Raw genomic sequence first — 144179 nt, 5'->3', positions numbered from 1 at the left:
CGAAATCATCTTATAAAGACTGGGGACAACTGGCTGACGACGACACGCAATTGAAAGCAATGCGCCAAGTAATGTCTGTCGTAATGGTAACCACTAAAGGTGAAAAGATGGCGCTAAAAGAATTGCGGTGGGTACCTGAAGGTATTGCCACTGCGCAGAAGTAAGCCAACGCGGCGCCAATACAGGCGTTCATTATCGTCGGCCGGCGGCCCCAGCGATCAGCCAAAGGAAGGGCTATCACTGTTGATACGACATCCACCAGATTCACGGCGGTAGTCATCACGAACGGATCTTGGCTTGCGTTGGCTGCATATAGCTGACCAGCCGTGAACACGAGGCAAGCCAAGGTCCTGCAAGGATTGAGGGACAGAAAACCCCTTTATTTACGGAAGGGGAACAAAAACTGGCTGTTTTGTAAGTAGCCGTGCAATCCCTTTTCTTGCGTACAGATGCAACTACGCCTGCTTAATACCTTCATATAGGGCATAATTCTCATGCCTCTGTAGAAAGGTATTTAGTTCACGCGGCCATTTTTAACTGCACGGAAATTGTAGTACGAATATATGAAAGCAGAAAAATGAGAAGCCGGGATTAGCAGGAAGCCCAATGATATTCACGTGAAATCATACATATGATCATTCCGTCCAATAAGATTTAAAATACAAGTAGATATATGCACCTTCGTGGCCGCAGTTGGGAATGTATTGTGAGATAAGTGTGCATGTATACTTAAAAGTCACTGTATTCTGAATTTCCCTAAACGACGCAGATGCTGTTGTTGAAGCGCTGGTACCGATAGTGGTGATAAGGTTGCCAACTCTCGTGTGGGCGAATTTGGCACGAAGGGTGGTTGGAGAACAGGAAGTAGGTGGCTGGCGACGGCCGACCATGTCATTGTCAGGAACCCCAAGTCTGTACGTCTAAGGAATTTGCACAGTTCTTTTTTAAATTCTTAACGGATCGCGATTTAAAACAAGGTGCAGTATCTGATGACCGGGATATCAATGGAGATACAGGCATTGTGAACAGTTAGGGTCTACAAGAGAAATAGAAGCACGACAAAACCTAATTCGCGTTTATGCTCATGACAATGCAACAACACTCAAAAAATAAGAATTTGCAAACGAGCTGTCAGACGTTATAAAAAGAAAACTTGGTTTACTGTGATTGCCAGTCAGCACGGAAAAGCAAAAGTCGGGACATTTGGCCGTCTCTACTTTGTCAAGTCGGAACTCAGGACTATTACTCAAAAGTCGTGACTGTTGCGCTTGATTTGGGACAGTTGGCAACCCTAGCTGGTGAATATAAGTGACATATGTAATCATAAAGGGTTTATCGTCACCAACACTTTTTCCTCTTTCTTTTTTTTTGCTCCCATTTTCCTTCCCCAATGCTGAATGTCAAGTCAGAACTTTGATTCAGGCCTACCTCTGAGCTTTTCTATCATAATGTTCTATATGTCCCTCACGTTTTCGCAGCAGCTGTGTCTATACGCACAGTTGGCGTAGCTCTCAATGCGTCGCAGATGTCATTACTCACCAGCAGGCCAGGGTGAGGATGAAGTTCTTGCGAAGGTTGCTGGTCTTGAGCATATCCATCGCCGAATGCTTGCTTTTGTCCGTTTGCTGCGAATCTGCGAACTACAAATAAACAAAGAAGGCAATTCGGATGATCATTTGAAAGTATCTCTCTCTCTCTGTCTGGTGTGCGTAAGAGATAAAAACGTACGCAGAGTTTTCAATGTTTTTCTTGTCAGTGTTAGACCAGTATTGAGGAGGTGATGATGATGATTATTGTGGTTTATTGGCGCAAGGGCCAGATGTGGCCAAAGAGCGCCAAGACGATGGTAATGACTTGTTAGTGGTATATGAATAGTCAATTACATGAACATTAGATGTGGGATGGCTGTAAAGGGGCCTAAAAACAGTCGCTGTAAAGAGCGTAAAATCTATACGTAATAAGATTATGGCAATGACTAATGATGTGTACTATAGACATGAATATACATTGCGAAAGAATGATATGGCAAAATGAATGCTACGCTTAAGTAGTATCTCGGTTAAGGTAGACGGCGCGGCTTTCCACTCAGGGCGCGCAAATTAGCGAGATCCTATAGCGGTATGAAGACGTATTCTTTAAGTACTCTTTAAAAACGTACGTTTACAGTTGAAGGGATGAGAACCGAACTAACAACGAAGGCTAGAATCAATGTTTCGACAAAAAGACTCGTCTTCGTCAGGTCCGTGACAAGTCCCCTTTTTGAAACGTTGGCTCAGTCCTGACGCTTGCCTTGTTTTCCTACCGCTGATCACTTCAAACGGCTTTCTTCTTGTGAACCCTTTGACTTGTTTGCATTTGATTTGTATCATAGTTACCCTTATACTCATTATTTTGCAATGCGTTCCACTTTAAGTGACGAAGAACAAGTAGGAAATTTCGATAATAATAATCACATGATGTAACGCTTGGGCTGATTCTGGCCATTTTCAGTATACAATGTAGTAGCAGACTAGTCATTGTTGTAACCTATAATCTGACATTTTCAGGCCTGGAGTAGGGCCTGACATCGGCAAAAAAATATCGCCGAGAGCTAGTGGGGCTACACTAGTCCAGGTGCAACCAAATTAGGAAGGCCCACTAAGATTCAGCAAAGTCACACCCTCATCAGAACAGGAATTGGCCTCCCTGGTGCAGTATTCGGCCACTACCTCCCTCATGACTCCTACAATTTACCCATGGCCCTCAGTCCCCAGCGGCTGCGGAGCACCTGACCAAGGCGGCGGTCAGACCTTCTAAGCGGCAGAGGGTGCTAAGAATCTCTGGGTCCAGACAGGCCGTCAATGGAAACTGAACCTGGAAACGTTCAACACGCGCACCCTATCAAGTGAGGCTAGCTTAGCAGGGCTATTTGAAGAATTATCAGGTATTGCCTGGGATATTATTGGCCTTAGTGAGGTGATAAGAACTGGCGAGGCCTATACAGCATTAATGAGAGGGTAGCAGTCCACTTCTTCCTGGGGTTTTGCGTGCCAAAACCAGTTCTGATTATGAGGCACGCCGTAGTGGAGGGCTCCGCATTAATTTGGACCACCTGGGGTTCTTTAACGTGCACTCGTCGTAATAAAGCTGAATAGGAGGTATAGAATGAAGGTTGTACAAGCCTACGCCCCAACTTCCCGTAACGATGATGAAGAAATGGCACAGTTTCATGAAGATGTTGAATTAGCAATGATGAAGGTGCAAACTCAGTATACTGTAGTCTTGGGCTACTTCAATGCAAAAGTGGGGAAAGAGCAGGTTCGCGAGCAAGCAACTGGCAACTACGGCATCGATTCTAGGAATACTAGAGGAGAGATGTTGGTAGAATTCGCGTAAAGAGAATAGGCTCCGAATAATGAATACCTTCTTCAGGAAGCGCAGCAACCGGAAGTGGACCTGGAAATGCCCTAATGGAAAAACAAGGCATAAAATAGATTTCATACTCTGCCGATCCTAGAAGTGCAGGATGTAGAAGTGTTAGGTAGCGTAAAGTGCAGTGACCATAGGTTAGTTAGATCTAGGATTTCTCTCAATTTGAAGAGAGAAAGAATAAAGTTAGTCATCAAGAAACAGGCCAACCTAGACGCAGTAAGGGTAGAAGCAGCCCAATTCAGGCTGGTGCTCACAAACAAATATGCAGCTTTAGAACAGGAACATAAAGACAACATAGAGGTAATGAATGAAACCGTGACTAGGTTGATCTCAGAAGCAGCAATTGAGTGGGAGGTAAGGTACCAAGACAACCAGTAGGTAAGCTCTCCCAAGTAACAAAGGACCTAATAAAGAAACGGCAAAACATGAAAGTATCAAACTCGAGAGGTCAGATAGAATTTGCTGAACTGTCGAAAGTGACCAACAAGAAGAAATTAGGGATATCCAAAATTATAACGTGGAAAAGATTGAGGAAGCAGTAAAATATGGACGCAGCATGAAATCAGTGCGAAGAAAACTAGGCATAGGACAAGGCAAAATGTATGCACTGAAAGATAAACAGGGTAATATGATCAGCAATTTCGATGACATAGTAAAAGCAGCGGAGGAATTCTATACTGACCTGTATAGTTCCCAGAGCGGACAAGCTACTTTCATACGAAGTAGTGATGAACAGGATACAGAGGCCCCTTCTATAACTAGCGATGAAGTTAGAAGGGCCTTGAAAGACATGACCAGGGGAAAAGCTGCTGGAGAAGATGGAATAACAGTCGATTTAATCACGGATAGAGAAGATATACTTGAAAAGCTTGCGGCCCTTTATACACAATGCCTCACGACTTCAAGTGTACCAGAAAGCTGGAAGAACGCCAGCCTTATACTCATCCATAAGAAGGGAGTCGTTAAAAATTGAAGAATTATAGACTCATTAACTTGCTGTCAGTATTGTATAAAACATTCACTAAGGTAATTTCAAATAGAATCAGGGCAACACTTGATATCAACCAAGAGAACAGGCTGGCTTCAGGAAGGGACATTCTACGATGGATCATATCCATGTCATCAACCAGGTCATAGAGAAATCTGCGGAGTACAATCAACCTTTCTATAGGGCCTTCATAGATTATGAAAAAGCATTTCATTCAGTAGAGATACCAGCAGTCATAGAGGCATTACGCAACCAAGGAGTACAGTATGCATACGTGAATATATTGGCAAATATCTACAAGGATTATACAGCAACCTTGGTCCTCCCCAAGAAAAGTAGAAAGTTACCTATCAAGAAAGGGTTCAGGCAAGGAGACACAATCTATCCAATGCTATTCACTGCATGCTTAGAAGAAGTATTCAAGCTCTTTGACTGGAAAGGCTTAGGAGTGAGAATCAACGGCAAATATCTCAGCAACCTTCGGTTTTCAGATGACATTGTCCTATTCAGCAACAATGGGGACAAACTACAGCAAATGATTGAGGATCTTAACCGAGAAAGTGCAAAAGTGGGGTTGAAGATTAATATGCCGAAGACAAATATAACGTTCAATAGCCTGGCAAGGGAACAAGAATTCAGGATCGCCAGCCAGCCTCTACAGTCTGTAAAGGAGTATGTTTATCTAGGTCAATTGCTGACGGGGTACCCAAATCACGAGAAATGAACTTATAGAAGAATAAAATTGGGATGGAGTGCATGCGGCAGGCATTACCGAATCCTGACTCGGAGATTACCACTGTCTTTGAAAAAAAAAGTGTACAATCATTGCATCCTGCTGGTGCTGGCATATGGGGCAGAAACTTCGAGGTTAAAAAAGAAGCCAGAGAACAAGTTAAGGACCGCACAAAGAGCGATGGAACGAAAAATGTTAGGCCTAACGTTAAGAGACAGGAAGAGAGCGGTGTGCATCAGAGAACAAACGGGGATAGCCGATATTCTAGCTGACATTAAGCGGAAAAAGTGGAGCTGGGCAGGCCACGTAATGCGTAGGATGGATAACCGGTGGACCATTAGAGTTACAGAATGGATACCAATAGAACGGAAGCGCAGTCGAGGACGGCAGAAAACTGGGTGGAGTGATGAAGTTAGGAAATTCGGGGGCGCAAGTTGGAATCAGCTAGCGCAAGACAGGGGTAATTGGAGATCGCAGGGAGAGGCCTTCGTCCTGCAGTGGACATAAATATAGGCTGATGATGATGTTGATGACGATGATGATGATCTTTATAACTGTTATCATATGTGTACTGTACTGTCTTGCTTTGGTTCAGTAGGCGTGAAGAGCTTATTACGAATGTGTCATGTTTCACACTTATTGCGAACGCACCAGTAAACTTTCAACAACAGTTGCACTTTCGAGTTCACATCTGGTAGCGTAAGGTCAAATGGATGAACAGCGCACTGTAAGTTGCTGCGACGCCACAACCGAATGTCCCTAAGTTGCATGCGATAATACCTGCACGAACGTTTCATGCAGGTATTTGCTTGTACAATGGAGGTGCTCACGAATAAACGACACGAGCGCGACAACGAAAACGCAAAAGAAAGAAATTACAAGAATATTACGTCGATTAATGCGAAACGATGGTACCAACAGTTTTCCTCTGGAAACAATGGTGCATCGCATTAGGAACTTCAAGCAAACAACTCTGACGTGTTCCCACCTAGCTCAAGCAACGTCTCCTATTTTACGGCTTCTTATGTTTGCAGGAACTCTTGCCGGCTAAACTTTTGCTAATATACATCATCGTGATATGCTTCGGGACGTTTCGGCCCAACAGATACTTTTATGCCGGAGTTAATAATAATAAAGACAGGTAATTTCTCTTGAGGCGCACATCCCTGAACTTACAATCCATACTCAGGATAGACACAGCTCACGTACCTGACATTTCTGCAGGAATTCCTCGGACAGAACTTTACCATTGACCTTGGCGACCATGAGAATGATTTTCTTGGCTCGATATTGTTTGCCGTGGGACACTAGCCAGCGTATGGACTCAGGTAGGAACCTGCGAGCAGAAGACCATGTGCTGGAACGTCTCATGTGAAATAGGAAACAGGAGTATGAAGAGATGATCATATGTAAGAGCATTTCATTATTGGTCGGACATTCGGGGCCCTACGTAACGGCAGAGGGAGGGCGAAATTAACGCCGCCAGCATTGAGTAGCCTAGAAAACGTCTAACGGCTGTGTCACCTGAAAACTTTTCAGGTATGGAGAACTCGTAAAATCTGTGCAGCCACAACTGAGTATGACTTTCCGTAGTAAATAAAAAAATGCTTGATGAGGGAACCTATGACTTCATCTGATTCATAACATACATTGTCTTTGGACGTGGTAACGTTATCCCCGCACGGGCATTTAAGCTCGAGCTTGGTGGTGAAACCTTTCTCGTCAGAATTTACGCTCTTCAAACTCTGTGTGAGCAAAACCGCAACGGGCTGGAAGTTCTGCATTCGCCAGGAGCAATTCAAAAGCCAGCGTCGGCGGAACCCCCGATGTCGGGTGCCTTCAGTCCCATCATCGTTGTCGCTATCCCACAAGATTATGTTAAAACTGCAAAATAAACATTAACCAGGAATCTACTCTGCCAGAAGATCGGAAACAAGTTATCTACAGTAAGGAACTTCATTCCAGTGTTTATCACCAGGCTCCTGCTACGCAGTCTAATGCGCAAACAGCTGCAAGTAGGTAAGCGGTACCCGGAATAATAGTTCCGCTGCACTTCCTCGCAGGTGGCGTCACTGAGTAAAGATCAGGCTTCGCGCTCCCAAACCTCTGGCAGTCGATTGAGACGCTCCTTCGTTAAATTGTTCATTTGCTTCAGAAGCAAGTCTGGAATAAAACGTGACTTCAGAAATGTGCAAACTTACAGGCAACAAACCATGGCCAACAGGGGTGCAGCAGCCGAGGCAACTGTCAAAGTACGCCAGTGAAAAAGAAGAACGGCCAACCACGGAAACGCCGCGCCAACAATCGGGTAGGACAGCTGAAAGCCGGTCAGCACCATCATACGACGCTCGGGGGCCACGAACTCCACCACTGCGATTATAAAAGCATGAACTAAAAGAAATAAGAACAGATCCAGGCTGTTTTACTGTTGGGCCTTTGAAAGTAATCAATGCATGACTCATCCTCGGTTGGAGTTTCTTTCCAGGTCACTCGTGAATTGGTTTATTCGTGAAAGTGTATTCCTATAGACACACATTTCCATCACCCACATGGTGAGTACCCCGTTCATCCCTGGTTTGTTGACGTCATGTTGCCACTAACCGGTGTCTTTCGGAACCTGCATGGCGACCGTCGCCTCGATAAGTCTATTGTAATCTTGCAAACCTCGGCTGACTCAGTGGCAATGCGTTAGTGAGGCAAGTGTGCCACGAAGGCTTAGAGAGCGGCTACTACATAGCGCGTTCATGCTGACGATCTTAGCAGCACAACCAAACCAGCAGTGTGAAAGTTTATTTAAGGGGCTACGGAGAAAGTAAACCCTGACATACTCGTCCACGCAAGGGAGTGGGCTGACCTCCGGTGTCAAGGCTTGATGTTCATATAGTCTTAACGGGAGGCAACAACTTGCAACAAAGCTTCAAAGCTCGGAATACATTATCATCCAATCTCGTCAACACATCCAAAAGCGTGTATGGTTCACTTCTATCACTGATTGGTTAGCAATAAACTCACTCGAACTTCTTCGCTTTAAATAACCAAGCTGCCACATAAATAGTTTTTTACCCAGACATCCTATTCGATGGTTAATGATCTGCGTTAATTTTATGCTCTAATAACAAACGAACAAATTGAGCGAAATGGCAATAGGGTATGGTTACCGCCACTACTGCGGAAAAAAAGACAAGGACAGCATTCGCGATATTGCGATTGACCCTGAATTCGCAAACAAAGCAAAAGATCAGAATAGCTTTTTCCTTCAAGCCATTCATTTAAAATTGATTAGTGACAGTATAAATGGCATAGTGCTCACCGAGCACGAAAGGCGTGATGCTGAGGGCAAGTATGACGAGGCCTAGGCATACTCGGCTGACGAGGAAATGCGCGAAACCCGTCGTGAAGAAGGTGTACAGGCCGGCTACACCGCACAGCACGTTCACAGCGGCGATCACCAGAATACGGCCAACCCTGCATCATAGAAGTACAGACTGGTTGGAAAGGAAATGTGCTCTTGTCGTGTAAAGCCATTGACAGGAACTGCACATGATAAGTGATGTGTGCTGCAGATAGTCAGTAGTGTGCCCTCAGCAACAATAAAAAAATCTTGGGGTTTTACGTGCCAAAACCACGATCTGATTATGAAGCACACCGTCCGTAGTGGGGGACTCCGGAATAATTTGGACCACCTGCACCTAAATCTAAGTACACGGGTGTTTTCGCATTTCAGCCCCATAGAAATGCGGCCGCCGCAACAATCAATGAAGCAATCAATCTTGAAATTTTGAGATACTTCAAAAAGGCCAGAAACAAGCAATACCTGCCTTTTTGAACCAAGAAGTCACAGCGAACACACTGGGTAACGGGTCCAGATGACACAAACGTAACGGACATCCTGTTTGTTGAAAGCACGCGCATCGGACAGAAAGTCATGTGAACTTCGCATAGAATACGGTGAAAGGGGACGGCTGCGTGTAGCGGTGGCTTAAATGAGGGGTTGTACGTGTTTCTGGCTGTCACGTGAGACTCCTTATTGCTGTTTAGTTGACAAAAGTTCTCTGTCTGTCTGTTTTTTTCTTATTATTATTTATTTTTATTTTGCTCTTAGGTATTTGGCGCTGCTACAGTAAGGAAACGCATATTTGGATATGCGCTGCGCAAAGCGAAAAACAAATATATATATATATATATATATATATATATATATATATATATATATATATATTTTAAATGGAACGAGTGTTGAGTTGCCTAAAAAAATCTAAAATCGAAAGAAAAACGAATTGCCTGAAAACGTAAATCAGGAAGATCATTTCAGCTATTCTTACAATATATGGGCCTTTTTAGGGACTGTCATGACGTCGTTTACTTGGAATCGTGTGTGCTTCAAGACCGCGATCCACATAACTTCTCTTACGCAGAACGGAGTCGCCGACTGGACATTGCAGTTGTAATTAGTTTTTTTTTTTTGGCCCGCCGATCGTCATTACAATTAACGGCCATCATATAGTCGACCTGTAACATATAGTCGATCTGTAACATATAGTCGACGTAACAGAAATTCAATGAATCTGGGCACATATTTATACAACGCAAATGCACCAATATCTGAGCTCACTTGTCTGTCAAATGTCCGCAGATGAGGACACCGACAGTAGAGCACATCCAGAAAGTCGTGTCAGCCACGTACGCTTTCCAGCGGTTCTCGCACACCCAGTCGTTCTGTAGGGAAATAACAGTAGCGTTATGGGGTAAGAGTGAGGACGAAAAGATATCTTGCTTGCTTGCTAGGTTCTTCATCAAAAGGCGCCTTCAACCTTCGTAGTTCTCAACACATATGTAGGCAATTGCCTGCGTACTATATCGTAAAGTTTGTGGATCGAGTGGCCAGTTTAATAAAACAACGGTTTCTCAGACATTATGTTGAGCCACGTAGAGAACAAATGTCTCGCTCACAACTGGCTTAGAAACGTCCGCCCTTTGATACATATAGCATACACTGAAGGCTGAGGAGCAGTTGCAAATATGCACTGCCACAAGAGAGTAAATCCCGATTCATATGCATTAGCAAAAAATGCAACAAAACAGGTTGATATTATATTTTCTGATAAATGTTTGATCATTACGGATACCTTTAACGTAAATTTTAAAGATCGTCATGTTTGCATGCACAGACGACACAAACAGAGCGCCTCGAGTCCTCAAAAGACTTATCGTAATCCTATGAAGCATATAATGTTTTTCACAAGAATAGGCTTTCTTGTTAAACGGGGAACTGGGGAAACTTCGACAAAACACCATATTATTGTGCCTGTGTTGGCTTGGTTGAATTTAACACATACCTTCGGTTCTCGCTCTAGGCACTCGCAAACACTGCAACTCATTTATGGGCTAAATATCGGATCATAAATTTGTTTTTCTTTTGTAATAACGCCGATAACGACGTTTAACGACGTTTGTAATACGTCGATAAGAGACACTGAAGGTAAACAAGATAAGTGCCTCACTCATTCCCTGGTGTTTCAAGGAGAAAGCTTGTCATAAAGTTTATTTGGCAAAAGCAACCAGGGTGGAAATATATGTATGCACATGAATCAATGTGTGCAGTGCGTGCAGCATGACAGGGGCCACTTAAATATGTATTGAAGTGGAAAGAATGGCTACATCTGGGTAGAGCGTAAACATTTTTGACGAGGCCAAAAGCTCAACAAGAAAGATATTTCGCTGGTAGAGTTCGAACTCATAGGCCAGAAGTAACTTCCGTTTGAAATCTAATGAAGTGTTTTTTTTTCCCACATTGGTTTCGTTGTTTGACTATCGACAGGAAACACCAATATGCCAATGTGTCTAACTCAAACGAAGGTAATCCAGTGAGCACCTCATATTATATCGAAATCCACAAAAATATAAATAACACTTTAGTCACGATTACATTTTAGACGGTTTAATCGTTTCAATAAACAAAGAAAAACAATCACACCCAAAATACTGGTCAGCATCCTTGGTTGCATCTACGCGGTCTATATCAAAGGGTCAATTCAATAAAAGATGTCGTAGGTTTTGTCCTTCTTTGATATTCCATGGAAATAAACGCAACAGAATAATAAATCAATTACTGGATTGAAGACCGGTAGTTATTCGGATTAACTAACACTTTATTCGATGCCTAATCATGAACGACATATTTTGGAAACAATGATCATTTTCGCTTGCCCTGCGCAAGCGGCCAACTAAGTGTAAAAAGGAAATATTCGCAAGTAACCTCTGACACAGCGGTGGGGTAAATTAAGGAGTGGTCGTACTCCCACCCGTAGATGCAGTTCGTCGTCTGCGAATCAGCGTCATCGCCGGGAGTCCCATTCCAGTAATTGCTTTCTGAGCGCCGCAGCAACCTGCATTAACAAAAAAATTGTTTGTGCAGACGATGTTCGCCATCACCTGCTGATTTAAACGTGGCTAGCAGCGTCTTATTTCTACAAATACAATCAAGATTATTTTTTCATACCGCGCCATCGTGTCGTTCGGATGGTACATGCGACATTGGCTGAAGCTTCCATCGTCCTCGCGAGGTAACGCCGCCTGCAACATCAGCTCTCGAGCGTTTGACGCGTTTCCAAGCAGTCGCCTGTAGAGTTGTTCGGGCAGTCTGCAGTGATGCGGGGGCACCAGAAGACTGAACACGTGCGCGAACAGTGGCATCACACGTATAGGCGCCACCAGCACACACAGGTACCCGATCAGCAGGTACTGGAAGGGCCCGAAATCGCCGGCAGCTCGGAGGGCTTCTTCGGGCAGCATGGCATCGAGTATAGTCGAATGGCGATGATTCTATGCGAAATAAGACGATTCCTCATAAGACAATGTAAATAAATGCCATTGACCACTTCATTTACCAAGTGAGTGAGTGAGTGAGTGAGTGAGTGAGTGAGTGAGTGAGTGAGTGAGTGAGTGAGTGAGTGAGTGAGTGAGTGAGTGAGTGAGTGAGTGAGTGAGTGAGTGAGTGAGTGAGTGAGTGAGTGAGTGAGTGAGTGAGTGAGTCTGGATACTTAGTAGCGAAAACACGAGATGACGGCCTCGATGTTTGAGCATGATAATTATGTACTCGGATTGGTTATGCGACTTCGTTATTGGCAGATGGCACGGAATATTTTATGACAATCGACCTCCCCCCCCCCCTAAAAAATTAAGCTACTATGTTTGTTTCGTCGTTTTATTTACATGATAATATTGACTAATCCGCTCACAAAAATGGAATCGATGAACGTTTTTCAAACAACATTCCAACTCGTATAAATTATTGACATTTTTAAAACACATGCGCGAGTTCTGCAGGCCTCATGGTGCTCGCAACAATAAAGGCTATTTGGGCCCAAATAACCACAATCAACTAATGATGCTTGTAGTCCTCGCTGATAGTCTGCTATATTTGTTTAGAAGAAAGCTCGAATAAAATGCTGAAGCTAGGCTCACAGACCTTTCACCACTAGAACATTTTGATCGCGATTTGGTAAACGTGTTATGAAAAGGTCTTGCACATCAATTTCCTTGCGTTGCGATAAATCAACCAGCAAAAGAAAACACAAATTTCTCCGTAGCATGAGAAATAAAGCTACTCCGACCAAAAACATTGCCTTCAAGTCAGCTAAAATCCACAACTACATCATTTGAGGCAGTGATGGCTTGATGAAATTCGCCATGGGGTGTAGATACAGCGCACAGCAAACAGGTGGTTTATAACATATGAAATACCAGCAAAGTGCACGACATATTGGTGTAGGTGCCATAAGTAGCTGGTTCTTGCTTCTATATATAGAAAACTGCAATTTCGAGCCCCAGACCACACCTCGTTTTTAAAAAGCGCTCTTATACATTTTTTCATGGACTAATATCCGATATATATAGGCTGAGAGTTCACATGATCTTTAATGTCATACCAGTTTTTCTGCATGCGGGCGAGACGCAGGCATCGATGCATATATGAGGCAGTATGAGGACAAAGGCCGATGCTCGCCTGCGGGTTAGTAGACTTATGTAAAATACACACTTCATTTAACCACATGACGCTCAACTGTGCATCAAAACATAAAAGTTTACAGGAACATGGACGCTTGAAGTGAACAACAGTGATCGAACAAGGAATGTCGCTGGAGCCAGCGGCACTCCTTGTTCGGCATTTCTATCTCTGCTATGAACGAACGAATAAAAATTGTTGAGGTAGAACACTCCTCAGAGCGCATGCAACAATTTCCAGTGAATAACCAAAGTTTGCTATGTGTCCTGGTGAGGGGCCCTTTAAAGGTGAGTACGCACAGGTCGGGCACGTGCGACCTTGTGTGCAGATCAATAGCAACAAACCCCTGGCGGCATTAAATTACAACATAAGATGTCATAGCAGACGATTGCTGCCTGTTATGACAACTGTCACACTAAACAGGCTTGATGTCGAGCGTGTACTTCAACTCGAAGGAACACGAAGAACGGGATGATTTTGCCCCCTTTTATTTGCTGGCCCTTCATCAGTCCCACAACCGGCTACCCTTGTTAGTTCCTCAGGCCTACTCTACTCGCGCTTAGCCGCTCTTCATTTTTTAACCAACAATCAAGACATTCATTTGAACCCCCCAAAATTGTTAGCAGTATCACAGCGCCTCACAACCTGTTATACGGTGTAGTCGTAATGTTGTGCGTAGGCATGACAGAATAATTACAATGCGGGCATTATCAGTGTATCTGTCTGAGAAGGCGGCTGCACATTTCAGGCTCGTGGCAGAGAAAAACAAAAACTGGCTCAGGTTTAACTCTTGCAACCTAGTTATCACGAGCGAAAGGTCTGTTTGGCTTGGTTTTACAAAGGCTATATATGCACACAATCTTTCATTAATGCATGCTTCCGCGCTTGGTAAGCTTCTCTATAACGTGCTAATCTGGCCTCCCTTCGTTCTGGCGTTTCAGCAGATAGCTTTGCCTTTGCTGGAGATTTCGCAGCCTGCCATCTAGTTATATCAACTGGGTGATTGGATTCAGCCGGTCGGTTGCGCTGAAGCGCACGCACACACGGCCCAGCCGGCGCGCCATCAATGGCGAGACTGAGCGAATCAAGCGCCGGCGAGGCAGCCGTTACACCATGGTCAAACCCTCGCCTAGTCACGTGGTACCGCAGCGGCGGGGCTTCGAGCGAGCGCAGCTGGGACGCCTCTCCCCAGTGGATCACGTGGCGTGACGTTACACCTGCCACACTTGCGCTCCGGCGGCTCGCGCTCCGGCGGCTCAAGGTCACTGCGACGCGATGAATGACCTTGCGAAACATGGCATAGTAGAGCTTTCGCTCTAATAAACCTTGTGCGTATGACAGCTGAAGCCTATCTACAGCGAGCCGCCGGAGACCGGCGGGATCCCGACTAGCGGACGCTCCAACAGTATGAAAGGCCGTTTGATGTAAGAAATACTTAGTGAGTGCTTTAGCACTTCCAGAAAAAGCAACTGCGTGTACGTAACGAAGAAATGAACTACTTTAATCTCTGACTAAGGACGGAGCTCACAAGCATTCTGATATACTTTTATGCATTGCCCTCTCCTCAGAGAAGCCAATATTCGCGCGCTCGTTCAACACGTCCTACCTGGCAGCTTTAGAGATCTGTTTATGGCTTTTATGATAGAACCGTGTTAGACTAGTTGCCCTATTTTTTTATTCAGGAGAAAACGCCCAAGCCACCTTGTTTACAACTCAAGTACTGTGGGAATAACAGTGCTATCTTCAGTCTGCCCATACATTGGTGAACTCTTCCAGATGTGAAGCACTTGAAGTCAGCAATGTGCGCAAGCCCGTCACTTATGCTTCCTATGCTGTGGTGTTACACTTATGGAACCGAAACCACAAGTACATGCGACGACACAGCACCCCAGCGCTTGCAAAACGAAGTCTCACGTTTGCTTCTTATGACATGAGGGCCAAATCAAATCAAACCCAATAATACCAGATCATCAGGATCTATATTGTTACGCGTGGAAGGACACAGACGAAAGGGGGATATTTACAGGCTATTTACACTGGAGCCAGACAGCCAGGCCCACACTCGCTCGCACCAAGAGCACAGACACACTTCATCGTCTTTCTCGCGGCGGCTCGTCTCTTGAACATCTTTCGATGATATCGTAAAAATATCATGGTCTCCATCAGGGTTAGATTGAAGACCGTTTCAGGAATATCAAATAGTAACCCGTGAGCGTGCTTCACCTAGATGAGATCCATCACCGCAACGTCTCGTAAACTGCAAGAGTTTACACCCAAGGAAACGTCAAAGGAAGCTGCCACAAGTCCGCATCGCCTTGTGGTCAGTGGTGCTGCATATGCGCCCTATTAGGAAGAGCGGAATTCCTATGTATATTCTAAAGAGAATAAATACCGCACTTCTTCCATTCTTCCATTTTCCTTAATTTTTTTCTTCCGTTGTTTCTTTCTTTTAGAAGCCGCTAATAACGAATAGACAACACCGACTGAAAAGCTGCAAACTTGCATATAATTCCTCGGCATGGTGATTAGTGCTGCTATGGCGTACTTTAAGTTTATTTGATATTGCTGCTTTCGGCGAGTCACTTGTAAAATTCCGCACTTCGCTGTAGCCCCGGATGTATATTTCTTTGTTTATTGGTTTTCGATTGGTTTTCTTTGTTTATTGGTTTTCGAGGCAGGTGGTTGCTAGGCAACGCGCAGTAGCGTATTCACTAGGCGAGTTTTTGCGAACGCTACGCGGGGAAACGAAAAGCTTAAACAGATCCGCTGTTAAAATTTGATTAGTTGAATAACGCACTTACGCCAGGTGGCGGGTCTACTAGAATGAGGATATATGCTGCACTCCGGCACACCTGCGTGCGCGCGTGACGAACGTGCGCACATGATGTATCTGTTCTTGATGAATGGGGCACTCTGTCCGTTGCATCGGTCGCGCTGAGTGTGCTGCGACCGTAATTGACATCAGGGCAAGACCGTTAAAAAATTACGCTGACGTTCACTTCGTGAACGCGCAAGCGCATGAACGCCACCAACGTGCATCGTGGCGTCGAAGCACCAACGGAAATGGCGCGAACGAGGTCGTGCACGCTACATTGATTTCAATGGTGCGACGCCTTGTGGTGACGCTTGTATAACAACAGCAACAGTTTCGCTGTACATCCACTTTCGCAGGGTGTAATGGAGGCGGACATTTTTGTGTTCATCTCCTTAATTTATTTAGAGCGCAGCCTTTAGACGCCCGTTGCTACGGTGAGCGTCGGCGTCGGCGTTGTCCCTCGTAATCGAGCGAATCAGCACAGAGAAGGATGGAAGCGAACGCGGAGCGCAGCAGGAGATGAAAGACAGCGATAGCAAAGAGAACGCACGGATGAAAGCGGAGGAGGAGGGTATGGCGAAAGCTTGAGAAGAAAAGCGATGCGCCACGCAAGAGGGGCTTTGCGGCGACAACCGCTACGAGATGGCAAGATGGCGCCGTCTTCTGTTCACCGATGACATGCGGCGAGCGCGTCCAAGGATACCATATATGGCAACAAAGCGCTGCATGAGAGTAGGTCTGTCTACGGCGGCTGCTGTGATTCGCGCCCACGCGTCACCCACGCCCTGCCTCTCACGAGCTCCCGATTACCGAGGCAGTCGTGCTACACTTCGCTACGTTTGGAACGTGCCGCACGAGACAGATTGTTCCGCACCAGCCAGTATATCGCGACATTAAAGCACGTTTAGATCTCGCTCAAATTTCCCGTTAAGGGGTATCGTAATCGTCGGTGCATTTTCCCCTTCCTCATAACTTCTCTATCTACTATGTACCACTACCTACACCTGTAACAGATCCGGTCGTATCAATCTCTTCCGCGCTTCTTTTATTGCGATAGCAATTATATGGACACTTCAACGCGATTTCTGCCGTCGCTGTCGCCGTCGCCGTCATCGTCGCCGTGAGGTTCCTTATAGATTCCAAGGGCGATAAAATCGTCGCCGCGCGCCGTATGCGCGAGTAAAAGCTCGCGGGGGACGCGCGAGTAAAAGCTCGCGGAGGACGCGCGCTATCACGGAGAGCCAACGCACGGCGGAAAGGAAACGCGATTGTCGCCCAAAAGGCCGTGGGGGTATGGGGGGGGGGGGGGGGAGGCGGGGCGACGTTGTGCTACTGCAGCAAATGCTTATCTTGCAACCCAGCGCAAGGAGAACTGGCAACGCAATCTCCCACGCGAAAGCAAAAAAAAAAAAGCGCGGAGGCAGCGCGAGAGGGACGGGGGGAGCAGCTTCTACTCTGCCAACAAATACGCTTGCACTGGCTGTGGTGGCCGTCGCCCGCACCGTCTCTGTATCTCCACCACGGCCGGGCGGTCGAGCGCTGTACGGGGGCGCAAATAGAAATACGCGACCGGGCTCGACTAGCACGTGCACTCGCTTCTTAAGAAGCGAGCGAGCGCGCGCGCCAGTCGAGCCCGACCGTGTCTCCACACGGCTCTGACCTTTATGCGCTGTCCATTCGCCGCTCAGTTTCCGTTGAAGCGATAGACCGCACGATTCTTCGCCCGCTGCAGCGGCCGCGCCAGCGTTTTGACAGTCGTTGTCTGCGGTCATTCAGTGTGATCTATTCATGTTTGCTTGTGCGCGATGACACCACGCTTGTCAATTCAGTTAGAAAGCGAATGTGTCTAAGTTTATGCGGCCGATAAAACTACTCTACTATCCCTACTCCGAATAGCTCTCTACCAATTTGCTATCGCAATTGATGCTTCGCCTTTCGGGCGAAACTGCGACATTTTTTTCCCCCAATACACTAAACGTCTCTTGCATATCTCGACTGCTGACCTGTTGATGCTTCCGTCCGCTTTAAGTCCAAGCGCTTCCGTAAAGTGTACGTTACCTACAGGTCTCACTGGGTGAATACCTTCGAATTCCATTAGGATGTGCCGAGTGCTCTCCAGGTATTTCCTACAGCAGACACATGCCTCATCTTGTTGCGAATATTTGCTCCGGAAGGTTTTTGGCTTTAGGCAACCACCTCGAGCCCTTTGTGTTGCGTAAAGGTTTTCTCTTCTAATTTCTTCCCATTCTTGTAAATATCCATGGTCTGTGTTCTTTCTTTCTTTTGCATCCAATTTACTCTGTCTCTGTTTCTCTCACTTTATTTTTCATTAGTCCTGGTTGTGTATACTTTCAGCTACCCTGTACTTGGTCGCCTACTTTCTCGACCTCTTCCTCCATTTTGTATTCACGCGAGGATTTATGTGAGGGCCACCCGTGAAGAGCTTTTCTTCTAGATATTCTCAACGTTCTCAACCCTACTCCGTGCCGGCTACCGCCAAAGCGATGTAAGTGGAATATCGTCTGCGCTTGTCTGTTCCATTTCTTGCCTCGTGTCCCGTCTTGTCGCGCAACTTGTATCAATGCATCCGTAGCCCCAGCTCACCCAGCTGTCTACCCTATACTACAGTATAAAATCGCGAAGCTCTTCCCGTGTTTCCGCTGCCCGTTATTATTAAAGACGAGAGTCTTTCTTGGGGAACTTAAACGCTGAAAATTTGGTCTGTCTGTATGTCTGTCTGTCTGTCTGTCTTTCCGTCACCCGATCCAGCCACCCGGCCAAAGTTGGACCACTTGCTTACCGCCCACACTACTTAAACTGGTACGGCTGTTCATACTTGTGAACGTTATCGATCACAAAGTAAATATTACGCATATCTGAGGCGCAACATCACCAGGTAAGTATTAGGAGGTGTGTTCCTTTAATAGAAAATACATAGATACGTAACTCTAAAGACCCTAGTTTCTTAAGCTGCGCTGAAAATGCCATGCTATGCGCGCCGACGAACGACGTTCCCCGACTGCGCGCCGACGAGCGCCCTCTGCCATGGAGGAAGGAAACCCTCTGCACAAGCTCATGTTTCCCGATGTATTGCCAGATGGCGTCCATGTCTCACGCAGCGCCTCCTCAATTTTATCAATGCCAGCCAGATGCGGCCGATTCAACATAAAGGAAGCGCTGTCTGAGGCAGGACAAAACATAAATGGCCGCTTGATGAAATAATGCGGTAAAATGAAATCTGTTCAAACAAACCTCCATTGCATTTATCATGCTAGGACGGAAATGGTACGAGAGCAGCATCACGGGTGGCCGCGGATCAGACCAGCACTCATGTAGTACGGCCGGCAGAAGACTATCGTCTTTCGACGACATTTGCAGCGAAGCACGCAGATACGCGGCAATTTTTGCGACAGCAATTACTGGAACACTAGAGGTGTGTTCGCGTGGTCGCCGTTGTTGTGGGTTCCCTATCGACGGCGCATGCGCCGCACACACGTACGGAGGGTTAGACGTTCTCCAGAGACGCGGACCCAGTTCGGCTTCAAAAACGAAGAAACGAAGTGGACGCACCGTCAACGCCACACTAGCGTAGCCAGGACAGCCTTCTGCTGCTGGCAGCGTAGTGCGCGCCGGCGGTTTCTCTTTGGTCTCTGACTTGTCTCGAGCACCGTCGAGGTGCGAAGCCTACAACGCCACAGGCAACATTCACCGCTGGTAACTGCCAGGCTGCTGTAACTTCTACCCAGCAAGAGTTTCCTTGCGTGCTGCGTCACGACAACATGTCTCACCCGCGTATATAGTATAGTTAGAACACCGGTTTGTCCGAGGGGTTTAAGCGCAACTCTACAACTTGCTATCGCTGTGAATGCTTCAGTAACTGACAATTTTGTGGCGATGTCAATTATCTGGACAATCCAGCGCATCTCTACCGCCGGTGTCGCCGTCGCCGTGAGGTTTCTTATAAAATCCAAGGGCGATAAAATCGTCGCCGCGCACCGTATGTGCGAGTGAAGGTGTGCGAGGTTGAGCCAGCGATCGCAGCGCAATCTCGCGCACACATGGGAGGGAAGCAGGAAAGAAACGCGCCATCTTCGGTCGCGCGCAACGCTCCGGGAGAGGGTAAAGAGGGGGTAATGGTTCTACTCCGGGCGGCCCAGGAGGGCGCGCGCGCCCGCCCGGGCCTAGGGTGCCTCGATGTCAGGCGGCGCAGGGCATCGAGGCACCCTACCCGGGCCTAAAGCCCCCTTGATCTTTAAAGTAGAGACACTATCCTTCGCGCGCGCGCTCTCCTCCTCAATAGGTTACCCGTAAAACGAGCAATCGCAGGGTATTGTGGGGCGCGCCGTCTGCTAGCAGCTTCCGGTTCGACGGACGACGCGACGGCATCGGCGGCCTCCCCGGAGCACATGTTTTGTAGCGTGAGCTACACTGGCCTAGCCAAGCCCGTTTCGCGCGGCACATCAAGAGCCGTGCTGCGCATGCGCAAGGATCAGTGATGTCGCACGGCTTGCGCACCGGAGCCACCGGAGCCGGCACCTCTCGCGCACTCCGCTGCCGCCGCGCGCGACTCACCGCCGCCGGTCTGCGCATTCCAGAGCAGTGACGTTGTAGCCGTGGTAGACGCACTGGCGCCGGTGCGCGCTCGCTGTGCAGTCGCCGTTTGACACAGCGCTGGAGCCGCTGCGCTTCTGACTAGGGTTGCCAGATTGGGCTATTAATAGCCAAATTGGGCTACTTTTTACGCGGCTTGGCGTCGAAAATTCTGAGTTGGCTACATGGCTATATTTGGGCTATTTTTGTATTAAGGACTTCCGGGTGCCGGGGACCACGCCAACGCACTGACAAAATTTGGGAACGCTGGTTTATGAAAACCCAAAGCTCATTGCTGCGAAAAAGTTATGTAGGCAATCTCGAAGGCGGTGTTTTTAGGCAATGTCGGCGCTGAGTGGATCGCTGGCGTGCTTACACGTCTTTCCAGCCTAAGCTGTCTTTTTTGTTTTGGTTTCGGCGCCACCTGCTGCTGGTTCACGCGTGGTTCAGTAAGAGAACCGTTCTCAAAACTAAGCATGGGAAAGTGGGTGAAATACAGCCGTGCATATAAGAAGGAATCGGAGAAGGACCCCTCTTTCAATGGTAAATTTTACGTTATGCGCATATTTGGTTTTAAAAGCGTATGGTGGTGCGTTGTTTCGTAATGGAGTAAGAAACTTAGCAAATTTCTTACTCTATTACAAAATTTCCGAAATTCATTTTGCACTCGAAGCCAACTATTGCATCTGCAAAGGATAAAACCATTTAAAGTATTGCAGTTGAGAATGAGGATGTTTTAAGGTAGGGTGAAGGTCTTGCGTGATGGTCCCACATGATCACGAACTTCGGCACAGGCACGAGCGCACTGTCGCACTTCGTATTTGCGGTGGACGCACTTTGTACTCGCTCGTCGTCTGCCGTTATCTCAAGATCGGTAGCCACGGCACGGTGCGCGTGGAGGACCGCTGCCGTTCCGTCCCCTTTTGCCCTTCTAGTCTTTGGAAACACACAGATATTGCCGGCCCGCCGGCTTTACTAAAGAAAGGATAATCGAATGCGCTATAGGATATTTATTGCGTTTCCTTTTTGCAGAAGCAAGAACGCATGTGCGCCATTTTCAGTTAGTGTGACGTAGTTCCGGTAACGGAGGGTGCGCAAGCCTGGTCGAGCCGAGTGTGTTCTCGTAGAACGGGTTGTCAGAGTGCGCAGACTCGTTTCCTTTACTGTTGTCTGCCCCGGCGGGCTGACCGCCCGTAAATTGAGTATTTTTGGAACGTGAGGATGCTTTCACTAGGTTTAACAAAAGTGGTTGTCTATGATAAAATAACAGGTAACTGAGCAAGAGGTATTTCCTTTTATTGCAATAGCAATTATATGGGCACTCCAAGCGCATTTCTACCGTGGTCGTGGTCGTCGCTGTGAGGTTGCGTCTAAAGTCCAAACACGGTAACATCGTCGCCGCGCGCGTACGTGTTCCCTAGTGGAATTGCATTTCTTTATTTTTTTCAAGTCACACTGAAGGTAAAGTACACAGCCCCCCTCGGAAATTTGGCAGCACACGCATTCGTGCCTGCATTCACAGACACTCGCGCACACGTTTTCAGATTGCACGAATCCTGCCCGGGAATCCCTGTTTAAAAATTGCACAGTTCAACGCTTCGATACTTATATCCCCTGGGTTATTGCCAGCGCCGTAATCCAGGTGGCAATTAAAACTGTAAACTTTATTCACCTCTTCTGCTACGGGCCAGCAGGTCGTTCCGTTTTTGCACTCAAAGGCGAATTGCAGTCACAACTGTCCCTTCTTCGCACGAGGAAAATGCGAGAAGGTTTCAAGTTTTCTCCGGAGTCCATTGTGCCTCTAAACGGCAGTATTTGCTAACTCAGCGTCAAGCTGCTTTCGAATAAAAATATAAAATTGAGAGAGAAAAAAGAGAGAGCGGGATAGAAATAACATGCTTATTTTATGAATGAAGCTTAGGAAAGTATCACTATTCTAAAATGCATTGAGCTCGGGCCGCCTCTTGGGCACTCGATCGTGACCAGCCGAAGCTGATCCTAGAGGTAGGAGCTGGCAGTATTTTGCCCAACACGTATAGAAAAATGCCTCGAGTAAGGCGAGGCGTGAACTAAAGTTAGCTCACAACGTGGCTCAGTAAATACTGATAACGCCATGAATCAATCGGAAACGAAATCCTTCGGCTCGTTGTAACCATAAGTGGTGTCCAAATCCACATCTCAGTGGCAGCTCTCACTAAAATTCTTTACGCAGATCTTGAGGCCACTGTTGTGCTGGTTGCATGTGGCGGAAGTAATTTTGGAGCCGGAAATACGCGGTGAACCATCGATAAGACACCTGCAGAACATCATCAAACTTTTGGCTATGTTTTTGGCAACTTTTCGGTCACAAAAAATTTGGGTCTGGCTATCTTTGGGCTACATTTTGAGATCATTTGGCTATTTTTTACTGGGGCCATCTGGCAACCCTACTTCTGACTGGCGTTTGCCAGTGTGGTATAGCCATGGAGAAGGAGAGCGCAAATGCTGCTCAAGAGCGCAGAAGAACGGAGAAGCTTGACTCATCGGATCCCGAAGTAGTTGCCTGGCAATTAGCGGTTGAGCGTAGGAGGAATGAACAGAAGAAGGCTATATACATGTGCCACATAATACGTATACCGCGTGTGTGTCATTGGAGCAGCAGTAAGCATGACAATCAAGCTAATCCTTGACAATCTAGACAACCAGGAAAGCTAAGAATAATCAGCTGAACCTTTGCTAACGCTACGTATATCCTGGCATAGCCGAGCTAAGCCACTGCAACTTTTTTTTCTACGCGGTTTCAACTGTCACTCGTGCGAAGCTTTCCGTCCGCTTTGTCGACCAGCAATGTCGTACCATTCATGCGGCTGATTTCTAGGTTTCAGTTCACTCGGGGAGCGACGATGACGAGCCAAGAAAGGCAAGGATACGCTTTTATTCATAAACGAACTCTGGTTTTCGTTTCAGCAGCCTTTTATGTTTCTGCCAGGTTCAGCTCTACGACATTAGCCGTTGCTTGGACGCACCGTCACTGACTGCTCTGCCTGCGGGTCAGTCAGACAGGTGAAAAAGTTATCGTTATCCGATAATTTATCAAGCGTATAGAAGCATTACTTAGAAAATTGGGTGCTGAAGCGATGGCTACAGCGGTGCGTGCTGTTCTGTGATCGTAGCTAGAAACCGATATCGTCGGTATGACGGCGCAGCTAGCACTGAAAATGATAACTTGGCGCGCTGTCAACGGTATTTTTCGGTAGAAACTCTAGGTTCATAAGAAGTGGTACGTAGTCAGACGTTCTCGCTTTTTTTCTCAACAATGGCTGTATTGCCGTCATATCACGGCTGCGCACTCTATCTGTGCTGAAGCAGCTAAGGAGGGCTAGTTGTTTAGGAGTATTATGTATGTATCTCGCTGTGTCCCGCCTAAATTCGCGCCGTAAAACCTCGTTTACACAGCTAATCGCCGCCTGATAAGTGGCGCTGCGCGTTAATTTTCTTTTTGTTCACGGATGGTCTCTGCCTTGTTACAGTTTTGGAAGTGGCAGCCATAACTCTGATGCTCGTGCACAGCTGACTCAGCAAGGGTTGCTGCAAGGCAGTAGTTACATGCGTTCACCTTTAACGATTGAATTTGAGCAGCCAACAGCTTAACAGCCGACGATGGTTTTGCTAGGCACCTGTAACCGGGTAATCTTCGCGTGGGACAAAACCGGATGGCAAGCGCAAGTGGCTCAGTCAGCTAATGCGTTGCGCTGCTGAGCACGAGCTCGAGGGATCGAATCCCGGCCGCGGAGCCGCATTTCGATGGAGGCGAAATGCGAAAACGCCCGTGTGCTTGCGTTGTAGTGCATGTTAAAGAACCCCAGGTGGTCAAAATTAATCCGGAGCCCTCCACTACGGCGTGCCTCATAATCAGAACTGGTTTTGGCACGTAAAACCCCGGAAAGAAGAACGGACTGCAAGCGCATCAATGGAATTCAACGGCGAAGCGGTGGCGGCGGCTGCGCTGACTCGAACCGGAAGCAGCTAGCAGACGGCGCATTCCCCAATCCCTCGCTATTTTACGGGTCACCTATTCTCCTCGGATTTCTCGCCTCCCCGGGCCGGCTGCGGTGCGCACGGCACGCTGAACCCTCCAGTGGCTCGCTGCCACTCGCGGCAGCCGCCTTAAAATCAATGCGCGCGCTTGTTTATTTGGCCCTTTAAAGCGCTATAAGGGAATTTATTCCTTGTGAAATGGTCGTGACAAAAGTACGCTTCCGATAGAACAACGTGACAAAAATTTGTTTTTGTAGACGCTTCGATAAAAAAAGTTGCATTGGCTTAGCTCGGCTATGCCAGGATATACGTAGCGTTAGCAAAGGTTCAGCTGATTATTCTTAGCTTTCCTGGTTGTCTCCTACGCTCAACCACTAATTGCCAGGCAACTACTTCGGGATCCGATGAGTCAAGCTTCTCCGTTCTTCTGCGCTGTTGAGCAGCATTTGCGCTCTTCTTCTCCATGGCTATACCACACTGGCAAACGCCAGTCAGAAGCGCAGCGGCTCCACCGCAGTGTCAGACGATGACTGCACAGCGAGCGCGCGCCGGCGCCAGTGCGTCTACCACGGCTACGATGTCACTCCTCTGGAATGCGCAGACCGGCGGCGGTGAGTCGCGCGCGGCGGCGGCGGAGTGCGCGAGAGGTGCCGGCTCCGGTGGCTCCGGTGCGCAAGCCGTGTGACATCACTGATTCTTGCGCATGCGCTGCACGGCTCTTGATGTGCCGCGCGAAACGGGCTTGGCTAGGCCATTGTAGCTAACGCTACAAAACAAGCGGAAGCGCTCCGAAAAAAATGAGTACCAAGCAGTGAGTGGCTGAGTGGTTTGCCTTTCCGTCGCCACTTGGGCTGTTCGTAACGCGTAGGTGTATTGAGCGCACATAATGTAAGCAGCATAGAATATACAAGAGAATTTGTCTCATAATCGTGGCTCTTTAAAAGCTCAAAGACGGTAACTAAGAAGAGATGCGATAGTTTATTTAAAGCGAATTCGGCGAATTGAGTGGGCCAGAAGCCTTTGTACCAGTGCCACTGTCAAAATATGTGCTGTGTTTGCGAAAGAGACAATATAGAACTGAACGCACGCGCCTATATTCCATCACGATGAAACGACGAGAAATTATATTACATCACCTCTGGGACTACCCTAAGTCTAAAAAAAAGGCTGATTGCTCAGACGGAAACTTTTAAGACTATGGCAATTGATAATTAACAAAAAGCATTTAAGATGTAAAGTTTATCCGAGTTCAGGGAGATTATGAAAAGCGCGTGGCTTGTACTTTAGGACCATCTGCGAATAATACATGCCAGATACGAAACTGCGCTTTCTTGCGTACGGCTATTTACTTCACGACGGCTGCCAAGCTATTGAGCGGTTGTTAATTGACTTATCTTTACTTTCGCTTAATCAACTCACGTTCATAAGCTTATACGCAGGAAAGAGGATAATTGTTTGGTTTAAGTCAACAAAATAATTCTTATTCGCGCTTTTTCACACGATGAAAATCGCTACCAGTGTTTCATAACTGATGGCACTGAACTACAGAATGATCTAGGCGGCGCCGAAGGTTGCGGACCGGGCCGGCAGGTGGTTCGAAAAAAAGTACCACGTTAGCTACGAAGTGTTTCTCCTCGGCGCGCACCCACCCGCACACACACAGACACAAACACGCGCATGCGTAGACACATACGAACACACGCGCACACATACACACACATGTACACTCAGACAAACACACACATACATGCACACACGTACACACATACACACACAAGCACACATATACAGGCGCGCGCACACACACAATTACAGAATAGGAGCTGCAGGCTGTTATGCCTGGTGGTCCCTCGGGTCAAAGGGGGCCTCATCGACAGACGCGACGCTATCAAGTGCTCTTCACACTTGTCGTTTGTCGTGGCCGAGGAGTGTCATTCAGTCACCTGGGACTGATGGATGCGCAATTAGTCCCCAGACTGCAATGGGTCATCGGCCTGGTGCGTGGCTGAAACGGCAACGTTGCTTTTGGTGTGTTCGTGAAGCACGAGCGCCCGCCCGAACTACGATGAGGTCCGGCGCCGCCTGTGACGCGCCAACCTGGAGCCTCTTCCGCGACAACAGCCACCGCCCTCCCTGGAAATGGTGGCTTCCGCGAACTGACCGCCACGGAGAAGCGACTGATTCTTGCAAGGGTCCAGCGTCAAGCATTCCCGAGGGAACCACATCAACGAACGGTTCCCAAGGTGTCAACCGTTGCCTGTGTGCGAGGGCGATCAGGCGGCATTGGAGGCGGAGCCCGGGGCATTGGAGGCTGGACGAGGACACATCATGGGCGGGATATGGCGAACTGGTCGAAGATTGTCATTGGCTAAAGAAGAACTAAAGTTTATTCCCTCGTTGAGTGAAAGAGGGAAATGAAAGGGATAAAACAGCGGGACTTGAGTGTTGTGAGGACGCTCGGAGATGTAAACGCTAGAACATACACATATGTTAGCATGTAGACGGCTCCAATATCATGGAGCCCTTCTTGTAAAATACCACATGTAAATTTTGTGAAGAAGAAGACGCGCTACAGTCCAGCGGCATCGCCAACGCTCGGCCAGCTCTGATCGCGCTTTTGGTCGCCGGTGTCTTTGGAGATGGTGCTCCACGCTGCCTCGACGTTCTTGGAACTCGCAGCGTCCTTGAAGGACACCGCCAATAAACCTCGTCTCAGTTGGTGGAGGTTGCTCCCCGCCGCTTGCACCCTGTATCTTCGAACCCGAACGCTTCCGCCCATCATGACCGACAACACAGACCCACCGGCGCCTGCGCCTCAGCCCGTCATCTGCACCGGGGTTCCTCGGCAACGTGATCCGAAGGTCTTCAGCGGTACAGATGAAACAGACGTGAAGGACTGGTTTACGTCGTATGAACGGGTGAGCGTGTATAAGAAGTGGGACGACGTCGCGAAGTTGACCAACGTCGTATATTATCTTACTGGCGTTGCCCAACTCTGGTTCTATAACCACGAAGTCGACATCCCGACATGGTCAACTTTCAAGACATCTTTCACTCAAGTGTTTGGTCGACCTGCTGTGCGCAAACTACGCGCTGAACAGCGCTTGCCAGTCCGTGCACAGCAGACTGGTGAAAATTTCACTAGCTATATTGTAGAAGCCGTCGACCTTTGTAAACGTGTCAACGCCCGAAGCTGATAAAGTTCAGCACATCCTCAAAGGCATCGATGGCGGTGCATTCCAGATCCCTGTGGCCAGAAATCCACGTATGCCCCAGGGTCTTTTGTATTGCTGGCTGTTCCTTGCCAAACTCCAGGCCTTTCCTCAAAACTCGTTCCAAAGTACGAAGGGCCTTACCGCGTGTTGGAGCGAACGTCCCCGGTGAATTTTCTCATCGAGCCACTTTATCCATTTGACGACATGCGCCGGCGTGGACGTGACCTCGTCCACGTGGCGCGTCTCAAGCCCTACCATGACCCTCTGCCAACAACCTCTTAGGTCGCCAGGATGGCTCTTTTTCTGCGGGGGCGATTGTGAAGAAGAAGACGCGCCTCCGTCCAGCGGCATCGCCAACGCTCGGCCCGCTCTTCTCGCGCTGTTGGTCGCTGGTGTCTTTGGAGACAGTGATCCTGGCTGCCTCGCCGTTCTTGGAACTCGTAGCGTCCTTGAAGGACACCGCCAATAAGCCTCTTCTCAATTTATATATAAAACCGTTTTATGATCTCACTGAACTTCTCCTTCTCCCGGCACCTGGCATGGCACCCTCCATGGAACCTTCGTGGCCACTCGGACCTCGGAATTCCCAACAAGGCATTGACTTATAAATTACATACACTTGAAAACTAATGCAAGCGCAAAACACAAAATAGCTTTGTCACGGCACGAACAGTCAACAAAAAGTTCAGCGACTCGCCTAAAAGAAAGAAAAACTATATGCACAGTTATAGGTGCTCTGCATTGAACTGAACAAAGAGTCCGGCTATGCAAAGTGCATTAAAATCTCCATTAGACTTCAGCTACCAATATCATGAAAGCTGAAACAATCACCTCGCAAAGAACGACGTGCTTAGATGTGGCGAAATCCTTTGTCCCGATGTTAAGGAACCACTGGTTCTGGCGCACGACATTCCGTTCTCCGCAGGGGATAGAAAATAATGCTAGCCCTTTCTCTGACCTGCTGCTGCATTTAAACGTGCAGCAACAAGGTATTTCCACGGAGAACGAAGCCCCGATTCCTACGGAAAGACGGAAAAACTTAGAAAACGCACGTTCGGAGTCGCAGGGCGACCACCGCTTGACAAACGCATGGCGGGCGAGAGGAACTAAAAGCGCACGAACGCAAGTTTCCGCCGTATTTGTGACGTCAGGGTCACCTAACAGGGTCGTATCGCGCGCCGCAGTCATTCAACGTGGCGGATGCTCTGGCTCCGCGAAAGAGGGGGAGAAAAATAAGAGGTTAACAGCGCCGGCGAGGGTGTCGCGGCGTAGATCAAAGAGCGCCGCTACTTTCCAACATCGAGGGACTTTACCCGGGCCGCTGCATCTTGAAAGTCATCTGCTTCGGGGACACAGACCACCGTGCGCTGTGTTTTAGCGGTTTAGTTCGCGTTGATGCGAGACGCAGCACGAAGGTCAATTTGCTCGCTGATGTAGCCGCGCTTCCTCACTCCAGCGTTTTCACAGCGAGTTCCCGCGCGTGCGCGCGTGACACCATGGTTGTTCATTTAGCTAGTACGACTAGGTTTGCAAGTTTATACGTTCAATAAAGCTACAATCCCTACTTTGTATAGCTGTCCACTAATTTGTTATCGCAATCGAGGCTTTGCCTTTCGGGCGAAACTGCGACAGTAAAATTAATTTATTTATTTACTTAGTATTTAATGAAGCAGACGCGCCTCGTGTTTCCGATAGCAGCTCGGAGACGACGACGACGACGACGACCCGTGCTGTGATATGCATGAGAGCTCGGGCTGTTCACTGCTCCTGCTCACATATAATTAAACATCATTACAATATATATATATATATATATATATATATATATATATATATATATATTCTAAAGGTGTTTGGAAGAGCTCGGAGCAGCGCAACGTCGACGCGCAGGGCAGTCACATCTTCCCAGCACGAGAGCCGTTGCTGAGCGAGAGCGCTCGACAGACTAGCGTTTAGAGCCAGTAGTGCTGAATCCACCAGCGTTTCTCTTCTTCGCTACAATCACCCCCGGGAGCAATAAGGGAGCCGTCCGGCGACCTAACAGCTCGTCACGATAAGAGGGTCGAAATAACGCTTTAGACGGTCGACATGGACAATGTCTCGTCCACGGTGGCGCATGTACGTATGAAGATGGCTAACTGGTTATATTACGTAGTTCACAGGTGATGCGCGTTCGAGAACATGACAAGGGCCTTCATACTTCGGGGCCAGTTTTTATGAGAGGCCAGGGGCAGTGAAAGGGACTGAGAGCCACACGAGCGCTCCCGTATCGAAGGTGACCGTGGAAGTGGCGTCACCGCGAGTGCTCCTCTGGCGCTCTTGATCATCGGAAGTAAAGGCCCGTCCTAGGTCGCGCAATTCTTCAGCATGCCTGACCGTGGCAGAAATAGGCACACACTCGGATGCATCCGGCCGGTACGGTAGAATGGTGTCGATGGTGTGCGAAGGGTATCGACCATACAGTAATAAATAGGGTGAAAATCCAGTGGTGCTCTGTGTAGCGGTATTATACGCGTAGGTCACGAAGGGCAGAATGGTGTCCCAGTTCGTGTGGTCGGAGGTGACGTATATTGAAAGCATGTCGCCGAGTGTACGGTTGAAGCGTTCTGTGAGGCCATTCGTTTGAGGGTTGTACGCCGTAGTCGTACGATGAACAACGTGGCACTCCATGAGAATCGTTCCAACTACTTCCGACAGGAAGACGCGTCCGCGATCGCTGAGCAGTTCTTGAGTTATATATATATATATATATATATATATATATATATATATATATATATATTATAACGAACAAGAAGCGCCGGTCAGCGTGGCGCACCTCCAGCGTGTGAAATTGAACAAAGACGAAGTGCCGGTCAGTCAGGCATGGAAAGGTTCGGCTTCGAAGTTCCAGCGTTGATGGCATCGTACCCAGCACTCTCCACCAAATGTCAAGGTGTTTATTGACAGGGTACGTAAGAAGGGAGAGGTCGAACTCGGTTGGGCAGTTATAGAACCCTGCAAGCAGTCAGAAGCGGCCCCGTGCGTAAAGCGCTGGTGATGCGCTTGACTGACCGGCATTTCTTCTCTGTTCGATATCATACGCTGCAGATGCGCCGGGCTAACCGGTGCTTCTTCTTCATTACAATATATCTCTATATAGTTTGACGTAGAGACGGCATAAATTCAAGTGAGCAAAGTATAAAAAATTCGGAAAGATGTAAAAAACGCAAGCGGAATCGCCAACACCCAAATAATCAGCCTAAGCGATTCCTGTCAGCCTTGCGACGCGCGTAATAAAACTACTTAAATGAGTAATTTCGGGTAAACTCTTTTTCGTCATTAGTGGACTTTTACAGGTTACGGGATCGAGCGCTGGTTTAATAGATGCAGTGGAAGGAATTCCAGGCGTAGTTTCCTTCTGTGGAATTTGAGGAATGGATTGTTATTAGGTTTTAGTAGTTCAGTTAGTCGGTCAAAAGTCGTAAATGTCTCCCGCGCAAACCGCAGACAGTCTGTATGTGACTTCATCCAGAGCTGTTTATGTTACAGTGAGTATATAGGGCTTCCAGGAAAATCATACATATTGGAACACGTGTCTAAATCGTCTCATTACGTCGTTTCTTTTCATTATACATATAGGCAAATTGTGAACAATTGCGGAGCCAACGCAAGTGATACCTGAAAGTAAGCTAACCGCAGCAAAATTAAACTTCGTACAATACTCACTCACTGTATGAGCGCACTATGTTCTTATACCGCAGGACACGTCGACTGACCGCGCACACGCCGCTCGGTGTTCGTGAATCCGTTATGCAACCGACCCGGTGTTTACATGAAACGCACGCAACCAGTTGCTTATATTGATTGAGTGTTTAATTGTTTCGTTACAGTACAGTGTAACAGGCGGCGGAAGGAAACACCGTTGAAATGAAGGCATGAGGAATCCTTCGCCCCCTTTGTCAACAATGACCGCACCCGAAAGGCAGCACAATATCACAGCCGTGTTTTTAAAAGTGATACATTGTTTAAAAAAATATCAAGCAATGAAAGAAATCGGAACACATAACTTATACATAGCTTATACAAGAAAGAAAGCAGCTGTCATTTCCAGGAATTCTGAACAATCCCGTTCGGAACTCCACGGCAATGCACAAGCGTAACTGAATGGGCAATATATTTAAAAAAAAGATATTTCTACATATCGGCCTAGGATTAAAAAGTTTCAACTGACTACAACGAGAGGGTAGTTGCCTCTAACGACATATGCATTTATGGCACTCAGTCGGAAGATTGGTGGTGCGTTAAAGCAGTGTTTTGGTCAGAGATGGGCGGTAAGCATGGAGGAAAGAAAAAAGTTAAGAGAGAGCATTACGTCGCGCAGCCAGCCTTGGCAGGTGAACGCTCCGTGAAGCCAGTCCGTTTGCTCAGTGGTGGCCCAACACGTGACCTATTGTGTCGAGATCACGGAGAATGGAGATTTACCGAGACGTTTGGTGCCCGGTAGTTTTTAATCGATGCGCGCGCGGCTGGCAGCTGCTCAGGGGGCTCGGCTGCTCTGTCTGTATCTCTAGTCACATTTTTCTCTGAATGCCGGTTCCACTTAGGTCGTTTCCTGCAAGGCATACTTTTCGGCACATTGAGCGAGTTGTGAGGAGTTCACAATCCAACGTCAGCGCATTTACGCTACAGGTATACTTCAGCCGAAGTAAACAGACTGTTGTGAGCGATAATGAGCGATATGTATCCGTCACACTTTGGACCGAGGCATTGCCCGCGTGTATTTTGCCCTGTTATGCGAGCATTATTGATTCGCACTGTCGCTGGATCATTGGCAAGTCTCATTTGCCACATATCTAAATGAAGAAGGATGGCTGCACAAAATAGAGTACCTTCTTTCGCACCTGCCGCACCAACATTTCCCTGTTGGTGCTCCGATTCTTTTTTCCGTTTTCTGCAAATGTGAAGGCGAGTTGCATTTGCTACGTACGGGCTGCTTATCTGCTGTTAGATTTCTTTTTTAGATCTTTAAACACGACGCCCGGGCCTTTAAGGTTACGATGAAAAAAAAAAAAAACAAGGTGCAGGGGAGCACCGACTTTTTAGCTGAGGTTTTGGTTGCCTCGAGACCGACCTGCGCTGAATAAACTTTTTTTTTCTCCCTCTGAGTCGGTGGCGTACTTGTGCAATGTGTACAGTGCGCAGTCGTGATCAGGAAAGCCACCTCAGGCTGCATACACGATGTTTGTGGGTGTATAAGAACGCTTTCTGCTAAAGTCGTGCTTAGAAGCCCAACACCATATAGCCGCTAAGCAACCACAGTGGGTAAAACTTAACATGTATTGGCGAACGAAAGAGAAAGGTGCACTCCAACTCGAAAACTAAACTTTGCTTTACCCCTCACAAGAGAACTGACCAGTTTACAAAACCGTTTTTAGCCTCCCTTTATAAGTGAAGGATATGCGTGCTTAGCTTCTGAAATGACAACAGACATTACTATGCAATTTACTGTAACACGAGCCGCAGCGCGCAGTCACCGAAAAAGCAGTCAGTGCAGCAGTGAAGCAATGCTGCGCACCTTTCGGAGAGGCCTGCAACATTTGCCTTCTTCAACTTCCGACTCGCTTGAAAGGCTTTCTCTCTGATGCTGCTCGCGGAACGGACACGCGTAGCGCAACACCGCGATTAAGCGCCACAATCCAGAAACTTGAGCGTAGCGTTAAGCGAAAAAGCAAATTCGTTGCTTTTCGGGTGCAAACGTGTGTCTGATCTATGTAAGGTCGGTGTTCATTTCATTAAATCAACAGTTGTCACTACCACTTCGTGTTGTCTCTTTCATCGTCCCGTCTGTTTTTTTTTTTGTTTTTTTTTTTTGCGCTAACTTCTCAAATCATGAATCACCAACTGGCCTACACCCACACTCTTCTAAGATTCAAATGGTTTAGAATAGGTATCGAAAAAAAAACCGGGAGTCCTACAACCTACCGCGTGCTCTGACATGTCCTCCATGCTAAGAAGTTTTCACCACGACTTGGGCTACCACACTTGGCTTCAATCGTGTTGCGCGATGCTCCCTCCTTTCTATGGCGGTAAGAAACACGACAGGAGCAAATCGTTTTGCACCCTCCCGGCAGAGGGCACATTGACTTGAAGAAGCTCCAAATTTAAACCGTAAAGCGTTTATTACAGCTGGCGTTGGAACGGTAATGGTAGAGGGAGTGTTATGCAGTCTGTTTGCAAGCGCAGGCTTTTGAGAGTCAACCCGGATGGAGAGAGAGTGGTTGTGCGTGTGCACGTCTTGAGCGTGCGTGTGCATGCCTGTATGCGCGTGTGTATGTGTGGGCATGCGTGTGCGTCCATATTTAAATGCGCGCGAGTTCGTGGATGCGTGTTTGAGAATTCTCGGCGTGAGTACATGGGTGCATTTGCGTGCGCGTGTACGTGCGTGTTAGTGCATGTGTGCGTGCGCTTGCATGCTTGTGGTGCATACGTGGGTGCGTGTGAATGTGTACGTGTGCGAACGTATGTGTTCGTGTTTCAGCATGCATGCGTGCGGACAAATCTGTGCGTGTTTGTGTGCGCACGGATGCATCTGCATGCGTATTGTATGTGTGTGTGTGAGTATACGTGCGAGTGAGAGAAGAGTGTGTGTGTGTGAGTGCGGGGGCCAGAGAGTGTGTATGTGTGCATGCGAGGGAGAAAGAGAGTGTGTGCATGAGTCTGCGAGGGAGAGAGTCTGCGTGTGTGTGCGTGAGGAAGAGGGAGAGAGTGAGTGTGCACGTGCGAGGGGAGAGAGAGTGTGTGTATGTATGTGTGCGTGCGAGGGAGAAAGAGTGTGTGTGTGAGTCTGCGAGGGAGAGAGTCTGCGTGTGTGTGTATGAAGAAGAGAGAGAGAGAGAGTGAGTGTGCACGTGTGAGGGGAAAGAGAGAGTGTGTGTGTATGTATGCGTGCGAGGGAGAGAGAGTGTGTGTGTGTGTATGCGAGGGGAGAGAGCGCGTGTATACGTGCGAAGGAGAGGGAGAGTGTGTGTGCGAGGGTAAAAGAGAGTGGGTGTGTGTGCCCGTACTTGCGTATCGGTGCATGCGTATTGTGTGTGTGAGAGTGCGTTTGTGTATGTGTGCATTTCCTTCCTTACACGCAGACATCCGACTACTTCGTCATCACGCAATCGACAAGGGGCACAGTTTCCTCTACCAGTGGATACCGGGCCACTGCGGAATTTCGGGAAATCACAGGGGGGATGACGCTGACCGATCGGCCCATGATAGTGCCCATATTATATCGATACCACTGTCGAGAACAGATGCAGCCACATATCTTCGCTTCCTCGCACGCGAGCTTACGCAGAGTCTGTGGAATGCCAGTGATTTCACCAACGCACGTCTCCACAGATTGGATCCACGTCTGCAACTCCGTCTTCCACGAGGGTTACCACGAGCGGAAGCAATACTTCTGTGCCGTCTGTCGCTCGGCATGGCATTCACGAACGCCTATTCCTTCCGCATTGGAATGGCCGACAGCCCTGCTTGCGACAACTGTGGCTGCAAGGAGATGATCAAGCACCTCCTTTGTGACTGTCTCCGTTTCAATGGGGCAAAAAAAAGTGCTCGCGACTGCGCTCGAAAAACTGGACGATCTCCCACTCACAGAGGAAAAAGTCCTAGGGCACTGGTCCAGACGGGTTTAGGCACTCAAGGCCTTAGGGGCTGTGCTGAAGTTATTAAGGGCTTGTGATTTGTGCGAGCGACTTTGAACGTTGTAGCGCGTAGCATCGCGTTATTGCGTGAATTTTTTTCACTTAATTTTTTTATTTGCTTCCTCTATCACATTTTATTCCCTTTAACCATTTCCCCCTCACAGGGTAGCCAGCCGGTACTTACACTGGTTAATCTCCTTGCCTTTTCTTACCTTTCTGTCTCCCTCGAGCACCCCCAACAAAGTTCATTGTAACTAATATCATTTCTGATTTTGATTCTCTCTCTCTCCTTCCTTACACCCACTCTCAGAGATAAATTGTATATAGAGTTAATTAAAACCCATATTTAAATCCACGAGACAACAACAAACGACACTGCCCTTAAGCCATTATATCTTTTAGAAAGCGTGGCCAAAATTCATCTCGCGACGACCCACCTCAATCGCAAGACTCCCGCTTTTGCTATAAAACCCGGAAGAACGTTAAATCTCAAGTCCTCAAGGCCGGACGCATGCCCCAATTACCCAAGAACGATATTAAGATCATCGTCAGACCTAAAGGGGCTGTCACAAAAGAGCGCGTAATCCAAGCGCGCGTCGCGTGTCACGCAAGCCAGCGCAAGAACACGCCGGCCCCGCGGCAACTTCAACAGAGGGGGAGAGCGCATACGCCTCAAACAACAACGCTAACAACGGCGCCGAAACGTCTGGAAGAGACTCGACGAAGCGACGTTAATCGGAGAGAGAGAGAGAGAGAGCACACGCGCGCGCGCGCTGAGACACCTTCTCACACGGCGAGTCGACAGACATTACTACCTCGTGAGCATACAACAACAGGATGAGTCATCACCCCCCTCGAGAATGCTCCGACAGCGGCGCGTAGAGTAACATACGGATTACAAGAGTGGCCACTCGAGCCTAAAAGCGGCCGAGCTACGCAGCTTCATGCCGCCCGCTAGAGGGCAATACAACACTCCCTGTCTCCAAGGGAACGCGCGTACTACTTATCTATTGTAGTAACTTTTCTATAGTGCACTATACGTCTACTTGTCTATGTGGCTGTAGACGTAGACGTTCTAAACGGGATCAGCCGGCCGTGAGCGGTGGATGATAAGACTAGTATAAAGAATAACGCATCGCTACAAAATATCGGCCATGGTGTGATCAGGCAAGGCGACGCTACAAAAGATGTGCGATAACGTCTGCGTGGTCTTTGCTGGGTTCGCCTGCCAGAACGTGTCTGTCTGCTTGGCTGCTGCTTCGTAAGAAGGCCTTCATTACGTTCTTTTTTCCCTTCATTACTTTGCAAATTGCTTATGTATTTGTCACTTCAGCCGAAAGTTAACATTTGTCGCATTGTGCTGTTCGGCGCAGAGAGCTCTTTGTGTTCTTCACTTCGCGCATGATGTTCGTGGATTGCTTCACATTATGTAAGAAACAGCAATTTGGAATGCTGCGCAGCACGTTTGCGAGAAAATCGTTTCTGGGCGCGAGAAAGTGAGTCGGCACACGCCGGTATACGTAGTCTGAATTTTATGAACGTGTGTTGCACTTGTGTGAAAGAATGCAGTTATGCTTAGGATCGTTATTCGTGGCGTGCGCAGATTGCTTGAAGCCTTTGTTACGAGCGCAATTAGAGAGAACTTGCGAATTGAGAAGAATGTTTGTAAGCTGTGGCTACGACGTATTCTGAATAAACACTCCTGCCTCAGTGGCGCATACATGGCACCGAAGGTTGCTTTTTTTTAGCGGCGACAATTGGACGTGACGCGTTTCGCGATAGGGCGATCTGAAGTGCGTAGGTGAAAATTTGTGCGAAGGCGGGAGAGAAGACATACCAATACTTTTTTTCAGGTCATGCCGACCATAGTCAAGTACTACGGGAATTACTGCTGTGTTGCGAGGTGCAGTAACAACGGCAGGACAGGGAGAGAGCGTGGTTGGCTGACAACTGGAGTGAGCAACCTTCATTCCTTGTTTGCTATGGAGCCCGAAACTACCACTTAATAAGAAAGGTTAGGCTTCAAAGGGCGAGCGTTGTTTTCCTCTTTAATGCAAATGCCATCTTCTGCAGTTTTACTGTTCTGTGGCGTTTTTCATAATATCGCCTGTTTATTCCTTTTGTGAAATTTATTCTCAACATGTGGCAGCTGTATTGGCATGTCTCTCATTGTGCAGTGTACCCATCTTTTTGTGCTTGCGTTCATCGAACGTTGCGAAAAAAAAAGTGTACATGTGCTTACTGAGAATGACTGAAAAATAAAGTTTCGTCTCTTCCAACACTTGTCATATTTATTTAAAGTGCCTGCATAAACACACAGTGGCATCGTGTGCTTGCTGCTCTGGCGGTATAGCTTACACGAAGCTACTCGATGCATGCAAGCAACGCGTTAAAAAAATCAAAATATAGCCGTAATATAGCCTCCGGGACGAGCACTCGCACGGAAGCAATCTTGGAGGCCGTGTACATTTTCTAATCGCCAGAAAATAGCCTTCGAGATTAGTTTTTCTGCGGTCCCAATCTCAGAGTCTGCGTAGATTCCACACACCCGCCAGGTGCGCTGCGAACCAAAATCGGCCGCAGGGGCCTATGGAAGTGTCCTCTCTTATCCTTGTATGTTACTCTATGAGCGGCGGTCGAAGGTACGAGAAAAGACTCGAAGCTTCCCAAGCTTTGGCCATGCTACGAGATCATGACACAGATAGGAAAGTTCGAGAACGCCTGTGGAAGCTATATAACCGCCGTGCGAGAATCAGAGGCTGGAATTCAGGTATTCAAGAGTTCAGTTCGCACCGGTGAAGTGATGTAACGTGAAGACCGAGCGTCTGTGGAAGAAGGGGATTCCCCGGCAAGCCAGTCGACGAGTTCATCGAGCGTCTGCATTTCCGGAAGAAGTTCCTTCTTCGAGATTTGCCCCGAGCCACGCCGAGATCGTCTGACAAGACCAGCACGGTGAATACGATTGGGCACGTAGTGTTCCTTTTCATTTTGTACTTTACGTGTTGGACTCTTAGTGCTTGTCGTGAATACCGTGTGTTTGTTAATACCCATCTGATTTGTATTGTGTTGTGTCTAGCCTAAGTGTGCAAGTGTGTGTGTAACTGCCTTGTGTGAAGAATATATTTTGTTGTGTTTTGACAACTCTGGGCTCTGACTCGGTCTTTGGACAGCAACCGGCGTTCGCTGGCGCACCAGAGGGCCCATTCTTAATTGCCCTTGCTTTCGTGGGATTATTTTCGGAAGCTGATAAGTCGGCTTTGAAATTTGGTCCGGCGTCTGCGCCTCGTTCACGGCGTCTGTGACAATATTTCTGGCGTCCGCGACAGGCCCTTTCTGGCGCAAATTGTGTGTCCATAGTAGGGAGAAAGAGCCTAGGGTCGTTACAATTAGTAGGGAGAAAGAGCCTAGTTACAATTTAGAACTTATTCTATTAGCAGCATGCAACTTGTTGCGCTTAGTTTTGAGTAAGCAACTTTACGCACCTTCACCCAGCCAAGTCAATCCGTGATAGGCCTACTAGCCATTAAATCGACAATTGAATTCGGAATCAGCGGCTTATAATGAATCAATCATTACACATGTTAGTTGAGAGAAAGCGATAACCGCAATCACTTCTTCTAGCTTACAAACTTCACGCATTATCACGAATCGAGCCGAATTTTGTGCTAAATTAGAGCCGTCGCTTCGATGGGCGCCGCCATGTTTGTTGATGAAAGCTTTTGGGGAAGTTTTTGGGGCTCCCGCTAAATCGATCAAATAGTGTGCCCGACGCAAAACCTAAACACACTTTCCGCCTTGCGCATGCGCAGTGGCTTCGACGCTATTTCTTTGGGGCACCAATACGTTTGAGGCCCATATTCTAAAACTATAATAATTGCTGGGGTTTTACGTGCTAAATCCACGATATGATTGGGAGGCATAACGCAGCGGGGGACTCTGGATTAATTTTGGCCAGCTCAGGTTCTTTAACGTGCACCTAAGTACACGAGTGTTCCTGAATTTCGCCTTGATCGAAATGCGACCGCCGCGGCCGGGAATCAAACCCACGTCCTCGAGCACGACACCTCACAAGTTAAGCTAACACTGTGGGGGAAGTTCATGTGACGTGGTACACTGATGTCATCGTGGCAAACATGTTTCGATATTAGCAGAATGAGTATCTGCATCCATGATGTTACGGGCAAACCATCTAGAAGTAAAAGCACCAGAACCCACCTTTGGCTCGAGGTCTTGCTGCCATTCTTTTTTATACGTTCTCGCATACTTGGCACACTTCCCCATGTTTGGATTCTCCTCTCTGGGGAGGATCCGATCTTATACGTCCAACCTATCGAAATGAATCTCGAATCTAAGCACGAAGAAAAATTTCTCTAGCAGGAAAAGGAAAATGGCAGTAAAGCTTCGCGCCAGAAACGTGGAGTAGGTCGAAAGCTGTGCCCGGCGCGATACTTCATCCGGAAGACATGGCCGTGAACACACTGGAGCGTGTCTTCCACCCGTGCTTCCCTTCTTTCATATCGGCGCCACGATCGCCCGACGGCCCTGTCCCTATGTTACTGCTCTCCCTTCCTGAACATAGCCATGTTTTCACAGTATACTGTGAAAATCCCACTACTCCCAAGTTCATCCCGATGCCCGGGGATTGGGTGCCGAACGGTCAAGCAGGGAATAAGTCTAGGTGCATAAAAGATCCAAGCCACCGGCTCAGACAACGGCGCAGAGCGGGAAGGATTAGCGGGGGGGGGTCATTTCACGCACGCACGCACGCACGCACAGCCACGCGGCCGGCTCAAGCAGCTATAACACAGCCTTCGAGATTTGCTTCTACCCGATCAGAGCCACCTCTGGAGCGTGGATTAGGGCGCCACTTATAGCCCAAACACAGCCAAGTCGCAGATTTTCAGTAGCCCAAATACAGCCACATAGCCAACTCGTCCAAGTCGACACCCAAAAACTTTTTCCCGTAGCCCAATTTGGCTATATATAGCCAAACCTGGCAACACTGGGCACAGCATCGGTCTCATCTGGAGCGTCTCACCCACACAGAAACGGGCCGGCACATTCTAGCTAAACTTGGCATCGCCTACCACCGTCAACATGGAGACAAATACCCAATTCTACGCGACGTACAGACTTGGCTACATACCGACCCTATCCCCAAAAACATGCACCCGGACTACAACAAAGAACGTCGGAAGGCAAGGGCTGCCTCCCTCATTAAAGCCTATGGTGACACCAGGGGCATCACCTTCGTCGACGCAGCTGAATATCAAGATGGGCACCGCTTCGCCGCGGCTACCACAGTAGGCGGCTCGCTCAAACATGCCGCCAGCATCGTAACCCAAAACGCCGAGATGGCCGAGGAAGTGGCCATCGCCCTGGCCACCCTTGATCCGGACTGCCACACCATCGTGAGCGATTCCCGCACGGCAATCAGCAATTACACCAAAGGTCGTATTTGAAAACAAGCGCTACACATCCTAAACCAAGCCCCTCACTCACTTGAAAAGCAAATCATTCTCGTCTGGTTCCCAGCGCACGCTGGCGACGTACATCCGCACTTCACCAACCTCAACGAGGTCGCTCACTCCGTAGCACGAGGCCTTGCCGGAGACAGCGCAGGTGCACCCGCGGAACGCGATCGCCTCACCAGCTACAACAGCCTTACGAAATCATTCTATCTCAACAGAAGAACCTTTCCCATCCCTAATCAAACTCAACAGAGCACAGGCGACCACCTTTCGCCTGTTACAGAGAAACACGTGCCCCTCACTAACACGTTACCACAGGATCTACCCGGACACCTACCCTAGTAACATTTGCAAGATCATTAAGACTCAGGCAGCATCACTTCCCCACATGCTATGGGAATGTAAAGACCAATATTCCGACGAATAATACCGTGAAGCTCTCGTCGAGATGGCACGCCGCCCTGCGCAGCTCCCACCTCGACGACCAACTCTGGGCTACCCAGCAAGCCTGCGAGGCGGCGCAGAGGCAAGACCTCGATGTCCCCACGTGGGAGGCCTAGGCCCAGCCAAATAAACTGCTGGTTTAAATAAAAGTTTGTTCCTCCTCCTTTAGAAAGCGAAACCCACGCACAAAAAAGAAGAAAAAAACTTACGTAAAATCTCTGAATGATGCGTAAGCATTTCGTAGTAACGACGTGGTGTTGAGTGCTCACACTCAACACGGCTGGTAATCCTAGAACTGTTCAGTGGCTGCGGTGATCTTGGAGGCATTACTGTAAATGTGACAGCGCTGCGGCGACCAAATGGCGGCGACACGAACTGCTGACGAAGGCGGTGCAACGTGAACTGATGAGGCAAGCAAACTACTGCAGGTGGCGGCGCCGGGTGCGCTGATGACGTTCCGATCCGAAGCCACGGCTGTTCCACAGTTATGCCTTACTAAATGTTTGCCTAGTGCGTGCCTGATTTCAGAGGTCACGTGGTCACAGAGACGCGCTTATGCTACTGCTCACCCGTTCGTCGTCGTCTTCTTTCACAGCTGGCGAAAACATTGCTGCGGGCTGTATCTTGAAAGTGACCGTCTTACGCGACGGACGGCGGACGGCTGGACCGGTAATGAGGCAGCGGATACCCTCGCCAAAACCGCCCACCATCCTGAAGTGCCGCTCACACGAGCAGTCGCTTCCTCAGATTTTTCAAGGCAGCGCCTGAAAAAACTGCTCACAATCGTCCACCCGGATGCCAGAGTGGCAAATGGCAACGGTCCCAGGCCACTTCCAGAGTGTGGCCTTACCAGGAGGGAACGCGCAACGTTGCTTCGACTGCGCACGGGCTGTGTCTGGATGGCGGCGCGGCTGCACGCCAAGGGACGCTCCACATCACCGGCCTGCGAACGTTGTGGCGACCCCGAGACCCTCGAGCACCTTCTCTGTGCTTGCCCAGCGCTGGCACAGAACCGCTCAAGGGTCATCACTGCCTACAGACAACAGGGTCTACCTGCTGCGACAATCAGCGACCTCCTGTTCCCGTCGCCTCCCCACCTCCGAGCTCTCCACAGCCTTTTGGAGTTTGTGGAACTGAACGGAATCTCCGCCCATCGCTAAGCGCTCGTCCCTAGTACGCCACCGCCTCCATCACCAGCCTCCTCCATGATCGGATGAGACTCTTGCTGCTTCTTCTTCTCTTCCCTTCCTTTCAACATCTTTATCTCCTTTTTCCCCTTCCCCTGACGCTGCGCCGTGCTCCCTATTGGGCAGCAGAAATAAGCATCACTTTCTTCTTCAATAAAATCACTACTACTACTACGGCTGGAAGCAAGGACAGTTTTAACGCGATAGCGTTTAGGGCCCCGTGTAGCGGAAAATCCGGCGTCGGCGTCGGCACTGGTGCCCGCGCCCGAGAAAATTATCCCCAACCAAGTTTTGGTATTCCCCGCCATTCTATTTTTATTGTTGCTCATACCTTGTCTAGCATTCTTGGCAAAGCTATTCCTCGGATTTTGAGAGTGACAATCCACAAACAAATGTCATGAAACAAAACACCCACAGCGCATGCCTTTTATGTTAAATCTTCTCAGACTGCGTGTTAAAGGAGCAACAAGTGATTCTCGCCCTGTTAAGTGTGGTGTACCGCAAGGCAGCGTCTTGTCGCCGCTGCTCTTTAACAGCGTAGTTGCTGGACTTCCAAGCCGATTGCCTCAGGAACCTGACTTTACAATATGGATAGCAATCTATGCTGATGCATTGCACTGTGGATCAGCGGTCCTTCGCACCACGGTCCACGTCTTCGCGGAATCTTGCAGAGAGCTCTGAATGCGACTTCAGAGTATATGGAGGAAGTTGGTCTGCAGATTTCACCAGCTAAGTCAGCCGCAATTGCGTATCATCCAAGGCAACGGGCTCGTCGAAGCATGACCCGGCTGTACCTCGGAGAGACACCAGTACAATGGGTACAACACCACCGCTATCTGGGCATAATAATCGATGATCACCTCTCTTGGCGCACTGCCATTACCTCTGTGCGGTGCAAATACCGGTCGCTGCTCAAGCATGTGGCCGCCTTGACTGCTAGGGGCGCTGGCTGCGACCCGACAGCACTTCAGGTATACGAATCATCTGACCTCTCTGGCATGATGTATGCCTTGCCAGTGTTGAACGTGTCGCCAAATGTGATGTCTGAATTGGAACGAGACCATCGTGTTGCCCTCCGAGTCATGCTTGGCTTACCTCGTGAGGTGCAATCTGTTCCATTACTCACAGAAGCGCACCAGTTGCCCCTGAGCTTGCAAGCAGACCAGAGAGCGCTGCACCATATCGAGCGTTTGCACCGAGCATCAGACGGCCAAGCACTGATTAATCGACTGATTCAGCGCCCGTTCTCTCGGATGGAGAAAAGGGCGGCATTGTTTGCGGACATTACTCGCAGTTCGGGAGACACTACTTCATTCACAACTCCGAAGAAGCGCAACAAATGTTCCTTCCCCATTTATCTGTCAATTCCCGAAATACACAAAAAGTCTAGCCAGCCTGTATCGGCACTATTTCAATTGGCCCAGTCCCACCTATTTGAAAAATTTGGAGGTTATATTAAAGTATTTACGGACGCATCTGTACACAGCGACGCCTAAGGCGCTTCTGCAGCTTTCTTCTGCCCTTCGACTGGCATCAGACGGGTGTTTAAAATACTACATCCAACATCATCAACAACTGCAGAACTGGCAGCGATTGATGTTGCTTTGAAGTATGTACACGAAGAGTTAAAAGCTTTGAAGGTTGTCATTCTTACAGACTCCCGTGCTGCCCTAAGCAGACTGAGAAAAGATGCCAATACCCCAATTTTATGCAGTATCGAAGAAACCTCCGGCAAAATAACTTCCTATGGAGTGTCCCTCATTGCCCAGTGCATAGAGTTTCTCACTATATTACCTAGAGGGAAAACTGGCGCTGCTACGCTGTGGTATCCATGGGAATGTCGGTATATTGAGACTTCGGATTGGCATCGTTCTTGGAGAGCCAGAACGCCTTGAAGACACGCCTGGCTAGCACCGTTCCGTCTGTCACAACTATTCATTTGCTGCTAAAACAGCACGTATGAAGCTATTTTAGCTTTATTACTACACGAAAACATGTTTTGTTTAATTTTGAGGACTTAACTATTGGATGCACAATTATATGAAACGTAAAAAGTATCAGCTGGCCGCTAAAGTTGGAGGGCAGACGACAAGATTATCGCTCGCTATGGAACAACTTGTCGTCTGTTCTTGCTTTTCTTCGCTTAATCCTGCATTGTAGGTGAGTAAACGTTATTGAGATATAATATGGTTGAATGAAAGCCTTTTATGTAAATTTTACTTTAAAAACGCACTATTTGTGTAGCCTTATCCACGTTTTAGACGCAGCCTCGTTAAACACCAGCCAACACAAGCCTCGCAGACACATGTCCCGTCATTCCCATGAGGGCACGGTTCCCTTTAAGAAACTCGCATAGACGGTGGCGCCTGTTTACCCTCTAGGTGTTATAGTGAGAAACTCTATGACCCAGTGGATACCCTCGCACGTGGGCATCTCTAGAAATGAAGAGGCTGATCGCCTCGCTTCAAGTTGCGCCTACCACGAATATGACTGCCCTGATATTTCCTGCATGTTTGAAAACGCTCGTCTTCTGATACGCTGACACCTCCTAAAGCAGCACCCAGACCGGCGTGTTGCAGACGGATCGTTCCCTCCTCGTGTTCGTGGTCGATGCTTGCCACGTCGTGCTAGAGCATTGCTATATAAGTTAAGAGTTGGGTCTGTGTTGATGCGCGAACGCCTATACCGACAAGGACGTGTGGACAGCCCGTCGTGTACGTTTTGTGGCTCCTGTGAGACACTTCAACATGTCGTTTTAGAGGAATATGGACTTCTTGGACTGCAATTTGCGACCCTTGACGATTGCCTATTTCCAAGGAGGTGCGCTTCCCGACGTGACCAGGCTCATCGAGCCCCGCTAACTTTTCTGAAGGACACTGACTTGGCCTCCCATTTATAGACATTGTTTGTATTTTCTTTTGTTCTGTCTCTGTCTCCATCAGTTCTTCATTTTCTCTTTTCTTTCCTCATGTTTTCATTTCTTCCATTCCCTCCTCCTGAAAGAGTAGGCAGGCGTAGTGCCCCTCTCGGTGACAGTTGTCAGCTTGCTCCCTCCCTATTTATTTCGTGTCCTTGTGTTATATGTGTAAAAACAAAATAATAATAATCTCAGACTGAAATATTAAAAGTGCGAAACAAATACGGAAACCTGAAAATGATGTAAATGATGTTTGCCAGTAACCATTACGGCTGCATAAGCTGCAGTCGTCGGCAACCATGAGTAGCAAGCAGTCAGGGATCTTTGAATGCCATCGCGTTCTACTGTTAAAGGCGAAGCTTAAGCGTACTCCCAATTTTTCTCGTTGGGTAACCATAGAAATACTCACGCATTTAAAACAAGTAATAAGAAATAACAATGCATTCGAATGAGAATGTCAAGTAATTCAATGAATGTCCCTTCAGCGCGCAGGCTTCGCCTTCACCCTCCTTGGCGTATGCTAAAGTGACTGTCAATTTTTTGTTTCGCACTTTAAATATATAGTTTGAGAATATTTAACATAACAGGCATGCGCTGCTGGTGTTTTGTTTCATGATGTTTGTTTGTAGGCTGTCATACTCTAATATCAGAGGAATAAGTTTTTAAATAATGCAAGACAAAGTCTGAGCAACATTTGTGGTAAAACATTACTGGTAGCTTTAGCTTGAAAGCGGTCGTCCTACGCAAAGGACGGACGCACAGATTTAGCGTCGGGCAACCATGGAAATGCTTGTGGCGTCAGGATCGCGGCCTCAGATTTCGTCTTGTTGGTACAACACCATCGGGACTGGCCTAGCTGTTCACCTTCGTTATCTTCCTTCCCTCGGGCAGCGCGTTGTCTTGATTCCAGCGATGTGTTAAATCTGCACCATGATTGGGTCGTGCATCGCTCCTGGGACCAAGCAAGCTTTCGGCGGCACACGTTCACTTGTACATTGACATTAAAACTCTAAACTGCTTGCCTTCGTAACAACAACGTGAATAAAAATTCGAAAGTGCACTGGCCGCAAGGAACATGATCGCGGAGCCATGCCATTGATGACAATATCGCAAAAGGCTGGGCGCGGTCAGGTCTACCTTACAGACGTTCTTTTTCTGCGTCAGGTAGCTTTCAAAGGGTTCATTTGCAAAATATTTGTTCGCGTTGCTCTTTACAGAAGCATGTTTAATAAAAATTGCTTCGCTCAGCTAGATAATCTCGAGGACTGGCTTTAAACTACCCATTTCCTTTAGCTACCTAACATCAATTATATAAAAGTTAAAGGGGCCCTGAACCACTTTTCATCGAAGCGGAGAAAGACATTTGAAATGAAAATAGGCTATTTCAGAAATACTTTGCCGCAAAAAGTACTTCAATGCGTTCAGCAGAAGCGGAGTTATTGATAATCAAACACGGCCTCCGCTGTACTCCCCTTCCTTCCTCAATGCCTTGCACTGCGAAGACTATGGCGGAGTGGGCCACAACGCTCCGCCTTCGAAATGTCACTGTGGCACCCAGTTCAAGTTTCATTTTGGATGTTAAAGTAGACGCCACGAGTTACGATTTTGGTGCCTACGACGCGCTACACGTAAGCCAAACGCGGTTGTCCTCAACGAGCCGCAGTGCGCTTAGCCAGTGGACTCGTGGCGGCACCCGGCCGCGCTGGCGGCGGTGTAGCCGACCGCTGCGACCAATAGCAACCGCGTATTGGAACTTGCTTTATTACGTAATAAAGCACACAGAAGAGAGTGAGGATCCTGGCTTCCGCTGAAATGAATTGAAACGAGAGAGTCCGAGAGAAAGGTGACTTCGCACTCCGCTTGCGAGCTCCACGCACCGCGTATGACAGCAAAACTTCACTGAGATGTTCACAGCAGCGTATGCTACCCGCGGACTATGTTATTTCACCAAGCCCGAGGGGTGGTTCAGGGCCGCTTTAATTACCGCAGCTTCGTTTACTGCGCAAATAACTGCTTAACTTACTCCGTATGAAGCGGTTACCAATTTGAACACTCGAATAATAAAGTGATGTCACTAAGATTTATATGGGTTTAATATATCTGGTGCAGCTACAAACAGCCGGCTAGCTGATGGAGCCGTAGGCTTCTTATATCCTACTAAGACGCCTTGTACAATGCATTGCACATTGCTTTGAAAATTTTTCGAAAATCACTCGGAAGTTATTGGCGTTGCAAGCGCGTGGCGTCATTTTGTCTGATACTGTCTGCGCCGATATAAGGAAGGGCTTGCGTGATGTGTCATAGAGGAAGGTAAGCTAATGTGATCTTACTCACGTATGGTGCGGGCTGTTTCAGACTCCGCGCTGTATTATACGAAATGAGAAGTTGTCTTCGTGCACTGCGCATTCGCGATGTATTTAGCTGCAGTTTGTCTATATTTGTTGATGAAAGAAAGCTCGTAGATTGGGGTTTAGTTTCCGGCAAGGGCATAACGCAGCCAGTAAGTGTGAAGTAGGGCGCTTTTCATCTGCTGATGCAGAAGACGACGCGCAGTCTGATCTGATCGGCTAGAGCCCAGCGAGCCAAGTGCAGCACATTACGTCATGGCCTCTGCCCGGCACTACTATCGTCTACACGAGTCTGCACGAATTGTAAGTAAATAGAAATATTCCTAATTTTACCTGTACCGCGAGAGTGCAAAACGATTTGCTCCTGTCGTGTGACTTCGCCGTCCATTCCTGACTAGAACACTGCTTTAACGCACCACCAATGTTCCGACGAAGTGTCATAAATGCATACGTTGTTAGAAGGGGCTACCCTTTCGGTGTAGTAAGTTGAATCTTGTTGATCCTCGGTCGATATTTATATATATATATAACAAATTTTGACCATTCAGTTACGTTTGTGCCTTCCCGTGAAGTATCACAGAAGGTGTCCAGAATTCCTGGGTTTGCGGAGCAGCGTATAGAATATGTACTTTACCAGTTTTGGAGTATGTTAGCCCTTTGTCGGATCCGTGTTGTGGTGTGCATATTAATTCATTAAAAAAACCCAATCCGTCGCGGCAAGGTATGTCCTGGGGAAATAAGGCCGCTTTGTAAGTGTAGCAGCAAGGAAAAAAATGTCTCAGTTTCACCCGAAAGGCGAAGCATCAATTGCGATTGCAAATTAGCAGAGAGCTACACGGAGTAAGGATAGTAGTTTTATCAGCTGTACAAACTATATTTTAGTTATATATGACTGTGTATGTATGATGTATGTGCGCGCTATCACTCGCACATACATCATACGGCACGCGGCGACGATTTCATCACCGTTGACATCATACGGAACCTCACGGCGGCGGCGACTGTGACGCCGACGGCAGAAATCCGCTTTCAGTGTCCATATTGTTGCTATTGATCCCCCCGATAGTGCTCCGATCCGGCTATGTTCCACAGAGCATATTCGCCTCCCTCACCTTGCCGTTACCTACATAGGTGTTTCACACGTTCCGCCCATTCCAGACGGCGACTACATCGTGTCCCCTAATCCGGATGTCCTGCTCACGCATAACGTCGCGTTTCCTCACACCGTCATTACCATTACGGACAACACGTCCTGTCTTCCGCAAGTGAACTTAGGATTTTGTGCACAAGTTCTACCACGTGGCATATCACTTGCGCAAATCACGCTGGCCCGAGACTACCAAATTTGACTTTAACTTCTGACAGTTTCTCGTGTGCAACTCTTGCTTCGCCTCCTACCCCTTGATACTTGAATGCCTTAATGAAAATAATTGCTCCAGAACTTCCGCCCCAGCATGCTCATGACCTACATTGCCTGCTTGCCTCGTACCGGGACATATTAGACCTTGGAGACAGTCCTCTAGGGCAAGCATCTGTTGTCAAGCACCGAATTAACACCGGCGATAAGAGCCCGATTCATCGGCGACCCTACTGCGACTCGCCTACTGAGTGACACGTCATCCAACAGGAAGTCGATAAGATGCTCTCTCGTAACATCATCAAACCTTCTTGCAGCCCATGGGCATCCCCTGTTGTACTAGTTAAATAAAGGACAACAGTTGGCGACCTTGCGTGGATTATCGGCACATAAACAAGGTAACAAAGAAGGACATCTATCCGCTATCACGCATTGACGATGCCCTGGATTGCCTCCATGGACCACAATATTTTCCGTCCATACACCTTCGCTCCAGGTACTGGCAAATTGTCGTTGGCGACATGGACCGTGAGAAGACGGCTTTATTACTCCCGACGGCCTTTATCAGTTCAAAGTGAGGCTTTTTGGGTTATGTAATGCCCCGGCCCAATTTGAAGGAATGATGGAAGCCCTCTTACACGGTTTCAAGCGGTCCATCTGCCTCTGCTACCTGGACGATGTGATCGTTTTTTCTCCGACTTTTGCGACGCACCTCGAACGCCTATCAACGGCCCTATCTGCGCCAAGGACTTTCGCAGCTGCTTGGGCCTCTGCTCCTACTTCCGTCGGTTTGTCCTTAATTTTGCGGACGTTGCACGCCCTGTTACTCAGCTCCTCAAGAAAGACGCTGCCTTCATTTGGACCCCTGAGCAAGCTGGTGCTTTTACCGAGTCGATCCGGCGATACGGCCGGCAATTCACAGTCATCACTGATCACCACGCTCTGTGTTGGCTTTCGTCCCTGAAAGACCCTTCTGGGTGCCTTGGCCGCTGAGCTCTTCGCCTTCAAGAATATTATTACTCAATTGTATACAAGACCCTTCTAACTTCATCGCTAGTTATAGAAGGAGCCTCTGTATCCTGTTCATCACTATGAAAGTAACTTGGCTGCTCTGGGCACTGTTAAGGTCAGTATATAATTTTTCCGCTGCTTTTACTACGTAATCGAAATTGCTGATTCTATTACCCTGCTTATCTTTCAATACGTACATCTTCCCTTGTCCTATACCAAGTTTTCTTCTCACTGATTTAATGCCGCATCCATACTTTACTGATTCCTCAATCTTTTCCACGTTATAATTTCGTATACCATTTACTTTCTTCTTGTTGATCAGTTTTGACAGTTCAGCGAATTCTATCTGATCTCTTGAGTTTGACACTTGCATGCTTTGCATTTTCTTTATTACGTCCTTTGTTACTTGGGCGAGCTTACCTATTGGTTGCCTTGGTGTCTTACCTCCCACTTCAATTGCTGCTTCTGAGATCAGCCTAGTTACGGTTTCATTCATTACCTCTATGTTGTCTTCACCTTCCTGTTCTAAAGCTGCATATTTGTTTGCGAGCACCAGCCTGAATTGGTCTGCTTTTACCCTTACTGCGTCTAGGTTGGCCTGTTTCTTTTTGAATAATTTTCATCTTTCTTTCTTCAAATTGAGACAAATCCTAAACCTCACTAACCCATGCTAACTGCATTTTACCCTACCTTACACTTCTACATCCTGCACTATGCTGGGATCGGCAGAGAGTATGAAATCTATTTAATTCCTTATTAGAAGGGGCTTGCAAGACACGAGCAGGGGAAAAGCTGGTGGAGAAGATGGAATAACAGTCGATTTAATCAAAGATGGAGGAGATATGCTTGAAAAGATTGCGGCCCTTTATACGCAATGCCTCACGACTTCAAGTGTACCAGAAAGCTGGTAGAACGCCAACATTACACTATCCATAGGAAGGTAGACGTTAAATAATTGAAAACTTATGGACCCATTAGCTTGCTTTAGTATTGTATAAAATATTCACCAAGATATTTTCCAATAGAATCAGGGCAACGCTTGACTTCAGTCAACCAAAAGAACAGGCTGGCTTCAGGAAAGATATTCTACGATGGATCATATCCATGTCATCAACTAGGTAATAGAGAAATCTGCGGAGTACAATCAAACTCTCTATATGGCTTTCATAGATTATGAAAAGGCATAAAGGCATTTGGTTCAGTGGAGATACCAGGCAAGGGCGTAGCCAGGGGGGGGGGGGGGGGTTCAACCCCTTGCCCCCATCCTCCCACCCATTGTTCACGTCGTTTCGCGCTGACATAATTCAAGAAACCGGTGCTACTATCACAATTTCATTCCTGGGCGCTTCCGTTTGGGTTGGTAATTTACAGCGAATCATGTCTGAAAATGGGAAAAACTTTCACGGTCTTTGTCAAGGCTTTGACACTCTGTGAGGTTTTGGGCGAGAATGTGGAGGCCGCATTGCGGCGGCCGCATTTTGAAGCAACAAATGCGCAACAAATGAAGCAAGAAATGCGGCAGCCGCATTTTAGATCAAGGCGAAAATGCTCAAGGCCCGTTTACTTAGATTTAGGTGCACGCTAAAGACCCCAGGTGGTCGAAATTTCCGGTATACATTTCCGCCGCTTCCCTTCAGGTCTCGGTTAGGCCGCGCTCGCGCAGGATCTTATTAGTCTGCGCGCGAAACGTCTCTTGTTTGCGATTGCGCTCCTGCGGAAGGCTGGTAGTTACTGTTGTGTTGTTGAATCCTAAACCAGCAATTACTGAAGGCTGGTAGTTTCTGTTGTGGTGAGGAATCCCAAACCAGCAATGTACACACGAAGGGGTTGATGCCAACAGTGAAATTCCACTGACTCGCAATTATTATTATTTGATTTGTACACATATACACACAAGGACACAAAGTAATTAAGGAGGGAGAAAGCTGACAACTGCCACCGAGAGGGGCACAACGCCTGCCTACTCCTATAGGAGGAGGGCATAGAGAAAATGAAAATATGTGAAAAGAAAAGAGGAAATAAAGAAATGATGGAGACACAGACAGAACAAAACAAAACAAAAACAAAACAAAAATACCAATAATGTCTATAAACGGGAGGCCAAGTCAGTGTCCTTCAGAAAACTTAGCAGGGCTCGATGAGCCTGGTCACGTCTTGCAGCGCTCCCCCTTGGAAAAAGGCAATCGTCAAGGGTCGCACATTGCAGCCCCATTAGTCTATACTCCTTAATTAGTAATGCGCGCTGCGCAACGAATGCGGGACACTTTAAAACTAGATGTTCAAGTGTCCCACAGGAGCCACAAAACGTACACGACGGGCTGTCCACACGTCCATGTCGATATAGGCGTTCGCGCACCAACACGGGGTCTAACCCTTAATTTGTATAACAGTGCTCTAGCACGACGGGGCAAGCCTCGACCACGAACGCGTGGAGGGAACGATCCGTCTGCAACACGCCGGTCTGGGTGCTGCTTTAGGAGGTGTCGGCGTATCAGGAGATGGGCACTTTCAAACGTGCACGAAATGTCAGGGCAGTCACATTCATGGTGGGCACAGCTCGAAGCGAGGCGATCAGCCTCTTCATTTCCAGCGATGCCCACGTGCGAGGGTACCCACTGGGCAATGAGGGACACTCCACAGGAGGTAATTTTGCCGGAAGTTTCTTGGATACTGCACAACAATGGGCTATCGGCATCTTGTCTAAGTCTGCTGAGGGCAGCACGGGAGTCTGTAAGAATGACGACCTTCAAGGCGTTTAATTCTTCGTGTACGTATTTCATAGCAACATCAATCGCTGCTAGTTCTGCAGTTGTTGATGAGGTTGGATGTAGAATTCTAAATACCCGTCTGATGCCAGTCGAAGGGCAGAAGAAAGCTGCAGAAGCGCCTTGCGTGTCGCTGTGCACAGATGCGCCCGTGAATACTTAAATATAACCTTCAAATTTTTCAAATAGGTGGGACTGGGCCAATTGAAATAGTGCCGGAACAGGCTGACTAGATTTTTTGTGTATTTCAGGAATTGTCAGATAAATGGGGAAGGAGCATTTGTTGCGCTTCTTCGGAGTTGTGAAAGAAGTAGTGCCTCCTGAACTGTGAGTAATGTCCACAAACAATGCCGCCATTTTCCCCATCCGAGAGAATGGGCGCTGAAGCAGCCGATTAATCAGTGCTTGGCCGTCTGATGCTCGGTGCAAACGTTCGATATGGTGTAGCGCTCTCTGGTCTGCTTGCAAGCTCAGGGGAAACTGGTGCGCTTCCGTGAGTAGTGGAACAGATTGCGCCTCACGAGGTAAGCCAAGCATGACTGTGAGGGCAACACGATGGTCCCGCTCCAACTCAGACATCACATTTGGCGGCACGTTCAAGACTGGCAAGGCATACATCACGCCAGAGAGGACAGACGATTGGTATACCTGACGTGCTGTCGTCTGGTCGCAGCCAGCGCCTCTAGCAGTCAAGGCGGCCACATACTTGAGCAGCGACCGGGATTTGCACCGCACAGAGGTAATGGCAGGGCGCCAAGAGAGGCGATCATCGATAATTACGCCCAGGTAGCGGTGGTGCTGTACCCATTGTACCGGTGTCTCTCCGAGGTACAGCCGGCTCATGGTTCGACGAGCCCGTTGCCTTGGATGATACGCAATCGCGGCTGACTTAGCTGGTGAGATCTGCAGACCAACTTCTTCCAAGTACTCTGAAGTCGCATTCAGAGCTCTCTGCAAGATTCCACGAAGACGTGGACCGTGGTACGAAGGACCGCTGATCCACAGTGCAATGTCATCAGCATAGATTACTATACATATTGGAAAGTCTGCTTCCTGAGGCAATCGGCTTGGAAGTCCAGCAAGTACACTGTTGAAGAGAAGCGCCGACAATCGCTGCCTTGTGGTACACCGCACTTAACAGGGCGAGAATCACTTGTTGCTCCTCCAACACGCACTTTCATGTGGCGCTCAGATAGAAAGTTATGCACGAAATGAAGCAGTCGACCCGAAATTCCCGCATTCCTAAGGGCGATAATAATCGCTTTATGGGGAACCGAATCGAATGCTTGCTGTATATCCAGGAAGAGCATGTATGCAGAGTGCTTGTTCTCTCGAGCAGACTCTAGAGATGAAACGAGGTCTGCTATGCTATCGAGGGCTGAACGGTGACGACGAAAGCCGCTCATGACATCAGGAAAGAAATTAAGCTCTTGTAGCCTGCCGTCTAGAGGAAACAGTACCATTCGTTCCATCAGCTTCATAACATTAGAAGTTAGCGATATTGGCCGGTAAGACTTTAGGTGTTTTGCAGGGCGGCCGGGCTTTAAGACTGGTATCACCACAGATGATTTATAATCATTGGGGATCAGAGACGTTCGCCACACTTTGTTATATGCGTCCAAGACATTTTGATGAAAGGCCTCATCGATGTTTCGTAATGCCTGGTACGTAACACCGTCTTCACCAGGGGCAGTGCGACGTTTGGAGAGGCTGAGGGCGTGATGCAGCTCTTCGAGAGTAAAGTCTGTTTCATCGATCTGGCAGGCTGGACAATAGCAGAACGTTGCGATGTTCTGACTTGTCAGAGGATTAAGGTCATTGTTTGCGTTGTCACTTGGCATAGGAGGTACGAAAAGGTCGGCAAATGCTTCCGCAAGAATTTTCGGAGTCCAGTCAGTCGTTATGCACAAAGCAGCTGTTGGATTCTTGCAGATCACAGGAGTGCGAAGAGCCTTCAGTATTCGCCAAACACTTCCGTATGCCGTATGCAGTGAACTACACAGTGCTGCCCAGCTCTTTCGACGAAGTTGTTTTGTGTGCCGCCGTATGGCTGCGTCTAGGCGGTTATACACCGTCCAATCGGAGCTTCTTTTAGAGCGCTGCGCTCTCCTGTGGGCGCGGCGTCGACAGGCGCGTAGCCTCAAGAGCTTAAGATGAGGGTTTGGTTTATCTATGCCCCGCCGTCGTCTTACAGTAGCTTGTTGAAGACACTCGCTCACCAGTTTAAACAACTTGTCGTGCGATGGGGCCTCTGAAATCGGCTGACGGAACTTGTTCCAGTTCGTCACTGTGTAGGCGGCAGTCTGGCGGCTAGGGGTATGTTCTGGAATCAACCAAATTGGTAGGTGATCTGAACCCCATGGGTCAGATTCAGATGACCAGGCGAGACACACATCTCTTGTTGATATCGCAAGGTCGATGGTGGACTGTCCCTTACCTCTGCCGACAAATGTAGGTGAGCCGTCATTGAGTGTTTGTAGATCATGCCTAACAATAAGCTCATTGATCTCTATCCCACGCTGGTCTTGTTGACGAGAACACCAGCGAGGATGGTGAGCATTGAAGTCCCCGCACAGCACAAATGATGGGCCACACCGAGAGACTAAGAACTCCAATAAGGTGGTGTCTGAAGATCGTGTCGGTCGATAATATATACTTGCCACAGTCGTCGTCGTATCTCTGAGACTCACAGTAACGGCTGTACATTCAAAATCGGTATCGCAGATATCACTTGTGTCAATAACTGCAAAATGTAGGTCAGCTCGGATGTATAGCGATGCTTTTGAAGTATTTCGCGGATGCGTGGCGTCCGTACACTGGAAGGATCCGCATGCCGGCAGTGTGCATTGAGTGTTGCTGTGGATGCCTACGTAACCAGGAAGTCTGAAATCATCCTTTCTTACATTGGTTTCTTGAAGTGCTATAACATCTGGCGGGGTGTTCATTGCGAGAAGCCGAAGGACTAGGTCCGCATGCCGCGGCCGTAAGGACCTGACATTCCATTGCAGCACAGAGGGACGGGGCTTTCCACGAGCATTCATGTTTCTAGTGAAGGCCGTCAAGCACTGGAACAAGAGCCTCTAGTAGTTGCTCTGCGGCTAATGCTGCAGGTGTCTGACGACCGGCAATCAGAGACCTAACAACGTTGACAAGCATCTTAAGCAGGTTGATAAGTTGTTCGTCATCATTGACCGAGACCGCTGTAGGCACCCTATTTACAGAGTTTACTACTGCAGACGGGGACGCCTTGGATGGAGCTGTTTCCGAAGCTTTCGGAGGCGTGATCTTGGCAGATACTGGTTCGGACGCTTTCGATGGAAGCGCCGGCCACGATATCGCAGAGAGACAGAAATTCCGCTTCCCACTTTCCTGCCGACGCGCGTTGTCCTTGCTATTCTTCGTACGTGCGGGTATATCTTCAGTTTTGCCATTTGTAAACGCTGGACGGGCACTACGGCTACTCGGCTTCTCTCCTGATGCCTTCTTCTTAGCTTTCTCTTTAAGGAACTTTAGTTTTTTCTTCGGTGTGGGACATTCTTTGTCTGTTGCCAAGTGTTCACCGTTACAGTTCGGGCACCGAGATGTCGGACTGTCGCAAGAATTTGCGTCGTGATTTTGACCACATTTGGCACACACCACAGCACTTGTGCAGAAATCCTGCACATGACCAAGCTTTAAACATTTGCGGCACTGTAAGGGTCTTGGTACGAAAGGCTGAACTGGGTATCGCACTAGTCCAGCCTTTATATGACTAGGCAGTTTTGCACAGTCGAAAAGAATCTTCACACACTTTGACGAGCCGAGCCGTCGAACGCTGATGATTTTGCATGGTGGCGTGCAAACGATCATACTTTTTAACACGTCGTCTTGAAGTTCGAAGTCAACATCAGATATGACGCCAGCTGTTACATCCGCGCCCTGTGGTATGTAAGCCCGCGTGTTGACACCACAGAGTTGAGACAGACCAAGTAGAGTTTGCACCGTCTTCTCATCTGTTGTGTCCACGGCAATGATATTTTTTCTTGGGTTCACTCGAACCTCTTGAATAAGACCCGGTGCCAGTTTGAAGAAAAAATCATGCAATTTCTGTTTGGAGATGGAATTCAGGCTTACCATCACGTCGACCGGTACGAAGGCTACTGTCGTAGTCACGATGCTGCTGTATATGATGGTTGCTTCGCTTGATGACGATGTCAAAGACTTCCGTCTTGAACGCCGATGCTTAGCAGGTATAAAGGCATCCGAGTCGTCCGACCTGGCGTCAGATTCGGAATCGGCAGCTTCTGATTCCACTGAGGAGCTGAGGCGCTTTCTTGCGACTGGAGGTCTGTCCCTGCCGCTAGACGGGTCCACCACCATCTCCTCCATAGCAGGCTTCGCAGGGAGGGCCTCCCAGCAAAGCAGCAGTCTTGAAGGCCCGCACAAACAGCGCTGGGTGTTGCTGATGCTCGATTAAACACAAAAAATAGAAAAAACTTCAACTGACTCGCAACAGAATGCACGAAACAGACAGCCGACAAGCATGGATTGCTGCTGTGCACAGCACAGCATAAGTGAACTCTTGTTGCAGGCGCTGACAGTTCTCGTCGGAGTTCACGCGTCTTGAAAAATTGATTTTGTGTACTATACACTGAACAAGACCGGAGTTCATTGCTGCATCACTAGTACACCAATGAGTCAAGATTCTGTGAGGTACAAGGCCGCTTCCTGTTTGCACCGGCGTAAGTGAAGCAGAAATGAGTTGCACGCACTATTTAAATGCGTACACATGCCATATCTATGCTGTGCGCTGAAATGTTCTGTACAATTCTGAATCTGTTGACGTAAAGGCAAATGACGGCTGCACGCTCGCACACAGCGGAAGACAAAGCGGCCCATGCACTTGACGCAGGAAATGCAACCCTCTCGTATGAGGGAGCAGGGCGACGAAAGCTTCGAAAAAAAAAAAGCATTACGCGTTCTTGCGCGTATTTAAGCTTTCTAGCGCAAAGACGCAGCGAACAAACTATTGCTATAGGAGTAGGTGTAGCCTGGTCAGACGTGCATTTTCACGTGTATAGCCGTCCTTGACATGTGAAACGCACTTCGCTTAGACGAGGACGACGCCATCTATGCTTAACGGAGGTTAACAATGAATGATTTCTTCGCCGATCGGGCGGGTCGTCTCAATGATGCGTTTTCGAAGACTGGTCCATTCAGTGGCACGATGAGAAACCATTGCTCCAAACGCCCACTGTAGCTGTCGTACTTACTGTATTTCACTGAGCTTACTTTACTTTTTACTTAATTTCAGCACAAGCACACGCACACGCGAAAGGGGGAGGTCCCATGTCTGTGATATACATGTATGGAGTCTGCTTAAACTACGCATATTTATTATCGATCTCGTCACGGAGAGGAAAGCAGACGCTTGCCCCCCCCCCCCCCCCCCCCCCCGGTGAGGCCGGTGAACCTCCCCCCTCCCCCGCCGAAAAACATTTCTGGCTACGCCCCTGATACCAGGAGTCACAGAGGCATTGCGTAATCAAGGAGTAAAGGAGGCATACGTGAATGTCTTGGCAAATACCCACAAGGATTCCACAGCTACCTTGGTTCTCCATAAGAAAACCAGAAGTTTACCTATCAAGAAAGGGGTCAGACAAGGAGACAGAATCTCTCCAATGATATTTACTGCATGCTTAGAAGAAATATTCAAGCTCTTAGACTGGGAAGGTTCTGGAGTGAGGATCAACTGCGAATATCTGAAGAACCTTCGGTTTGCAGACGACATTGTCCTTTTCAGCAACAATGTGGATGAATTACAACAAATGATTGAGGGCCTTAACCGAGAAAATGTAACAGTGGGGTTGAAGATTAATATGCAGAAGACAAAGATAATGTTCAAGCCTGGCAAGGGAACAAGAATTCAGAATCGCCAGTCACCCTCTGGAGTCTGTAAAGGAGTGTGTTTATTTAGGTCATTTACTCACTGGGGACCTGGATCATGAGAAGGAAATTTACAGAAGAATTAAATTGGGTTGGAGTACATACGGCAGGCATTGCCAAATCCTGACTGGGAGCTTACCACTGTCGTTGAAAAGAAACGTGTACATTGATTGCATTCTACCGGTGCTTACATATGGGGAAGAAACTTGGAGGTTAACAAAGAAGCTCGAGAACAAGTTAAGGACCACACAAAGAGCGATGGAACGAAAAATGTTAGGCCTAGCGTTAAGAGAGAGGAAGAGAGCTGTGTGGCTCAGGGGGAAACCGGGGATAGCCGATATTCTAATGGACTATAAGAGAAAAAAATGAAGCTGGGCAGGCCACGTAATGCGTAGGATGGATAACCGGTGGACCATTAGAGTTACAGAACGGATACCAAGAGAAGGGAAGCGCTATCGAGCATGGCAGAAAACAAGGTGGGGTGATGAAAGTTAGGAAATTTGCTGGCGCAAGTTGGACCCAGCACATGACAGGGGCAATTGGAGATCGCAGGGAGAGGCCTTCGTCCTGCAGTGGACTTAAATATAGGGTGATGCTGATGATGCAAGAAGGGCCGGTTTCATCAAGATGCGGACTGCTTCTCGCGCCATCCTGTCGACCCACCTGACGTTTCTGCGGCCGACATACCTGACACCGTTCTCTCTCTGACTGCTTTTTGCGATATTGGAGTGGAACAACGCCTGGACGCCTCCTTACAAGACCTTATTCATCTGCTGACTTCAACGACGCCTGACCCTTCCGTTCCCATGTTTGTACTTCAACATGGCATATTGTACCGCTCTAACAAGCGCCTTGACGGCCCTGACCGACTCTTCGTTGTCCCTGTGCATATGCGTCAGACTGTTTGCGCGTAGCTTCATGATGTGCCGACTCCCGGTCACCTTGGCGTGTCAAGGACTTATTACCGGGTTCGTCAGCGTTACTTTTGGCCTGGTCTTTACCGTGCCTTCTGCCGTTATATCGCTGCGTGTGACCTTTGTCAACGAAGAAAAAAGCCGGCCACACCCTGCTGGTCGCCTTCAACCACTTGATGTGCCGTCAAAACCATTCTTCCATGTAGGCGTTGATCTTTTGGGCCCATTTCCTACGTCTGTTTCGGAAATAGGGTGAATTGCTGTAGCAAAAGACTATACGCCACCTATAAGCCATTACACGGGCTTTTCCAACAAGCTGTGCAACCGATGTCGCTGACTTCCTACTAGACAACGTATTCCTTCAGCACGGTGCCCCTCGACAGGTCGTCACCGACCGAGGCCGGTACTTTCTTTCTTAAGTTGGTAATGACATTATACACTCGTGCACAACTGAGCAAAAATTTCCTACTACTTACCATCCACAAACCAACGGACTAACCAAGCGTCTCAACCAAACTCTTACTAACATGCTGTCCATGTATATATCCGTTAACCATCGGCGACTGGGACTTGGCATTGCTGTGCGCTATCTTAGCCTATAATTGTTCTCGCCACGATACCGCAGCCTTCTCTAGGTACTTGCTCTTGTTTGGCCGCGACCCTACGCTACCTTTAGACACCGTTATTCTTGCTAGTCTGAATTTCACATCGGAGTACGCCCTTGAAGCCATACTCAAGGCACAAGAGGCGGGCCTTATTGCCCGACGTCCACTTGTAGACTCGCAGTAAAATCAGCGGCACTTATATGACCCCCGCCATCGTGACGCACGCTACGCAGCGGGCGCCCACTACACGTTTGGTCAGCGTCGCGATGCGTTGGCCTCTCGGAGAAATCACTTTAACGCTACTCTCGCCCTTACCACGTCTTGCGTCAAGTCACCGACGTTACGTACGGAATCGCCGCTCTTGACCCCAACGTGGCTCAGCCTCACTCCGACGTAGTCCATGTCGCGCGTATCATTCGACCGCTTCGTAATCAGCACCGGGTCGGTGCTTCAGCCGCCGGGGTCATGTGACAGACTGATGAAGAAGACGTTTACGATTACTCCTAAGAATACGATCCTCTTAACTTCTCGAGCTAGGCAACACCAACAACAACTACCATCTTCTGAGCCGCTACAGTTAATGTAACTAACCTGTAAATATATTTCTTAAGGCTTTTTTTTCCCGTAACAATATATTCTCACTGCGGACGTAGGGCAGTTCTGCTTATTGTGGATAGGTTGTGCAAGAGCAGATTAAGTGGGCTATGTCTTCACATAGCACGATCCTGAAGCACACTATCATACCCATATCTCAGCTGCCTGTTCTTCTCTTATCAGACAGCAAAGCTTCGCTGCAATTACAAACAATGCAGGGGACGTATTCTGTAAGTATTCACCTAGTGGACATGCCCATTTCGTCTGCTGTTCAAGTGCTCATTGGCTGGGGGCGCCTATATCGACTTCTGACGCGTACCTCAGCCCAGCCAATCAGAACTCCCCCCCCCCCCCCCATGTTGTTTCTTGACAAATGCATTCATACTACGTTACGTTACGTGCTGTTCAAGAATTACGCAACACGGTTTTCACCATTGTTTATAGCGGCTACCCTAACACACCTTGGTAGCAGGGAACGAAGTTGCTGACACTCTTGCGCAAATAGCGATGGAGTTCGGGTCCACAAAGAAGGCTTCTTAGGGCGCAAAAAAATAAGTGATGAAGCAGCTTGTCTTAGACCACTTCCGTTCGTTGTGGTCTCCATTGTACGACCCATTTGGGACTAAGACACTTCACAGAAGTAAAGCTGCCCTCCTTTATTACATTCCTACAGAGTCAGTACAAGCTCCATTGTGGTGGTGCTTGCGCTGTGAAGCTCTTGGTGACATTTACCATTATTTGTTAGTCTTCTGAATTTGATATACAACGTAAAATCACAGTGGTAGAAAGTTCTTGCACACCAGCGCAAATGACATTTTGTTTCTCCGATGACATTGGATAGTTCATCCGCTATACGAGGCTGGAGTGGGAAGCGGGAGCTGTGTGGGCTGGCTAGCTGTGCGAGGTCGATGGATTGCATGCGATGGAAGGTGCGCCCCAATTCATTCAGTCCTCGCCGCTATTCTTTCCTGTGCGTATTACGACAGACATTAGATCCTACTGCAATCGATGGCTGGCGCTTTGGCGGGGAAAATGCTGGCCGCCTTTGTAAGGCTAGGTCCTCTTGTAGCAAGCAACACTCTGTTCCTCTTCCTGTTATGCTAGAAATTGTAACGTTTTATTTCTCGACATGATCGGTCTTTCTTTTGAAGATTGGTCTTTCTAAGATGATTACAGGCTGAATAACTGAATTGACTAGGTATATGTCTTCACTATATTCACAAAAAAGTTTTCTGGTCGCTTCGTAGGGTTGTTTATTGTAGACGTTGCGTGTTTCGACTTATTTGAATCGGAGCTGCTTGGAGGAAACTTTGGAACTTTTCAAAGGAAACGCTATTTAACGAATAGGCGTGTGCATAGACTTCAGATTTCATAAATAGTTGAATAGGTGAGCGTCTGTATGAAGGTATTGAAAACGTAGCTATTCTTAAAAAAAGGAAGAAAGAAGTAAGAAAAAAACGGGAATTCAATGTTATGATAATTTTACTGCCGCAATCATAATGGGTGTCATCTGCTGTGAAAGTCGGTTTTATATAACGTCACAGAAAGAAGCAGTGAATGAATTAAACATAAATACTACAGTTTAGGTGGAGCTCTTCAGTCAGATGGTTATTGTATCTGGTTGGCCCTGAGCTCCCTCATCGCCTTCTGTCCGACCTTGTTAAATATAGCGGTCATGAGTGGATTCTTCGGTCCGCACACTCCACGGAAGTCGTCCAGATCGTTGTTGAACACCATGACTCCGCGGTACTTCTCGCGCAAGATGAAGTCCATCTGTAACGAAAATCAATACCAAATGTGCATCATCATCATCATCATCATCATCATCATCATTTAATAACCCTTAAAGGCCCCTGTCGGTGTGTTACTTAAGGGGGAGACAAAAAGAAAAATACAGAGCAGTCCTGATATCAAAAATTGTATGAACGCCAAATATAGAAAAAATAAAAACAAATATACATATGCAGATATATATATATATATATATATATATATATATATATACATAAAGAATAAAGCAATAGCAGTAAGACGTGGCACAGGTGTAAGCAAGGTGATTAGGTTTGATAATGGACTGTCAGTAACTGCTTGAATTTTGAGCTATCACGCTCAATAACTATTCATTGTGGCAGTTCGTTCCAGTGCTCTATTGTGATGGGCAGGAAAGTTTTATGAAATGCGGTGGTAGTTCCATGAAGACGTTGTACACTTAGGCTGTTGAAAAGTCGACGAGAAGTGCGGTGAGGAGGAAGAAGAAGTGCCGTAAGCAATGAGGTCTTCATTCTTCGCAAAGGTGTCGCTTGCACAGTGTAATCGATAAATTTGCAATCTTAGGCGTTTTGAAGCGAGGAAATACCCAGGTTACGGCTGACTTTCGAACCGCCAGGATATAATATTACATTACTGTATATTATTGGCAGTACATTTGTTGAATTGGCTGGCCATAATTAACCTTATGAACAGCCTTTGTGACTTAAAGTGAGGTGAAGATAGTATTATAAGTATTCTCCAAATGTACTATGCCGGCAGTCACGAAAAGATAATGAGGACATAAAACAGATAAGTGTAGAATGACTGAAAAAAAGGGTCACGTCTCGTGAAGACTTTATTGCCATGCGTTCTGCGTTATGTTTTATGTATAATATGACTGTCATACACGAGCTTAAGGTCTAGCTAGGTATCTATATATGTATACGTATGCCTTAGTATAGTTTGTAAGAATAATATTTTGTCCAAGACAGAAGTAAGTATTATTTTGTTTGGTTCCCGTTAAAAGGAACTACAAACTGAAAATTTGAAGTATTATTCCGTATTAGTGCAGTGCTAAGGTGTCACCTTATTAGGTCTGAATAAGAATATTTTACACATCAAATAATTATTAAATAGATTTGTGTACAATGGAAAAAGTCTGTTTTTACTGATTGATGTGAAAACATGAAAAAGTGGGTTTTATTGTCCCTAAACTGTATAATTTGTTATGAAGGACGCCGTAGTGAAAGGCTCCGGGTTGATTTTGGCGACCTGAGTTTTTTAATGTGCACCCATTGCATGGTACACGAGCGGTTTCTCATACCACGTTTATCAGAATGCCATCGCCGCGTCCGGAAGTGGCACCCGGGACCTCGAGTGCAGCTGCGCAGCGCCATAGCGACTGCACCACCATGGCGAGCTATAACCGAATTAACATAAAACTTCCCTCAAACATTAGGGTAGTATGACGTTCGCTTGCGCTTAGAGGAAGAAAAACACAGACGGAATAAGAGCGGCCCCACAGAATTACATCTCCATTCCTGGTTTTACGTGCTAGCCTATAGGTACCAGGTTAGCGCTGGGAGTGCTGCTTTGTATTATTTTCAATTTCTTAGCCCATCTTATTACCTAATATTCACAAATGATAACTGATTTTTTGTGCAATCGGTATTTCTTAGAATTGACACAGGAAATAAAATGCAGTTTTGTGCATCGCGCAAAATAGCCGTTCTTGTGCTCAATTACCTTATTGGCAACGCTTTCTTCGTCTTCGTAGCCAACCCATTGGTTCTCGCGGTAGGCGTAGGGACATTTGGCCTCATCATCGAACACCCGTGTCCAACCACCCGACTTGATATCTTGACATATCTAAAGAGAAGGAGTAAATAATAACATAAAACTTAGTTGATGCTTATATACGTTGGTACCACATTGTGTTTTTTCACTTCATCACACTCAGTAACTATTCTAGAATGTTTTCATTTTATTCCGGACTGATGGTTCATCTTTCAAACTATTCTCTGCCATTTTCAATTTTATTTCTAGCAGTGGAGAACTAACAGCGCATACTTCTAACCGCTACTTGTAATTTACGTTTATATATATTTGACAAGGAAGTCGTGATTCGTTGATGAAAATACGGAAAGACGTTGCTCTGCTAAGAAGCAGAGTAATAGTCACATAAAGCGAAGGAAAAGTCCATAATGTCAACTTTGATCACACTTTATCTCTTTCCTTAACATGCCCAGTGAACATGGGTCACGGATGGCCCACACCTACCATGCCCGACTTTAAGGCTCCATTATGAACTCGTTTACACGACCTGCAACGTTGTCTATTATGTAGACTTTCGTTTTCGGAGCGTTTTACTTTTTTGGCGATGTGAAGGGAATCATTTAGCGAGCGCGCGAAGATGTGGGCCTATGATCGCGAAGACAGCAATCACTTCGGTAGCTCAGCTCTCGCGAGAACTACTCTAGAATTTTTTCCCGATTGAAATGATGTAGAGCTATTGCAAATGTTAAATCACATATTTACAGTGCCTCAGAGCGAAGTTTTGCCACCTCCAGCCCAACCGCTAGAGGGGCGCTTTGAGCAATATTTGTGGCCCCAACCTGTAATAGGGTTTCACAAGCAGAAAACATTTATCGTCGCACACGTCTCTAATGCGCCAGAACGTTGAAACTTTCAATTGATGTAGGAGACTAAATGAGAACATCTTCTGCACTTCAGAGAAGCTTTGCCTTTTACTTTTAGGTTATCAGCGCAACGTTGTAAATACTTCATGTACTTTTCAGTGTAGTTCATATTTCACGAATGATGTTACAAATATTACCGCAGAACACGTGTTTTAGAAATGTGGATCATGGAAAAGAACATTTTCTTAGCGCTTTACCGACATGTTGCTTGTTATTGTAGCTCTGTTGGCGTATTCAATAAAACAATCTTAGCAAAACCTTCAAAAGGCCATTTTTTTTCGTGGCGAAGAAAGCGTTAAGAAATAATGAGACTGTGCACATCACGGTCAGCAATGATGGGTATGCGAATGTCACTTACAATCATTTATCTCCAAATTTCATACTCCCAAATTATCATTGGAGGCTCAATATGACCAATGTCTTCTCTAGTGAGCAATGCATTCCTGAAGGATTTTTGTGGAGTATCGGTGGCGTTTAAGCACATATCATATCATATTATCCTTGTGTCTGGATCCTGGCTGTATGTTCGGGAACCTATTACTACTCAAGAAAGAGCGCTTTTCATGCGATAGCCTTTCGTAGGAAGCAGGACAGTATCGAATGCGCGGAACAAACGCACGCACGTGCGGACGCACATACACGCGCACACATGTATATGTAATGTATTCGGCATCAGCGAAGCGGCAAAGAAAAAAATTATGCGTGGCTCTGCTACCGCAAACACCAGAGACCAACGCAGCTAGGGAAAGTCTAGTAAAGGAGTGGCAAACCACACACTTAGCTTCCTGGCGCTCAGGATTTCTTCGCGATGTTCTGCGTAGTATCTCGATGAATTCAACCGGCCACGTTCACAAGCCTCCGTATCTTCATTTCTTCGCCTACACGAACTCTCGGCTTCCCTCAATCTAAACTCAGGATGTTCTCTTCTGCGACGCTTGGTTTCAGCTTCCCCAGCTCTCGCTTCAGTCTTTCAGAAGCAACTAATGATGATGATAAGTGGTTCTTGAGGGAAAGGGAAAGGTTGGCGCTATCTTCTGCAGCCCTTGAGGGAGCACGGCTCAGCGCCAATCAATGTCCAGTTCTCTGGTCAATACCTGCCGAGCCGCCGCCAGAGGCATCGTCTGCAGTCACGGACACCAGGAGCGTTCGGCGCGAACGCGGGGAAACGCGATAGGCGTCGGCAGCAACTCTACACGTCCCACTACCACATGCCTCACTCCTCCTCTCCCCCTCGCATCCGCTATGCTGTGCGATGCTATTTTCATACTCTGCTTTCCTCTCTCTCTATCAACTCTCTCTCCCCCAGCTCGGCGAAGCTATCGCACATTTGGTATGGAGTTGCTAGGCAACGCGGTGACGTGGTTTTGCGGCTCGCGGCACAACTTACGGCCGGCTTAAACAGCTCGCTCTTAAAAAAATATTCCGTGCTGATTCAGCGGCAAATGCGACAAAAATGCGCTAGGATTGCGTATCAGCTCTTTGAGGCCCCGGATCAATGATTTAAGCCACGTTCACCACATTGCAAGGCGTTGTTCAGGAGCAGACTCGACAAATGTCCTGCCTCATGGACGAGCGAAATGTATCTGACGGTGGTCCGGAGCAGCTACACAGCAGTGGGTTGTACATTATATATAAATGTATAGCAGAACGCCTTTATAACGAAGTGTTTGAGGACTCCAAAATTATTCATTAAATACGTCCCTTTCTTGTAAAGGTCGCGCACCGCAGAGCACGCAAGCTGCTAGGTAAAAGCAGGGTCTTTGTAAAAGGAACAACACACTAACATCTCACCAGGCATGTCATAAAGCTAGAGTGACGTAAGGACGTAAAAAAAAGTCACAGGCCTGTGCGGCACACGCAGCACAGTCACAGCGTAAGCTGGTGGAGCGGCTCAAGAGTAGCTCCAATTTGGGCAGCACGCACAACAGGGTTTTCGCGGCAGTCTGTTCGCCTCATTTTGACGAGAATGATCTGAACTGTCCGCCCGGCGTCGACGGCGAGCTGCGTCTTGTAATGCTCTCTGCACAGCAGTCTGCTGAGCCCGATCAAGCCTTAAAACTGCAGCTTACATGTCGGGCGCGCCGTGTTTGCAGGCACCTTAACTAGATGGCGCCACCATACTGGTGGGGGCTCGGCAACTCGGGAGCGCGTTGATTGCGCGCCTCGTCTGATTCGCATATCGTCTTCTGCGCCGGCGAATGCTGCGTTTGCAGGCATCGTACCTAGATGGCGCCACCATACTGGCGGAGGCTCTAGTCGTCTCCCCCTGCGTGCTTGCCATATATGTGGGTATTTTCCTGCGCCCCGATAGCAAGTGCTTGCGTGGCTCAGTATTTCGGCACTGTGCAACGAAAGTTCCAATCTTGGAACCCACTCCGGTACAAACGTCTGCACCTTCTGCACTTCGACAAAATGGGACACAGATTCGCAAAAATGTTCGCGAACGGGTCGCACATCAATATCTGCATTGTGTGCAGCCATCCGCATTCGCCATATGATGTGCAGGACCAGGAGCAAGACAAGATCAAAAGGCACGCCATCGTCGTTTTCAACCGTGAGATAACGAATTCCATACGGATTTAATGGCAACTCTTTTTTTTTTCAGAGTTCTCTGTAAGATATCCCAGAAGAACACCCCGCTCCAGCAATCTAAAAACACGTGTTCAATGGTCTCTGGTTTTTCTTGCATAATAAACAGTTAGTACCCCACGGAACAAATAAACCCCTACCTTCTAACCATGTTTTAACGGGTAAGGTTCGCGTGTGCAGCTTAAAAATGTCACAGTTTCGCCCTAAGGGCGAAGCAACGAATGCGATAGCAACACAGCAATGCCATACGAAGTAAGGTGAGCGGCTTTGGTAGCAATATGAATTGTAGTAAACATGAGCTGATTAAGTAAGCAGGTGTGCTGCGCCGTAAGTAGACCGACATGAAGAGAGACTCGATGACCACGAGAAGGCGCCTGTGAAACGGTGGTGTTCATGAGAAGCGCTTCCCGTGGGCAGCGCGTGCGAAGGGACACACCTGTAGCACTACACTGCCGATCCGGGCAGCATTGCATGTGTAGCGTACGTTGGAAAATGTGGCCCGACTATTACTAACTGAATGAAGCAAGCGTGGTCCGCAGTCATTCAGTGGAAGAAGCACTGAATGACTGCAGACAACGACTGACAAAACGCTGGCAGCAAGCAGCGGGCGAAGGTACGTGCGGTCTATCGCTTCAACGGAAACTGAGCGGCGAATGCACGGCGCATAAAGGTCAGAGCCGTGTGGAGATAAGCGACGGTGCGAGCGAGCGACGAGCGCGGTTGCTGGCAGAGTAGAAGTGCGCCCCCCCCCCCCCCCCCCCCCAGCTCCTTCCGGCGCTGGCTTCCCGCTTCCTTGCTTGCGCGTGGGAGATTGAGTGCGTTCGCTCTCCGTGATAGCGCGCGTCCCCGCACGCTTCCGCTCGGGCATACGGCGCGCGGCGAAGATTTTATCTATAGGGAACCTGACGGCGACGCCGACGGCAGAAATCCGGTTGAAGTGTCCATATAATTGCTATCGCAATAAAAAGGTTTTAACCCCTGGCGCAACGAACATTCTTTTAACGCGTTTCAAACCATCTTTTCCTGGGCCTACACAGCATAATTCACGGCACAATGGCACAGCAAATAACATATCAACGATGTCTTTGTACAGTTTCTTAGGTGACATCTAGGTCAAGTATTCCAAAGAAAAGCGCACCGATAAGAAACGGAAAGCTGTAACTACTTCTTTTAGATATCCCCGTACTGGTCCTTGCTCACACCGAAGACACAACAAATTCCGGTAGCACTTTACCCAGCCTGAGTTGAATCATAGTTCTGAGAAACGTGTCATCTACATCACGGAGAAAAACAAATCGACTGACGAGTTGTCTTAGATACAGTTGCACTAAACCAAGCCCACCATCACGCATTCTTTTAAATAGATTTGTACAGCTTGTTTTTCCCATACAGAGCTCCAAATAAAGACCGCGAACACTCTGTGCATTTTTTGTACATTTAACCTGCTGCAATGTAAGACCTGCATTACATACCATAGCTTGCTTACGAGAAATATGTTGCATGTCGTGGCCCGTGCGAAAATGGACTGATCCCTGCCTTTCCATTTTTTGTGCTTTTTCACGCAACACTTTTGTTTGTTTCTGCCAATAAGGCTCGCTGTCACAGTAGTACTGCAAGGGCACACCAAAGTATTTTGTTGGTGTTTCTTGCCATTTAATGTTCATAAACACCCTGGGAGCAACGTCCCATTCCCAATGCCAAAATCCAAGGCACTTGTCCCAGTTTACAGCACTACCACTTGCCTGACAAAAACTTTTTACAGCATTGACAGTATGCATTACACTTTCATGATCAACACAGAAAACTGCAATGTCATCAGCGTAAGCAAGAAGGCTGACCTTGGCTTTATATAAGTTGAATCCTCGTATCGCGTCGTTCCTAATTACGCTTAGACAAAAAGGTTCAATATATATACGAAAGAGAAGCGGTGATAACGGGCACCCTTGTCTTACTGAGCGCACTCTCCTACTGATTTGTTTATTATCAGCCTCGTTGTACATCAGGCGTAAGCCATCCGCACACCTTCGCTGATCACATTGCCTACATAATCAAGTATAGACAGAAGCAAGTCATGCGGAACGCGGTCGAATGCCTTCTCAAGGTCAACCTGCAGCATGGCGACACTGCCTTGCATTGCGTCACAGCATTCAAGGATTGATCGTGCTATGTGTATGTTTGTCATAATTGTCCTTCCTTTTATTCCGCAAGTTTGATGCGGACCGACTAAATCTTTCATTACTGTCTGCAACCTGTTAGCCAATACTTTCATTAATATTTTATAATCTATGTCTTTCAGACTAATATACGATGACATGTAGTCAGCAAACAGCTGGCGGTTCACCGATATGAGATCCTGTTAGTCTGTTCTGCGCTCGTAAGATCTGTGACATGCGAGGCAATAAAGAAAAAAAAAGCTTGCGTGGCTCAGTGGTAGAGTATCTGGCTGCCACGGTCGGGTACTTTTTTCGCGTTTCCGGCGATAGCGGTTACGCGGCGGACGCCGCCGGCGGCGGCATCATCGCGAAACGAAACGGCTATTAGAATGAGCCCATAACAGCTTACGCTGTAAAAGGAATTACAACGTAGCGCCATTCATCGTTCATTGCGCCATCCTCCTACCTCTCGCGCTTACTCTCTCTTTTCTCCTTCATTCGCGTCTGTGTTTGGTGCATTGCTTCTTTTTTTCTTTTTTTTCTGGCCACTTTTTGTGGCAAGCAAACATTATGATATCTGCAACACACGACACGAATGCTACACGAAGTAGCATTTATTCACTGTCACTGTCAAACTATCGTGTCAGACATTCTGACAAGCCTCACGTGGCCAGATTTAGTACACATTCATCTGTGCCATCACAGATCATAGGTGTAGCTGCCGCGAAGGGTGCCAATATTTTACGGCGTACGGGAGGCAAAACATTTATCAAGTGCAGTTTCAGCTAATGGAACACAACACAATCACGGTTGACGAGCTTTCAGATCACAGTAACAGCTCAAGTGGGTGTGAAGCGAGCTTCCGCGCCTAAAGCACACGCCCCCATATAGGCAATATTTAGGGCCAGCATATAGAGCTGGCACAACGTCATATATATATATATATATATATATATATAATTATGACTAATTATCTAATTAGGCGGAATGCAAAAAATAATCTAAGCGACCGCAAACAGCATTACCTTGGTTCTGTTGAGCTAGGTGGCATTTGCATATTTTTTAAGTTTGGCTAAAGTTACGTGGGACACCCTGTATGTCTTGTGACGTCTCGGTTGGTACGGCGTTTATTAGGCCCGGGAGCTCGTCAGCGAACCATGGCAACACATATGCGGTGATGATGATCGCATATACAGCATATACAGGGGATGAGGAGGATAGGTAAAAGTGTGAGGATGATGATAACATACAGATGAGGCAGATGTGCGTAATAAACGCCCCCAATATATAATATATATATATATATATATATATATATATATAAAAGATGAAGGGTTTCGCGCCAGACCCGGAGGTATATTCAAAAAAAAAAAGAAAAGAAAAAGACGAACATATATGGCATATTTACTGACTGACGTTGCGGCCGGCGGACCGGCCTCCGACGAAGGCGGATCCTCCGGCCGAAACGTCAGTCAGTAAATATGCCATAAACATTCGTCTTTTTTCTCTTTTTTTGAATATATATATATATATATATATATAGTGTTCATTTTTAAGCTTTACGGAATTTTTAGAAATCGCCTGTGGCAGGTAGTATAATTCTTATCGTTGAGCTGGGTTTATAGCAAGAGGCCGACATTAGAAGCACGAGAAATCCAAACACATATTCAACTAATTAACAAAAAATCACTAATTAACTTCTTAGTTATTTACCTTTCGGCGCATATTGCAATTTACGGATGCAATGTACAAGACCCATCCACTTTAAATTTATTTCCAGGATGACACCAGTTTCGAGATATTATTTTCTAAAGTGTGGGATGAAGTACATGGGCGTTCCAGTTACTTTTGTGCTTCAATGTATAAAACAGCATTTTGGTAAAAAAAGTAAGTGTAACAACAGTGCATTTTTACGGCGAGTTTGAGGGCGCATATCTGCAAACTGGTGTCATTCTGGAAATTCATTCCAAGTCGATACGCCTGACAAGCTCACCTGCTGCAATCCGTAAATTGCAGCACAGTAACTATATGGCTGAGGCTCGCCAGTTCAAGGCCACCCGAGACCCTCCGCCGCTAGGTGCTTCTATGCGTCTCGTTGCCGATACCCGAACTTTCCGAAATTTCGAAGCAGTGGCACAAACAGTCTGCGGACTCGTGGCAAACTTGGTAGTCAGCAAAACACCCCATCTCATCTTGCTCACCGTCACAAGCAACGTGCACCCTCCCATCGTGACCCACGCAAGTCTCCGTCTTAGTATGCCTGACGTGCATCTATTGCGAACGGACAAGCAGCCGGGACAGTCCGGAAATATTGACAGCAGGGCATCTGGCAACAAAACAGGCCGCTTCGGCTTGTCTAGAAGGACTTTGTCCTGTATAATTATGGTTCGCCGTAATACCACCTCCTCTCTATGCTGCTCTCCGAGAAGTGCTTTTCGAACACAAAGTCGCGACACCTCAGCTGTCGATCTTTCTATGGGTTTGCATGAGCCCACACTCGCAACCTCACCGAGTCACTTCGAACCTTGAAGGTAATTACCTTTTACCTTGCTAATTACCTTAAAGCTAATTACCTGCAGCCACTGCTGCACTTCAGAGCGACACATTTCCGCCCCATCCTCAAATGGCAAGGACTAAAAGCGCTCGCCTTTGTAGCAATGCGAAAATCGCGCGCGCATGTGAACCGACGCCTCCGGCGCTATGCGGAAGCCCGCGAGAACAAAGATAGAGAGCTCCCGAACTGTGAAGAAGACCTCGACAGTTCGGTTTGCTAGTCAGCCACATCGCCCGCTAACTAGGGTTGGTTGAATGATGAATGATTAATTGATTAAATGTACCCCGCAAAACGATTCATCTTTATCGATGTCCACCTTGTATTTAATCGACTCAATCGATTAGGCCTGTTTGATTAATCGTTTTCGAGAGTTTGATAGGAGTGTCGCGAAAATATTGAAGCCGTACTGGAATAATACGAGCAGTAACTGTGCGGTTCGTACAGGAATATTTGTAGTCGTAAATATTGATACTGGAATAACAAGTCCCGAGTAGTGACTGTGCGGCTGTGGTATAGCGAAGTGTCGACTGTTTTTCCAAGTCGCGAGTGATGCCGAGCCGAACGTTTTCCCTCGCTTCCCCCATACCGCACACGCCACCCGAAGTTGGAGGCGTGACATGTGCTCCCAATTCAAGGCATACTATATACATTATAGTAACCCAGTCGTTGATCGCCCTGGCAGTCCACTAAAGGCGTGACACAGCATGTGCGCTGGTTTGGAGCAAGTATTTTGACATAGCGATGGAGTTGGTGTCGATTTCAGCAGATCTATAGCGTCCGAGCATCTATCCTCGCATGTTGGCTGTGTGGCCATTGAAAGAAGGTATCGGTTTCACCCAAACATCCCAGTCAGTTGGCATTCCTTCGCTCTGTAGAAAAGAGGATGTGGTTGACCATCTTAAACTAATATTATTCTTCTGCCTTGTGTATATTGCAATTTTCCCATGTGTATATTCCGTACTTCAGTTGGACTTGTTAACCTTCAGTGCCATTTTATAACAGATATTGTTTATTTTTTCAAACGCCACTAGTGCTAACTACATCTAGTCTTTAACAAGTTAAACATTATCCTTTATCAAACGTTTACGCACTTGTGTTTCAAACTTGGTTCCACCTTTCAAACTTTGAAATAGGGTCCTACAAAAGTAGATAACTGTGTTTGAACCTTTTTAAAAGTCTACGGCAAAAATTTGGAATAATCAATTACTCGATGAATAACCCTGCATCGAAAGGTATTAATTGATTAAAGGCTAAACTGGTGAATGATTATTCGTTGATCGAATTAAAAATTCATCGACCATCCCTAGCGCTAACTAATCTGAGCTTTGCTTCCCAAGGTCATTCACGCACGCACGCGCGCACAGAGCATGCGAGTGAGTTAATTCACTCACTCATGCATTATCCTGCATTATCCCTCAGCATCTGCTGAGGGCTACCGTTGGTAGCTAGTTGCATGAGCAGCGCGGCATGTAATTGCAGCAGCGCTAAGCAATTACTGCTGCTAAAATCTCCGTCGCTCCTGTTTCTTGACAGTATTTTGAAATATAGGAACATTTAAAAAATACGAGACGATATTGCAATTATCGTGTGTCGCCTCCAATAGAAGAGCATGTAAACAATGGGAACACGCCCCCCGCGTCACCTGTCGTGCTTCGACCAAAACTGCATTTCGTCCTCGCAAAACCGTGACGCTATCGCGACGCCCGCGCGCTCTGTGACAGCCCCGGACAAATGCCCCTCCTAAAACACTTCTCTCTCGTGGGAACGCTTGTATTTTTGGTATAGAAAAGTTGTACTTTATATGTCTTTTTTCGTGCGTAAGTTGCTCGAGCGCATGCGCAAATACGAATTGCAGCGAGTGAAGTCGATCCCAAATAATTCTCTGCAGGCTACCTGTTCTTAAATCATTCTTTTAGTCCCTCAAGAGTATCAGTTTCTGTGAAAGCAAAATTTTAATGGCTTTATTTTGACAGAAGCGGAATACTTATCCGACTCCTTTTCTACAGACAGCGTACATTAAACGAGGCGCGTGTTGTTCAGTGTGACTGTGAAGCGAGCGGAAGTTTTGATTTTATGCTCTGCAGCATCGCAAAACATATGCACAGCCCTGTCTGTTGCTACCCCTCACTGCTAAGTAATTGTTTTCTCGCTGAAGCTGCCTATACGCATGATCTTCAGATTCTCATCCTAAACTGATATCACGGCTGTGGGTAAAAAATAACAACAAAGACCAACAATAACAACAAAGACAACAAAAAGTGTGATACGGGGCGGCTTCTCTCACACACTGAGTGAGAAGCTACTATTTGATACAAGTGGTCGGAATGGCGTGAGGACGCCCATCATAAACATACGTTTAAGAAATCCTATACGCGAATAAATGATGAAATGAAGTGCACTCACCTCGTAGTAACCCTTGAGCTCGTGAGAACGAACAAAAGGCCCTGCTTGGGCTTGTCCATTAAATATGATGCGCGCCTTGACTCCGTTCTTTTTGGGGTCACGAAGCACGTACGAGCGGCCGTAGTAGGCGATGCCCAGCATCAACTTCTGCTTTGGCGCGCCCAAACGAACCAGCCGCTTCATACCTTCGGCCTGCAACAGAAGAGCCACACACGGCGTTACTCGGCGATTAATAAGTAGGCAGGTAGGTTTAACAGTGATTAGGTGTAGTGGTTAAAAAGAGCTTGCTTCCGGTTAATTTGTTTACATGCACAAGTGAACTGACTGGGGAAAGTTGATTGAGTTTCCTAGTGGAAAATGAGCGCGGAGAAGGCGAGACAGTGATCAAAAAGAACGCGAGTCCCACACGTGTACACCTGCGGTTTTGACTTTCGTCTTGTATTTCAGGTTTATTTCTTTTTTTTCTTTTCATTTTTGCGCGGAAGTACAAATGCAGTACAGAGTGCGGAACCGTGCTAAGACACATAAGTGTCCCTAGTGAGACGTTTAGATGAATGATGAAATAAACTTTAATTTTCGAGACGGTGTTCCCGAGCGTTTGAGCTGTGGATCACTCTAGGTGGGAGGGTCCCTCATTCCAGGAATCCTCTAGCCGCGATAGCATCCCGGGCTCTGGCGACAAGACGTCGTTGTTCGTCCAGGGCCGCGGTGGAGATCTTGGCCTCCCACGTCTCGGCCTCCCACTTCTCGGCGTTACCAAACATACAACGTCTTCGGACGTTGTATGTTTGGTAACGGCATCTTCGGGGTGCCACGGGCACTCGAGTAGCAAATGAGCCAGAGTGTCTGGCACGGCGCAGATCGGGCAGTTGTAGGTGTGTAGTGTCGGGTGCATGCGATGCATGAGGATCCCATGGGTGTACGTATTGCTCTGCAGTCTTCGGAATGCGGTACTTTCCTCTTTCGTCAGTTTTGGGTGAGGTGGCGGGCACACCCTGCGTCCCAGTCGGTAGTGTTGGAGGATGGCGTTATACGTGGGGGGTATTGTCTCCGCTTCCGCTGCGTCACCAGGTGGTCGGGGGTCTCGCGAGGCGGCGAGAGAGGCCCGGTTGACGTGATCGCGGGCCGCGGCGTGTGCCGCTTCGTTTCCCTCGAGCCCCTCGTGCCCTGGTACCCACGTGAGGCAGGTGTAAGGGAGCGGAGTGCTTCTTTTCTGCAGAGTTTTGACTGCTTCCACCGATATTCGGCCTCTCGTGTAATTGCGTACTGCGGATTGGGAGTCCGTGAAGACTGCGACCGCGTTCGTTCTCGTGGTGCTGGCGAGGGCGATCGCCGCTTCTTCCGCTGTCTCCGAGTTCCGCACCCTGACTAGATGAATGAAAAAAAACATAAAGTTTATAAAGTAAATATACCAAAGAGAAGGCGCGGAATAAATTTCTGCTTTTTGCTTACAGGACAGCGCATAGGGCTGGATGAGAAGAAACCCCACCTATTCATCATCATCATCATCATCATCATAATCATCAGCATATATTTATGTCCACTGCAGGACGAAGACCTCTCCCTGCTATCTCCAATTACCCGGCCCTGTCTTGCGCTAGCTGATTTCAACTTGCGCCTGCAATGTTTCTAACTTCATCACCTTACCTAGTTTTCTGCCGCCCTCGACAGCTAGGGGCGCCATGGTGTAGAATAATATCGTGGAGCAAAAAATCGGCAACGTCAGTAGCAGTGCTGTTAGGGAGCGCTCGAGTGATTGCATACCTGGTCGCACAATCGATAGCAACGGCGACCCACTTGTTGCCGGATCTTGACTCAGGAAAAGAACCGAGAAGGTCTAAACCAACACGGAAGAATGGTTCGGTCGGAATGGAGAGTGGTTGAAGTAGACCAGCAGGGGGTGCAGCAGGACGCTTCCGACGTTGGCATTTATCGCAGGAGTACACGTAACGTCGAACAGACCGGGCGAGACCGCGCCAAAAGAAGCGGCGCCGGACACGGTCGTACGTGCGGGATACTCCAAGGTGACCAGCAGTTGGGTCGTCGTGAAGGTCATGCAGGACCGTTGAACGCATATGTTTAGGCACAACGAGAAGCAGCTCAAGGCCATCGGACTAGACGTTACGACGGTAAGGTGTGCCATTCACGAGGACGAACATGCGCAGTGAGGCGTCGTTAGGTGCCGATTCCAGCCGGTCAATGAGCGATCGCAAAGAAGCATCACGGCGTTGTTCGTCACCAATCTGGAGAAACTGAGACATGGACATAACGCAGGGGCTAGGTTCAATTTCCGATCCGTCTGGTTGGTCAACAGGGTAGCGGGACAAGCAGTCCGCGTCCAGATGGAGGCGACCAGACTTGTAGGTAACTGAGTAAGAGTACTCCTGAAGGCGCAGCGCCCAACGACCAAGTCGTCGAGTAGGGTCCTTCAGTGAGGAAAGCCAACATAGAGCGTGATGATCTGTGACAACACGAAAAGGGCGGCCATACAAGTAAAGACGGAATTTCGAAACCGCCCAGACAAGGGCAAGACATTCCCATTCCGTAATCGAGTAATTGCGTTCAGATTTAGAAAGGAGACGACTTGCGTACGCAATAACACGATCAATGCCGTGTTGATTTTGGGCTAAAACTGCACCGATGCCGTGACCACTAGCGTCTGTGCGCACTTCTGTGGGAGCAGCTGGGTCAAAATGGGCAAGAATAGGTGGAGTCGTTAGGGCGGCGATGAGCTCAGAGAAGGCTGGTTCCCTACTGATGGGGTCGCTTGTAGAGGACCCCAACAAAACGGGACGTCTTGCTTGAGAAGGTCAGTGAGTGGACGTGCGAGCGCCGCAAAGTTTTTCACGAAGCGGCGAAAGTAGGAGCACAGCCCCACGAAACTACGAACGTCATGGACAGGCCGTGGAACGGGATAATTCATGACAGCGTGCACCTTCGCTGGGTCTGGTCGGACACCGGAAGTGTCAACGAGGTGGCCCAGCACAGTAATTTAAGGAAGAGCGAAGTGGCACTTCGAGGAATTGAGCTGGAGACCAGCTCGTCGGAACATTGCTAAAATGGTCGAAAGCCGCTCAAGGTGTGTTGCGAAAGTATGAGAGAAAATTATCACGTCGTCCAGGTAACATAAACACGTCGACCATTTAAATCCTTGAAGCAGTGTGTCCATCATTCTCTCAAAGGTGGCGGGTGCGTTGCAGAGACCGAAAGGCATGACCTTGAATTGGTAAAGGCCGTCAGGGGTCACAAAGGTGGTCTTCTCGCGATCCAGGTCGTCTACAGTGATTTGCCAGTAGCCAGATCGAAGGTCCAGGGATGAAAAGAAGGTGGCACCATGGAGGCAGTCGAGGGCGTCGTCGATACGTGGAAGAGGGTACACGTCCTTCTTGGTGATTTTGTTGAGGTGCCGATAATCAATGCAGAAACGCCAGGAGCCGTCTTTCTCCTTTACTAATACGACGGGGGAGGCCCAAGGACTAGATGATGGTTCGATGATGCCCTTCGCAAGCATTTTCGCCACTTCTTTTTGAATAACATCGCGCTCTGATGCGGACATACGGTAAGGTCGACGGTGAACGGGCAAAGAGTCGCCATTGTTGATTCGGTGGGTGACAATCTTGGTCTGACCCAGGGGTCAATCACGAATGTCGAAAATGTCGCTGTAGGAGGCCAAAACCCGGCAGAGAGCGTCGGCCTGGTCAGGCGAAAGGTCTGATCAAATCGTTTTGCGAAAAATGCTGTTGTCAGAAATTGGTGACCCGGAAACTTCAGCCTCTTCAGGAGCAGTTATGGCGACAACCTTGACGTCATGGTCTGTTATAGCGGTGAGGTGGGCAAGCGACATCTTGTGGGGCAACACCTGGGGGGTCAGACCAAAGTTTAGTAGCGGGAGGAACACACAGTTATCAGCTAATGTCGCGATGGTATGTGGCACAGTAACATTGCGCGTCAGGCGTACGTCAGTAATCGGAGTGACCATAGAGTCGCCGTCAGGAACGGGTGGGGTCGATGACAAACACACATACGTGACGGCTCGAGGTGGTAGGCGAACAAAAGCGGTGGGGCTTAAGCGGCTGACGGGCGTTTCGCAGGCATCTGATACAAGACAAAGATCGAGACAGAGTGTTTCAGAAGAACAATCAATTAAGGCCGAGTGTGCCGAGAGAAAGTCAAGGCCAAGGATAAGGTCATGGGGGCAGTGAGCAAGGACGGCAAAAAGTACTGCAAAAAGTACTAATGCTAACACGGGTGGTGCACATTCCGATCACTTGAACAGCACCACCATCGGCAACACGTATTGTCTGTGTCGTAGACGGCGTCATAATCTTCTTCAGGCGGCGGCGTAAAGGGGCGCTCATAATAGACAAGTCTGCACCAGTGTCGATGAGGGCGGTCACAGGAACATTGTGGACTTTGACTTCTAGAAGGCTATGGTGAGTGGGGAGAGTCAGCAGAGGATTTGCAGGGGACGACGGCATTGCAGCTTCACCTCCATAATGCTGCACTATCTAGTTTTCCGGCGGCGAGCGTCCAGAGGAGGACGGCGAGGAAAAGCGGCGAGGCTGCGTAGAGCGGGATTGGCGGCGTTGCGGCGACGGGGAGCGGGAGAAGCGGCGAGCATGAGCAGTGGCGTCAGAGGGAAGAGGCTCGTGGGAGGACGACGAGTGGTAAGTAGGGAACCAGCGACTGGACTTCTCAAATGAGTAGGGTGCATGGAGGTCTGGCGAGATGCGTAGGTCCAACGGCGACGGCAATAACGAGCAATGTGCCCGGCCTGATGACAGGAGAAGCAGACGGGCTGATCGTCGGGCGTTCTCCATTCCGCAGGGTTGCGGAAGGAGACAGGAGACGTGTAGGATCGTCGAGCAGGTCCAGAGGAATAAGGCTGAGCGTCAGGACGAGTCAGTTGCACGCCGATGGAAGGCCGAGATTGGCAAACTCCTGCCTTACTACAGCTTGAATGAGGGGCACTAATGGCTGCATTGGGTCACTGGCGTGGGATGTAAACACGGGTGGTGGAATAGGTGCAAGACAGGCAGTTTCAATCTCGCGACGAACAATACGCGTAACGTGGTCACAGGTGGGCGGCAGGCGAACGGCATCACACGATGAACTTGCAGCCGCATCGGGCGGCCGGGTGAATCTCTGGGTTATACGGCGGCTCTTGGCATGTTCAAACCGCCGACACTCTTTGATGATTGTGTCGACGGTATCAACGTTGGTTACACGAGGAGGGTTAAGGCATCGTCGGCGATACCTTTGAGCACATGAGAAACCCTCTCGGACTCGGGCATGTGCTCGTCAACCTGGCGGCAAAGAGCTATAACGTCCTGGAATGTAAGAGACGTATGACTCGGAAGATGTCTGCGCACGAGTCGCAAGTTCATTCCGCGCAGCATGCTGCCGGCCAGTACTGTTACCGAAAAGGTCGCGTATCTTCTCTTTGAAAGAGTCCCAGCTTGTAATGTCCGCCTCGTGCGTCTCGAACCACACCCGTGGTGGGCCATCGAGGTAAAAAAGCACGTTGGCGAGCATAAGGGTCGGGTCCCACCTGTAGCTGGCGCTGATCCGTTCGTAAAGGTTGAGCCATTTGTCGACGTCAACCCCATCCTGGCCGGAAAAGACGCCAGGATCACGAGCAGGAGGCAGAACGATGTAGGTGGGAGCCACGGGAGGAGCAGCGGGTGAAGACGTTGTGCCTGCACCGACTGACATGGTCGGAAGCGTGATGAAGCGGCCGTTGCGGAGCTCTGTGATGGAAACAGGGAACTACCCAGCACCTCCACCACAAAGATGTTACGTAAAATGACACAGGCGGAACTATTTACACTGTATTTACACTACACAGACACAGTAGCCAAGATGGTGGACAGCCACCAGTACCCGACAGAACCGTCTTCTTTGTGGTCTGCCCCTGGCAGAATGTGTCTCTCGTAGCAATATATATATATATATATATATATATATATATATATATCGCCAAGAGCTAGTGGGGCTATACTAGTCCAGGTGCAACCGAATTAGGAAGGCCCACTAAGCTTCAACAAAGTGACTCCCTTACCAGAACAGGAATTGGCCTTCCTGGTGCAGTATTCGGCCACTACCTCTCTCATGACTCCCCACCTATTATTGGCCTTTAAAATGAAGCTTTAGCTCGTGGGCTCGTATCTAAATACACGGGAAAGGAGAAATCTTTTTCCGGCAATCACTGCACCTAATTTGATTAGTTTTGTTGCATTTAAAACAAATTGCTAAAATCTAGTGACCATTCAAGTGGATATTTTTAATTAGGCGATTATTTCTATTGCGATAGTAATTATGCAGACACTCCAGGCACATCTCCGCCGCCGTCGTTGGCGTCGCTGCGATGTTTCGTATAAAGTTGAAGTGCGATAGCACCGCGGCCGCGCACCGAATGCTGTATATTGAAACTGATCGGCAACGAGTAAAGTGGTGCGCCGAGGGCTCACAATTTCGTCGGCGCTGTGTTTTCGCCGTTTAGTTCGCGTTGAAGCGAGAGGTAGCACGAGGGTCAATTCGCTCTGGGCTGCCACCGCTCTTGCTCACGCCAGCGTTTTGACAGCGAGTGTCTGCGCTCATCAAGCGAGATATGTTTACGTTATCCAATGAGCGCGTGACACGATGCTTGTTAATTTAGCTAGTAAGCGAATGTTTACGAGCTTATACGGCCGATAAAACTACTATTCTTACTTCGTATAGCTGTCTACTAACTTGCTACTGCAATCAACGCTTCGCCTTCCGGGCGAAACTGCGACTTTGTTAAATAGAAATGGTTGAAAATCGAAAATTTTCATCAAGACGAACAATGAACTTTAACAGCATTGTAATTCAGCAATGCAAATTTATATCGCATTTCTGTAAATTGCATCTAAGAGTACAATTTGCGGCGCCAGGGTGCGTTTTGTACGATCCTCGCACCGCGGCGACGTCGGGAATTGCGCCGACAAGTACGAGACCGCTCGCAGAGACTAAGTCCAAAACCACGTCAGCCGGGGCTACATCTAAAGCGGACAATATTAACGTACTATAGGCGGCTTTAGATACAGCATTAATATAAGTCTTTTGCAAAACCTTTGTAAATACTCTAACAAATTTACGTAAGATATCAACTGATATATCAAATTTGGCCCCTTTGGATATTCTCACGGATACAGCTTACAAAGCTGCGATATGTGTTCTTTGTGCATTTTAAAACTTCATGCTTCTTTTGTTTTCGAACTTGCAGATTTTCGGTAATTTTTGTAAAAAGATTCAGGCCATAACTCGAAATTTTGCTTGCAGCCATGACTAGAATTTACCGTTCTCTCTCAAATACAACAACATAACTAAATTAGGCTGAGAGGTCATCTGAAAAAATGATTTCAGTGTTTTACATGTATTTGAACAGGCGGCATCGGAGTTTGGCCCGAGCTAAAGCTTCCTCTTAAAGACAACACCTAATAGGATGCTGCAACCATTTTATACGCTGGAACTATAAGGCTAAAGAAAAAGAAATAACATGGCAGTAAATGCGCGGTTCGTGTGCCATTGCAAGTTTAGTGCAAAAAAACATTTGCCACTAATTGATCTTCGAAAGATCACAAGAAAATACCAATAGAAAAGAAAAAAATGTTCACCATAGGTTATGCGTAATAATGCGTAACCTACTTCCTAATTACATTTTACCGCTTGTGACTTCCTCTATGCACTCACGATGGTGAGGTCTTGCAAGTAAGGAGAGTCTCCGGCCCTCTTGTACAGGATGCTGTGCATGTCCGTGAACCGGTTCCAGCGCCCGCGAAGGTCGTAGGCGAGCACGTTGAACCAGTCGACATGTCTGCGTAGGCGCCAGAATAAATCGGTCACTTTTTATTTTCTTTTAATCTGGTTATTCGGTTGGTTGGGTTTTCTGTACTAATGACTTCCGCCTTGCTTTTCTTTTTTTTTCTCATCATCGGTAGTCAGGAGTGCATTGCCGCTTCACGTTCCCGATGTATGCGCATAGCACCATATATGCGCGCCTCGGCGACAGCTCGTCTTGCCTTGACATGAACTGTCGGTGAAACAGGAATGTATAATTTTTATCGTCAGTGTCACACGGAGGAGAGTATAAGGACACAAAGTGCTTGTGTGGAGGTCCCGCAGCACGCCCTACGAATCGTAGGGTGTGTTCGGTCCCTCATATAAACGCCCGAACGCGGCAGTGGTGTGCCTAAGCAGCTGTAAAAAAATAATAATAAAGAACAATTACGCATTATTCTTTTGTGTTATTTTCCTGTTTTCGCTTTTTTTCGCTCCCTGGAAGGAAGGTTCTCTTGCTTTCTTTCACTAGTCTTTTTCCTCAAAAAGATGAAGCGCAATAAAAAGGTGGCGGAAGGAATGAACGAGAAAAATGAAAGAAATGATGATTTTCATGGTAATTTGTTAGATATGATTCTTTTTCATAATGATTTATGAGATTTTAGATACTTAATTATACCTGCTCATCAGAACGTCTTGCCATTTTTGCTTTGATCCCACACAGAAAAAAAGTAACCGTACATTTCTTGTATATGTGTTGTTGCCAACACGGTGTCGAAGAGGGACATGCTCACCGCTGCATTTTAGCGATGTCGTAGCCATTGTCTAAGTAGTTCTCCTCCAAAGGAAGAGCGGCCGTCAGGTAAAGAGGATGGGCTGCAAATGCTTCTTTGAGCTCCTGCGGAATAAAAAAGTTGTCGCAGTTTCACCTGAAAGGCGGAGCATCAATTGCGATAGCAAATTTGTAGAGCTATACGGAGTAATGATAGTAGCTTTATCAGCTGTATAAACTTGGACATGCAGCAGCACCGGCAACACGCAGAACTGTTGTCGACGCCGTCAGTGTTTTGCCCACGTTCGCACAAAATGCGTGCGGCGTTGGTGACTGTTGCCGGAGGCTCTGATATAAATAGGTACTTGGTGCCGCAGCTAAACGTCCCCTCCCTTCCCTCCCCCCCCCCCCACGGCCTTTCGTGCGTCAGAAGAAGGTGCGTTTGCTCTACATATATGGTGATTGTAAAGGAGGAAAGAGACGCCTACTTCTGCAGCGCTTCAGAGAGCACGGCACAGAACGCGCGTTTGTTCTCCGCCGTGCGTTCACTCCCCGTGAAAGCGCGCGTCCCTCGCGCCCTTTCACTCGCACATACAGCGTTCGGCGGCGCGCGGCGACGATTTCATCTCCATTGACGTCATACGGAACCTCACGGCGACGGCGACGGCGACGGCGACGCCGACGGCAGAAATCTGCTTTGGAGTGTCCATATAATTGCTATCGCAATAAAACCACAATAAATGGAAGTCATCGCAAACACTCATGCATGGACGGAAGCATTATTGGTGCTATAGTTTCGTTGCAGCCGTCTAAATTACGCGATAAAATGTATTACGCCGTATTGGGAGTCATTGTGCACATCACGTTATTGTGTTTACGAGAAATCGAACTATTATTGATTGCATGAAATAGTTTATTTGCTTATATACGCTAAAGACGCAATGGCATTACTATGGAATCGATGGTGGTAACTAATTTGCATAAATGGCTATTAGCTAAAAAAATAAAAACAAAACAAGTTGCACTGCCACGGTACAATGAGAATTTGGACACGAGGGAGGCATTCGTCTCATCTCGCACGAAACAAAAGAAAAGAGCAGAACGTCAGCAATGTTTTGTTATGACCAACGTCTTGAGCATCGGCGCCGACTACGAGGGGGGAGGGGGGGGGGGGGGGCTCCGGGACTCGAGCCCCTTCCTGAGTTTTCCGGGAGAGGGCCCTGCCCCCCCCCCCCACCGGTGATGCCGAAGCCCCCCTCCCCCCCGCTCCTAAAATCTGATTACCAGAGTCCTGCTACCCAAATCATTTATGGTTTCTTTTGAGTTGCCTCTACCTTTTCCCTTAAAATGTTAATGTGGCTAAAAGCTCACTGCATCATTGTTGACGCGGACGTGCACGGCTTTTATTCATACTTTCGCTTTATTTCTGAAAATCCTGACAATAGGGAAACAAGCGCATTAGAAGCACCAACGGTGGCCACCTCATTCGTATTTTTTCCCCTCGACATGTTACTTTAATTTCCAGTGTGAACACCATGCACAGACACATTATATTTCAATGTGTACACAGGACAAAGTTTCTCATACTTTTAAAGAGAAAGAGGTAGCCAACTAACAATTATTTCTAATGATATGAATAGCCTATGTCTAGAGAATGAATATGTTGCGGCGTGTTCAACTGTCTACAAATTGCATTGCCCACTTTTTTGACACTGAAAAAGACCTGCAGACTTCAGTGACCCCTTCGGCAGAGTCTTTTATCAAAGGTGTGTGAAATGCACGTGAATGATATGTGTCTCAGCATTGCTTCTCTTTCCAGTAGGTAATGCTAGCGACACATGAAAAAAAATCTTAAATTAATTTACAACACTTATCTGGGATGGAAACATCGCAACGTGCATGCACAGGTCATAAATATATATAATTAACTTAGTAACCGAAGTAACGCCAAGCCGGATTCACTCGAAATCAGAATCAATAGCAGTCATGCGCAGCAGAGCTTTTACTAGGACTCAGAATAAATAAAAAACAAAAGGCTGCAGTTTCGACGCAAAGGCGAAGCAGTATTAGTGATACCGAAGCATCAGACAATTACACGAAGGTAGATTCTTCCCGTATAAATCCGCCTAAGAGCCGCACCCCCAACTTGAAAGCAAACGTTGTTTAAAAATCCAATCGAGAAGCAATCGCGTTCACCGCTGATTCCGATCGCGCTTTAAAAAAAAGTCGGTTACAACTTAAGAAGGCCGGAGCGCATCAGCCGATTGCCACTGCGACTAAAGAAATAGTCCCGCTGACCTGACTCGGCCCAGCTCGAAGCGCGGGCTGCCATGTCCTCTGTCGGCGAGGTCACGGGCCGTCCGGCTCATGACGTCAGTCTAGAGTGCCCACTCATTGGTGGATGCTCGTATGCATCCGCCTTTGAGGGGCAAATGTCGCTGCCTTCTAAAGTTGTACACGACTATAGATGGCGAGAGGAGGCGATCGTGGAGTTTTACGACGGATTTCATACTCGTAGTTGGAACAATTAGATAAAATGACCCGGTCCCATGTAAGGCTCGTCAAAATTGTGGCAAGAAAGTGCGGCCCTCACACGAGTCTGTACGTTGCTTATGTCGCCGACATGAATTGTAGTAACAGTTACTTACTAATTAAAATAACAAACATCGTGCAATGCGCCGACCATGTAAGCCTGTAAATATCTCGCTGGATGACCACGAGCAGTCGCTATCTCAACGCTGGCATTATAAAGAACGCCGGCAGCGGGGACGAACGATTCGTACAGCCATGCGATTCACCGCGACTCCGAAAATTAGACTCATCATCATCATCTGCATATTTTTTATGTCTACTAGAGGATGGCCTCTGTCAACGATATCCAATTACCCCTGTCGCTTAACTTAGGCTATGTGATCTGCAACACCGGGGCGCGGAAAAACAGCCTAAGAAGGAAGACAGCACGCATGAAGTTAGCAGCCATCCCTGTTCGCCTTTGATCATTGCACCGCCCAATGATTACCAACAAATGGATACGGCACGCGGGCCACGCAAGCGTCAACTGCGCAAAGTCATTCGCAGCTGCGGCAGGGTTAGATTAGAATACGCATGCTCTCCTCCCCAAGCGCGCATTTTATCACATGACCTCCAACTAACCCGAATATTGACCGCGTGGGAAGATAATGTCGATCAAGCCGCCATCCTTTTCGGCTCAGTGTTACGCGCTTTTTCTGGCACCTACAGTGTATGCGTCGCATCTTCATATGACTTTTGGACTTTATAAAGGAATATCACGGCGACGACGACAACGAAAATTTGCCTGGAGTGTCAATACAATTGCTGTCGCAATAAAAGGAGAGATAGAAAACAGGCGTCGAGCTCGCTTCTACCGCGGCTGCGGACGTTGCAATGTACACCGGCTACAAACACAGCATGAGAACCAAAGACAAAACCAACAGTGGGCACATCGCTTATCGGTACTTCGCCATAACCCGTCTGACGCTGAAAAGGAAGCGTATTTTCCACCTTGTAAGCACCAGGGGAAACATAACACTAAGCGCGCGGGGAGACAGCGCACGCGAAGGGGCCAGCCATCTCGGATGGCCCAATCTTAAATTCGGCGTAGATTAACTCCACAATAAAGCGTGTGACCCGCGTGTGTATGGACGAGGCAGAAAAAGTAGGAGTGGAGGACCTGTGTGGTCTAGCTGCTAGGCGAAAGAAGACTCCACGCCGCTATCAAGAAGGTTCCTCAGCTCACGTGCTTTCATCAGCGAGTGACATGTACCGCCAGAGGCTCTATGAAGTACTTGACACAGTGCTGTCTTCGTTAAACAACAGGTATCCACCTGATATGTGGCAGCATAAGTCTCACATTGAGCAGGCAGCTTGCCATATGACTCATATGACTTTTGGACTTTTTAAAAGAATATCACGGCGACGACGACAACGAAAATTTGCCTGGAGTGTCGATACAATTGCTGTCGCAATAAAAGGAGAGATAGAAGACAGGCGTCGAGTTCGCTTCTACCGCGGCTGACATGTACCGGCAGAGGTTCTATGAAGTACTTGACACAGTGCTGTCTTCCCCCTTCCCTTTCCCCCTCCCCAAGTCAAGGGTCGCCAACCAGGCACGTCCTTGGTTAACCTCCCTATATCTTTCCCTCTTCGTATCTCGCTCTCTCTCTCTTGCCATAGGGAAGTTCTACGGTGACGACCTTGAACCAGGATGCCTGATTTTGCACAGAGATTTGATGATATGCTTTAAGCCAGCAAAGGTCGGCATCAATGTCCACATTTGAGGACGCCGTGCACATGTTTACGGTGGGCAAGTGCGAACACCTGCGAAACCTTTCGCTGGAAATGGCCAAGCTAAACGAATTGCGTTGGCCAAGCCGGTCCGTCGACCACATCCGAGAGGTTCTTTTCTTGCCTTCGGCGACTGAAAATGTACGTGCGGTCGACGACTGGACAAGCCCGTTTGAAATATCTGGCAATTTTGCACGTCCACAAAGAACTCTCCCGCAAAATCAATTCGAATAAGATTGCCGACGAATTCATTTTCAAATAGAGAGCCCGAACGAACACTTTTTTAATGATGGTGAAATCATCGCATCAGACAACCAACCGATGTCTTTAATAGGAGAGAGAAAGGCACCAACTTACATGTCAAAGCAAACCACCTGGCTTAGAAAACATCGCAAAAAGCTATACAAAAGAACGAAAATGGGGTACATAACAGCGCAAGCCGAGTGAGGCCATTTGGGCAAGAAAAGACGCGTGGTTGCGCTATTTGTACAACTCCCGAGTCCATGCTGTGCATTTTCCTCATTAATTTTTATTCGTCGTATGCTGCACTATATATATATATATATATATATATATATATATATATGGCTGCTCAATAACGCAATACACGCTGCTCCTTATTTGCTATCGAGTCCTTTCGCGCGCTTGAGATATCACTGTCTTATTTATTTATTTGGGCACCTGATAATTTTTACTGTATAATCCTTTATTCTGCCTCCGGAAAATAAACAAAACCAGTGGCATAAGGCATCCTTTGACAAGAAATGAAACTATTGCGCAATGGAATCACATTATACTTATGCTAATAATTCGTCATAAGTTTTGTTCAGAAATTGGTATATATCGTTTAATCTTTATATATGTTATGTTTTATCTTCTCAATAACTGACCTTTTGTCAGGAAAAGATTTCTTGATTGCATCTTCTTTATTAAAACATTTACAAGGCGGTACATGGTCTTTTTTCATTAATGTGTATTTGTGCGACGTAATGCGCACAAAACAAATGTAACTCCCTAACGTGTTTAACTGAATCCGCTTGTCGCATGGCTCATCCCAGAGATGCCACTCTCTCGGTGGTACGAGGGGTCTCAGGCTGTAAAACAGAATTGTCTCCTACTCTGAGGTCTTGCAAATACTCATATAAGCTCGTTACTTCAGTGAACAATCTTTCGAGGTCACACGAAGTTTGCAGTGTAATTTTTATTACACGTTATATATACATATATATGTAAATATATATATATATATATATATATATATATATATATATATATATATGTATATGTGTGTGTGTCACGGAGTTCTAGTATCTCTCTCTATACATACATACATACATACATACATACATACATACATACATACATACATACATACATACATACATACATACATACATACATACATGGGTAGGGTTGGGAAAGCTGGTCAGGCCCCAGCCTTCCACCCGGAAAAATTAAAACTTTCCGCCTATGGTCTTGGGCACAGATGTCATGTGATGATGATGATGATGATGATAAATAATTATTGGCATCCCCTTTGAAACGGGGTGGTGACAAACTAGTCGCCTAGCCTGCTTGAGTTTATCAGGTCTACTATAGGTGCTTTTCATTCTAGCATTTTTGTACACATCTCCTTAACGTTTTTTCCTCTATCTCAAAACTTCTCTGTCTAGCACCGCTACCGATTCCTGTAATGGATGCGGTCGTATGAATCTCATCCCTGATTTTTCTCTTCCAATACTCCAAACGTACCTTGCTTATCTCGACTGTTGACCGATTGATGCTTCCATCCACTTTAAATCCAAGCGCTTCTGGAAGGTGTACGTTACCCATGGGTCTCTCTGGGTCAAAACCTTCGCTTTCCATTACGATGTGCTGAGTGGTCTCTGGATTTTCGCTGCAGCATACACATGCCTCATCTAGTTGCGAATATTTGCTCCGATATGTTTTTGTCCTTAGGCAACCGGCTCGAGTCTCAAATAGCAAGGTAACCAAGATAACCCTTTGTGTTATCGTAGGTATTTTCCCTTCTAATTTCATTCCTCTCATTCTCAAAAAATATTATGGGGTTTTACATGCTAAAACCACGATCAATTATAAGGCATGCCGTAGTGGAGGACTCCGGAGTAATTTAACCAGTTGGGGTTCACCTAAATCTAAGTACGCCGGTGTTTTCGCATTTCGCCCCAATTGAAATGCGGCCCGTGGCCGGAATTTGATCCCATGACCTTGTGCTTAGCAGACCAGCATCATAGCCGCTAAGCACCCACGGTGGATGACTTCCCATTCTTGTAAATCTCATGGCCTGCTTCTGTTTCCATTTTTTGCATTAAATTCGCTGTTTAAGTTTCTCTCACTTTCTTTTTCATGACTCCTGGTTGTCTATTTACAGTTTCGATTATCCTGTACTTGGCTACCAACTTTCTTCACCTCTTCCTTCATTCTGTGTACGCACTTTGCAGGTACAGATACTTGTTCACTTTAGCCGCCCATTTATTTTTATCCCTGTTCCTGAGTCGCTTCAAAACTAATGTTGCGCTGCGCTTCTCTGAATTCAAGAGGTCCAACCACTGTCACCCTACACTGCCTCAATTGTGGTTTTACCGTGGGCTGCCAAAGCCTACCGGCCTACGAATCTTTGCTTAACGTCCAACCCTGACAGTATGTCCAATTTTAAGCACAGAATGTCATTTCTCAATGTTAGTGTTGGCATCATGACTGCTCTCCAGATTCCACGCATCATGTCATATTTATTCTGGCCCAAAAATGCTCAATGTTTCATAGAGCTTGGTGTGTGCGTGAGCAAGTCTCCTTCGGGGTATTTATATTCCGTGACGATGGGTATGAGTTGCTGTTGAATAGATATCAAGTAATTACTCTTCTCTTCATTAAAGATGATAATTTCCGATTCCTCTGTGCTAAACTTAAGGCCTGAATTTGTCACTGGGTTGCCACGCACACTCGCAAGTCTCTGTACACAAATCCCCCGCATTGTCCGCTAGTAGCACTATATCGTCAGCATACATCAGTCTGGAGATATTCTGTTGTACCATTTGCCCCCTTACGCAGTTTCGGATAAATTAAAAACTAATTCACTGTTTTCCAGTTGTCTCTCTCTGCCCTTAGCATAAAGCGTGAGCAACAATGGAGACAGAGCACATACTTGCTTGAGTCCTTGGTGAATTTCCACTACTTCATTGCACTTTTGGCATTCCCATACAATTTGTACTCGGTTGTCCCTATATATCTCCCCAGCACCTCCACGAAATCGTCATCTATACGTTCGTGCTTGAAAATCACCATCATCATCGCGCCAGCCTATATTTATGTCCACTGCAGGACAAAGGTCTCTTCCTGTGATCCCCAATTATCCTCTGTCTTACGTTAGCTGATTTCCACTTGCGTCTGCATATTTCCTAATTTCATCGCCCCACCTAGTTTATGCCGTCCTCGGCTGCGCTTCCCTACCCTTCACACTCATTATGTATCTCTAATGGTCCACCGGTTATCTGACCTACGCAATACATGGCCTGCCCAGCTCCATTTTTTTTCTCTCTTAATGTAAAATAGAATATCGGGTATTCCCGTTTGCTCTCTGATCCAAACCGCTCTCTTTTGTCTCCTAGCGTTACACCTGACATTTTTCATTCCGTCGCTCTTTGCGCTTGAGAATACCCCGTAACAATTCCCTGTCTACGTTGTCGTAGGTTGCCTTAATATCCGGAAATGCTATCAATAAAGGTCTATTCTGAGCTACGGAAATCTATATGCATCAGGTCAGTAAAAACATATCCTTTCAGCGTCTACCTGGTCTGAAGCCATCCTGCATGTAGTTCCCCCAGTATATAATTATTCTCCACCCACTTCGAAAGTTCAAATTTTCTTGCTTGCATGGTCATTCTATAACCGACGTTACTGTAACTGTATGAGCTTGTCTTATCCTTATCGCCTTTGCCTTTGTAGATGAGGTTCATCTTGCTTTGACGCCATGAAAACGCAATTTTCTTTGTTTTACTCACTTGCTCTATGATATTGGTCAGCAATGCCTTGCTCTTTAGACCCAGGTTTTTGATTAGCTGCATCGGGATTTCATTAGGTCCTGCGGCTGTGTTATAATGGAAATTTTCTTCTGCTTTTTTTTCAGTAAACGTTGTCTGCGCTAAGTTTTTATCTCTCACGCTTCTCTGTTGTTGTTGGATCTGTTTGAATTGGGTCTACACTTTCTTTCTTGGCTAGGTTATTCGTCATAAGGTCTGTGATGCACCGCTGCAGCGCATCGTCGCCTTCGAAGATTTTACCGTCTTCATCATTTATAGCCGTTCGCGAAATTTCAGTTGGAGCTCTGAGTGCTCTTACATGGTTCTAGGATCTCTTTGGGGCGCCTTTCCTTCTTTTGCGAATGTTATGCACAAAACGTTTACGTGTGCATTTAATTTTCTCCTGCACGACCTCACTCGCCACCGCTTTATTTTCTCGGTGTTGGTCCCTTGTAAAGAGCAACTCTTTTTCGTGTAGTCCAAATTTTTTGGCTTCTCGATTATCCGTATACGCGTTCTTACGCTCATCTACAGCTTGCTTTATTTGCATGTTCCACCCCTTGAGTGGTTTTCCCTTTCCAATCCAGAAATATTTGGCCGTGTCTGTCTTATCTCCTGCTCCACAACGTCTACCTGTTCCTTATTTTCCCGGACTGTTATCGGAAGCGCGTCCTTTTTTTCTATGTATTTTGCGATCTCAGTTATTTGCTATTTGTGCATTTTAAAGAATTCTGATGCTATTGGTTCGTGTTATGCGATGGTATGTCTCCCAAAAGTTTAAGGTTAAACGCTGAAGATCACTACAAGGCTATCTTTTCCATGTTTATCTATCGTCATTTGGTCCAGTCGTTCCAGGACTACAGAAGAAGTCAGATGTACCAGCCCCTGCTCTAAAACAACTGAGCTTACTCCTCTTGCATGAAAAGTACAGCAACCACGTGCACATCTATACCGATGGATCGACTACGTCGTCCAGTTCTGGTGGTGCGGTGGTTATACCAACGCGAGGAACAACACTGAGGTTCAAGACATCGCATGTCACGACCTCAACGGCGGCAGAACTAACGGCTCTGCATCGTGCACTAGAATTCATTGATTCTGAAAGACCTACAAAATGGGCTGTGTTTTCAGACTCAAAACCGGCATTACAGTGAATGCAGTCAGTTCTATGACGCCTCTGTCATGAACAGTTGACATACGAAACCGTGAAACTTCACCATCACGTCCAACAAAAAGGCCACGAGGTTGTATTTCAATGGGTACCTGGTCATTGTGGAATCAGTGGCAATGATTCCGCAGACAACGTTGCTCGCACATCACACCAAGAGCTCAGCGTTCCAATTCCACTTTCGAGGACAGACGCCGCAAGGCAGCTTCGACACCTGGCACGCAGCCTCTCACTGACCGAGTGGAACTCGCCAAACCTACGACTTACACGACTGTATCAATTAAACCTCTCACTGCAACTCCGACCTCCATTCGGACTTCCTCGACATGAAGCTTCGCTTCTCTGTCGCCTTTGGTTAGGAGTTGCCTTCACAAAGGCATACTCTACATTAATTGGAGTGACCGACAGTGCAGCATGCGAGGTCTGCGGCACCGACGAAACTATTGACCACCTGCTGTGCCACTGTCCACGATATGCCCAAGAAAGACAAGAACTTGCAAACGCGCTAAAAAAAACTGGACAATCGGACGCTTTCCGTGCAGGTGCTCCTGGAACACCTTGGCTCGTCGGCCCGTAAAGTATCGCTCGTCGGCCCGTAAAGCGGTGAAGGCACTTTTGTGCTTTTTGAGGACGACGGGCTTGTGTCAACGTCTGTGACTATTAGTGCACTAACACACGTGTCAGCGAACTAACCGCGCATTTCCCTTCTTTCCTTCCCTCCTCTCTCTCCCTGTCATCTTTGTATTCCCTCTTCCCATTCCCCCGGTGTAGGGTAGCCAACCGGACGTTACCCTGGTTAACCTCCCTGCCTTCTGCCTTTCTCTTGCTTCCTTCCTTCCTTGGTCCAGTCGTTCGTAGACTGTTACGGAGACTAAAGCGTAGTGGACACATGACTGCCTGTTTCCGCAGATTTATACAGGGTGTCCCAGCTAGCACGCAGCACGATTAAAAAAAAGAGGAACGGCGTTACGCGAAGCAAACCTTGTGCGTATTGTTTCCCGTACAGTGGAGTAGCCGCCAGTAATTTTTCGTTACTGAGATTTAATTAGGTAATTGTAATTAATTATCTAACTCGAGAAGTACTGTCCTAATTATCAAAGTGTCAATGAGAAGATTGTAGAGCAACATGAAAAACTCCCGATACAGCTTTCTGTTGCTCAATACCTGCTACATAAATGTGTTTTTCCGAGCGTGAAAGAAGCCCGCGAACACACGCAGAATTGCCGCGCGAGTGTATATATATATGAGTATGAGTGTGTCAGGTCTCACTGTAGCTTCAGTTGCAAGACAGCGCTTGTGCCGTCTCTTTTCGTCCGTGTCCCTTGGTTACGTTGCTACACAGCAACGGGAAATATACATTTTCGTGCGACAGCGGTGGTGAACTGCAATAATGGTGTTTGCGTGACGAAATGTGCAGCTGGTAAGTTGCGAACAATGTAGAAAATCACGTTACTGTGATACACCAACCTCATACTGGCGTCTGAGAAAGCAACAAGCGTCTGGCGTCTCTATGAAGCGCCAAGCTGCTGCAACATTTTCGAGCGACCACTTTCGGGAATATGATCACTTTCCCGAGATTACGTGTGATTCGGTACCGGACACGTTGAATTATATACGGCTGGCAGCGCTCGTGCCGCTAGGCGAATATCACTTTCGCAAGATTTCGCGTGGCTCGGCCCCAGACGCGTCGAAGTGTATGACTGTCAGCATTCCTGGCGATTTGGGAAAATGGCGACTTTGCACAGTGCAAGGAATGCTCTCGGCCGTATTACTCGACGCGTCCAGTGTCGAGTCACGCAAGGTCTCGCGAAAATAACAGCTCGAAAACACTGCCTTGTGCGTGGCCTCAACCAGAGACCATATTGTGGCGCGTGATAGCTGGGCGCTGTACTCGTGGTCGAAATGCTGTACCGCGATCTATTTACAGCTGAGCTGTTGAAGCCGACCGTTAGACCGCGGGTTGTGCACAAAAAATGAGGGGCGATCCTGGCGGTAGTGCAGAAAGGGCCCAAGCGCAATGGCACATACTTCTGTGAACTAGCCAAGCTGAGCCTGGCTAAGCTTAGTTAAAGGCACACTAAAGAGAAACCGTAAGTTGAGCTTAAATGGTAGATTATCCTTTCACGATCACAGCCATACCATTCTTACTGCAAACAGGTGTTTAATAAGCGAGAAAATAGCGAAAAACTGAAGAATAGGTGCTGACGCCCCTTCGAAATTCCCGCACTACACGTTCGTGACGTCGAAGATTACAAACGCAGGCCGGTCGCGATTGGTCGAGAGCGATTTATCGCTGTTAATAAAACGCAAAATGAAATACACCTTAAACGTACATAAACAGCATTTGCCAACATTTTAAACCGTTTCATGCGAGGAAGTACAAGTTTAGCACAAAATTAAATAAATAAGAAAAAATGGCATGGCGGTACATGCGGCCGTGATAGTTTCGTAGTTTCGTTTTTGGTGAATGCATCGTCGAGCGCGCCTGTTCCGCTCTACGGTGTTTGGTTGCGTGTTGCGTGGCTCGAAAAACGTTGACTTCGCGGGAAACAGCCAGAAAATGCCTCGCGTGTGTAGTGTTGAGGGCTGTATAAATGGCCCAAGGCGCTTGTTACAGGGGCAGTGGCAGTGTTGACTCGATTGTGTGCTTTTATGTGGTGTCGCGCGGGGAGCCCCGGCTCCCCGGCGTTCGCAATGGCTCAATGCTCGGCCAGAGAGACCGATGGTGTGCTCTCTGCATTTCTCGCCCTCGGATTATGTGTATAATCTTGCCCTCGGAAAGTATCATGGCGTGCCCCAGAGGCCAGTCCTTTCTCGAGCAGCTGTTCCCTCAATGCGGCCTTCATCAAACCCCCTACCGGTGCCCCTGCGACAGCAAACTGGCGGCTCGGTGAGTGCTGAATGTCATTAAATAAAGCCACGAAATAACCATACCGAGTACGTGCGCAACTTTCTACGCTTGTTCTGTCGGGAACATCGTCGCCTGGCGGACCGGACGCTTCGCCTTCCGTCGACGAAAACGAAGCTCTGCTTTCCGCCGGCGTGGCCGGCGGCTCACCGCCATCGCACGCGGAAACACCTACCGATCGAGCACGGATGATCATTTCGCGCTCCGTTTCACTGAATGTCGCTGAAATGCAGTCCTGCTTCCCTGGCGAGCTCTTCGCTGCAAGGTTCAGCGGCAGCAACGGTATCCATCGCGGCGAACGCAAACGCAGCGACCATGCATGCAGCCATGATGCATCCAGTGCCTCGGCCGTTTACGCAAGCGGCGACGTATCATGGCGCATTCTGATTCGCTGAGAGCAATGAAATCTGTGACGACACTGCTTCAGCACCAAATCTGGGGTGAGAGAAATTGAGGAAGAGATATTTGGTCTTTGTTTACGAATTTCTCCGCTAATAACTCATATTTTTGCACCCAACAAAAACTGCATGCATTCCTGAAGGTCCCTCTTTTATTCCAGCTGAACTTCCTGTTTCTCTTTAGTGTCCCTTTAGGCTGAGTCAGTCATCTATAGCCAATCGATAGCTAATCGATAATTAATCAATAATCAATAAATTCCGGAAAAGCTGGGGATGACTTGGTAGTGCTTAGCCTAGCCCAAATACGCAGCCAATACATTGCGATAGCCAATCAAGCGGTAATCAATAATCAATCAATAATCTATGAGTTACGGAAAATGCTGGGGTTGACTTGGTAATACTTAGCCTAGCCAAAAAACCAGGACTATAGCTAGGTGCCTATCAGCTCCGCTCTCTCTTTAGCATTGCGCCTTCAGTGCAAGCTACGCTAATTTTTAAATTTGAACCACATGGTATGTATTTGAGTCGGATCTACGCACAGCGCGGTATTATCGCACGGTCAAATGGACGCACCAAAGTCACGTCAAAAATATGTCTAGCAAGTGCTCTGATTGCAGTTCTCGCTTAGCAAGAAGCCAAAAGAACAGGACTAAGGTGACGGTGACAAGAACTTTATTTGGTCCCCGGGCCACAGTTTCTCAGGAGTCAGATATATATATTTTTTTTCGGCAACGTATCTGCGCCTGTGTAGCAATTGCAATACAGGTGCAATATATTCTCTCACGAAGGCCGGACCCGGGCCAAAAGGTTGCAAGAAAAACATTTCGCAGGATGCCAAACCGAATCTGAACCAAACACCATACCCGAACCTGAATTTTAGCCGGAACGGAACCCGAACCGATATTCTTAGAACATGCCTGAACCCGAACTGAACAAAATAACTGTTTCCTGTTGTTGTTGGTGGTGGTGAAAAACATTTATTGCTCTCAAAAGAGAGAAGTACATGGAGGTATGCATGATCCGGGCCTTAAGGGTCCGGCCCCTACAAATACTACGCGGGGTCCCTAGTACGGGACCCCGGTGGCGTCGGCCGCTGCCGGGGCGCGTTCGACCAAGGCCATTTGCACTGCAGGTCACAGCAGCCAAGCAGGGTCCGGCGAAAAATAAAGTCTCAAACATAAAGAGCTCAGTATCACATTTGGTTGCTCAATAGATTAGCGATCCTTCGAAATGTTTACTTTCTCAGTTGGTACTGAGAAAGTATCACCGTTCTTGTTGAAGATCCCGATTTGGTCGTTATAGGTCAGCTTGCCACTATTATTATGTATACCGTAAAACGCTCACGCCAGGATACAGGGAGAACAAAAAATATTCTTAGAAAAACCAATGAGTTGATTAGTACACATTCTTGTAACAATAACTCTTCGGTCGCTAATGTGAATGTCGACACCATCTCAGCGCGCAGTAACAATGGTGCTTAACGGCAAGGGAAATGTGCTTATTGTTGCGTGCTATGGTTCAACGTACGTCTGGCGCCTCCAAGCAGGTCATAACTCTCTTCAATATTTCTAATCGTTCCCGGACCACATTGTGCGTGAATTGGACTCTTTTGTCCGCGCTTAGTCACCGCAAGACTCACGTCGCGGTATTTAGCATAAACTTTCCTCGTTCATCGTTCAGAAACATTAATGTCCTCACTTGCTTTTATTTACAAAAAGAAAGCGGGAAACTGAACGAGATGTCATCTGCTAACGTCTTTATTTGCTACAGACTAGAAAGTTTGGAGTTGTAATTTATGTAATACAATGTGAATATGCGCTCTCTCCGAGAGAGAAAGGCGTACAAAAAGTCAATAAAGTAAAAAAAGAAAGAATCCTACATGAAACCGCGCGGCCGCTGTTCACCTTGTCGGCATCTGGCAAGGCGTCCCAGATCTACGCTGCATCCTCAAGGCCGACGCTTATAATTTCATTCGCATACTATAAGGGACAACTACAGTTCGTGCCAGGGAAAAGACTTATGCAAATGGAGACTCGTTTGAATGATTCTGGTTTAGCAAGACCGCGGTTGTTACGCAGACGATCGAGCCGCTGCGCAACCCAACGGAGAAGGTCACTTATGCATAATAGTTACTAACAGCTGAGTAAGCGTGTCTCGTTCTAGGCAGCCTGTGAATTTGCTGTCTCGGTTCAGACAAGACAATTTATTACTTGATCAATCTCAAGGCGTTTCGATTCCTTCAAAACGCCGTGTGGTGCAGTAATAATCTTTAGCTTTTTCAACGAGCACTACACTCTACTAAATGCATCTGAGACGTGCCCCTCGTTCTTTTGCATTGCTTTTATTGTCATCGTGCACCAGATATGATCGTATTGTATCCCACCTAATGTAAACAAGCCTTTTGTTGCTGAACAGGCTCCATTTCGCTTTTCTTTTTTCGAAACTGTGATCATACATTCTATATTCGATTCGACATTTGACGGTCGTTTTTCACGAATATTCGCATTTGACTAAATTGGAAACTTTCACTATTCGAACAAGCCCTATCAATGTCCACTGCGGCCATGAGCCAGGGAGCCCATTCCTGCCACCGCCTGACAAAACGTGCACATACGTTATGCGGACAAGTCAAAAGCACTCTGTAGCATGGCCCCATTATAGGAAAAGAAGTTTACTGTGCCGAACCGGCTAGCAGACCGTTATAAAATTTTGTTGATCCAAACCCGAAATCGCAGCGCCTTGAACCCGAACCCGAGCCGAACCGGTATTTTTTTCGGTTCGACACCCTGGCTTTTTCTACGTGCGCCCGATTGCTATTAGTGCATATATATATCGACACAGCTCAAAGGTCGCCGGTTTGACATGATTGCTGAAATGAAGCGCGAATCCCAGATTATGCCCAACTCGTACAATAAAAAAGAAGACTGCTAGGACATATTCGCAAAGTGGCAGGAACACAGCAAGCGCTGTACTGCTGCGCAAAGGGGCTATTTCGAAGGTGACCATATTTGACTGCACATAAATAAATTATTCTCCTGAAAACAAAACTGTTCAAAAAAAGCTTTTTTATACCACCTCGTATTCAAGCTCGTTTCTTAGGTGAGATGACTTCGTAAGTTACGCGAACTTATGTTTTATACTTTTAGTCTTATACATTATATTATAGGTAGGGCTCCGTGTTATCGGAGTTAATTTTCTGGCGGAAATTCGTAGTTCATCGGAGTTTAATTCTCGTAAATCCCCAATTCACCGAAATTCGGAGTTAAATTTTGCATTATTATCAATACTCCAAAATCTCAGATGAAATTATATCTCAACACAGAAACATCAGAACACACGAATCGCATTTTTGTTGTCTGGAAGGTTTGAACGTACAAACACATATACGCACAAACACAAATACTTGAATACAAAACACCTATGTTTGTGCGTATTACAACCTTAAAGCTTGTTGTAATAGACGCAATTATACTCTACAAGGTTGCTGTCACTGATGAAAGCACGCTCTTTTCGATTGACGACTCTCAGCTTTGAAAATTCCCTTTAAACGTTTGCGCTAAAAGACTCAGCGCGCAGCGAGAAAGCACTGGCCACTGGACAATGTGAAGTCTCCAAAGCGACAGGGGTTCAACAATGTTACTGATTAATTAGCTCTGATAGTTCGCAAAATCACTCATGAGTTGGCTTATGTCGTCAGTTTCAAGAAACACTAACTTAAAAATCGGTGCGTAGGTTTCGAACGCGCGGGGTAACTCATGCTTCACATTTAGATTCACAATTTGAATACTATACCAAAACGATTCACTGGTGCACTGGAGTGCATCGAAAAGGGTCCTCTCAACTGTCTGTCTCCACTTTTCAGGGACAGCAGCGTAGTATCCATGACAGTCGTTGAGCGGTCATACGTCTGTCGTTTCGTGCGCGACAAGCCCTTTGTTAAATGTGCAATGGGTGTGGTCTACGAGTGAGGTAAAGTTTATATCGGTAAAATTTTCTGATGTACCGATGACTGCTTAGAACATGCCCTTTCGATATAGAACGGAACAGGGCCATATTGGCCGTTAAAATCGGAGTTTATCTGATAAATTCGAATTGTCAAAACTTTTACCGGGGAGTGTTTATCGGATTTTTTCGAATTTATCCTAAAACACGGAGCCCTAAATATAGGTGGCCTTACTGCAAAGGGGCTAGAAGCTAATCTGAATCTAATTGTGAAATTTGTAGCGACGTTGAAACTAGTTTCACTCTCTCAGGAGTCGACAAACTAAGTAAAAATACGTGTAATTGGAAAAAAAATCACAGCATATCCACGGGGTGAATGATGATGAGTGGGGCGAAGCTCCGGGGGATCATTCGGGTAAACCACAGCTACGGACGAGAGATAAATAGAGCGCGCGTCGGGAACGAGAGAGAAAGAAAGCGCGCGTCGGGAACGAACGCCCTTGTGCAATGCAGCGCCCCTAGCTACGGACGAGAAAGAAAGAGAGCGCGCGTCGGGAACGAGAGAAAGAGAACGCGCGTCGGGAACGAACGCCCTTGTGCACCGCAGCTCACCTAGCTACGGACGAGAGAGAAAAACGCCGGAAGCGTTCTCCGGAAGCCGGAAGCTGGCTTCCGGAACTGGAAGCGGAACCGGAGGTGGAAGTCGGCTTCCGGTTATACTATACATATACATATATATGTATATATGCGTATACATACATATACGGACACACAACGCCATCTATTGAGCAATTCATAAACTAGAAGTGGCTACATACTACTACTACTACTACTACTACTACTACTACAGAGGAGGAGGAGGGAACGACCCACACCCTAAGGAGCATCGCCCCTAAAGATTCAGTCTTCACCTCTGTTCCCACCACGAAACCCCACTCTGACATATAAACGTTCGTTTCATAACGAAGAAAAAACACCGCATATCCACGGGGTGAATGATGATGAGTGGGCGAAGCTCCGGAGGGAATCATCGGTAAACCGTGAATCTTCCGTGTAATTCGCCCAGTCTCGCCGCACTAAATCGAACGATTGACTTCCACCAATGACAAGCGCCATATGTGACGTCATTCCTATTTTATAACAGCGCCCTTCATTATAATTGCACCATCTCCCGCTTAAGGGGACGCTAGCACAAACGCGTTAGAAACGTGCAGTACTCTCTAGTAAGGGGGAGAGGCCACAGCGTCTTACGCAGCCGTTTACACATGCCGGAACGTGCACCGCGTTTGCCGACGCCATCACAAGACCACTGAAAGAGTATAACCCCCGTATTCATAAACGCTCCTCGACTTGAACTTGACTTGCCACCGCCTTGGCATAGCCTCCTATATAGGAGGATATGGCCTTGGGCAGCGCGTTCGAAACGCGTTGAAGGCGGTGGCAAGTCAAGTTCAAGTCGAGGAGCGTTTATGAATACGGGGGTAAGGCGGAGAGGCCACAGCGTCTTACACCAGCTTCTTACACGGGCCGTAACGCGCTAGCACAAACGCGTTAGAAACGCGCAGTCTTTCGTTAATGTTGGGTATTTATTGTCATCGTGGTGCGTGTGTCCATGTGCGCTTCGTGGCGTAGTGGTTAGCGCCGCGCGTTCGGAAGCGAGGGGTCCTTGGTTCGATTCCGCGCTACGGACACAACTTTCCGAATTCTTTTCTAGGGGCGAAGCTCCTTATAGCGGCACCCCTTCCGTCCCCGTCGTCGTAGTAGTAGTGTGTAACCAGTCTGAGAAAATGAGAAAAAAAATTCCGAAGTTGTGTCCGTAGCGCGGAAACGAACCAGGGACCCCTCGCTTCCGAGCGCGTGGCGTTAGCCCACTACGCCACGAAGCGAACATGGACACACGCACCACGATAGCAATAAATACCCAACATTAACGAAAGGCCGCGTTTCTAGCGCGTTTCTAACGCGTTTGTGCTAGCGCGTTACGGCCCGTGTAAGAAGCTGATGTAAGACGCTGTGGCCTCTCCGCCTTACTATCAACGCGTTTCGAACGCGCTGCCCAAAGCGGTGGCAAGTCAAGTTCAAGTCGAGGAGCGTTTATGAATACGGGGGGTATACTCTCTCAGCAGTCATGTGATGGCGTCAACAAACGCGGTGCACGTTCCGGCATGTGTAAATGGCTGCGTAAGACGCTCTGGCCGCTCCCCCTTACTAGAGAGTACTGCACGTTTCTAACGCGTTTGTGCTAGCGTCCCCTTAAGCGGGAGATCCGATGATTCCCTCCGGAGCTTCGCCCACTCATCATCATTCACCCCGTGGATATGCTGTGATTTTTTTTCATAAAAGTAGACGTGGCTACCTACTACGACAACGACGACTACTACTACTACATACTACAGAGGAGGGACAGACCCACACCCTAAGGAGCTTCGCCCCTAAAAACAAAGCAAGAAGAAGAATAGAAAAGTTGCATTCACGTGGGTCGTTGTTGAAGGTATTTATGCAGTGTGTGGGGATGCGGGGCTCTCACGAGTCCCCTGATGTTGTTTTCCCCGCATAGCTCGCGTCGCGTGTGATCCGGCTTCTCCGCGTGGCTAAGCGCCGGCGGTGGTCGTGGTGGTTGCGGCGCATTGCCAGAGAAGGCGCCAGTGTCGCGATGCTAACGCCACCGAACGGCGGGGTGACTTGGGAGAAAAAGGTCGAAGGCGCTTCCTCTTTGGTTTGGGATCGGCGACCAACACGCACGAACGCTTCGCGCGTGCGCCGGCCCGCTTCGCGGGACCGTCTCGCGAGGCTAAGAGCAGGACACCGGTATGGACGAACACAGATCGTTCGAACGCGCCGCCGTTCGCGTGACAGTACACATGAACGACTAGGCGATGGTGTCACAGCATGGGGCGAACATATTCGCTTGCTATCGGGTCGCGGTGAGCCGGACTTCCTTGATTTATGGCGCGCCCATGTGAATGTTCTGTGCATAGTAATTCGGCTAGTGTGTATTAGTGTATGAAAGGTGCAATAAATGCCCTTTTGATTGTTTGCGCTACTGTGTTGTCGCTCCTTTGTCCCAAGAGCACGTGTGAGACCCCAGAAGTGAAACTGATTTAAGGTTTCAAATTGCAGCAGAGGTGCTGTGTTTGTCAATAAACGTGCAAAACCAGATATATTCGTTATCCTTCTTGATGTGTGTTCAGCATGAGCTAACAAGGAGAAAAGAAACACCGACCAGAAAGGGAACCCCACAGGAGCTCGAAGAAGTGCAAACTACCAATCGGTTTACTTTAAAATCACACCGCCTATTTTAATGTGAGGAAATCGATACATTTCGACGATTTGCTCGCAGACAAATATGCGTTGTGATCTGAAAATAAACCAGATGGTAGTTGACTCTTCTTCGTGTCCGTGTGTTCCACCCATCACTGTCAGCTACCATATAGTACCCGTTAATTTGTGGCGCATATAGCGCGAAAACAATCAATGTTCGCCAACTGTCACAATTCATCACTCTTCCAGACCTATTTTATGAGGAAACGAGTGTGAAGGAAATACCAAAGCAGCATGCTATGCGGTGTTTCGCTATTTCGCATGTGAGCACTGTATATTTTGCGAACTTTCGGCCTCTATTTTAGCCTATTGCTCAAACCTTATGACGCACATGACAGTAATTCTCAGATTTTAAGAGCCACTGCTGATCCCTTGAATCGACTACGGGTAATTCACGGACGCTGTTATGCATTTCTACTTTCCCTCGAAGTTAGTAAATTATTTTAGTTTGTGGCCATAAGATTTCACAGGAGAAATAAACATTTTACTTCAGCTCCAGGCGCTATGCTGTTGATGCCGCAACATTATACCGGTACCGCACTCTATTTTGGCTCGCTCTAGAAAGTTATTTTTCGACGTGCAGGCCACATCAGTATGAAAGAGAGAACGTAAATTTTTTCAAGCGCCAGTAGGGGAATTGATACAGATGTTCGCCATAAAAGTCTTCAATGAGACTGATAGTTCAACGGGAAAAATTGTTATGCATCCAGTTAGTATATTTTATCTCATGCATCAAGAGTTTCCTGATTGATAAAAAATCACTGTTTCATTGTGTATTGATCACGATGCATATTTTCTTTAGACCTGATAAAATACAGTCAAGTATTACTAATAATTTGGGCAACAGCATGGGCCTTTCCTTTTAAATGGGAAGAAAAGAACCGTTATATAGCGTCGCATGTCAAAATTTATTAACGGACTACGAACGAAAGTGTTCACTTCTGGTTGTAACGAATGTAGCGAAGTTCTCATTATGAAATACAGAATTCAGAGAGACTCAACTAGCGCTAGTAAGATGTGGGACTAGAATAAAATCACGCACCACAAAAATCACGCTGTAAACGACGCTATGTCTCAATTCTGGAATACGCAACAGCTAGCCGGACTTTCTTCTCAATGTGAACGTTCATTAGATTTGAGCACAATTGAGGTGTATAATGCAGAAAGAGACAAAATTTAATGGCATCTGCAAAGGTTAACCCAGCGATGGCTGTTAAAGATACCTACACAAATTCCTCGGTACCTCGCTCGACAGACGATGTTAGTGAATGATGCGTCTGAGAAGTTGTCGCAGCACGCTCCCTGGATTTTAATAACGGATCCATTGAAATCCGCGGAAAGCAGTTTCAGAAACGCCGTGCAAACTTCATAACATAGGCAATGTACACACAGATCTCTGTTGAAATATCATTCGGGAGACTTAAGAAAATGTAGACTTCACTCAGCCTGCATCCGAGTAAATGGCGAGCAATTGATGACACATTAAAATAACTGCATGAGAGCGATATCATTATATTATTACCTTTAGAAGAAGCGCGAAGTTTTCCTTATCCTGTGGTGTGCCGCCTCGTTTCTCGTAGCCTGGATACTTCCAGATAATTTCGAGTCCGTCAAACTTGTAGTCCAGCATCCACTGTAGAGCACTCCAGACGAATGCTGCCCGGCTCTCCGGCGTGCTGACCATTTTGGAGAAAACCTCACCGCCTACGTCCCACCCACCGACAGCAAGCATAGTTTTCAGGTACAGGTGCTGGTTCTTGAGGTCGGTGAAGTTCAGGTATCTCTCTGCAGTGGGCGTAATGCAACAGGACGTCGAGTATAGGCTCGGCAAGGAATGAAACAGGGGCGCTATAACGTAAAATGATACCAAATTGTTTTGATTCCAGTTGCTGCATTCAGAGTCCACGATTGGTCGAAACATTTTCGGACCACTCTCAACTTCGCTTGTCTGTCACGAGACGTCACAAAAACCGCGATAGCTCCCCATATGATATAACGTGTACACACTGATTATGCATAATTAAGCCGCACAAAAGAAAAATAATCATTCCTGATTCGACGCCTTTGCACCATTAGCTCTCTGCTATTGGTCCAATATTTTCTGGCTACGCCCACTTCGCCTGTCTGTCACGCGACCTCACAAAACCGCGAAAACTCACCACGTCAAAGTGGCGTGTCCGCGAAAAACGATGAATTAATATGCCGAACAAAACTGAAAAGTTTTCTGAATAGCCACAGACTGCCCCTTTCCAAAAGGAATAGAAGATGGCTGCCCGCCGATCACTCCGGCCCTCGCTACTCGCAGCTGCCGGTGAGCATTTATTTGCGCATGATAAACCTTTTGCGTGCAGTAAAACGTTATCGAGCCCTTTCGGCATGCATACGACATTGCTGAGCATCCGTTTGCTGAGCATACGACATTGCTGAGCATCTTCCTTGCTGAGCATCCGTTTTAGCAGCATTCTGATCCTTCCGTTGCACGCTGCCGCGATTTTCGACCAGCCACCGCAAGCTAAGTAAGGCGAAGCGGACCAATCGGAGAAGCCGGCACCACCCTCTTTATGCGGTTATCTATTTTCACTGTGCTGCCTCGGTCCCATCGAAACCCTCTCCACTAGAGCGTGCTCCTCGCCTCTTGTCAGCCAATTAGATAAGAAAAACCGCTGAGTGTAGACAACGTTATTGGTTTTGAAAGCTAACAAAGGTGACCTCCTATAAACGAGGAGAGTGTTTGATTGGGTTGTTCAGACAACGCTGCGGGTCACCGCCCGATGCTTGCGCCGGTGGTTACGTAAATTTGAAGTCAGGAGTTTGAAATCAAAACAGTTTGGAATCATTTTATGTTATAGCGCCCCAGGAGTGAAATTCAGCTGCAAAAAATGGTGCTCGGAGATCATATAATAACCAGTTCGAGACACCGTCATAGATAACGTGTTAAAATAGAATGCTGCCGTTATAAAAGAGTAAAAAAAATTGAACGAGTCAACAGGAATACCGGTGTTTCCTCTGCAGAAATCTCTGACGCAAGCTTTGCAGTAGAAACAGAGAGTGGAAATAATGGTAATATAAGATAAACCCTATTAAAAAGTTCCATATGACCCGTTGCCATATTTGTATACTGCCATACATGTGTATATCGGAACGTGCGGAATTTCATTCAGGATCTCATATGATCACATATTGTAAAGGGGTTTACTGAACAGTTCAGATGGTAGCGTCTGTTCGTAATCGAAAAGGCAGGTGTTGCACGAACGGCTCCCACTCGTGCTAAGCACTGGCGATCCGGCTGGCCTATACTGGTTGCACTGCAGGCATTGAACAGTCGATCTGGCTGGCCTTGTCCGTGTGCTCTTCTTCTTCATTACAATTACCCCCGGTGCAAAAGCGGAGCCATCCTGGCGACTTACGACGTGGAGACGAGCGGTTCATAGAATGGTTTCAGGCGGTGAACGTGGACAATATCCCGTCCATGGCGGCGCTTGTCGGATGTCGGTGTAAGCAGCTCTATGACATAGTTGACCGGAGAGGTGCGTTCAACGATGCGGTATGGTCCATCATACTTCGAGAGAAGTTTTGTCGAAAGTCCAGGCGTGGTATAAGGCACGGACAACAAGACAAGTGTGCCGGGAGCGAAGTTCGGATTCGTAGCGTCGCCATCGCGGTTGTCTTTTTGTCGTTGTTGGTCGTCGGAGGTGAAATGACGGGCTAATTGACGGCATTCCTCGGCGTATTGGGCAACGGCTGATACTGGAGCACACTCTGACGCGACTGGTGTATAAGGCAAAACCGTATCGATGGTATGGGAACGATCGCGACCGTAGAGGAGGAAGTACGGGGAAAATCCCGTAGTACTTTGGGCAGCCGTATTGTATGCGTACGTGACGAATGGGAGGATGATGTCCCAGTTTGTATGCTCCGATGAAACGTACATGGCGAGCATATCACCAAGGGTTCGATTGAAGCGCTCCGTAAGCCCGTTAGATTGAGGATGGTACGCCGTAGTGGTCCGGTGAACTATACGGCATTGAGCAAGCAGAGCTTCAACCACCTGCGACAAAAACACGCGGCCTCTATCGCTCAGCAGTTCCCGAGGCGGGCCATGACGAAGAATGAAACGATGGAGCAGAAAGGATGTAACGTCACTGGCGGTTGCTGCAGGTAGAGCGGCGGTTTCGGCATAGCGTGTAAGGTGATCAACTGCTACAATAATCCATCGTTTGCCAGCAGGTGTTAGCGGTAGCGGCCCGTACAGGTCAATTCCCACACGGTCGAAGGCACGAGCAGGGCACGGAAGCGGCTGTAATAAACCGTGAGCCGGATGAGGCGGAGATTTGCGGCGTTGGCATTGCGGGCACGAGCGGACAAAATTTTGGACAAAAGTAAACATTCCTCGCCAGTAGTAACGTTGCCGCAAGCGCTCATACGTCTTCAAAACGCCGGCGTGTGCACATTGTGGGTCATTATGGAAAGACGCGCACATGTCGGAACGCAAATTAGACCTGGGGATAACTAGGAGCCACTTGCGACCATCAGGCTGGTAGTTGCGTCGATACAAGAGGTTATCTCGGACAGCAAAATGGGCAGCCTGGCGACGCAGGGAGCGGGAGATGTGAGATGCTGGCGAGCCAGAAAGGAGATCCAAAAGAGAGGCCACCCAAGGATCCTTGAGCTGTTCTGATGCGAAGGTTTCGATGTCGACCGACGACACCGTCTCGAAGGTGGAGTGGGAGGCAGTGTCGGCTGGCAGCGGAGAGCGGGACAGAGCGTCAGCGTCAGTGTGCTTGCGGCCTGAGCGGTATATGACGTGTATGTCGTATTCTTGAATGCGAAGAGCCCAGCGGGCAAGGCGTCCAGACGGGTCTTTTAAAGAGGATAACCAACAAAGGGCGTGATGGTCAGTAACCACATTGAAAGGTCTGCCGTATAAATAAGGGCGAAACTTCCCGAGTGCCCAAACGATGGCCAGGCATTCTGTGACGCTGTAATTGCGTTCCGCTTTGGTCAGCGCACGACTGGCGTAAGCAACGACGTACTCGGAGTAGCCAGGCTTGCGCTGCGCAAGAACAGCACCAAGGCCAATACCACTGGCATCGGTATGCACTTCAGTTGGGGCGGTGGGGTCGTAGTGTCGCAGTATAGGCGGAGACGTCAGGAGACGGCGTAAGGTCACGAACGCGGTGTCGCATGCAGGAGACCAGGAGGATAGGTCGTTGGCGCCACTTAAGAGTTGTGTCAGAGGTGATATAATCGAGGCAAAATTGCGAACAAAACGTCGGAAGTAAGAACAGAGGCCGATGAAGGCGCGGAGTTCTTTGAGTGTCTTAGGTTGAGGAAACTCTGCCACAGCGCGAAGTTTTGATGGGTCGGGGCAAATGCCGTCTTGGGATACGACGTGACCTAGAATCATGAGCTTCCGCGCGGCGAACTGGCACTTTTTCAAGTTCAGTTGCAGGCCTGCGTTGGTCAAGGACATCAACACTTGCCGAAGGCGGAGAAGATGCGTGCTGAAATCAGGGGCGAATACAACGATGTCGTCGATGTAGCATAAACACGTGCTCCATTTTAGGCCGCGCAATATATTGTCCATCATTCGCTCAAACGTAGCAGGCGCATTGCATAGGCCAAATGGCATCACATTAAATTCGTATAAACCATCTGGAGTAATGAATGCGGTTTTAGGGCGATCAACTGCTGACATCGGGACCTGCCAGTAGCCCGAGCGTAAATCCAACGAAGAGAAGAATTCAGCGCCTTGCAAGCTGTCCAGAGCGTCGTCAATGCGCGGTAGAGGGTACACGTCTTTTCGCGTTATCTTATTAAGACGGCGATAATCGGCGCAGAACCGAATGGAACCATCTTTTTTTGTGACGAGAACCACCGGTGATGCCCACGCGCTATGGGAAGGTCGAATGACGCCGCGCTGAAGCATGTCGTCGACGTGCTCACTAATCACCTGACGCTCCTTGGCTGAGACGCGGTACGGGCGCTGCCGCAAAGGCGCGTTGGATCCAGGTGTCTTGCTCAACCGTACCGCTGAAAACCGCGGGATGGCGGAGCGGGAGAGCGCCAGAGCAGGCAACGGAGGGTGGCGGCGACACCGGCTGGGGAGAGTCAGGCATGACGGAAGGCAGAGTCCGAGACCGGAGTTCCAGGGTGTAAATGTTCTGGAAAACCCCGCACCTCCACCAATTGTAAAGGGGTGTACTGAACAGTTCAGATGGTAGCGGCTGTTCGTAATCGAAAAGGCAGGTGACGCAGAGCAGGAACAGCTGGTTGCACAAACGGCTCCCACTCGTGCTAAGCACTGGCGATCCGGCTGGCCTATACTGGTTGCACTGCAGGCATTGAACAGTCGATCTGGCTGGCCTTGTCCGTGTGCTCTTCTTCTTCATTACATATGATTAAGGATGCAGCACGTATGGGACATACGGGTTTATTTCAGTTGGAAAACAGCTAAATTGGCGATTCTTGTCCTTAGAGATTATCAGTGACACAAATTCTGGAACAATGCTTCCAACTCCAGACGTGTTCTTGGGATCAATAAACGAGGATTAATTGATCGGCACGCTACCTGCGAACAATAAAATGGAACAGCGCCGTCGCCAGTTTCCGACTAAAAAGTGTTCGATATTTGATATACGAAATCCAGCTTAATAGAAGTGCGGATTTGAAATAGTCTTCTTGGCTTTGTGCGGTGGTGCTCCGGCAAAGGACGTTTTACAGGTAGTTTTGCTGTCCATAGCAGGTACGACAATCATCAGGCCCACACACTCTTCAATTATCTGGCCCAGATTTTGAAACGCGGGGCAAGAGGGAAGCTTCGCCGGTGTTATGATTAAAGTAAGAATTGTTTGCGTTCAATTATATTTACTTCATATCATGCGTACCACTGAGTGCCCGATTCTGGCGATAACAGGTCGCATTTTCATGCACGCCAATAACAAAGGGCTGACAGAAAACAATATGAAAATAAATTGTTACAAAATGCGTCCCTTGGTTATGGCTTAACAACATGTACTCGTTTCAGGAAGATGGATTCATAAAGAATGCACAAGAAAAAAAGCGCAATAATGCAGCGTCCATCGTACCCAGCAGATGTAAATTTTAGCAGAAACTATATACGTAGCTGAATTTTTCGTCCGTAAGTACTCACACTGAAAGCCACTGAAGGGTGGAGTAAGGTCTTCCGGGGAGCTTCGCCTCTTTTTGAAGCCTAGCGTTGTGGGTTGCACGCACGGTTTGATTTCTCATCCCTCGTTCCAGCTGTACCAGACTCAACATTGCTCATCAATCTTAACGGTAACTAAGACTAACCAGCGAGTACTTCAATTGTCAAGGGTCGACTCTCATAATAGCACTTTTTGTACGCAGTTATCGATAGTTTTAGTTATCGATCTAGTTGGCCTATAGTTTTTCAATTTTTCAGCTTCTTCCTTATGGATATGTATAATTGTGATATTTTCCAACTCTCTTACACATGAAATATTCAGTCATTGCGTATAAAGGGTCGCATGCTTTTTAAGAGTTATATCCCCTCCATCTTTGATTAAATCAAGTGTTAATTCATATTGTCACCGTAATAACAGGACAAGCAACAGCCGGCAACACAGCAGAACAGCTCTGATCGAGCAGCACGTCTTCTTCGTTGTCTTTGTCTCTCCTCACCGAATCCTCCACGGCGCGCAAAATAAAGCGCTAGCGAGCTGGAACCGCACAACACGTAAATGCACTGAATGGACGTGTCATTATCCCCCCCCCCCTTCAAAAGCATCGGCTCGATGCTTTCGATGTAGGGACGGTAGGCGATCAGCGTGCGTAATATAGCTTCAGCCTAGCCACGTGGACGATGTCCGGTTGTGGTGTACGGCGTGAGCTTCGCGTGGTGCTCTCTGGAACAACCTTGTAATTGACGTCATTGAGGCGTTGAAGAACCCGGTAAGGCCCGAAATAACGATGGAGAAGTTTCTCCGACCTCCCGCGTTGGCGAACGGGACTCCACATCCATACTTTGTCTCCGGGGTGGTAGGTAGCTTCTCTGTGGCGGAGGTTGTACCTGTGAGCATCGTAGTGTTGCTGAGAGCGAATGCGAGGCGAGCTAGCTGACGAGTATCCTCGGCACACTGAGCATATTGGGCAGCATTCACTGTGGTAGATGCGAAGCCGTCGGGCAGAAACATTACGTCTAACATTGTGGTAACCTGGCGGCCGTGAAGCAAGCGGAAAAGAGTAAATCCGGTGGTTTCTTGAACGGCGGTGTTATAGGCGAAGGTTACGAAAGGAAGAACGCTGTCCCAGTTCTTGTAATCCACGTCGACATACATTGAAAGCATGTCAGCGATGATCTTGTTGAGCCGTTCGGTTAGGCCGTTCGTCTGTGGATTATAAGCAGTCGCCCGACGATGAACAGTGCCGCTGAGGGTCATCACTTCTTACAGGAGTTGGGCTGTGAAAGCGGTCCCTCGGTCGGTAATAACCACTGCTGGTGCACTATGGCGGAGGGCGATAGCATGAATGAAGAAGTTGGCGACGTCCTTAGCAGTAGCTGGTTGAAGTGGTCTTGTTTCGCGGTAACAAGTGAGATAATCTGTCGCAACTATTATCCATCTGTTGCCAGCCGAAGATTTAGGAGTTGGTCCAAGCAAGTCCATTCCGACTTGTTGAAAGGGTGCCCGAGGTGGTTCGACATCTTGTAACAAGCCAGCTGGTTTTATGGGTGGTGTCTTGCGCCGCTGGTAGTCTCGACAAGTCTTCACGTAGTGCTTGACGATACGAGACAGTTTAGGCCAGTAGTACTTGTGGCGGATACGTGTGAGAGTGCGCGTGAAACCCCAATGGCCAGAAGATGGTTCGTCGTGACAAGCATGCAGGATATCTTCTCGCATCGCAGATGGCACCACCAGAAGATAGGTTTGAGAGCTGGAGTCAAAGCTTTGCTTTTACAAGACGTAGTTGCGGAGAGAAAAAACTACGAAATTATGCGGCGGAATGCCCGTGGTGGCTGCGTAAGTTGGCTCTCAATGTAGTCGATGACAGGGCGAAGCTCCAGGTCACCACGCTGTTGCTGAGCCAAGTCAGATGCTGTGATGGCGCAGAGGAAACTGTCTTCGTCAGTTAGTTCAGGCGGAGTCGTTTCTACAGGAGCGCGAGAAAGACAGTCGGCATCTGTGTGCTTGTAGACAACTGTAACGTCTAACTCCCGAAGGCGAAGACTCCATCGAGCAAGGCGGCCTGATGGGTCTTTTAGACCGGCAAGCCAACACAACGAATGGTGGTCACTGACTACTTTGAAAGGTCTGCCGTACAAATATGGTCGCAACTTGGATATCGCCCACACGACAGCTAGACATTTTTTCTGTAGTCGAGTAGTTCGATTCGGCCGATGACAAGGTACGACTAGCGTAGGCGATCACACTTTCGATACCATCTTGCCGCTGCACAAGGACGGCGCCGAGACCGACATCGCTTACGTCTGTGTGTACTTCAGTGTCGGCATCTTTGTCGAAGTGACCTAGGATTGGAGGAGTCTGAAGTAGTTGTTGTAGGTCACAAAAAGTGCGATGTTGCTCGGGGTTCCAAACGAAAGCGACATTGTTCCTTGTGAGAAAATGCAATAGCTCAGCTATTTTCGAAAAGTTGGGTACGAAGCGACGGTAATACGCGCAAAGTCCTAAATAACGGCGAACCTCGCGTTTGTTCGTAGGCGTTGGGAAGGCAGCAACAGCTCACGTTTTTTCAGGATCCGGGCGAATTCCATCGCAGCTGATGACATGACCAAGGAATTTCAGCTCCTCGTAACCGAAGTGGCATTTTTCTGGCTTGAGTGACAGGCCAGCAGTTCGGAGCGCATCAAGCACTGCACGAAGATGCTGGAGATGCTGCTCGAAAGTCTCCAAAAAAACGACGACGTCATCCAAATAAACAAGAAATGTTTGGCACCTAAGACCGGACAAAACAGTGTCCATCATTCGTTGAAAAGTCGCACGAGCTGAGCACAGGCCAAAAGAAAGAACCTTGAATTCAAAGAGTCCGTCAGGAGTAATAAATGCGGTCTTTTCCCGGTCACGGTCATCAACCTCGATTTGCCAATAACCACTACGCAGATCCATGGATGACAAATATCTGGAGTGTCGAAGTCAGTCCAGCGAGTGGTCGATGCGAGGAAGCGGATAGACGTCTTTCTTTGTGACGTTGTTGAGATTGCGATAATCAACGCAGAAACGCAGTGTGCCGTCTTTCTTTTTAACTAGCACCACTGGTGACGCCTATGTACTTTTAGATGGCTGAATGATGTCGTCAGCAAGCATTTGTTTGACTTGTTCTCGAATGGCGTCTTGTTCTCTTCGAGACACACGGTAGGCATGCTGTCGGATGGGTCTTTCGGCGGGTTCGGTTATAATTCTGTGCTTCGCAACGGGTGTCTGCTTGATTCTTGACGTCGTGGCAAAGCAGTCGCTAAAGGAAAGCAAAAGAGAGCGAAGACTGTCTTGCTGTTCAGCCGATAGTTCGGAATTCACATCGAGTCGACTTGTACACTGCTTGTCGCGGTGTGGGACGGACGAAAGTTCTGCGAGTAATAGGCTGGTTCTCGTGTCGCCGATCTCTTCGAAGTAAGTGACAACAGAGTGCCTCGTGAAGTTCTGGTATTTGCGACTAAAGTTCCTAATTAGGATTTCAGCAGGCCGCGGGCGACGCATACTTGACGAGAGAAGAGGATGGACACATTGGTTTCAACAACTCCAAGGGCAATTCGGTCCACGTCGCTCAGTATGGTAACCAGTACACTGGAACGAGGTGGTACGGTCACAGAATCATCGGAGACACGCAACGCAATCTTGTGCGAATTGCATTGGTGCGTGCTTGCGTTACGTGAAAATGATACCAGCAGCTCTCGAAGATTTATAATGGCCCCATATTCTCTAAGAAAGTCCATTCCTAAGATGAGCTGCCTGGAGCATTCTCGCAGCACGATGAAACATCCGATGAAGGCAGAGCCGCAGATATGCACTCGGGCAGTGCGCCTCCCAACCGGCGTCACGAGGTGACCACTTGCAGTGCCGAGTTGCGGACAATTCCATGGTGTGGTCACCTTTCGGAGCGTAGCCACCAATTCACCACTCATAACGGAGTAGTCGGCGCCGGTATCCAAGAGGGCGGTGACCTGGTAATTGTCGACGGTTACGGTAATATTGGCGGAAAGTCCTGCGTCGTTATCAGAAAATGGCGTGGCAGATAAATCGTCGTCGGGAACGTGTCGTGTCGGAGGATATTTGTCACGACGATCTGCAGCGGCCCCACCCCCGGAGGTCGCTGTCCTCAGTTTTTCTGACGTGGGCGTGGACTTGTGGGACCTGTTGCGAACATCAGGGAACCTGGAGTAACGGCTAGGTGACATGATGCCCCAAGGAGATGGTGAACGTGATTGGTGTCTTTGTGCGGGAGAACACGACTGCTGATAGGCCAGGAACTGCTCTATCTCGCGTGGGCGCTCACCATTACTTGGTCGACGCGCGTTAGGGTGAAATCCCTGAAGGCCCATCCTCCGATAAGGGCACTGACGATACAGATGGTCCGCTTCGCCGCAGTGGTAGCAAAGTGGCCGATTATCCGAGGTGCGCCACACGTTTGATTTCCGCATGATATCTCGCAGGCCTAGGTCCTCATACGAGTTTACATTTGTAGCGGGAAATTGACGTGGTAGAGCTGAAACAGGGCAAGGCGAACGTCGTCTCGTAGATGGTTGAGGACTCCGTAAGGCTTCGGCATAAGTCATGACTGGGGCTTCTGCTCGCGTTCGCGCCAATGGTTGGGTCATGGTCCTGATTTCGTCACGAATGATGTCACCAAGCACAGTAACAGTCGGCTGACAAGTTTTGCGAACTTCCGCAAGCTCTTCGCGCACAACGGTTCGCACAAGCTCTCGGAGTACTGCTAAATAATCATGTCCGCAGGTGCAACATGAAACTGCGGCGACGGTGCTTTGGCAGTCGTACTGTTGGGAGCATTGCTGTAGCGCTCGTTACATTGTCGTTGCTTCTCTTATGAACTCAGCGACGGTAGCTGGAGGGTTGCGCATGAGTCCAGCGGAGAGTTGCTCTTTCAGCCCTCGCATTAAGAGACGAACTTTCTTTGTCTCGGCCATACCTGGATCAGCGCGTCGGAACAAGCGCGACACGTCCTCGACAAACATGGCCACGCTTTCATTTGGCTTCTAAAACCGACTCTGCAGAGCCTGTTCGGCCTTTTCTTTCCTTTCGGGTCTGCTGTATGTCTCGCAAAGCTGTCGTCGGAATTCTTGCCCGCTAGTGATGGAGCCCTCATGATTCTCAAACCACGTACGAGCGTAGTCTTCGAGGGCAAAGTACACGTAGCACAGTTTCTTAGAGTCATCGCGTTGATTGACTGCAGCGACTCGGTCGAAGTGTTCAAGCCAATCCTCCACGTCCTCGAACACATCGCCATGAAACGACTTCGGAACGCGCGCTGCGTAGACGACACTCGGACTAGACGGGGATTGGACTGTGTCGCTCTCTTGAGTCTGACTTGCCCTTGCCCCTGTGGTGGACATCCTTACTTGGCTCGATGGACCGTATTCAGGAGGTAGTCCTTGCAAGCGGCGGCTATGGCGAAGTGCCCGGTTTTCCTCTGGAATTGTGGGAATGGTGGTAGGGACTCGAAGCGTCGGGAGGTCAAATTAGTGCATAGGACGGTACCCAGCAACTCCACCAATTTGTCACCGTAATAACAGGACATGCAACAGCCGGCAACACAGTAGAACAGCTCCGATCGAGCAGCACGTCTTCTTCGTTGTCTTTGTCTCTGCTCATCGAATCCTCCGCGGCGCGCAAAATAAAGCGAACGGGAACCGCACAACACACGTAAATGCACTGAATTGACGAGTCAATATTCTCCTGTCATCTTTCCCCGGGGCATGCAATGCAACGCCTCTATAACCTCATCGCTGTAGTTACACATAAATTTCCTGTATCCTCTTCGTCGCTACTTGCCAAAAAGGGTCCGTGACTGCGTTTGGTACTGCACAGTTTAGTACAGAAGTCCTCTGCTGCTTTTAATACATGATCGAAATTGCTGATGACATTGCCCTGCTCACCTTTTACTGCAGTATTCCACTGCTTCTTTGCAACCTTTGCCAGGCGTCAAGTAATACGTTTTGCGGCAATTTCTCTGTCACTCTTTCGCCATTGTAAACTGATGAATGTGACATGGTATTTAGCGCAACACTAAAGAAAGCTATAATTATCTTTACACCACTCCACTATGTTGAATAGTTATGAATGACAAATGCTTTAGAATGGCTAACGACCGAGTCAAAATGTTTGCACTTGATAGCTTCCGAATGTATACCGCTTGTTTACTGGAATGCAGGACGTCGACAGCATCGATATGGAAGAGTAACTCACGGCTGTCTTCCTGGTATTCAGGAATCAGGCTCTTCAACTCGAAGGTCTTTTCGTCGATGCCGGCAAACGCCAGCACTACGAAGGTGCACATATCAAGCGGTACGTCTTCCACCTGGTAGTTCATTGGGCTAGGACGCCGGCTTGCCCAGCCATAGTAGTAGCAAACCACGGGCACCTCGAACTTGTTGCGAGGGATCGTGATACCCAGAACCGCATCGCTGCCTGTCGCAATATATGAACAAGAAGAAAATATATTTTGGTTAGTGTTTATTTTTTCTTGACACTTGCTAAAAGCTCCAATAATTAAATAATTCAATATTCAGAGCAGTGTAATGTCCTTGATGTGAACGTGTCCAATGTAATGTGTACAAGCTGTCTAGACTCTGTACTGCATACAAACGCGAATCCTGGCAATCCGGAGAGCTCCCAGATTGGCTGTTCATGGAGCTCTACTGCTGCGGTGGTTAACATTTAGAACAACTAGGGAACCAAAGTACTAATCTGGTAGCTAACCAGGCAGTGAGTTGTCATAGGAATGTCTAATCCGTAAATTACTGTTTAGTTGAAGAGTCATTTCTCTGGTTCTTCTACAGGATAGTTCGTTGTATATAAAAAGGAACTAATATTCTTGGCGTTCTTAATAATCTAGCAGCGGAATTCCCAAAACATTTCGCTCGTAAGAGCCATTTGGCTTTGGTAGACCGCCGTCGTTAATAATACTTTAAGCGGAAACAAGTGCACAGCGTTTGTGTGCTGCTACTGAGCCCTGCTCAACTCGTTTCAGTATCTGTCTGCGGGACCTCTTTCTGCATGTTACGAAACTGAAATTCTTTGATATATATATATATATATATATATATATATATATATATATATATACCAGAAAAAAGCGATTCTGGGTCCGGGTAAATATTCACAGTGAAGTAGACGCGCGTATGCCGCGGTTTATTGACGTTTTGGCCGGGGTCCGGCCTTCATCAGAATACAATACATGGCGTCAGTACAGTTTATATACATGTGCATATCAACCTAATGAAGATATGTTTGCCCGAGAAACGATAAAAATGGGCGAACAAAATGCATGTCAATCGTTCAAAGGACAGCTGATACGTGTATACACAGATGGCGTTTGCAAACACATCATCTAAAAATACAAAGCATAAAAATGCACAGAAATGAAGTGCAAAAACCAATCGTCAGGTGACAACAAAACACGTCGCCCTATATGGGCTATGTTATCAAGCAAACAGACAAAAAAAAGGATTAGTGACGTACTAGTAGAGAGGAGAAACAAGTGACGGGCTACGATGACAGGCAACTCAATTTTCCTACACTTTCATTCAAACCACACGCGACGGTATCAAACATAGATAAGGAAGGATTCACGGGCTTCTCTATCATAATTTGAACGAAATCCAGATTCAAGCAACGTGACTTTCAGTTTATCGAATGAGTGGTCAGGGAGGTGCACGTGTTTTCAGATGGGCAGGTTGGGCAACGTGTTAGCGTGGGATTTATGATTGTTAAAGCGCAATCTAAAAGGCCCTTCTGTTCGTCCGACGTACCGTTTTTTGCACACCGTACATTCAAGCATATATATTACGTTTTTAGTGTCACAGTCGAAATCGCCTTTGATTCTTAAACGAAAAAAATGAACCGTACTAGTCACCTGTTGCGATGTTCACATGTCGGGGCATACTTTACATCGCGGTTTTCGACAAGGATGGCATCCAATGGCATCAGGGCAGTCAGTCTTAGATGATGATTATAGTATATCTCGAATATTTCTAGCTTTACGATATACTGCTTTAGGTGGTTCAGCGAAGATGTTTTTGAGGCGTTCACATTGCATTAAAATATTGTGGTGTTTCTTCAGAAGTGTGGTGCATCCAAATCATTAGGATTTTTGCGTCGAAACATGCGCAGTGCACCCTCCCCATTGAGAAAACTTGCGTATCTAACTTTCGTGTGACCGCAGCTTGAATATGCGTCTCCCATTTGGTCACCACATCAGAAATACCTTATCGAAGCATTAGAAATCATTCAGAATAGGGCAAGCCGTTTCATTGCTCGCAACTATAGTGCCCTGTCTAGTATCACGCAAATCAAAAGTAAACTATCATTACCAACGTTAAGTACCCGCCGCAATATTGCATTGCTGTCATTGTTCCATAAGGTCATTCACTCTGACGAATTATCACTACCCTGTTTGAATCATCATGTCTATACATCGCGAAGATTGCACAACGCGCTCAGTTACGCCCGCCTATATGGTGCGACGCAATCATTTAATTCTTCTCCACTACCTCGCGCTATCCGTCTCTGGAACAGCTTACCAGACAACATTGCTTCACTTAGAGACCATGACGCTTTTTGTGTTCAGTTGAACAAACATTTTTCCACGCACTGCGCTTAGTATTCTTAACGGCTCATAATATCCTTAATTTAGCTATTGCAAGGGTACTTTTCAAACTGATGGCGTCTGTCTTTTCATACCACTGTCGCACATTTTTTTTGTTTTTGACTACAAAATGTATAATGACGCAATTGTATGGTGACTGTGTTATATTGTGTATTGTGACTGTAATTCGTATTATATTACTCCTGCACGAATAGTTTGCACGTAGTTATCTGTTAATATTCTACTGCCCTGTAATTTGTGCTCTGTGAAAATCTTCATATAAAATGTATTGAATTGCACTGTATGCCCCCCCTCACCCTATGCCTCTTACGGGGCCTGTGAGGTATTATCAAATAAATAAATAAATAAATAAATAAACCGCTTCATACGCGCGTCTACTTCACTGTATGTATGTATGTATGTATGTATGTATGTATGTATGTATGTATGTATGTATGTATGTATGTATGTATGTATGTATATATATATATATATATATATATATATATATATCAACACTTTAAGTTTCATCCAAGGTACCAAGTGGTCAAAGCAGAAAAAAGACAAAAACACTCCTTCGACAATTAATAGTGCTCCTTTTTGTGAAGTGGAAGAACAGTCATACCTTTGCTCACTGCAGTTGCTGGTTGCATAAAAACAGCTGCCAAGCATATCATCAATGGTACAGTGAACCACATGTTGTTCTCCGTTCTCCTCCAAGTCACGAGTCTCGCGTCGGCCATCGTGCGCAGGGTTGGGGGTGTCGGCTTGTCTAGAGCGGCGACTTCTTTTAGTGAGCGACTTCGCCAAACTGTCACAGCATTAGATCCAATTGAATCTAGTCGCACAAGGAAAGTCGTGGCTTATCTCAAGGAATTAAAGTTTAATGGCCAATGAGCACGACACGGCATCCGGTTCAAGGCACAACGTGGGGTCTTGGGTGGGGCCCCACGTCTGTGAACGCCACGAAATTCATGCTGGTTAGCACGGTCGACGTTCTCTCTCTTGGCGTCCGCTTTAAACGTCTCAGCGGCAGTGGTATCCTAACTCTCACAGCAGGAAGCCCGTTAAACCTTGAACTGACGCTGTAGTGGCACCTGGCATGGACAACCGGCTTTTGCATCTGCGTTTGCTCAGAACTCCTCTCGGTGTGTTTACGGGTTGGCCGTTTTCTTCTCCCCTCCCTTCAGCCTTGCCGCGTGATTGCGAGCGCCCTTCGCGTGCTTTAGGTCTGATGACGTGGTTCTCTGGTTTTTCTCTGGCTTTCGCTTCGGAGTTTTATTAATGTCCGCGTTAGCTCGAAGGTCGAGTGCGCAATCCGACGGCGCGCAATTTTGTTGTTGATCGGGCCTGTGCACGTATACACCCCTCGCACGGTCGTTCTTCCTCTCTTGGCTGGATTTAGTCTCGTGTAGGAGCTGCAAGAGCACGATTGCGCCTGTCGCGCGCTCTTGCTGAGCAATCGTTGACCGCCAAGCATGGTCAGTGATGCTTGCTAAGAGTTCATTGCGTAAGGGAAACTGTCCTAATGGGCCTATTCATCATCGTCAGTCTCTTGCTCGTGAAATTTGAAAGTAACAGAGTACGCTAGCTAACTGAGAAATTTAATTCATTTGCGCACCGAATGACAGTTCTCAGGAAATTGCCAGAACAAGAACGCAACTTTCTATGTTACCTCCTTTTGAGCATATTTTGTTTGCGGCCCTGTCTAACTTTTCACAGTGATAAGATATAGCATTTGCAACTCCTTTCCAAGGCGTCGTTCCCAACCCTATCCTGTCGAAACGAGGCTTGCTTGTGTCAAGCTACGTGTTCCTTCTCTGTCAACGCTTTTACTAATTACCTTATTACCTTTCTTTGAGGCGATCGAGCGTCACGCTCGCTTCTTTTTCGCTTGTTTGCTTTGCTTTCTTGAGCGCTGTTCTTCTGCGAGACACACTGCAAGTATGCGCTTGTTCGTGCAGTCATTCGTCTGTGACTACTGTGACATTGTCCTTGCTAGTCGTCTTCGGCATTCGCTTGTCTGCCGCTTGTCCAAGAGCCGGTTGTTGGCCTTCAGGAATACCCAGTCTTCAACGTAGTACTCGAGCTGATCGGACTCAAGAAATCTGGCAACGCCGCTCTCATGTATTGCGTGCATTTTTCTCACGTTGTACCGTAGTTATTTAATGAGGTGTTTATAAAGTTCCTGTTGGACGGGTTTTAGATGAGATGCGTCTCAGCGCATGACTAGTAAGTCTGTACAATAATCTTGAGCAAATAGAGCAATTTCAAAACAAGCAAATAACAATAATACGAACAAACAAAAACACCAGCTATCACTGTCCAGATTTTAGCAGTAATAAGGAAAGCCATTTCATCTGGCAGTATATTACCGTTAGCGAGCTGTAAGCTTCACCAGAAGCTGTTTGTGCGAGTTTTCGCCTGCCTTTTGTCCACTTGCAGAGTCAGAAATGTGAGGTAGGGATGTGATGACGACGACGAACGTCTTGTTGCGCAGTCTGGTTTTGACACAGGAACACACATCTACCGGGTGTTTCAGCAAACACTTTCAAAAATTTTTTAAGTTATTACTTGCATAAAAAATTCAGATGCATGATCGACTAATTCACAAAAATTCACTAATTAAGTTTATAAATAATTATCTTGTGGCCCGTGTAGCAATTTAGAAAATCTAGCCATGGAGAGCTGGAACGCCAATGCATTTCTCCGCAAAGTTTGGGAATTGATGTCTGGAAACTGGTGTCACCCTGAGAATTCGCTCCAAGTGTATCCGCCTTGCGCACTCCATGGCTAGAATTTGTAAATTGCAATATGGACCATAAGGTAATTAGTCAAGACATAATTAGCAAGTCTTAAGTAATTAGCGTATTACTCATTATAATTTTTTGTGCAAGTAATGTCTGCCTCTTCGAGTAGACCAGCTCATGAACTAGAATTGTGCTATCTGCACAGGCAACTTTTAAACAATTTAGAAAGTGTTAGCTGAAACACCCGCTGAAACATCCGCAGAAAGAAGCTAGAATAAATACAGCTTTTGTCTAAAAGGCCACTTAGGAAATTTCAGATCCGTAGCACCGGACACGGCTCCCCTCATAACCTACTTTCTCTTCAAATCCTCCCTTCTCCTGCCTATTGTGTTCCTGTATCTTCCCGCTGTGTCCACCATCTCAGGCATGCTGTTGTTGTACCCCTCCCGAAGATAGTGACCTTGATCTCTTCAATTTTTCTTCGTTATGTTCACGGTAATCATGATAATAATATGACGGAGAGAAACTGAATGGCCCAGATATATGCACAAATAATTTACTTGCAAAAATACAGTGGCAGATTGTATGCTTACTGTGGTGATTCCCTAACAACTTTAACAAAAACGAGGCCACAACTTTCTCGATTTTCCGCGCAAGGTCATCTTTTACAAATAGGTATGCAACAATAGAAATTTAAAAAAACACGCTGTTCGTGCGTTGAGATTTCTGGGAGAATTTATTGGAGAATCCTGCGTCTTGGATAATTATAGAAGCCTTAATTTTTTTAGAAACACGTGGATGCTCTTAAGAAATAAATATCAAGCGTATGTGCGAGATATTTACTTCACTGAAAACTAATTAAAGGCATGTACAATTTAAAGTGATTGCAAGAATTCATATACGATGTGCATTAGGCTTGCAGTGATATTACAGACTCAGCGCGTATACAGCACGGTTTCCAATGAAACACATGTGAAACATAAACTTGCTGTCAAATACATGGGATTTACCAACCCTTTGGGAACTACACGAACGATTTTTTCCACTGTACTTACCGTGCCACACTTCGGTGGTACAAAATTGCTAGGCTTTCACCACTGTTTTCACTGCAAATATTGTGAAACGTAACCCGAGTGTGAGATACATGCGACGTGCGACGTTTTCTAAACTGAAGGAACCAGCTTCTCCACTGTTTAATTTCATGCCACACTTCAGTGACCCCGTCACCGGAACTCATTTACTTTCCGTGATGATGGTTTATAAACTGTTGATGTTAACTCTTACCCTACCTTTTCCTGTGCCGCCTCTGACCTCATTCTTCGAATTATTATTTTGCACACGTAGAAGCAAAGGAAGCTCCGGCGTCTCCGACAGGGTGCAAGCACCCTCGCCGATCTATTTCCGAGAAGAACACGTTGTATAGCAATGGGGGGGGGGGGGGGGGGGCGATTTCACAAGGGTCAATCTCAACTCGAACTCAGGCTCGACGATCCAGCTTAGCTTTATCCCATGGGGTCGGTATGCTTTCAGGAGACATCACGGCAATTTTCATAAATTGCCAGCGACCTCACCTCCCCGTCATCTCAACCTCATTACTCAGGCAGAGATCGAATACTCGAAATCCACCTCGATGTAACTTCGCGAGCTAGCGGTCGGGTACGTAATGTCGAATCTACTTATTTGTGTTTCTCACGCTTAACCCTAGGCAAACAAGTTCTGACGTTTCTGAAACAGGTGGCGTAATGCCATAGTAAATCAAACTTAGTGCAATACTTCATGAAATAGCTTGTTCTGTAAAAAAAAATGCACAAACCCGTTTCATGACTTCAACCACGCCTACACTAAGCATATTTCTAAAGATGTAAACATATACCGAAAAAGAATGTCTGTTAGGTTAAATGCGGTCGGCTTAATCTTTCAGGAGGAGCTGATGTGCACATAGATGACTAGGCAAGAGGGCTTGCACTTCGAATCTCGACTTGAGCATTCAACATCACTCAGACTGAAACTCACAAGTGAGGTTGAGGTCAGAATTCACGACTTAACTCACAGAATTTCTGCAGATGACCTCACCTTAAGCTCACCTCACCTCTGAGGTTCAGGTAAAATTGAGGTAGGGATACATCTCATTTGGTCAAAACCTCGTACTGCGCTCAGAGCCGCTTACTGCATTTTCACTATGATTCTTTACAAACCGTATTTTGGTCCACAGGATTGCCAAAATTTTATTGATTAAAAGCAGGGAAGGGAGTTGGTGCGAGTTTCAGTCCGAATAAATTGTTTAAGTTTTTGCAAGGGCGAGCAGCGTGCAATGTATGCATTGATGACCAAACGTTATTATTTATTATTGCGATAGCAATTATATGGACACTTCAACAGGATTTTTGCCGTCGCCGTCGCCGTGAGGTTCCGTATAGATTCCAAGGGCGATAAAATTGTCGCCGCGCGCCGTTTGCGCGAGCGAAAGAGCGCGGGAGACGCGCTATCACGGAGGGTGAACTCCCCCGCGCGCTATCACGGAGAGCGAACGCATGGTGGAAAGCAAACGCGACCGTCGCCCGAAAGGCCGTGGAGGTATGGGAGGGAGGGAGGCGGGGCGGCACTGTGCTCCGGCACCAAAGGCGTATCTTGCCACTCAATCTCCCACGCGAAAGCAAGAAACGGGAAGAGGGGGGGAGGGGGGGTGCAGCTTCTCTTCTGCCAACAACTTCTCTTTTGCCCGACGGTGCCGGTCGCCCGCACCGTCTCTTATCTCCACACGGCTCTGACCTTTCTATGCGCTGTGCATTCGCCGCTCAGTTTCCGTTGAAGCGATAGACCGCGCGAACCTGCGCTTGCTGCCAACGTTTTGACAGTCGTTGGCTGCGGTCATTCAGTGTGATCTATTCATGTTTGCTTGTGCGCGCTGAAACCACGATTGTTAATTCAGTTAGTAAGCCAATGTGTCCAAGTTCATGCAGCCGATAAAACTACTGTCCCTACTCCGAATAGCTCTCTACTAATTTCCTATCGCAATCAATGCTTCGCCTTTCGGGCGAAACTGCGACATTTTTTAAGCTCCTTCGCCTAAGGTGGAAGGGAAAATGCGGGCCCTTTTTTTTAGTTGCTTTGGGAGCTGCGCCTCTTTGGCGAAAGCCAGTAGCGAGTCCAGGACGACCGTATTCAAAACCGTTTATCCTGTCGCCGGCCTCATAACGGGTGTGACAGAGTACTGTTAAAATGTAGGGTGTTAAATAAAGACAGTTCCGAGATTGAGCAGTTTATAAGCATACTGCACTCAATAATGAGCTGCTAAAGCTAATTTTGGCCACAGATTTCATGATAAAGTACAAGATATTGCCATGATTTATCCTGATCATCAAAGTTCCCAAGAATATGCTGTCCATTCAAAAATAAAAAAGTTGATTGCTGTTGCGTTCTAGTTTAAAATTTTCAGGTCGATTCTTCTACTTGAGGTCGCAGACGCCACAGAGTTGTCTGGCCTGGATTAAATTGTTGTTTGCCGATGTCTGTGTTGTCTCCCCCTGCACATAAATCTCCGGCCCAAAATAGATTAAGTGGGCCAAATTGAATAGCTGTAAGAACAGATCAAACACAAGAGAAACGGAATTAAAATAACGATAACAGATACAAATCTGTGCCCTAGAGAAGGAAATATACTACAAAAATGCAGTGGTTTAATTATAAAGGGTCGTAGACACAAGTTCGCAAGGTCGCGGTTGAGCATGTTAGGCTCCGAAGAACAGTTTTCAGGGTCGGGTAGTATATCACTGATTTTAGGCTTTATAAAGTCTATTCTTTGTTAAAGTGAAGGAAGTGAAAGGAGCAATCCGGGTGAAGGTTGGGGAATTCCGTAAGAATTATATAACAATATCTAATCTTATCAAACTTTCACCTAAATTAATATTACCCTATGCAGTACATTTATATATAACTAAACGTAGATAACATTTGTGAGATCACTTGTACTTTTGGCACTTTCAGTGGATAACCATGATGACTAAGTCTGGTCTCGGGATTTGGACCATGTTACATTTTCAGCGTCTTGGTGTTCAGTTTCCTCTTTCTCTGGTTTTCGGACTTATTGCTCCATGACATCATAAGGCACTGAAAGCACTTCAAGTAGTCATTTTATCCCAACTGTTGCTCACTGCGCTCTGAAATTCTAAAGAGAAAGCACAGCAGAGCAATGAACCATCACCAAAGTTTAAAAAAAAACGTACAGACGCGATCTTCAGAAAAACAGATTGCTGTTATTGTCAAGACTAATTATGTTCACGTCTGAGGTTTTGCTGTAGTTTGGCATATGTTCTGCCGCGAAAGAAAACGTTTCCGGTAGAATTATGTGCTACGGAATGTATGCGTTCGATATATTGCAAGCTAACTTAATTTTTTGCCGAAAACTGTAATTGACTACTACTCGTCAACTGTAACCGCATGTTCGAATTTCTCTCAAGATTACCTCCCAATAGAGTATGCGATCACTTAGAGAATATTATCAAAAACAATTGAAAAAAAATAATCAATTATATGTTATGAATTACGCCAAACTGTAGTTTTGGTGCTTCACAATGAAACTGTAGTGGAGGCTTTCTGGATGCTAATGCCTCTGCGAAAGAGAAACTTCGATCATTGGCACAAAGCACAGATGAACATCTGATCTATCATGTCACATTTGTTTTATATATGTTTGTTTATGTGGTATTCCCACAGCACGATTCAAATGGCCCGTTGTACTTGCGTCTTGTGTTCACACTTAGGCAACGATTAGCGACGTCAGCAAATTTCTGCAATATTTTCAAGCAAAATAATAATTTCTTGTATTTTATCAGGTGCTGAAAATTTATCGAAAAGATAGTCGCGTGTCAATTACTTGCTTATTTAAAGCGTTTTGTGCATTATTTTCTGTTAGCATTGAGAGAATAATTTTCAAAGAATGTTAGCAAGTGAATAGGACGTCAAACACAAAATAAATACGCTAGTCACCAAAATGCGTATTTATTCACACGTTTAACCGAATGATTGAAACATGTCATAGTGTTGCATGTCCTGTAGTTAGGCGTCTTTCGGGAGCAGTCACACATTGAGAGGAAACTCGGAGCGGGCACTGCACGCAACGTATTATGTAGGTGACTGACACGAACAAAGTCGTTTTGCTTGTCCCGAACTATGATTTATTCAGAACACTATACTCGCGGACAGCTTTTCTTGCCTATGACGTGAAGGCTACGGAACCAAAGCACGCCTCTTTCACCGCTGCTGGAAGTAGTCCCGCAGCGTTGTTCAGGTTATCTTACGTGCGAAATACAATTGTGTTTTTTACAACACCTAATCTCAAACAATGTGTAACATTCACCAGTCAGCTACTGGTACTTTGGTACATTTTTAATTTGCCCTTTCGAGTTTTCGCACATCCGAGGCTGCCGCAGATTTTACGCATTCCTCAAAGGCAAACAAACTGGCGACCGCGTCTTCTGGAGTGTATTCGTCGCTTGCTGGCCGTCCCATGAACTCCCCTGAGAGGCTGTTGACTAACTTCAGCAGCAAAAACCTGTTGAAGAACACAAAACAAGTTTTTGCAGCCTCTACGCGGAACCAAGCGAATCCATCTGAAAATCGCAACCGTCGGCATGTACTACACCACGGCCGCTGGATAAAAAAAAATCAGCAGCCCCTCCCCTGTCGAGGAAATGGGGGTATAGCAAAGCTTGTCGTGTGTTTCCTGGGTGTACCTTGGAACTAATTGCACTGACGAGTAACACGTTGTGCGCGACGCACTGCAGCTGGCTCTTAAGGTCCGATTGAGAAACTCGCATTGAAACCTGGCAGTCGCACCGCGGAAGTTGGCGCTAACGTGGCCGAGGCGTGCACCACTGTTGCCGGTTTCCTGGAGAGCAAGGCGACGCTGACGTTTCGCCTGGGCTTCGGAAGCCCTCACGCTAGAATCTGTACGTCGACGACGAACCCTATCCCGAGCGAGTTCGCGGCGCCGTTACTCAAACGCAGCCTGCTCCTCGGCGGAACGCACCACACGTGCCTTTCCCAGGCGGTCGCTGATATTGATCTCAGGCGAGGAAAGCCCGGCGGAGTGCGCGCCAATCCCCTTGCCTTCCCCTTTCCTCCCGCGACACACCAAATGACCCTGATTGGTCGGGCGTGTCACGTGATCCGCCGCTGGCGCAGATTTCCCCCGCACCTGCTCTTTCTTTTTTGTCACTGGCTCATACCCGCATATCCAATGCGCCCCACGTGAGTTTTCAAAAGCGAATGCATTTCTTAATCGGGGCATGTCAGGCGTCTGTCGGTGTCCGCGCGCCGGCAGGTGTTATCTCTCCGCTCTCACTCCCTCTCCCATAGCAACAGCTGCGGGCGCGCGCGCTTATCCTCGCCCCTAGCAACCGGATCGTGGTGCGGGCAGAGTAGCGGAGAGTGAGAGGAGAGGAGGAGCGCGCTCTGGCTTGTGAGGGCGCTCGCATCGCGGGAACTCGGCGGAGCTCCCGCGTGTGTGGAGAGAGTGAAGAAGAGGGTAGGTGCAGTGCTTCGCTGCTCCTTCTCTCGCCGTTCGCTCTCTCTCCTCCCTGCGCCCCACTCTCCCGTTCGCTCGCTCGCACGTATATATAAATGGAGGGAAGCGCGCGCCTCACTCTCGACCGTTCGCTGGCTGGGCGCCTCTCAAGGCGATGGCAGAAGTCGGTGAAGGCGAATGTCTGACGGCAACGGTACCCCTAGCAAGAAGTGTAATACAATCCAACCCGAGCATTACACCTCTCGCTGGAGGTGACGTCACTGCAGTAGCTTCAACGTCATCATCAACCGGAGAAGAAGACGCGGAAGACAAGGCTGCGAAGCGAAGAGCGCGTGATGCCGAACGCAAGCGAGCTGCCGATACCTAACTCCGTGCTCGGGAAGCCGCTGCGAAACGCCAACGCCGAGCCGAAGATCCGGAAATGTGTGCTCGATACGCCGCTGTGAGACGTCAACGGCGAGCCGAGAACGCTGAAGTTCGTGTTCGACATCTGACCCCGTCGTCTTGGTTGGTGACTTTAACGTGGACGTGAGAAAGAGCGGCGAGTGGTTGGTGGAGTACATGCGGACAAAGTACTCTATGCAGTGTGCCTCCGCCGAGTCCGACAAGTGTCCGACTACCATTCACGGAAGTTGCATTGATCTCGTCTTTACCCGAAACTGTGACGTGCGCATGCTTCTCAAAGACCCTTTGAGTGTACACTTTAGCGACCACAAGGCTGTGATTATGGCCGTCAGATACAATGACAACACAAACAGGTGCTGATGAATGTGTAAATAAATGGTTAGGGTACAAATCCTCGTCTCGTCATTAATTTACGCCATTAAAATTACTACGCCGTGTACTCTCGGCGCAAGAAATGCATTCGCATTTCCTCACGATTCCCTTCGGGGAGGTGGGGGCAATTTTTTTTGCGTGACTGCAACGCCACCGAAACTTGTGAGCCAATACAAGCTTCGCTTGAAAAAGGTGGTACTACAAACAAGTGAGCAAGTTGAGTGCGGCGCCGGCTCTACCGACATGAGCGTCGGTTGCGTGTTTGAGTATCAACCGACGCCGAGATCATATGGCCGCTTCCAGGCTCCGACGCAGGCTGCATTGCTCGCTGTTTCACGCCGAGTTAATTGTCTGTGCCTTGACTAAAGTAAAGAGGTCGTGCGAGGTCCGAGGAACTGAAACCGGTGGCGACCTGCGCACGCGGGCTACATTTCCTACGAATGCATGCAGTCATGCACAGGAGCTCCACTTCGTAGCTTTCGCTTCATAGCCAAGAAAACTTGTCCGCAAGTATAGCAGAAGTTGACTTCAAGCCGTTGCGAAAACAAAGGGAATATCATTTGCTAAGAAATGTTATGCCCGATATTTCGACGTAAATCGAAACGTGCCTATTGTCGCAAAATAAAACGAAATATTTCCCTACAATTGCACGGCACGTCAGGTTCAACTAATAATTTTATTATTTCATAACTCTCAAATAGCATGAAATACCTCTATGTGGTTGATGAAATTTACTGCCCAACCTGAGTGCGAACGTCGCATTTATTGTTTTTTCACTGGGCAGGGATATCTGATGTTTTTAATAATCAAGGACTTTTAAACATTTAATTGCAAGAAATGCCACGTTGGGTTCACTAGTATACGAATGAATTTGAAATGCTACTCGAGCCAGGGAGGCTGAACTTTCGTAAGCCCACAACGCCTATTACGCAAGACCATACGCAAGACGTACACCATACATGAATATTGAAACGTCTTTCTGCTGGCAGGCATGCCATCGCTAAGAAGTTCTCTAGCACTGACGAGAGCCATCAAATGGAAGGTGAAACAGCGTTACCTTGTAGAAAATAGTGGGATGTCTTAAACATGACGGATGGGAATGCGTCAAGTGCTGAAATACAGGTATATGAAGAGCTTGTTGCTCTGACGAATGACCTTTGGTAATGTTCATTCGATTATTTTCGGAATGGCAATTGATGTACTTGCGCACCCAACGAGTGGGCCAATCCACTCGCTCAGTCCAGTCGCAGTTACCATTGCCCTGGTACCCCACGGCACCTGCTTCGCAGAGCATCACCATGGGCATGCAATGGACGCACCCGTACCGTACACGCACTAGTAGTGCTCCTTCGGAATGGATGAGATTGTGGGGCGGTCGTAGTCTCGCGGGTAGCTGTTAGTCACGATTACATCAGTCGTGATCAATTGGCTTCATTCCGAACAGTGGAGTCGTGGCTAAATGCCACTGGCGGCCATCAAAGTTCGAGCGTACCGGCGTCGTTGTTGGCTTCAGCTGCGTCTCTATCGGCCAGTTTCTTGTAGGTGACGTTCATTTAACGCGTTCTTGCGGCCACAAACTCCTTGGAAGTCGTCCATTCCCATGGCCCAGATCACGGCGCCACCGTAACGTTCACTCATCATGTAGTCCATCTAAGGAAGAATGAATAAAGGTGCAGAGATGAAGAAACATGAACGCGAACGAGGAAGAATGGCAGTTGTTTAGTTACGTCTTCCTTGAATTTGGCATTAGAATTTAGAACTGTAATTGCTTAAACACTAGCAGCCCTTTACGAGGTTTAACAAATGCCACAAAGATCCTAACACGCAGTGGTTATCTTTTATTGCGATAGCAATTATATGGACACTTCTACCGGATTTCTGCCGTCGCCGTCGTCGTCGCCGTCGCCATCGTCGTCGCCGTCGCCGTGAGGTTCCCTATAGATAAAATCTTCGCCACGCGCCGTATGCCCGAGCGGAAGCGTGCGGGGACGCGCGCTAGGAGAGCGAGCGCACTCAATCTCCCACGCGAAAGCAAGGAAGCGGGGAAAGCCAGTGCCGGAGGGAGCAGGGGGGGGGGGGGGGGGGGGCACTTCTCTGCCAACAACCGCGCTCGTCGCTCGTCCGCACAGTCTCTTATCTCTGCAACGCGCAAGCAAGGAAGCGGGAAGCCAGCGCCGGAGGGAGCGCGGGGGGGGGGGGGGGGGGCACTTCTACGCTGCCAACAACCGCGCTCGTCGGTCGTCCGCACCGTCGCTTAACTCCACACGGCTCTGACCTTTATGCGCCGTGCATTCGCCGCTCAGTTTCCGTTGAAGCGATAGACCACACGTACCTTCGCCCGCTGCTGCGGCGTATATATGCGCTTGATGCCAGCGTTTTGACAGTCGTTGTCTGCAGTCATTCAGTGTGATCTTTTCATGTTTGTTTGTGCGCACTCACATCAGGCTTGTTCAATCAGTTAGTAATAGTCGGGCCACATTTTCCAACGTACGCTACCCATGCAATGCTGCCCGGGTCGGTAGTGCAGCGCTACAGGTGTGTCCCTTCGCACGCGCTGCCCACGGAAAGCGCTTCTCATCAACACCACCGTTTCACACGCGCCTCCTTGTGGTCATCGAGTCTCTCTTCATGTCGGTCTACTTACGCCACAGCACACCTGCTTACGTAATCAGCTCATGTTTACTACAATTCATATTGCTACCAAAGCCGCTCACCTTACTTCGTATGACATTGCTGTGTTGCTATCGCATTCATTGCTTCGCCCTTAGGGCGAAACTGTGACATTTTAGTACTTGGCTGGTTCCTGTGAAAATTACGAGGTCAGATAGTGTTTTACTTTTTAACTACTCTTACATTATTTTCGAGATATTTTTTTAGTTAGAGAATATTTTGAGATAGCCCGCCCTCTGTCTGGCGAAACCTGTCACATGTTGCAGTTACTAAGGAATAAGAAGCTGATGGCAAAAGCACAGAGCATAAAGTGAATCAAGGCATTCCACAAGGTAGTGTACTCAGTCCATTTTTATTTAACTGTGTTATGGCTGAATTACCCCATATCTTGCCTGCTACCTTGAATTATTCACTATATGCAGACGACTTGTGCATATGGATTTCTGACACGAGTACTCAAGCCGTTCAGCAAACGTTACAAGCTGGCCTAACAGTGATTAATGATTTTTTGAAAAGTAGAGGTATGATTATTTCACTTGAGAAAACTGCTGTACTTCCTTTTACAAGGAAATGCCTCAAGAGATTCCAACTTGTGCTAGACTCTCAGCGTTTGCAACTTGTGCGACAACACAAGTTCTTAGGTATTATTATAGACAGACGGTTATCATGGGCTCCCCAAATAAAAGCATTAGAGGAGAAAGTCAACTCCCTAATCAACATTCTTCGTCGATTTGTTGGAGTGAGATGGGGTAGTTCAACCTCTTCTTTATTACGCATTCACTCGGCGATCATTAGACAAAGAATAGCATACTCTGCTCCTGTACTACATAGAATATCCCGTAATCTAGAGGAAACCATTCAACGATTAATGGCCAGAAGCCTTCGCATATGTCTTGGTGTTCCCCGTGCATCTGCCAGTGCTTTGGTAATTGCTGAGTCCCGCCAACCAACTTTTCATGCACTAAGATTTACGGAAACTTGTCGTCACTTTTTTCGTTTAGCAACACAACACGCTAATCATCCATTATGCCAAAACCTTCAAGGTAGAACCGCTGCACGCATACATGATGAAATACGGCGGTGCAAAAACTTACTACCTGCTTACGAATACTGGCCTGCATGCGCAACTCATCCCCCATGGCGACTTACAATTCCAGAAATAGTCACTTCAATTCCTGGAGTAGGTCGTAAATGTGATATGCCCGTAGTTGCGATAAAGCAATTAACTTTATCACATCTTTACACTAACTACGTAGATCGCATTCACGTATATACCGATGGATCATGCTGGAAACAAAGCTCTACATCAGCGTTTTATATACCTACATACCAAGAGAAAAGATCTTATAAGCTTTGCCAATTTACAACGTCCACAACGGCCGAACTTTACGCAATACTTTCTGCTTTACGTTACATATGTCAGCATTCAGGACCTCTTCGCTGGGTAATTCTGAGTGATTCGCAACCCTCATTGGTGGGCGTAAATGAAATCAGCTTAAGAAAAAGAAACAGCACCTTGGCATATGAAATACAGAAGACATATGCCATAGCGAAAGATCTGCAACATGACATAGCTTTCCAGTGGATTCCAAGTCACTGTAAAATCATAGGAAATGTAACGGCTGATCAAATGGCACGTGAGGCTCATCAAAAGAATGAATTATCACTAGTTCCTCTAACAATGAGTGACGCGCGTTGTTTATTGAACAAACTATGCGGTAAATTGTCCAAGGAAACTTGGTTCATAAATGATGCGCAGAACTCTCGATTATATAATATTGATCCTGGAATAGAATTCAATATTCCGTTTAAAATTAACCGATCGGTTGAAACAACAGTACATAGGCTTCATGTAGGCACTGCCTTTACTAAAAGCTTCCTGTATAGGATAAGAAAAACGAATAGTGCTACATGCTCATGTGGAGAGGCTGAAGAAGACATAAAACACTTTCTTCTACGCTGTAAAAAACATGACGCTTCCCGTAAGAAGCTTTCAGAAAAACTACGTGGCTTGGACAGACGATCACTATCCATAGGAAAAATTTTGGGTCCATGGCCTACAGAAAAACAACAAAACATCGCTGCGCGCGCCTTGGTACAATTTTTGCAGGAATCAAAAATATCACAAGAATACTGAGTCGGGTATTAGTTATTGCTGGTATTGTTATTATTAGCAGGCACTCTTGATGACATGTTTACTGTGTCTTCGTGTTCATGTGGCACTTCTGTCTGCGCACAAGACTGTTGTATTTAGAGCACGGCATTCAAGAGGGACCTAATTCGCAAGTGTCCAACATCATCTTTGTGAACTTGGTTTTGAGAACATTTATGCTTTGTGAACTCATGTGTTGTGTGTGAGCACTTCAGTTTTGTGAGTATTTATGTTATGTGAACTCTTTTGTAGTGCGAACATTTATTTATATTTCAGTTAGGATTTTCTACGTGAACGTTCGTACATGTGGTTATTAGTCCAGTTTTGTGAGTTTTGACAACATTCTGAGGACAACTATCATGCAAGAGAAGAGGAGTAGCCGGCGCCACATATAGGCACCAACCTCTCCTTAAATACATTTAATTAAAAAAAATGAATAAGAAGTCATAACACGATTAAAAAAATATTGGCGTACGGTATATCAAGCAGACAAAACAGTCGTAAAAAGGTCAACACACTTGTCTAGAACACACTCCTGAGGGCCAAATCAGCCACCAAAGCATAAGCCAACCACCAGGTCGAGAGGAATCAAAACGAGAGGAAACTGTAAGTGTAGTCACGCAAACTCACATACGCCACACCGAGCCGTAATCGATGTAGGAGTGTTGCCGGGCCTCTCCGCAGCCGAAGTGCAAGCCGGAATGTAAACCAGCGTCAAGTCTATGAAGGCGCTCTTGCCTATGCTCGGGGTTGTCCCATTCAAAGTACTAAGAGAAAAAGTATATAAAACAACTGCGCAATAAACAAAAGCAGTGTGCAAAAATAACAGCACGCTCCATGGCATGTCCAAGGGGGGAAATATCGTTTGAACAATGGCGTAAACATTACGTATTAGGATGTACCTCTAAAACACACGGAATTATTTCACTGGAATTATTCCTTGCATTCACTACTTGCAATTATTCCTTGCAAGGGCCGCCGTGGTCACCACACCTCCCATGCATCTGCAGCAACCGCTTCCGCAGCTACGCCGGCACTTCCGCTGCACGTTACGTCATAACCACAGGAGCGCAGACCACGTGCACAGGCGCCATCGCCACACTCTTTCTCCCTCTTATTATTCATCAAACAGGATTTAAAACAAACAAAGTGCCCGAAGGCCAACTTGATACACGTAGTGCACTTTCTTATATATATAGCGTTTTTTTACAACACCGAATTTAAGTGGTTCTATTTGGCCCCAAGATATTAAACTTATTTTAAAGTTGGCGGAGTGCGTGAAGCCTGCTTCACCTACGTTGCGGTTTGGCCGGGTATTGCATGGTCTCGGGGATCGGCCCATGCATTCCTGTCCACGCGCCGTGATACGGACGTAAGCCGACCTGGGTACCTCCCATCCCCCCACCCCCCTGGGCATGCATGCGGGGGATCATGGATGCATACGGAGCTAGACGTAAACAGTTTCACTGTAAAAAGATAAAAAGATCTGATGTGCTTTGCAGAACGGGTTCACATCCGCATTGTCGGCAGTGTATGGCAAGATGCGAATATGGTGACACTTTGAGGGAGCTGTGGTGCTAAGTCTTATGTTTAGGCAGTGGCCTGCAAGGTAAATACACCTGGTAGCGAAGCTTCCATAGAAGCCCATACGTTCAAAACATGGCGGATTATCGTCGGTTCATGGGGCTTGGCGCCATCTGTGTGAGGAGGGAACACTTCCGGCGGAAGAAAAAATAATTTGGCGTCATATCCGTTAAAAACAGAAGTGACGTCATTTTGTTCTCATAGGCGCGAAATTTGTTTTCGGAGGCCTGCCTTTAGAGCTGTATATTCAAATGCCCCGCCATTCGACTTGATGGGCGTTCCCAGCTTTCAGCTCGGAGAGCGATGCAGGAACAGGTCAGCCATACGGGTGTCGAAATCACATCACTGCACAGAACATTCTTTGGAGGCCGACGTGCGATTTGCGCGTAGATTGCGTAGAGGGATCGTCCTTTCGTCGGATGCCAAGCCCGTCGGCCAGCGCTGTCGCACGAAAACAACTAAAGTAAACAAGTACCTTACGGTCGCAACTCACTCCTTTTGACTGCACAGGTTAAGAAACAATAAAACTACCCGCGTCACCTAATTCAGACAAACGTCGACATGCACAACAACGCAACATGTGAGGTGCGCGTATTGTAACAGCTGAATTTTACGAGCGCGCCTTTCCACGCACTCCAAGAGCTGCATTGCATTTCAAGTGATAGCAACGTCAACGCCCACCGCTATCGATGGGCGCTCTCACGGTGGGCGCTGAAAAAAAGTATTTATTGATAATGATCAAATAAAATAAAGTTGTATCATGTTTTCTTGCCTTGGGTATATAAAATGGATTAGGAATTTTATTGTCGTTGAATGAATCTAACTGCGTCTCGCTTTATTAAAAACGCTTTTTTCTTTCCCAGTGTTCTCTCCAAACATAGTCGCGCTTCAATCGCTGCTCCCATAACCACCTTAGCTGATGTCGGTGACAATTGGTTCTGAACCGCTTTTCGCCGGAAGCTTCGCGACCTATGTGGATCGACCTTGTTGGCCTGTCTGTCGGATGTATTTCGTCGACATAAAAAAAATATGGGCAGCTTGCACTAGTGGTTCAAATCTGGAGTAAACAGCGGAGCTGGTGATCGACGTAGCTTCTTCCCGGTTTTACTAGGCTTGGCTAAGTTTGCTAGGAAATGCTAAGTGCACGGTATTCCGAATCGGCTCGCAGCCGACGCGCAGGTTCTCGCTTGGCCGCGCGACGTGCTTCAAGATGAGCGGCTTCTTCTTCGGGTACCTGGATCTTCTTTGATCGTCCCATGTCAAGGGTACATGTACTCGCTACAGAGTCAACGAGAGCGACGGCGGCAGAACACTCCGAGCTTTATCTCACCGGTGACGTCACGTCCAAGGTGCGCTTCCGCACTTGCCGGGGCGGGGCAACGCCTCCTAAATCTTCTAGAAGACGTTGGGCGTGGCTGGTCAAAGTTTGCCGATCCGCCACCAGAGGCGCCGGCGGCAGTCACGGACACCGCGCGCGTTCGGCGCGAACGCGGGGAAACGCGGACGGCATCGGCAGCAGCTCTGCGCGTTGCCTCGTTGGTGCTGCTACAATTTATTTCTCTCTCTCGCTCTCATTTTCTCTTTATCTCTCCCGAGCATAGCGCGCGCCGCGCGCATGCTATCCTTCCCTCTTCTTAACGTCCCATGTCAAGGCAACATGTGCACGGCAGGGAGAGGAGGCGAAGCACACACCGCTCCACGAGGTGGTTACTAAGCAACGCGCAGTGACGTCATCGCCAGGTGCAGTTTTTTGTTCGCACTAGGCGGCGTAACCAAGAGCTTAAACAGCTCCCCTGTTAAAAGGAATGAGGCACACCACACTACAGGCACAAAGCAACGAAGGTTACGCCGGGTCTCGTGGTGCACTGAGCTTGTTTTAGCATCTCTTTTCTGCGAATGCGCTTTCGAAGATCTGGACAAAAAATGTCACAGTTTCGCCCTAAGGGCGAAGCAATGAATGCGATAGCAACACAGCAATGTCATACGAAGTAAGGTGAGCGGCCTTGGTAGCAATATGAATTGTAGTAAACATGAGCTGATTAAGTAAGCAGGTGTGCTGCGGCGTAAGTAGACCGACATGAAGAGAGACTCGATGACCACGAGAAGGCGCGTGTGAAACGGTGGTGTTGAGGAGAAGCGCTTCTCGTGGGCAGCGCGTGCGAAGGGACACACCTGTAGCGCTGCACTGCCGATCCGGGCAGCATTGCATGTGTAGCGTGCGTTGGAAAATGTGGCCCGACTATTACTAACTGAATGAACAAGCGTGGTGTGAGCGCGCACAAACAAACACGAATAGATCACACTGAATGACTGCAGACAACGACTGTCAAAACGCTGGGAGCAAGCATACGCCGCGCAGCGGGCGAAGGTACGTGCGGTCTATCGCTTCAACGGAAACTGAGCGGCGAATGCACGGCGCATAAAGGTCAGAGCCGTGTGGAGATAAGAGACGGTGCGAGCGAGCGACGAGCGCGGTTGTTGGCAGAGTAGAAATGCGCCCCCCCCCCCCCCTCCCGCTCCCTCCGGCGCTGGCTTCCTGCTTCCTTGCTTGCGCGTGGGAGATTGAGTGCGTTCGCTCTCCGTGATAGCGCGCGTCCCCGCACGCTTCCGCTCGGGCATACGGCGCGCGGCGAAGATTTTATCTATAGGGAACCTCACGGCGACGGCGACGCCGACGGCAGAAATCCGGTTGAAGTGTCCATATAATTGCTATCGCAATAATAGCGCATAGCTTCTTCTCACCAATTAAAACAACGTCAACATTATAGCGGGAGGCCACTATTTCTTGCGATAGCAATTATGTGGACACTCCAAAGTTTACTTTGAAGTAGCGCTCGACCTGTCTGGTCTTCCTTCTTGTGTCCTCATGGGTTTCTTTTTAACGTCATAGAGTTAAGGGCCCCGTGTCGCAGAAAATCCGGTATCGGTATCCGTGTGGAAGCGCCGGCGTCGGGGGCTGAGAAAATCATGCCGAAACAACCCGGCCGCACAGGCCCTCCGCGTGGCGCAAGGCGTTAGTGAACAAAAATTTAATTTTTCAAAGCAAAATTTGTAGAAAAATGGTAAAGTACGACTTAACCAAAACCTACAGACATGATTGCGTCGCACTGTAATTTGTTCTTCTTCTTTTTATTTCTGGGGTTTTACGTGCCAAAACCAGTTCTGATTATGAGGCACGCCGTAGTGGAGGGCTCCGGAATAATTTGACCACCTGGGGTTCTTTAACGTGCACTACAACGCAAGCACACGGGCGTTTTTGCATTTCGCCTCCTTCGAAATGCGGCCGTCGGGGCCGGGATTCGATCCCGCGACCTCGTGCTCAGCAGCGCAACGCCTTAGCTGACTGAGCCACCCCGGCGGGTGCACTGTAATTTGAATGTACGAGAAAATATAATCCTGTTACGAGGAAACTGAAACACAAACCCCTCTTCCAGCGTTGCTACCATATCTACAGCGGCGCGCCCCGCCCCGGTATAGGTTACTTGAAAAAGTTGTCGCAGTTTCACCCGAAAGGCGAAGCATCAATTGCGATAGCAACTTAGTAGAGAGCTATACGTAGTAAGGATAGTAGTTTTATCCGCTGTACAAACTTGGACATGCAGCAGCACCGGCAACACACAGCACTGTTGTCGACGCCGTCGGCGTTTTGCGCGCGTTCGCACAAAATGCGTGCGGCGTTGGTGACTGTTGCCGGAGCCTCTGATATAAATAGGCACTTGGTGCCGCAGCTAAACGTCGCCTCCCTTCCCTCCCTGCCGTCCCCCCCACGTGTTTTCGCGCGACGGAAGATGTCGCGTTTGCTCTCTTTCTCTCTCTCTCTCTCTCTCTCTATATATATATATATATATATATATAAATATGGTGATTTTAAAGGAGGAAAGAGACGCTTAATTCTGCAGCCCTTCGAAAGCACGGCACAGAACACGCGTTTGTTCTCCGCCGTGCATTCGCTCCCCGTGAAAGCGCGCGTCCCTCGCGCCCTTTCCCTCGCACATACAGCGTCCGGCGCACGGCGACGATTTCATCGCCGTTAACGCCATACGGAACCTCACGGCGATGGCGACGGTGACGACGACGGCAGAAATTCTCTTTGAGTGTCTATATAATTGCTATCGCAATAAAAAGACCATCCAGATGGCGCTCGCCTCATTGGCAGCGTGAAGCCCCTTGATGTTGGAAAGTAGCGGCCCTCTTTGATCTACGCCGCGAACCCCTTGCCGGCGCTTTCAACTTCCTCTTTTTCTCCCCCTCTTTCGCGGAGCCAGCGCATCCGCCACGCTGAATGGCTGCGGCGCGTGATACTACCCTGCCAAGTGACCCAGACGTCACAACAAGGTTGCGAAACTTGCTTTCGTGCGCTTTTAGTTCCTCCCGCCAGCCATGCGCTTGCCAAGCGGTGGTCGCCCTGCATGCCGCTCCGAACGTGCGTTTCCTAAGTTTTTCTGTCTTTCCGTAAGAATCTGAGTATCGTTCTCCGTGGAAATGCCTTGCTGCTGCGCGTTTCAATGCAGCAGCAGGTCAGAGAAAGGACTAGCATTATTTTCTATCGCCCGAGAAGAACGGAATGTCGTGCGCCGGAAGCAGTGAATCCATAACATCGGGAGAACGGATTTCGCGCCTTCTATGCACGTCGTTCTTTGCGAGGTGTTATAGCTTTCCTTATATTTGTAGGTGAAGTTGCATGGAGATTTTGATGCTATTCAAAGCACCTATAACTGTGCATATAGTTTTTTCGTTTTTGTTTTTCAAAGTGAGTCACTTAACTTTTTTGTTGACTTTTCGTGCAGTGACAAATCTATTTTGCGTTGTCGCGCGTGCGATAGTTTTCACATGTGTGTAATTTATAACTTAATGCCTGTAACTCCTATTCTGTAATTGTGTGTGTGTGTGCGTGCGTGTGTATGTGTATGTGTGTGTGTATGTGAGTACATGTGCGCGTGTGTGTGCGCACGTGCCAAGGAGAAATATTTCGTAGTTAACGTGGCACTTTTTAAACGAACCAAGCATCGGTCCGGTCCGCAACATATTGCGGACCGCTATATACCTAGAGGGAAAACTGGCGCCGCTGCGCTGTGGTATCCATGGGAATTCCGGTATATTGTGACTTCCGATTGGCATCGTTCTTGGAGAGCCAGAACGCCTTGAAGACGCGCCTGGCTAGCACCGTTCCGTCTGTCACAATGATTCATTCCCTGCTAAAACAGCACGCAAAAAACTGCTTTAGCTTTATTGTTACTCAAAAACATGTTTTGTTTCATTATTAGGACATATTATTGGGTGTACAATTATATGAAGCGTAAAAAGTATCAGCTGGCCGCTAAAGTTGGAGCACAGACGACAAGATTCTTGCTCGCTTTGGAACAACTTGTCGCCTGTTCTTGCTTTTCTTCGCTTGATTTTGCATAGTAGGTGAGTAAACTTTATCGAGAGATGTAGTATGGGTGAATGAAAGCCTTTTATGTAGATTTTATTTTAAGAACGCATTATTTGTGTAGCCACATCCACGTTTCAGATGAATCCTCGTTCAAGGAGACGCCATGGGCGTCGAGACGAGTGGACGTCTCCGCATCGGCTCCGCCTTCTGATATGCTTTTTTCCGGTATACTGCCTGAAATCTTCCCTAATTTTATCACCAACGTTTTCGCTGAGTCTAGGGTAACACCCGGATACCGGTTTTGGCCCGGCCCACCCAGATTTTCTTCTTTTATTGCGATAGCAATTATGTGGACACTCCAAAGCAGATTTCTGCCGTCGGCGTCGCCGTCGCCGTGAGGTTCCGTATGACGTCAGTGGAGATGAAATCGTCGACGCGCGCCGAACGCTGTATGTGCGAGTGAAAGGGCGCGAGGGACGCGCGCTTTCACGGGGAGTGAACGCACGGCGGAGAACAAACGCGCGTTCTGCGCCGTGCTCGCTTAAGGGCTGCAGAAGTAGGCGTCTCTTTCCTCCTTTACAATCACCATATATGTAGAGCAAACGCGCCTTCTTCCGACGCGCGAGAGGCCATGGGGAAGGGGGGGGGGGGGAGGCGACGTTTAGCTGCGGCACTAAGTGCCTATTTATATCAGAGGCTCCGGCAACAGTCACCAACGCCGCACGCATTTTGAGCGAACGCGGGCAAAACGCCGACGGCGTCGACAACAGTTCTGCGTGTTGCCGGTGCTGCTGCATGTCCAAGGGTATACACCTGATAAAGCTACTATCATTACTCCATATAGTTCTCTACAAATTTGCTATCGCAATTGATACTTCGCCTTTCAGGTGAAACTGCGACAACTTTTTTTCGACCAACGTTTCGCCTCACTCGCTAGGCCTTGAGTAGGCTGAACACGACTACGTACTCCTGCGCCGGCGCGTCCCGCCGCGGCGCCGATATCATGCCTGAGGCCATGGTGGAGGGAGAACCAATCCCTCAAGAGGAAGCCAGCGCGCCTGGCTGGATCGAAGCAATTCGACGTCGAGCAACATCTTCAACTACTACCACCGGCAAGCCAGCCGGCGCCCGCATTGGCGCCCTGCGAACCGGAGCTGCGACGAGGGTTGCAGCCGCAAACCGGCTCCCCCCGCTGCCAACGGATCATCACCGTGTCATCGTCCACCACGGAGTTGGACTGAATGTGCGTAAGTGCAACAAGCTTAAGTTCTTACAAGCTCTACTATTCGCTGCACGACTCCTGCCAACGGCGGCAGAGGAAGATATCGTTTGCACTAACGACACGCAGAACATCTTTGTGATCAGCACGTCGAGCTTATAAACGGCCGAAGCGTACGCTAAAGTACGAGAAATTGTTCTCATGGAGCGAGCACATCCAGTATCAGCTTACGTAGTCGCCTCTGGCACCACCAGCCGAGGCGTAGTCCGAGGCGTCGACGCTGACCTTCCCGACTCAGAGCTACAACGCCTGTTCATCTCATCACACAGCCCCACGTTAATGGGGGTGCGACGAATCAAGGATACAACCACCATCATCCTTCTCTTCGACGGATTTAAAGTCCCCAACTATGTGCGCTGCGGTACGCTTCTGCTGCGTTGCACGCTCTACAAGCGACAGATCGACACCTGCCGCAACTGTGGCCGAGTCGGGCATCGACAAGACGTCTGCCCTACCCCATATGAGAAAGTCTGTGACCACTGCGGTATCAAACCCACCGGACCCGACCATGTGTGCGTGACACCCAAGCGCGCTGAGCGGCCAGGCCCATATTACGGGCGACCGCACATGCCGAAACCGCTATCAAACCCCTCACGTCGTTCGACGTCGACGCCGCCGCAGACGCCGCCGCCACAACAATCCAACAGACCCAAGGAGGCTCGGCCAAGCAACAGCCGACGCCCAAGCAACCAGCCCCGAGTCAACCGACGAAGCACCTGCCTACTACCACCAAGAGTCCTACTGCAACACCTACCTGGGCCGAGTCGCCGACCGAGTCGCCGGTAACGGTGAGACTCGCGGTTCCGTGCGGTCGGGTAACTTGCCACAGCATGAGAAACATGAGATTCAAGAGCTCAAACGCGAGCTAGCGTTTCTGCGCAAAGAAAACGCAGAATTCAAAGCACTTATTCGAAACCTGCAGCAGACGAGAGAACGCGTTGTCGAGGCACCGACGCCCGCCGCTCCGGCCGTTGAACCCGCCCCCACTACCTCGTCGAACGCCAATCGCGCCGCGAAGCGTCGCGCGGCCGAGGACCCGGCCGACGAGCCCATTACTATGTCCAACTTCATGGAGGCACAGACATTGCGGCAGACCGAGCTGCCGATATGACCCCACACACCCTCCAGTTCACCGAGCTCCACGCGCGGTTACAAATATTGGAAGGACAGCACGCGGCGGTTCGTGCGCCAACCCCTATGCAGTAATCATAGCTAACACAAGCAATCGTGTAATTTGGCAATGGAATTGCTTCAGCTTTCCCAAGCGGAAGGCAGCTTTGCAACAATTCATTTAATCTAGCGCCAATCGGCCTGCCGTAATTCTCTTACAAGAAACACTAACCCTCGACCCCGTTTCGCACCGAGGCGGACCATCGAGCGGGAACGCGAGGGATAGCGACGCTCATCTCCAAGAAGTACGCGTATGTTCGCCACGGGGTCCGCCCCGATCTCAAAGACGAAC

The 144179-nt window shown here is 47.7% G+C and overlaps 2 protein-coding genes across 2 annotated transcripts in view; both read right to left on the bottom strand.

The window, feature by feature from the left end:
- Nucleotides 1-1692, bottom strand: part of LOC119440921 (organic cation transporter protein-like) — a 17009-nt gene extending 15317 nt beyond the window's left edge. Inside the window, exons 1-2 of the mRNA XM_037705726.2 lie at nucleotides 1540-1692; nucleotides 136-350 (exon numbers count right to left, since the gene is read on the bottom strand). Of these exons, the coding sequence (XP_037561654.1) occupies nucleotides 136-350; nucleotides 1540-1598 (274 nt within the window). The 5' untranslated portion in view covers nucleotides 1599-1692. The remainder of the gene's footprint in view (nucleotides 1-135; nucleotides 351-1539) is intronic.
- Nucleotides 1693-61603: 59911 nt separating this feature from the next.
- On the bottom strand, nucleotides 61604-120741 carry LOC119441451 (endochitinase). The gene is made up of 8 exons (XM_037706068.2): nucleotides 120231-120741; nucleotides 117205-117426; nucleotides 105309-105571; nucleotides 83730-83833; nucleotides 82849-82972; nucleotides 75136-75327; nucleotides 64484-64606; nucleotides 61604-62761 (listed from the first exon to the last, which is right to left on the bottom strand). The coding sequence occupies exons 1-8, from the start codon at nucleotides 120346-120348 to the stop codon at nucleotides 62597-62599; spliced, it is 1311 nt and encodes a 436-aa protein (XP_037561996.1). The 5' UTR covers nucleotides 120349-120741; the 3' UTR covers nucleotides 61604-62596.
- Nucleotides 120742-144179: the final 23438 nt, after the last annotated feature.

The sequence above is a fragment of the Dermacentor silvarum genome, chromosome 2 (assembly GCF_013339745.2).
Source record: "Dermacentor silvarum isolate Dsil-2018 chromosome 2, BIME_Dsil_1.4, whole genome shotgun sequence".
Classification (NCBI taxonomy): domain Eukaryota; kingdom Metazoa; phylum Arthropoda; class Arachnida; order Ixodida; family Ixodidae; genus Dermacentor; species Dermacentor silvarum.
The sequence above is the reverse complement of the archived record's forward strand: the minus strand, read 5'-3'. Positions and strand labels throughout refer to the sequence as shown.

Excerpts from the sequence above, each read along its gene's own strand:
- LOC119441451 (XM_037706068.2), bottom strand. The coding sequence starts at position 120,348 with ATGGCCGACGCGAGACTCGTGACTTGGAGGAGAACGGAGAACAACATG. Across the intron at positions 83,834-105,308 it reads ACTTCGCGCTTCTTCTAAAG|GAGCTCAAAGAAGCATTTGC; the intron begins GTAATAATATAA and ends TTTATTCCGCAG. Across the intron at positions 75,328-82,848 it reads ACTTGCAAGACCTCACCATC|GCCGAAGGTATGAAGCGGCT; the intron begins GTGAGTGCATAG and ends CTTCTGTTGCAG.